This window comes from Budorcas taxicolor, chromosome 11 (genome assembly GCF_023091745.1).
Source record: "Budorcas taxicolor isolate Tak-1 chromosome 11, Takin1.1, whole genome shotgun sequence".
NCBI lineage: Eukaryota > Metazoa > Chordata > Mammalia > Artiodactyla > Bovidae > Budorcas > Budorcas taxicolor.
Window position 1 is genome coordinate 51,817,915 of NC_068920.1, and position 122,678 is coordinate 51,940,592.

The window sequence follows — 122,678 nt, forward strand, 5'->3', positions numbered from 1 at the left end:
AAACCATAGCTTTGACTAGACGGACCTTTGTGGGAAAAGTAATGTCTCTGCTTTTTAATATGCTGCCCAGGTTTGTCATAGCTTTTCTTCCAAGAAGCAGGTGTCTTTTACTTTCATGGCTGCAGTCACTAACCACAGTGATTTTGGAGCCCAAGAATATAAAATCCGTCACTGTTTCATTGTTTCCCCATCTATTTGCCATGAAATGCCAATAGTGCCACCTGGGAAGCCCTAAGAAGACTTGATCAGATCTTTAAATATATAAAAAAGTGGCCAATAAGCATAAAGACAGACGGATGCTGAACTCTTCAGCAATCAAGGAAATACAAAGTAAAATCATCAGATACAAAAGCACATCCATCACTTAGCAAAAACTAAAAAGCCTTATCGGAGAAGGCGATGGCACCCCACTCCAGTACTCTTGCCTGGAAAATCCCATGGACGGAGGAGTCTGGTAGGCTACAGTCCATGGGGTCACTAAGAGTCAGACACGACTGAGCGACTTCACTTTTTCTTTTCACCTTCATGCATTGGAGAAGGAAATGGTAACCCACTCCAGTGTTCTTGCCTGGAGAATCCCACGGACAGGGGAGCCTGGTGGGCTGTCGTCTATCAGGTCGCACAGAGTCGGACACGACTAAAGCGACTTAGCAGCAGCAGCAGCAAAAAGCCTTATAATACCTGTTGAATTAAAACTTTTATTATTGCATTTTTTTAAGAAGGTGTATAGCCTTGGAATATTTGAGAAGTATACATTTCATTGCCGACTGATACACCAATTGCAAAGTTTTTTCTAAGTGATGCTCCTTTGCTAGCTGGGGAGAGAGGAGAAAGTCCCACAGTCACTTTTAGGGACTTGTCTCCAAAAGTGGAGTGGACTTCTTCATAACGCAGGGTTTTGTTGGTATGATGCTGCATTCGGCATGGCCTCCAAGTGATGCCCCAGGATCCTGTGACCCTCTCAACTCATGGTACCAAATATGTGATCTGAAAATAAAAATGAGAATGGTTCCTGTTTTATATACAATTTAAGATGAAAACCCTTAAAATGGGACCAGTCCTTTTAAAAATCAAACTTTGCCCCTTAAATTTCTTAGATCATGGTTCTGTTCCTTACTTTATAAATGCTGACATATTTGATTTTTAAAATTTTTTTATTTTTTTACTTTACAATATTGTATTGGTTTTGCCATACATTGACATGAATCCGCCACGGGTGTACATGAGTTCCCAATCCTGAACCCCCGTCCCACCACCCTCCCCATATCATCTCTCTGGGTCATCCCAGTGCACCAGCCCCAAGCATCCTGTACCCTGTATCGAACCTTATGAAATATATTTGATTTATAATGTTGCATTAATTACTGCTGTATAGCAAAGTGATTCAGTTATATATACTTTCTTTTTTAAAAAACATTATTATTATTTTTTTAATGTTTATTTATTTGGGTGTGTTGGGTCTTCGTAGTGGCATGCAGAATCTTTTGTTACGGTATGTAGTATCCAGTTCCCTGACAAGGGATGGAACCCAGGCCTCTGCATTAGGAACATGAAGTCTTAGCCACAGGACTACCAAGGAAGTTCCTATACATTCTTTTTAAAAATATTCTTTTCCGTTATGGTTTATCATGTGTGTTAGTCACTCAGTCTTTGCCACCCCATGGCCTGTGGCCCACCAGGCTCTCCTGTCCATGGAACTCTCCAGGCAGGAGTGCTGTAGTGAGTAACCATTCCCTTCTCCAGGGGATCTTCCCAACCCAGGGACAGAACCCACCTCTCCGCATTGGCAGGCTGAGAAGCCCGTATCCACCACACCAGCTGCTTAAATATTTTGAGGGGTGGTATTAAAGACTGAGTTTTTTGAAAGCAGGGATCCATTCTTAGTCATCTTGTATCCTCAGCACTTCATGTGAAGTCCCTGATTGAATGAGGGGCTAAGTGAGCCAGGAGCTTTCACGTGGGCCATAAAGCACCAACTAAGTGCCTGCTCCTGGGAGGAGGTAGGCTTCGCAGTCAGACCTTCCTGCCCGGCCGGCTGGCCGGGAGACGGGTTACCGCTGGGCGCCCTCCAGCGCCCCCGGCCCCCTAACAGTGAGGGCGCTGCCTGAATTGAGCGGGTGCGATGGGCTGAGCGCACCTCAGCCCGCCACCCCGCAACCAGGAAGCTGGGATGCTGGCTGGGAGGAGGACAAAGAAGCACCTTGAACCCGAGGAGTTGGGAGAAAGTTTACAAGTGTATTAAAAGTGACCTTTTAATACAAGGATGGGAGGAAGGGTTTCCCTCAGAGGAAAAAGGAGAAAACCTAGGTTTGAAACAAAGCACTCATCATCACCCCTACCCACGCAACCAGAGAGGCCCCGGAAGGCTGATCTCCAACCGCAGACAGTGGGCCAGGGCGTGCCGGACCGCCCCTAAAGTGCAGGCGGCCCCAGCCTCGAGCCGCGGAAGAAGCAGGTTTACGAGCCTTGAAACCCTGTGAGATAAGATGATATCCATAAAATCCAGGATTGCTAGAAAGTCACAGTCTTTCTTCTCCAGACTGCCGAAAATAAAGTAGGAAGTGAAATTAACAGCGCTGGAAATGAGAAACGAACACGGCCAGGCGCGCTTGTCTTTAAAGCACCTTCTGCACACATTCCATTCCAGGTGCTGAACGAAGCAGTTTTCACTTCTTGTGTCACTTCATCCTCATAACAACCCAAGGAGATGGGTGCCCCAATCTTGTTTGATCGATGAGGAAATTCTGTTAGGTTGAGTAATTTGCCCAGAGTTGCCTGGCTGACTTAAGAGGACTGATTTAATCACTATGCCAGTAACTTTTAAACTTTTTGGGATGACCTTCAGTAAGAGATCTATTTTAGATCCAGAACACATATGTATAACTGAAAGGAAATTTTATGAAACATGTACCCCTGCTAGCTACAGTGCTCTCTGATTCTATCCTTTCCATGTTATGTAAAAGCAAACACTGGTCCCGACCTGCTTAATGAGTTTCATAATTCATTAAAGGCACAGGGACACCCCTCCTGCCCCCCCAACCCCTCCCAATGGAGAAACACTGTATTACTGCCTCCCAGGAGCAGAGAGGCTAGACTCTGAAGAGGGCTTCGCCAGGCTACCGATTGCTGATCTGAAGTGTAAATACCCTCCTCAGATAAACAGTGAAGACTGTAAGTCTTCTTGAATCTCCTGGCCCTGATGAATTACATCCCAGCAGAGTGAGAGAACTGCCTCAGAGATCTTGGAGGAATTGCCACCAACAAAACTGGCAGTGGATTATGAACAAACCATTAATAAGCACTTATAAAGGGGCACTGCATACATTCACAAGGAACAGGTCTCTGTCTTGGTGGAAATAACTTCTGCTGTTACTGTAGACACTTGAACTTCAGCAGAGCGTTGGACTAATATCCTAACAGCCCTCAGGAGAACATGAGAAATGTGGGATGGCTGGATTCCCCTGGAGGTCTAGTCACTAAGACTCTGTGCTCCTAACACAGGGGCCCCGGGTTTGACCCTGGGTTGGGAAACTAGATCCCCCATGCCGCAACTAAAAGATCCTGAATGCTGCAATGAAGACTTGGCGAAACCAAGTACATAAATATATTCTTAAAAAATAAAATCAGGCTTTTCTGGTGGCTCAGTGGTGGAGAATCCGCCTGCAGGGGACACAGGTTAGATCCCTGATTGAGGAAGATTTCACATGCCGCAGAACTAAGCCCGCGCACCACACCTACTGAGCCTGTGCTCTAGAGCCTGGGGGCCGCACCCACCGCAGCCTGCACGCCCCAGAGCCCGTGCTCCGCGACAAGAGAAGCCACGGCAGTGAGAGGCCCGGGCACCCCACTAGAGAGCAGCCCCCACCCACTGCAACCAGAGAAAGGCCTGTGCAGCAACGAAGACCCAGCACAGCCAGAAAGACATAAATAAAGTTAGATTTAAAAACAAAACATTAAAAAATAAAATCTTTTAATACACAAAGAAATGTATTCCCAGTTGGCTGCCTATCCCTAACAGGGCTCAAAAGAGATAGTCCTTGCAGGGAGTTCTACGTAAAACCAAAAGTACCAAACAAGTGTGTTCGAATTTATATTTTTCATTTTTAACAAAAGCTTTATTTATATATTTATTTCTGACTGTGCTGGGCCCTCATCATTACATGGGGTTTTCTCTAGTTGTGGCAAGTGGGGGGTTACTCTTTGTTGTGATGAGTGGGCTTCTCATTCCGGTGGCGTCTCTTGTTGAGGAGCACAGGTTCTAGGCACGCGGGCTTCAGTAATTGTGGGCCAGTAGTTGCGGCTCCCGGGCGCTAGAGGACAAGCTCAGTAGTTGTGGCCCATGGGCTTAGCTGTTCTGCAGCATGTGGGATCTTCCCAAACCAGGCATCGAACCCAAGTCTCCTGCATTGGCAGGTGGATTCTTTACCACTGAGCCACCAGGGATGCCCAGAATGTATACCATATTTAAATGCATCTGTCTCCTCCACTAGAATGTGAACCCTCTGAGAGTGGAGAACTTATTTCATTTGCCACCTTTGTATTCTCGGGGCTTAGCCCAGAGTCAGGTATTCGTTTATTCATTTATATTAATTTTTCAAATATAGTTGATTTACAATGTTGTGTTGGTTTCTGCTGGACAGCAAAGTGAGTTAGTTATACATATACATATAGCCATTCTTTTTTTAAAGAGCAGACTCAGGCATTGAGATGCTTCTCAGTCATTCTTGGTGGAATGTGACCATCAATTGATCAATAGCTGCCTGAAAGAGAACTCCAGGGACATGGTCTAGGGCTCTGGCCCGAATCCTCTCATGTTCTACATTCTCACCAGTTACTTGGACGTGGGAATGGATGACATATTTATCAAAGTTTCAGGTGGCACAAAACTGGGACAGCCAAAGCACCGGATGACAGAATCAGGGCCCAAAAATAACTCAGCAGCCTGGAATGGTGGGCTGAATCAGGATGAAAAATAATAGAGATCTGTATTTTGCTTGAAGGTCTAAAACTTAACTTCCTAAACCCAGGATCTGGTTTAGCAGCAACACATGTGAGGGACATGGGGGGTTTATGGGAAGCTAACAAATGAAGCAGCAACGCAGTGAGGTTGCTGACACTGCAGATTCAGCTTGGTCAACACTACAGGGAAGTCAGCGCCCTTCTACATGGTGCAGGTCAAAGGAGGCTGGAGGAACCGGCTTGGAACAGTCATGAAGGATGAGACAGACAAAACTCTAGAGGCGGACAGTACAGAAAATCTGCCCACATCAAAATCCAAGATTTTGTTTAGTGAAGGACACCATCAAGGTACTGACTAGATGGAGGGCAGATTAGAAAAACATATATTAAACAGAATGAATACCTAGTGTATTTAAGGAACACGCGCAAATCAACAAGAGGAAGGCAGGAGGCCAAGAGAAAAGAGGGCATTTCACAGAAGAGGAAACTTGAACTGCTACCAGCTTCAGAAGAGATGCTGGGATGCACCACTAATCAAAGAAATGCAAATTAGAGCAACAGGATTTCTCTTTCTGGTAATAGCAGGATAATGCTCTCCAGCCATCCTCCTGTTGAAAACAACTAAGTAAACGATTCATGGGGTCGCAAAGAGTCGGACAAGACTGAGCAACTGAAAAAAAAAAAAAAAGCTGGACAAGATGTTGAAAACATCTCCTGTAAAGAACTGACAAGGACAGCATCAATCTGTAGGTCACCAGTACCAAGGTAGGAGGAGCCCAGAGGCTGCTGTCCTGCTAAGGAAGGGCCTTTGTCCACTAAGGGAGGGCTGACCTTCCCTTCTGATGACATCTTGAGAAGAATGGGTCTCCATCACAGCCCAGGGCCTGCCCAGTGGGAAGTCAAACAGGAGACCCTTTCCCCCGAATAAGGCAGGATGAGGGTAAACTATTTAGAAGTGGACCAGCCTGCCAGAAAGACAGCCTGGTTCTGTTTACCTGGGTTACCCAGGATATCCCAAGCCTTGACTATATGTGGCTCAGTATTGACAAGGCACCCAGGCTCCTGGAAGAAGCAAAACAAATTCTCTATGGAAGAAATTACCTTCATCCTGGTGCTCAAATTATCCCTACAAACAATTTTTCCACTATAATGACTAGCATATAGTCAAAAATAACTTAGGGCACAAGGAAATCAGGCTCCAGCCTGTTGCCCTAGAAGCCCAAATTCTGCTGGACTCCAAACCAGACACCTCGGGCACAGGTGACACAGAGCGCTCGGCCATCAGCAAATGTGTCCAGAACCCAGGGACTGGTGAGGGGGTCACAGTGTGGGTGCATGTGTATGCCACAGAATGCAGGAAAGTTCCACCTGGAGGAGCTGGTCAGGTTTTCTGATAATCTTCTCATTTTCCCAAAAGTGTGCTTGAAGAAAAGTGAAAGTGTTAGTCACTCGGTCGTGTCCGACTCTTTGCAACCCCATGGACTCTAGCCTGCCAGGCTCCACTGTCCATGGAATTCTCCAGGCAAAAATACTGGAGTGGGTAGCCATTTCCTTCTTCAGGGGATCTTCCCAACCCAGGAATTGAGCCAGGGTCTCCTGAACTACAGGCAGATTCTTTACCATCTGAGCCATGAGGACCACATGCTTGAAGAAGGGCCACTTTTTCTCATTTGCTTAAAGGTATCCTGTGGCCTAGGGGCAGCCCCATGCAAAGACTTTAGACATTGAAAGTATCTTATACAGGCTGTAAAATAATGAAGTGTATGATCTTAAAGAAATAGGTTAAACACATCTACGAGAAATAGAAAACTAGAAAAAGAGATATGGCAGGTTTGAAAAAGAACCAAGCGGGACTTCTAGAAATGATAAATGCAGTAAATGAAATGAGAAATCATTCCAGTGAGATAACCACTATACCAATCAGAGAGACAAGTCAGATGGGAAGGAAATATTCAACACTGGCTAGGATTTGGGGAACTCAGATCCTTGGCCAGCGCTTGCAGATATGAATAGGAAACTACCTTCTGGAGAGGCACCTGGAATGCTTCGTGCAGTGGCACATATATGCCCTGTCACCTAACAGTACTAACCCTGGGGTCAGAGCTCAGAGAAACCCTTGCATAGGCCAGTGCGTAAATGACCTTGAGGGCCACCACCCCAGCCTCACACAGGCTGCAAGCAGCTGGGATGTGGCCCTCATGCGGCTGGCAGGGGCTGTATTAAGGTAGGTGTGGAAAGCAGGTTTTCATTTGGGATAAGTGATACTATAGCCTGTAGAAATTGAAAAAGGAAGAGGCTTATTTTTTTTTGCCATGCCACATGGCATGTGGGATCTTAGTTCACAGACCAGGGATCAAACCCACACCGCTTGCCTTAGAAATGCAGTCTTAAGCACTGGACCACCAGGCAAGTCCCAAGAAGGCTTATCTTTAAGGGATTCTGACTAAATAGGAAGCCAAGGTGATTTTTTAAATTGAGATGATAACAAAATTCAATTTTAAATATATTTTATTTGTATTGCTGTCATAGTATTAAAATCATCTGATTTGTTTTGTTAAAGTCAGTACACATTTGTTATAGAAAAAACAATCCAGATTATATGGCATGGCTGTTTTAGAAAAATAAAATGTCAGTACTTTTTTTTTTTTTGGAATAGTGGTTGATCTTCTCAGAGTCTGGCAAAAATAAACTCATAGCCAAAAAGGAAATCTGACCAATTAGTTCCAGAGAGTTAACCTCCCAGGACTCCACTTATTTGCATCATCTGTTTTTGCTAAATACATTAACAAAATCATCTTTCCATTCTTCTGTGTATACATTTGCAAAGTTAATGATTAACTTTAATTATTTAGTTAATTATTTAACAGCATTAAACATTTTAAAGTCCTTATAATAAAATGTAACCTACAGCCAAATCTGAGATGTGAAGATTACATATTAAATTTTTTTTAACTTTTTCTTGGTTGCACAGCATATTATATCTTAGGTCCTAAACCAGGGATTGAACCTGTGCCCCCTACAATGGAAGTGCAGAATCTTAACCACTGGACCACCACAGAAGTCCCTGAATCAAGTTTATATCAAATGACAAGTACCAACTGGTGACAAATAATCGGTCGGTGGATTGTTGATTAAATCCAGAGACCAAGACTAGTACCTTAAATAAACTCATACCATATATTTTAAATAGTGAATTGAGTCTACCTTATTAAAATCAAATCACCTAACTCCAAATGCTAGGTGCAATTAATGTTGACAATATTTAAAACAGTTGGTAATTCCTGAACATCCTGGCTCTTCCTTGGTAGATGATCCTGGAAGGAGCTTGACAGACAAGACGGGCAGATCCAGAACCTAACTTTCCTAGTAGGCACATCCCTACAGGGGATGGATAACATACACTGAAATATGTTGGCACCAATAGGCTTTAATGCTGCCTAGCTTCTTGATGTAAAATAATATATGTTGAGGCTATGTTGGAAATTCCTTATTCAGGAGTTAAATTCACACTTGTTTGCTTTGTTGGGTTTGGAATGCTCAGCTCAGATATCTTTTTATTAGATTCTCGGAGCTGTAGGTATTTCTCATTAAGTAAGCTTCTTGTTGATTGCCTTTTTTTGTACATAAATGAAATCCCAAATTGGAAAAATGAATACTAATTTTTTTCTACTTAAAATGTAATTCTTTTCTAGTTTTATGTATTCTTTTCCCCTTTTCATTAACTATTTAACACATTTAATGATCCATAGGGGTAACTGGCCTGAAGTGAAATTGGGAAAAAAAAATACATATGTAGTACAAATGATTATTTTTTTCTCTAAAAATCATTTTGAGAAATAATGGAGTGAATTTAAAAGAGCATGAACTTTACAATCATTGCGACCTGGGTCTTAACTGGGGTTCCCCAATCAGCTATAAATTAATGACCCTGTTGCCATTTCTGTTCCACAAAACAGAATATCACTGTCCTTATAGTTGTTATCAAGTGTAAAGCTAATGTGAGTAAAGCGCTTGGTGTCTGGGAGCGGGTTTTTGATATTATTCCCTTGTGTGATTCTTGCCAGGGTTTGATGGCTTAAGCATGTAACTCTAGCGGATTTTTTATTTTGTTTGTTTATTTTTACACAGCATGACCTGGTGGATCATTCTGGCCCTTTAATCTATTCTTTTCAACATGATTTCATTTTCACCTGTACTTGAGACATACCATCATGAGTTAATTTATCCAATCTTTACAATAGCCTATGAAGGTCTGTCTCAAGGCCATCAACATAGCTCACAATCCAAAATTAGAAAACCCACAAGGAAATAATCCACAGTGAGTAAGAGTTTGCCTACATAAGAAACAGCAGGGTTAGACTCTCAAAGCACAGACAGCAGAGTTACAAGATTCAAGCTATAAGTATGATAAAAACAATTAGTCATAAAACAGAAATCAAATGCATGAAATAAACAGATTATAAAAAGATTAACTAGGTATCAATGATTACAAATAACTAATAGAATTCAATATATAAATATATACTCAATGGATGGGTTAAACAGGTTAGAAGTAGCTGAGGTTAGAATTGGGCACTAGTAGATAAATCTGACCAAAGTGTCTAAAATGTAGACAAGAAAGATAAAGAGATGAAAAATGTGTAAAGGAGAGGAGGAGGCATGTGGATAGAATGAAATGTTCTAACAAATATCTGAAAAGAATTTGAGTAGGAGAGAATAGAGAGAATGAGGGGGAGTGGGGAACAATGCTCACTTATTTACAAATGCATTCAACCACTATTTATAAGCACCTAATACGTGCCAGCACTATTAACACGGCTCTTAAAACAGATAATGAGATGATGAGAGCAGATCATGATTGATCATCATCCAGACTGATTCTGCACAAGAATTCTCTCAGTCTCAGGAAATAAGTCTCAAGATATACTAAATCCTCACCCAGATACATCAGAAAGAAACTAAAGAACTCAAAGACAGGGGGATGGGGGGCTATTTTAAAAGAAACAGGAAAGAAAACATGTGTTCCACAAGCAATGAATCCAGGACAAATAGCAAATTTCTCAACAGCAACTATAGAAACAAGAAGACAGGGCACTACTGCCTTCCTAGGTCTCGGAGGAAATATCTGGCAACTTACACCATTACACCGAGGTAAACTACCATCTGAGAATACCGGTGACTTGAACAAACCCCCAGTATACAGTTGACTCCTGTTCAGGTTTACCCAAATCCTTACTGATCTTTTTAGACAGCTGGAGAAATATGAATATAGATTTAGTATTAGATGGTGTAAAAAAGTATTATTTTATTAGTGATAAGGAAGTTGTGGTTAAGTCGGAAATGTCAATTTTTATAAGATAAATACTCAAGAACTTAGAGGCAAAAATGTCATGATATGTGTAATAACTTAAAAAAAATCACAATGAGATCTTATTTTACATAATGATATTGGCAAAAGTAAAAAAAAAAAAAAAAAGAAAAATCTGCAAATACCAAGCACTGAGGAAAACAAATGTCTAGATGCTGGTGGTAGAGGAATAAATGGTCTAGTTGGAGAGTAACTTGGTATCAAGGTAATTTGATATAGCTGAAGATGCAATTTCCTCCTACCAAGTCAGATTTGCATCATAGAAAAATTCTCCCACCTCTGCAGAAGCCTATTCCAAGTGGTCCCAACGCATGCTAGTTAGAAGCTAAATGTATGTGCCCGCTACCTTTACTGTACATTTTTCCAGCCCTCTTCCCAGTCTCTTGTTTATTGTATCCTGACTGAAACCTATCACACAGATCTGTCTAGAAAAAGTCTAGAGCAAATTATTAACAAAGAACACAATCTTAGCATATAACTATGTACAGAAGAATAAGTAAGATATTATTGTCTTCTGATAGAATATTGCATCACCTGTAATGTGATCTAGTCAATTAAGTTTGATTTAAATCTAAACAAGCCTTTGGATCTAACTTGCAGTTTAAAGGAAATCTAGAGGAAAGAGAAACATGCTACACACCCCTTTATGGAGGCAATCAGACGCAGAAAGTGGGCTATTTCACAGGAAAGCCAGCCCTGTCAATTTAGTTAATCAGTGTCATGAGAAAAGGGACAGTTCAAAACTAAAAGGAGCTTAAGGGATACAATAAAGAAACTAATGCAGTATGTGGTTCTCGATTGGATCTGATTGGAAAACCAGATATTACTGAGATAATTGAGAAAATCAGAATATGGAGTGGATATTAGGTGACACTAAGAAATCACTGTTTACTTTGTTAGATATGTTAACATTAATTTGGCTATGTAAGCAAAAGTTGTTTTTAAAATGTAGATACAAACATTTAAGATTAGAATATCAAGACATCTAAATTATGGATTTTTAAAATATAAAGTAAGTTAATTTTTTATTGAAGTATAGTTGATTTACAATATTTCAGGTGAACAGCAAAGTGATTCAGTTATACATATATATTTTAAAATATTTTTCTCCATTATAGATTATTATAAGATTGAATATAGTTCCCTGTGCTATACAGTATGACCTTGCTGTTTATCTTATATATAATTGTGTGTATTGGTTAATCCCGAATTCCTCATTTATCCCTTCCCTTGCTTTTTGCTTTTGGTAACCTTAAGTTTGTTTTCTATATTGGTGATTCAGTTTTGTAAATAAGTTCATTTGTATCTTAGATTTCATGGTAAATTAATTTTTTAAGTGAGGGTGAAATAAAGTCACTATGAGAAAAACTCAATGTTTATCACTTACGCAGTCTCAGTGCAAGATTCCTAAGGGATATATTTCAGGATGAAGGAAACAGAACACTGAAATGCAAGAGAGAAGAGCTTACAAATAAGGACTTTACATTTAAACAGATACTGATTGCATAAAGCAATAATAACATCAATATGGAGGATCTAAAAATAAGCCATATCTGAATGCTGGACATATTAATGTACCATATGGAAGGGAGAGGGTCAGTGTAGTAGCAATCAGAGGCCCCTTTACTGTTATGGAAAAAGGTACATAAATAACCTCCTTTAGACTGTCAAGTATGCACATTAAAATAGAAAAGAGCTTACTAAAAGAATAGAAGAAATAGGAAGTATAACTTCCAAACCATTAGAGAAGTAATAAAGGAAAAAGAGAAAATACAATCATTTCAAATGCAAGCAGGAAAGCAGAAAGTAGCAATTTAGGAAAATCACAATATAAAATATTCATTATAAGATAGTAACAAATCCAGATATATAACTAATTGCAATAAATATAATTTTCCATTTTCCAAGGATTGTTGTATTTAATGACTTTTAAATATAGAGCTATATAGTAAAGATATCCTTTTCATCATAGGGGACTGGAATGCAAAAGTAGGAAGTCAAGAGATACCTGGAATAACAGGCAAGTTTGGCCTTGGAGTACAAAATGAAGCAAGACAAAGGCTAACAGAGTTTTGTTCTTTTAAAATTTATTTATCTGGCTGCACTAGATCTTAGTTGTTGTGTGGGATCTAGTTTCCTGACCAAGGATTAAACCCAGGCCCCCTGAATTCAGAACATGGAGTCTTAGCCGCTGGACCACCAGGGAAATCCCGCTAACAGGGTTTTGTCAAGAGAACACGCTAGTCATAGCAAATACCTTTCTACCCACCCAAGAGATGACTCTACACATGGACATCACCAGGTTAATACTGGAATCAGGTTGATCACGTTCTTTGCAGCCAAAGATGGAAAAGCTCTATACAGTCAGCAAAAACAAGACCGGGAGCTGACTGTGGCTCAGATCATGAGCTCCTTATTGCAAAATTCAGGCTTAAATTGAAGAAAGGAGGGAAAACCATTAGACCATTCAAATATGACCTCAAATACCTTATGATTATACAGTAGAGGTGACGAATAGATTCAAGAGATTAGATCTGGTAGACAGAGTGCCTGAAGAACTATGGAGAGAGGTTCATAACACTGTACAGGAGGCGGTGACCTAAACTGTCCCAAATAAAAAGAAATGTAAGAAGGCAAAGTGGTTGTCTGAGGAGGCTTTACAAATAGTTAAGAACGAAGAGAAACAAAAGGCAAAGGAGAAACGGAAAGACACACCCAATAGAAGGCAGAGTTCCAGAGAAAAGCAATGAGAGGTAAGAAGGCCCTCCTAAAGGAACGATGCAAAGAAACAGAGAAAAACAACAGAATGGGAAAGACTAGAGATCTCTTCAAGAAAATCAGAGATACAAAGGGTATAAGGATGGGCGTGATAAAAGGACAGAAATGGTAAGGACCTAAGAGAAACAGAAGAGATTAAGAAGAGGTAGCAAGAATACGCAGAAGGACTGTGCAAAAAAGGTCTTAATGGCTGGGATAAACATGATGGAGTGGTCACTCAACTACAGCTGGACATCCTAGAGTGTGAAGTCAAGTGGGCCTTAGGAAGCATGACTACTAACAAAGCTAGCAGAGGTGATGAAATTCCATCTGAGCTATTTAAAATCCTAATGTTGTTAAAGTGCTGCACTCAATATGTCAGCAAATTTGGAAAAGTCAGCAGTGGCCACAGGACTAGAAAACGTCAGTTTTCATTCCAATACCAAAGAAGGACAATGCCAAAGAATGTTCAGACTACTGTACATTTGCACTCATTTCACATGCCAGCAAGGTTATACTCAAAATCCTTCAAGCTAGGCTTCAGAAGTATATGAACTGAGAACTTCCAGGTGTGCAAACTGAGTTTCAAAGAGGTAGAGAAACCAGAGATCAAATTGCCTACATTCACTGGATCAAGGAAAAAGCAAGGGAGTTCCAGAAAAACATCTATTTCTGCTTTATTGACTATGCTAAAGCCTTTGACTACGTGGATCGCAACAAACTAGAAAACTTAAAGAGATGGGAATACCAAACCACCTTACCTGTCTTCTGAGAAACTTGTATGTGGGTCAAGAAGCCACAATTAGAACCAAACATGGAACATCTGACTGGTTCCAAATTGGGAAAGGAGTATGACAAGGCTGTATATTATCACCCTGCTTATTTAACTTATATGTAGAGTATATCACATGAAATGCCAGGCTGGACGAATCACAGCTGGAATCAAGATTGCAGAGAGAAGTATCAACAATCACAGATATGCAGATGATACCACTCTAGTGGCAGAAAGTGAAGAGGAACTAAAGAGCCTCTTGATGAGCGTGAAAGAGGAGAGTAAAAAAGGTGGCTTGAAACTCAACATTCAAAAAACTAAGATCATGGCATCTGGTCGGTATCATCATGTCATGGCAAATAGAAGGGGAAAAAGTGGAAGCAGTGACAGATTTTATTTTCTTGGGCTCTGAAATCACTGCAGACAGTGACTGCAGCCATGAAATTGAAAGACGCTTGCTCCTTCAAAGGAAAGTTATGACAAACCTCAGTTCAGTTCAGTTCAATTGCTCAGTCGTGTTTGACTCTTTGCAACCCCATGGACTGCAGCACGCCAGGCTTTCCTGTCCATCACCAATTCCTGGAGCTTGCTCAAACTCATGTCCATCAAGTCAGTGATGTCATCCAGCCATCTCATCTTCTGTCGTTCCCTTCTCCTCCTGCCTTCAATCTTTTCCAGTATCAGGGTCTTCTCCAAGGAGTCATTTCTTTGCATGAGGTGGCCAAAGTATTGAAGCTTAGCATCAGTCCTTCCAATGAATATTCAGGACTGATTTCCTTTAGGATTGACTAGTTTGATCTCCTTGCAGTCCAAGGGACTTTCAAGAATCTTCTCCAACACCACAGTTCAAAAGCATCAATTCTTCGGCACTCAGCTTTCTTTATGGTCCATTGGCTATATTCCTTGTGTTGTATAATATATCCTTTTAGCTTATTTATTTTAGATATAGTACTTTGTACCACTTAATCCCCTATCCCTATCTTGACCCTTCCCCCTTCCCCCTTGTCACTGGTAACTACTAGTTTGTCTTTGTGAGTCTGTGTCTTTACTAGAGTCATTAGTTTTATTTTTCAGATTCCACATTTAAGTGAGATCATATAGTATTTGTCTATACTGTTGTAAACAAAAGTGCTGTCACCCAGGCTTTGTTATTCCATTCATAGAGCATAGGTAGAAAAAATTTAGCACAATACTTAAGGGCCTTATGGTTTTTAGAAGGGCAAATGAGCACTGGCTTCAAATTAAAGTCACCAGTTGCACGAGCCCCTAACAAGAGTCACCCTGTTCTTTGAAGCCAGGCACTGACTTCTCCTCTCCAGCTATAAAAATCCTAGATGGATTTCTTCTCCCAGTGTAAGGGTATTCGTCTACACTGAAAAGGCTATTCATTTAGCACAGCCATTTCTATGAATTAGCTAGAGCTTGTGCAGATCTTCCTTCGGCTTCTACATCAGCACTTGCTGCTTCACCTGGCACTTTTATGTCATGCAGATGGCTTCTTTTCTGAAACCTCACGAACCAACCTCTGCTGGCTTCAAGCTTCAGCTTCCTCACCTCTCTCAGCTTTCACAGAACTGAAGAGAGTTAGGGCTTTGCTGAGGATTAGGCTTTGGTTTAAGGGAATGCTATAGCTGGTTTGATCTTCTGAGACCACTAAAGCTTTCTCCACATCAGCAATAACGTTTATCATGTCCAGAATTATTGGACTCCTAATTGTGCACCAATATGAGATACCCTTGAATCTGTATTTAGTTAATCTCTTCACTTCCTGTATACTTGTATCTTATGGCAGCGTCCAGGGTACTTCTTACTCCCTGGTGTAAGATGTTTTCAGTTTCGAGGATCAGTGTAATATTCTGGAGAATATCCAGATAATCAAGGCCATGTTAGCCTATACTGTGACAGAGAGAGCATGAGGGGGTGCAAGGGAGGAGCCCTGGGAAGGACCACGACTGGACACCGAAGTCTATTCTATGTGAATGTAAACTGTTTCTGATCTTCCTTGCTGATAGAGATAGGAAAAAATATAATTATGAGGTCAAAAGCCATATACTAGGGCTTCCCTGGTGGCTTAGTGGTGAAGAATCTGCCTGCCAGTGCAGGGGACACAGGTTCAATCCCTGATCTGGGAAGAACCCCACACGCCTCAAAGCAACTAAGCCTGTGCTCTAGCGTCCAGTAGCCACAACTGTTGAGCCCACGTGCTGCAACTACTGAAGCCCTTCCACCCTAGAGCCTGTGCTTTGCAACAAGAGAAATCACTGCACTCGAAAGCCCGTGCACCACAACTAGAGGGTAGCCCCTGCTCTCTGCAACTGGAGAAAAGCTCGCACAGCAACAGCACCGCCAGATCCAGCAGAGTCATAAATAAATAAAAATACTTAAAGATAAAGGCAATATACCAAGAGCCAGAGGCGATGTTGGATTATCAAATAGTCCATCACCATCCGCCATAATCAATCTGGTTTTTACAGGAGCCCTTAAAGTTACAATTCAGTTGCTCAGTCATGTCCAACTCTTTGTGACCCCACGGACTACAGCATGCCAGGCTTCCCTGTCCATCACCAACTCCCAGAGCTTGCTCAAACTCATGTCCATCAGTGATGCCATCCAACCATCTCACCCTGTTGTTCCCTTCTCCTCCTGCCTTCAGTCTTTCCCAGCATCAGGGTCTTTTCCATGAGTCATTTCTTTCATCAGGTGGCCAAAGTATTGGAATTTCGGCTTCAGCATCAGTCCTTCCAATGAATAGGAACCATAGAAGTGAAAAAAATAAAAGGAAATATAACCATATAACCACCACATTCTTTGAAGTTATTTGAGGACGATATTAATCTCTGCCACTCTGTGTAGGATGCAAAACTACTTCTAATTGATCTTGGCTTGTTGGGGGTAGACGATAGCTTTGGGAGCTTTTACTTGTCTTTTCCTACCATTATGGCTCTTACTCCACAGATCAGGGAACTCCTAGGAGGGTTCTACCAGAGTCTAAATAGGTCCTTTCTAACTATGCTTTTGGGAATTACTGATATCATCAGAGGGTTTTGCCATAGACCCATGAGACTTACTGTGAGAAATACTTAGGCCAGGACTCCATTTATTAATCAGCTTCCCTATACCACTTACTACGGATGCCATGATGTTGCTTTGGTATCCTAATACCACTGTTAGTTCAGATTCTAAAATCCACATCTCTTAAAAGATCCTGTTGTTCCTCCTTTTTCCTATGTACAGTTCCTTTAATAAATTACAATAGGTCCCATTAGGATTAGAGGAACTTCTAGTATGTTGTCCTAGAGTTTTTCCTCAAGATAATTCAGTCTTCTCTGGGTCTGAGAACTGGCTTTGATCTGTCAGTTGAGTGAGGGATCATGATTCTTCTCTTCAGTAGCAAACATCACCCTTTGGCTCATTCACTCTTGATCTTTTTGTTTTGGCTATGTAGGTTGCGTAATGTCCTACCTATCTACCTTGCAGCGGGAATACCCTGACCTATTAGCTGTTGACACAGACCTCTATCTGCCTCTTCCCTCTAGTTTCCATCATGCTTTGCTGCCTATCATGGTAATTACACCTGCCTTGCCCCTGACAATTAAGTCAGGGCCTCTCCTCTTTCAAAACTGTATCTCTCTATTGACACTAGGGACTCCAGTTCCACATCAGCCTCCTCTGGAATGAATCCTAGCTTTCAAAGAACAGTTACTACCGATAATCTCAACAATGTCAGTGCTCTTCTCTAGCAGACTTCTTATTGCTTTATTGAGGGGAGTGGCCTCTGGCCTCCAGGAAACACAGTCAACTGATGAGTTCTTGTTTTAAATTTCCATTTCTGATTGCTGATAAAGCAGCCCTTTTTTGTTTTAGTTATTTTTGACCATGCTCCATGGTATGCAGGATCAAAGTTCCCTGACCAGGGATCAAACCCTCCCCCTGCACTGGAAGCCCAAAATCTTAACACTGGACTGCCAGAGAAGTCCTACATGCTCTGACAGTAAAGCAAATTTATTCTAGCATGTCTACATTTTAACTTTTCCAAGGAAGTTCTAGCATCTCCTCCTCTCTCACTATGGGGTGTTGCCTTCCCGAGTCTTCAAGGAGCTTTCTCAGTGATGTACTAGGATCAGTTCCAGGTGTCTTTGCCAAGATATTAAATCCTAAGTCACAGGAGAGTGTTTTTTTTAGTTAACATATCCTTTATTATCCAGTCTTATATTCCAATCTTCTTGTTTCAGCACCCTTAAGATCCCCTTTCCTTGGTACATGCTCCCAATTCCTACTGGTACATATTAGCCAGGTTCTGCAACTCTTCTGGTGAAGAATTTCCTTTCTTCCAAAGTAGAGTCAGTGTTTCCCCAGCTGGGCCATAATAAAAGATCCACATTTTTAGCCTAGAAGTCATGTAGGAAATTGCAGGGAAATCTTGAAGAGGGCAGGTATCACTTACAAGGCGCCTGTCTCAGATGCTGAAAGTGAAGGCTGAGACAGAGTTGTAAATGGCCTGGTTAAACACTGAAGTTTTCTCAAGACACAGCCAACCTAAAAAGACCTAGAGAGTAATTTTCATTTTCTGGTTTATTTTTGTTGTTGTTGTTACCCATAATTACCAAGGTACCCAGTTTTCAGAACTTCCCTGGAAGTCGAGTGGTTAAGACTCTACACTTCCAAGGCGGAGGGCATGGATTTGATCCCCGGTTAGGGAACTAAGATCCCACCTGCCTGCATGCAGCATGGCTGTGTGTCTTTAACGTATTGTTTCACTGTTCTTACATTACTGTGCACATTTGTTACAGTTAAAAGGAAAACATGATTTGTACCCTAAAGGTTACTGCACAAAGTCATTAATGAGTTAATTCAGTGTTGAACAATTAGAGAGCTGGTGTATGTTTTAAAGGCTTTATCTTAAGCAGAAAACCTGCTTGATTGTTATATACATATATGTATTAGAGTGTTTCAAGTACTGAAAGAAATTGGTTGGGGCTTCTAGATGTGCTGGGAATATATATACATATATGTTTTTCTGTTTAGAACAATGATGTACAGACTCCCCCTGCCTAAAAATTCACTATCTAACATGTTTTTAGGAATGAATTAAATCCTCTGAGGGAGGCCTCAACTAGAATACGAGATACTAAGAAGAATAAAATCATATTGTTATTACATTGCTGTGAATATTGCAGTCCATTAGAGACGCATGCTCAGCCACTAGTGATACTAAGATTGATCATCTGATATACAATTAATGCTTTCCCTCTTGAGATTGGAAAGTTATCTCTGTGGTGGCTCTATATGAATGTTTACTACAATCAATCATCTGGTTTTAAAACCAGTTGATAAGCCTTGCCTGAATCAACAATTTCACTGGAGTTTGTTAAATTGTTTTTCTGATTGTTTCCTTCACACTGTTTACAAGAATTCTGTGAAGGTTTTCTTCATTAACTGGGACTATGTGGTTTTCTTAAAATAAACTTTTACTGGAAGGGCAAAATAATGCTTAATAGTTTCCCTTTGGACTTCCCACGTGTCTCAGAGGTAAAGAATCCACTTGTCAACCAAAAGATACAGGTTTGATCCTTGGGTTGGGAAGATCCGAAGAGAAGGAAATGGCAACCCACTCCGATATTCCTGCCTGGGAAATCCCATGGACAGAGAAGCCTGGTGGGCTACAGTCGATGGGGTTGCAAATAGTCAGACATGACTTAGCGACTAAACAATAACAATTTTCCCTTTAATTACCAATTTTCAAAGCAAAAGTTTTAAAAGTTACCCCAAATGGCAATGAGTGAAGAGTTCTTAATTTATTCTCATTTTGAGTATTATCATAAAATAATGAATTTCATTCAACCAATGTGTTCAATTTGATCATTATTCTTTTAGTTACTGAGATTGTGATAACTTTGTTCAGTGGGGACATGTTCATGTAGGCTCCTGGGTTCTTCTGACATGACAAACTTCTATCTTCTAAAGTTTTCTTGCTTCCTAACATAAAAAGGTGTCCCAGGTGCACTTTGAAAAATGCCTACTTCTAGATGTGGAAACAGCAATTTCTTCAACAAGCCATGCTTTATTTTAGTAGGCACTAGGGTTGCTCATTGTTTCTAGTCCATTTCAGTGGACAAGACCAGAAAAGATGTATTTGGAAACTCGTAATTTCCTCCTGATTTTTCATTTTAAACATTATTACATTTTCAGTGGGTTTCCTTGGTTATATAATTGTGTATCTTTTCTCTTATACTAAAAGCATTGATTCCTCAGGGGCTTCCCCAGTGGTCCAGTGATTAAGAATGCACCTGCCAATGCAGGGGACATGGGTTCGATCCCTGAAGGTTTCACATGCTGCAGGGCAACGAAGCCCAATTTCCACAACTACTGTGTGCCTACAGCCTGGGCTGTGCAACAAGAAGCTGCAGCAATTAAGAATCCTGCACATTGCAAGGAAGAACAGCCCCTGCTTGGAGCAACTAGAGAAAACCCTCACACAGCAATGAAGACCCATCATAGCCCAAAATAAACAAATAAAAACACTGATTGGTCCTACTTTTAATATAACCATGTCTTTTGACCGATTTATTGGAAAATACTTTATTCTTTAAATTCCTATATTGATAATACTTCAAACAACATAATTTCAGAGACAAGTTTAAAGCTTAAGAAAAATTCACATACAAGGGCTTAAAAGTTTAAAATTTTAGTTAGGGATTTTTTTGTCCTTAAGAGTACATCCCATTAAGAATGGAAAGTCTTCAGAACTAACTCTCTTTGTGATTATATTGCCAAGTTGAGATGGTTCAGTCCATTTGTTCTCAAATTGAAAGAATTAAAAAAATTTTTTTGATTAGGTAATTAAATTACATAATTCAAAAACACACAGGCACTTCCCTGGTGGTCCAGTGGTTAAGACTCTGGTCCAGTGGTTAAGACTCCATGTTCCCAAAGCAAGGGAGGGGCCCAGGTTCGATCCCTGGTCAGGGAACTAGATCCTGCATGCCAAAACTAAAAAAAACAAAAGAAAGATCCTGCATGCCAAAACTGAAAAAACAAAAGAAAGATCCTGAATGCCACAGCTAAAACCCCATAGAGCAAAACAAAAGCAAAAAACCCCAAAGTACACCTACAGGAGTCTTAAAGCACATATGGTCATTTCTGTCCTTACCTCAATTTCTTTTCCCATTTTTACTGTCTTCTTATCCTAGGAGTGCTTATTTTTGCAAATATAAGCAAATATTATACCTTTCTTATTTTTATTTCCTCTCATTTCAGTTCAGTTCAGTTCAGTTCAGTCTTTCAGTCGTGTCCGACTCTTTGCGACCCCATGAATCGCAGCATGCCAGGCCTCCCTGTCCATCACCAACTCCTGGAGTTCATTCAGACTCACGTCCATTGAGTCAGTGATGCCATCCAGCCATCTCATCCTTGGTCATCCCCTTCTCCTCCTGCCCACAATCCCTCCCAACATCAGTCTTTTCAAATGAGTCATCTCTTCACATGAGGTGGCCAAAGTACTGGAGTTTCAGCTTTAGCATCATTCCTTCCAATGTACACCCAGGGCTGATCTCCTTCAGAATGGACTGGTTGGATCTCCTTGCAGTCCAAGGGATTCTCAAGAGTCTTCTCCCATACCACAGTTCAAAAGCACCAATTCTTTGGTACTCAGCTTTCTTCACAGTCCAACTCTCACATCCATACATGACCACTGGAAAAACCATAGCCTTGACTAGACGGACATTTGTTGGCCAAGTAATGTCTCTGTTTACTGTCTCTCATACAAAACATAGCATGTTATGTATTAATATACTGCACTTTGCTTTTTACACTCGGCAATATATGCTGGAGATCACTCTAAATCAATAAAGAGAGCAATGAATTATTTTAAGGGTCAAGTAGAAAGTTTTATTAACTTTGACCAGAACACCAACCAGAATGTGCTTGTAAAACAAGATTCTTGACTCAGTTCAGTTCAGTCACTCAGTTGTGTCCAACTCTCTGCAACCCCATGGACTGCAGCATGCCAGGCTTTCCTGCCCATCACCAATTCCCAGAGCTTGTTCAAACTCATCATCAAGTTGGTGATTGATTAGATGCTCTTAATGTGCATTAACTATTTCCAAATTTATTTCTCAATCTTTAAAAAAAGTGACTATATATACAAAAATTATAATTAATACAATTCTCTAGAATGCATATGTATATTTGGCATTTTTATTCAGTCTACTTCTATGGATACATGCATTTTTCTGTAAATAACCAAGGAAAGGGCTCCCTCTTTTTTTAAACTCACAATACCATTATCACAACTAAATTTTTAACAATAATTTCTGATATCTTCAAACGTCAGTTGTCTCATAAAGGTGATATTTTTTTTAATCTTAAAAATAAAAAACCATGATCCAAACAAGGCCCACACATTACGATTACTTAGTCTTTTAAAATCTTTTAAACTGCAGGTTTCCTTCCATCCCTTTTTTCCCCTTGCAATTTTTAAAGAAAACTAGTTGTCTAATTCCCAGAGTCTCGTACAGTCTTAATTTTGCTGACTGCATCACTGTGGTATGGCTTAACATGTTTCCCTGCCTTCTGCATCATCTGTGAATTGGTAGTTGTATCTTGAGGTTTGATCATATTCAGGTTCCATACTTTCGGTTAGACTAATAGGTGGTGGTAGTGTTCTCCAAAAGCAACATATTATACATATATATGGAATTTAGAAAGATGGTAACAATAACCTTACAGGCAAGACAGCAGGAGAGACACAGATGTATAGAACAGTCTTTTGAAAGTGAAACAGGAGAGTGAAAAAGTTGGCTTAAAGCTCAATATTCAGAAAACTAAGATCATGGCATCTGGTCCCATCACTTCATGGGAAATAGATGCGGAAACAGTGTCAGACTTTATTTTGGGGGGCTTCAAAATCACTGCAGATGGTGATTGCAGCCAGGAAATTAAAAGAGGCTTATCTTTGGAAGGAAAGTTATGACCAACCTAGACAGCATATTCAAAAGCAGAGACATTACTTTGCCAACAAAAGTCCATCTAGTCAAGGCTATGGTTTTTCCAGTAGTCATGTACGGACGTGAGAGTTGGGCTGTGAAGAAAGCTGAGCACTGAAGAATTGATGCTTTTGAACTGTAGTGTTGGAGAAGACTTGAGAGTCCCATGGACTGCAAGGAGATCCAACCAGTCCATTCTAAAGGAGATCAGTCCTGGGGTTCTTTGGAAGGAATGATGCTAAAGCTGAAACTCCAGTACTTTGGCCACCTCATGCAAAAAGTTGACTCATTGGAAAAGACTCTGATGCTGGGAGGGATTGGGGGCAGGAGGAAAAGCAGACAACAGAGGATGAGATGGCTGGATGGCATCACTGACTCAATGGATGTGAGTTTGACTGAACTCCAGGAGTTGGTGATGGACAGGGAGGCCTGGCGTGCTGCAATTCATGGGGTTGCAAAGAGTCGGACACAACTGAGCGACTGAACTGAACTGAACTTGGACTCTGTGGGAGAGGGTGAGGGCGGGATGATATGAGAGAATAGCATTGAAACATGTATATTATCATATATGAAACAGTTCGCCAGTCCAGGTTTGATGCATGAGATAGGGTGCTCAGGGCTGGTGCACTGGAATGACCCACAGGGATGGGATGGGAGGGAGGCGGGAGGGGCGTTCAGGATGGGGAACACATGTACACCCATGGTGGATTCCCGTCAATGTATGGCAAAACCACTACAATATTGTAAAGTAATTAGCCTCCAACTAAAATAAATAATTTTTTTTAAAAAGCAACATATTTTTATTGTCTGGTTGTTTCTTTTTTACGGTATTAGCCACCACTGACGCTCAATGTCTAGATCCATTAGGTCACTAAGGGTTCATTTACTTTTTATTGTGGCTAATATACCTAACAAAATTTACAATTTAAGCCATTTTTAAGTGTACAGTGGCATTAAATAATTCACGTTGTTGTGAAACCATCACCACTATCAATCTGCAGAACATTTCTCATCTATCCAAACTGAAACTAGGTACCCATTTAACAATAATTCCCCTTTCCTGCTCTCCCCCGCCTCTAGCAACCACCGTTATACTTTCTGTCTCTATGAACTTGCCTGCTCTAAGTCCCTCATATAAGTGGAATCATAACAGTATTTTTTCTTTTGTTCCTGGCTTATTTCACTTAGCATAGTGTCTTCAACGTTCACCTATCTTGGAGCATGTGTTAGAATTTTCTTCCTTTTTTAAGGTCAAGTAACATTCCACTGTATATAAATACCTCTTTTTGTTCATCCACACATCAATCAGTGGACAGGCTGTAGACGTGGTACCATTTCTTAAAAGGCAAAAAGAGCTTATATGGAAACATATCAATAAACCTCAGCACAATCATTAAAGTTGTCTGAATTGCAGGTAGAGTTCAGAACAAGAAGCAAGATCTCCATCCTCACACAAATTTGCAACAGCTACATATTCTGAACTCAAACTACGGTTCCAGCAATATTTTTCAGACCTCAGTGCAAGTGCAAAGGAAATTCCTATATTTCATTTAACTGTACAGTTGGAGAGCCTCCACCTATCCTTCAATTGGATGTGCTTAATTGACAATGTGGAAAACAGTGAAAAATTCTTAAAGAGATGGGAATACCAGACCACCTTACCTGCCTCCTAAGAAATCTGTATGCAGGTCAGGAAGCAACAGTTAGAACTGGAATTGGAACAACAGACTGGTTCCGAATTGGGAAAGGAGTATGTCAAGGCTGTATATTGTAACCTTGCTTATTTAACTTACATGCAGAGTACATCATACAAAATGCCAGACTGGATGAAGTACAAGCTGGAATCAATACTGCTGGGAGAAATATCAATAACCTCAGATATGTAGATGACACCACCCATATGGCAGAAAGCAAAGAGGAACTAAAGAGCCTCTTGATGAAAGTGAAAGAGGAGAGTGAAAAAGCTGGCTTAAAACTCAACATTCAAAAAACTAAGATCATGGCATCCAGTTCCATCACTTAATGGCAAATATACGGGGAAACAATGGAAACAGTGACAGACTTTATTTTCTTGAGCTCCAAAATCACTCCAGATAGTGACTACAACCGTGAAATTAAAAGACGCTTGCTTCTTGGAAAAAAAGCTATGACAAACCTAGACAGCATATTAAAAAACAGACATTACTTTACCGACAAAGGTCCATATAGTCAAAGTGATGTTTTTTCCAGTAGTCATGTATAGATGTGAGAGTTGGGCCATAAAGAAGGCTGAGCGCTGAAGAATTGACGCTTTTGAACTGTGCTGTTGGAAAAGACTCCAGTCTCTTGGACCGCAAGAAGATCCAACCAGTCAATCCTAAAAGAAATCAGTCCTGAATATGCATTGGAAGGACTGATGCTGAAGCTGAAACTCCAATACTTTGGCCACCTGATGCAAAGAACTGACTTACTGGAAAAGACCTTGATGCTGGGAAAGATTGAAGGCAGGAGAAGAGACAACAGAGGAAGAGATGGTTGGATGGCATCACCAACTCGATGGACAGGAGTTTGAGCAAACTCCGGCAGTTAGTCACAGACTGGGAAGCCTGTCCTGCTGCAGTCCATGGGGCTGCAAACTGTCGGACACGACTTGAGCAACTAAACTGAACTGAATTGACAATGTAATGATATGATAAAAGGCAAGTATCTAGAGAATATACATGATAGAACTCTATAAATACCTTTCAAGTCATGAATATGCTCAATTAAAATCACATGCTCTTAGACTGATACCAGTTCTGGCAGTATTACCTGTGTGAAGACATTTTCAAAGATCAAATATAAAAAATCTCATTATAGATCAGCACTAACAGATGAACATTTGCAGTTGATTATAATGATAGGAAACACTGCTTCTAATTACCAGGGGTTGAATCCATGTCCTCTGCACTGGAAGCACAGTCTTAACCACCGGATCACCCCGGGGAAGTCCTAGGAAACAGTAATTTTGATCCCCAATTAAGCAGCTGACTTGTACAACAAAAATTTGTACTCAATTATTATTTTGAATGTTGTTAATAAATACAAAGAAATTGTGGAAATTTGTTTTCCTTAATTTACGTACCTGTATATCCTTGATTTTGCTTCTTGGTATGTAAAGCCTGCTATTTACTATGCGATCCCTTATAGAATAAGTTTGCCACCCCCTTGTCTAGAAGAACACTTGTCAATACATCCAGCTGCTTGTGATCACTCCCAAGTTCTATTCCTGTCTCCCACTCATTAAATGGCCTCTAACTCAAGCCAAAACTCTAGAAATCATCCTTGGTATTTTACTTTCCCACAATCTCTGTATTAAGCTGTTAAAATGCTGTGTGTCAGTCCTACCTCGAAAAATAGTAACTTTAATCCATCTCCTTCTCTCCATATCTGCTTTTACTCACTTCTTGTCTGCACTAATGAAATAGCCTAATCGGTCTCCCTGCTCCCGCTCTTGCCCTCTGTATAAAATTTATTTTTGGCTTCATTGAGTCTTCGTTGTTGCATTCTGGCTTTCTCTGAGGTGCACAGTCTTCTCATCGCCATGGCTTCTCTTGCTGCCGAGCGCAGGCTCAATAGCTGCGGCACACAGGCTTAGCAACACCGAGGCCTGTGGGATCTTCCTGGACCAGGGATGGAAGCCATGTCCACTGCATTGGCAGATGGATTCTTTACCACTGGACCACCAGGGAAGTCCAGTGAAAGTGTGAAGTCACTCACTCATGTCCAACTCTTTGCAATCCCATGGACTGAAGCCCACAAGGCTTCTCTGTCCATGGAATTCTCCAGGCAAGAATACTGGAGTGGGTACTCATTCCCTTCTCCAGGGATCTTCCTGACCCAGGGATTGAACCCGAGTCTCTTGCACTGCAGGCAGATTCTTTACCATCTGAGCCACCAGGGAAGCCCATCTCTTTAAAATGTGAAAAGATCATTATTTCCCTACTTTACATTCCTTATTGCCTTCTCAATGCATTTAGGATCAAATCCAAATTCCTTATCATAATCAAGGCTCCATATAGTCCAGTCCACCTCTTCAATCACATCTGCAATGAACTGAATGTTTATGCTCCCCAAAATTCATATTAAAATCCTATCCCCAAAGTGGTGTTATTACAAGGCTGGGCATTGGTGAGATTAGGTCATGAAGGTGAAGACCTCATGAATGGGATTAGTGCCCTTATAAAAAAAGAGACTTCAGAGAGCTCCCTTTCTCTTTCCACTGTGTGAAGATACAGCAAGATATATGAGTCAGGAAGCAGGTCCTCATGACACCAAATCTTCTGGCACTTGATCTTAAGACTCCAGCCTCCAGAAGTGTGAGAAATAATTCTTTTGTTTATAAGCCACCACATCTGTGGTACTGTTAGAGATGCCAGAATGGACTAAGACAACATTTCATTCCTCTCCAGGTCCCCACTCTCATCAAATACACCTCCTAGCTCCTCCTTGGCCTTTACATCTGCTGAACACTTAACTGGAACCACTCTCCTTGGCCTGTTTTGCATGTCTGGTGTAGTGGGAATTCCCAATAATGTACTTTCACAGCCTTGAGAAATTTCACAGAAATAGTACCTGGAAAAACAGCATGTATTAAGAAACTATATTGATGATTATTTTTCATGTCTTTCTTAGAATTACAGCCTTGTTACAAACCCCAGGGTCAGACCCAGAAGGGATTATGACTGGGATCGTGAAAGCATGGACCTTGGAACGCCTAGTCCGCATCAGGCATGAACGCTGCCCGTGCACTTGCTAATGGCTCCCGAGACCAGGAAGGGAATGGCCTGGGGTAAACACAAGGAGATCTGGACTGTGTTAGTGTAGTCCATGATGTTTAGGAGTATGTGACTGATACGGCACGTGTGTTGAGAAAGATAAGATCTGAGAAAGTCTTGTAGTCTGCAGTTACGAATAAAAGCTGGACTGAGAGTAGACTCTGCACTCAGTCCAGCAGAAGCCACAGGTCCCCTGACCCCTTGCACCAGATTTCATGTTCTCTCTTCATTCTTGTCACTCGCTCCTGGACCATTAGGGCAACAGTCTGGGTCTTTCTTTTGCTTTGCATACTAGGTAAATATGTACAGTATACCTTCCTTTCCTGTTGCTCTCCATCTTATTGCCTGTTGTATTTCATCCATGAAGTATGTACACAATGGTTTAAACGTCTGTCTCTTAAAGCGAAAACCCAGGCCCAAGTCCTTGTGATACTTTCTGCTTTCCTCATCAGTACCCAGTACACAGTAGATGCTTATTGTTGAAGGAATAAAGAGGGAAGAATCTAAGTGGTTTGGGGGTTAGGAAAACTGGATATATAAAACTAAGGGTCAGCAGTATTTAAATGCTTTAACTCAGCAAAGTGGATAAAAATCATCCAGGAGTGTATCAAGTTAGAAGACAGGGGAAGAGCCCTGAAAAACTAGCATTTATGAGAAAGGCAGTAATTAAAATGATAACATCTAATCCTTACTGAGTGCTGTATGCCTCATTTCCCTTTTAGTTGAAAACACTTTCCCTTTATGGATGTAAATGCTCCCTGAGAGAACTGATCCCTGAGTGTGGGGAACTGACGCTCTCAGTCTGTAATAACAGCTGACATTTATTGAGTTTACTAAGTACAAGGCACTGTTTTAAGCATTTTACATGTATTAATTCTCACAATCCCATGAACATATTAACTATTAATGAGAAACTAGAGACAGAAGAGTGAAGATATAGAATAGAGAGGATAATTAAAAGAGCAAAGGCTCTGGCAAGGGGCCTAGCCATGGACAGTAGAAGGGACATGTCCTCCACTATAAAAAGGATAAGACAGATGCAGAGAAGTGCACGTTTAAGTGAGTTTAAACCAAAACCTTTCATCACGGAACCCAATTTCTCTATAATTCTAATAACTTGATAAAAAAAATTCTAACATGGAGTTTTAATGGGCTTCATAGGAAGTAATAAAGAGCTGTGTGGAATAAGGAGCGGGAGGAGGCAATTCTATTGTATGTCTAGACATCTATCAAGTGCCAGGTATACCTGAAGCTTTACAGATCCCGAGATGGGCAACAAGTGGAGACTGTATGGGTGGACCTCTGTTCTTGGGTGGGCCCCCTTCCCCACTCTTCTGTCCCAGAACTTCAATTTACCCTTGAGGATTCCAGGACTTGTTGCCTCAGTGAAATGCATGGTCACGGTGCTCTGGCCGGAGGGTGGCCCTGAGGCAGAGTCCACTCCTGGAAATTTCATCTTAAGACAAGAGACACGAGACATAAGACTGATTGGGTCTTCCTAAAACATATGACCTGAAGAAACCCCCCGTTTCTGCTCCCTGAAGCCCCGGAGCTGACCCAGGTGTCATCCTTCCAAAGGCTGGTCTTTTAGCCCTTCCTTCTGTTCCAGGAGCCACTCTACATCCTTCAGACTCCTGTTTTGATAAGGCTAGTCAGAGCCAGCTTCCATTACTTGCAATCCAAGGATCCTGGCCAACAGATACACCCACTTACAGAATGTGCGCCAAAGAATGACAGGTGGGTGGCATGGCAGTAGATCCAAGGGTGGCAGCCTCCATCCCTGACCCTGTACCCAGTGTGGTCACAGTCCTAATAGTGGGGATGGCTCTTTAGAAAGACTGACAGATCCCAGCTAGAACTCACCTTCTCAGCCACAGTCATAGTTTTAGCCCCTTTAGGCTCCATACCTAATAACTTCCGAGGTACCTGCTTTGGCAAAGGCTGCCAGTCTTGCCTCTACAGTTCTCATGCTCACCATTTCCACATCAATTCGGCCACCTATCCCCACTGCCACACTCTGGCAACGGAGGTCTTTGTGAAACCTCTGGTGATCTATAATAGGTTCTTTACTCAGCTTCCTTTGTGCCACTACAGTAGCCTGTACTGTCCCCCATCATGGACTTACTATACCACACTGTCATTATGTCTAGCTTTGGTAGTAGCTGCAAACTCTTCAAGGTTAAGAGTGTAAGTCAGGGTTGAGTACAGCGCTTTGCAATAAATGTTGAACAAACCAAACAATACACATAATATATGAAGTCAGGAGGCAACATTATAAAATCATGTGAACAATCTCTAAAATAATAAACAAAAAAACAAAGAACCAGTTAGAAGGTACATAACACCCCACCCCTCAAAACAAAAAAGGCAGGTGAGGACTGAGAATCTGGTCCACCAATGTCCAGGATTGTGTTCTCTGCATCAGCATGAAAGAGATTATCTGATTCTTCCCCCACTGACATAACCCAGCTGCATAAGGAATACATCCAGGTCTTTGCAACTCTTTTCACACGTTCTCTCCCATATAAATGACTCAATTCAGTTCATAGTTAGCTTAGATTTCATGGCAAAGTTTATTTGAAGAAATAAGGAAAACTACGACAATCTCCCCATTCCAATATCTACCCTTCTATGTGTGGACCAAGGGGCTGTAACGTGGGTGAGGATGGACAGGGAGGAGGTATGGTCCCACTGTGCAGTTATTTCTCTAGTTTTCAGCATGTGCCATCTCAGCCCTGAGTCCCTCTAACCTCGGCCTCTTGTTCAGAGCAGTGGCACTACCCTGAGAGTATTTTATTTTTAGGTCAGTGGCCATCTCCTGAGTTCACTGATCACATTTCAGTCCCTGTGATCAATATGAGTGATAAGTGGTGGTCAAAGGTAGACAAGAGGCACAGACTGTGGAGGGAATACCTCTATTAAAGAGGGTTCTAAGTGACTCACGGAATTCTCAATTTGTTAAAGTGCTCAACTACAACATACAAAATAAAGGTGTTGAAAAAGTACCTACTGGTGAGAAAGTAATTTATAGACTGAAGGGTTTCCAGAAAATCATAACAAAAGAAAAGTATATAAGAAGACCTTTACTCATAAAATTTCAGCAATGATGAGGGAAAAGTAAAGCTTAGAGCTTAGTCTCTGGATTACTAGAATTCTGAATCAAACACATCTCTAGATGGAGACCAGCTCCCTTAACTTCTCATAGAGACTGAATTAAACATTTATCATAATTTTTCTTGCTCTAACTCCTCTCTCATCAAATAAAACTTCTAATCTGAAATTTAATCCAGTTTCCTGTATGAAAGGATCAATTACAGGCAACTGATCAGTATGTCTAGGGCCTGTAAACCAGTTTCCCGGAGGATAGTTAGCAAAAACCTGGAAATGAGAAATCAGGTTTTCAAATCTGTCAGGTTGAGGCCCACACCCAAGAAGAGATCCATAATATATCTATCCTTGTGGAATAATTAACAAGATACGACGTTGCTGCTAGTCCAGTGGTTAGGACTCTGCACTGTCTACTGCAGGGGTGCAGGTTCAATCCCTGGTAGCATGCTACGAGGTATGGCCAAGGAAAAACCACCAACACCAACATCAAGATACAGGATTAGGGTACTGTGGTAGTGAGGGGTAATAAGTATCCATCAGCAGTAGTGGCTCCCTTGTCCTGAAAGTTAGCAATATGGCCTTAGCAATCACTTGTAAGTCCAGTGAGCAGTGGCCCAGCCCTGACCCTTGCAGAGGTCCCTATGGCGAAGGAAACAGGCATGGACTCTGAACCGGCGACCACAGTGAGGACAGGCATGTAGGGCTCCAGCATGCGTCTTCATATGCTCTGTCAGATGGTGCTTCAGCTTGAAACGCTTGTTGCAGATGCCACAGCCAAAGGGTCGAAGGCTGAAGGTCAGCATGATGTGCCGGTCACGCTTTGGCTTCACTGCAAAGCGTTTCCCACACAAACAACCAAAGCGTTTTCCATCTGCAGGGGGTGCACCACCTAGCTTCACAGGCCCATGCACAGCCTGCCCTGCTCCCCCAGGTCCCCCACCCCCTGATAGGATTTCATTCCCATGAAGATCCACTGGTTTCCAGGATGGACCACCTCCTCCAGATGTTGTCCCTGCTCCTGCGGGAAGTAGGAACCCTAGTTCTCCATTCTCTTCAGTGTTCCCTGCTGGAAACACTTTGGTCTCCTCCTTTGCTCCTACAGACTGACTTCCACCTCCAGCTATCTCCTCCTTGGACTCAAAGGGTTCCTGCTTGATGTAGAAGATTTTGGGGGGCAATGCAGTATGAGGAGCAGGAGGCTCAGGTGGGGCACTCTCGCCCTCTGGAAGTCTGCAAGGAATAGTGGATGTGGGCAGGGGGTGGGATACAGGAGGGCGAGGAAAACTCCCTGATCCTCTCTGAGGCTGAGGAGTCTGACAGGGTGCTGCTGACCCTTGGTCCTCCTCATCTTCTTCCTCATCTTCCTCTTCAACCTGAAGCTGTAATATATCTCCCAGTTCACTCCCCTCCCCTCCAATCGAGCTCTGGTTAGAAGCAGAAGACTGTGCCGGGGTCTGGAAAGGAGAAGAGCGGATGCACCAGCCTCCTGTGGTGGAAAGAAGTGTGTGGAAAGGGGCTGCTCCTCGGGATGAAATCCCACCACCTGCGTTTTCCAGTTCTCTAAGGATCTCTGAGCACTGATCTACCACTTGCCACATCTGCAGGCCACTGGCCACAAGAAGGTGCGCAGGGAGAGCATCCAGGGGCAGACGGAGGTGCCCCGAATAAATGAGCTGGAGCAGCCCCTCGAAGGCATCGGCTTCGATAACGCTGGGTAGGGTGAGACGCGGTGCATCCCCCAGAAGTAGTTTGTCGTGGAAGTAGGGAGAAGCGGCGGCCAACACTGCTTTGTGGGCCCTCAGTTCGCGGCCCTGCACCAGGAGAGAGACGTCACAGAACTTTCCCTCCAGCCTGTGGCGGTTCAGGGCCTCCAGCAGCAAAGAGCTGTGCTGAGGGAACTCGATCTGGATCGTCCGTGGGGCTGGGTTGCAGGCTGGGGAGGGGGCTACAGGAGGCAAAGGCGTCGAGGTATCCATGGCCTCCTGGGGAAGAAAGAGACCCCAGAAGGTCGGGTACAGGAGGTGAGAGGGCGGGGGAGAACCCCTGCGCGACGAGGGCTGTGGAGGAAAGCAGGGGTCACAGAAGCTGTGGATAAAGACAATCGTATCTCCCCAAGCAACGTCCGCCTCCGCTGCACCCCAACGTGTGGAACTTTTCGGTAGCCGGTGGTGCGGGCAGAACAGTCCCACACACTCCCCCGCCAAGAAAACGAAAACAAACCACAACAAAACACCAACCGGGGATTGAACTTGAAGGGCCTGTGGCGAGGAGGAGGTCCTTCAGCCGCGAGCCGGATCCCGCCGGCCCGGTCGGCTTCTTCCCACCGTTCCGCTCCCCAACTCACGTGCCCGCAGAGTCCAACTCCCTGGCAGGCACCCAGGGACCGCGAGCGCCAGCCACTTGGCCCTTCCTGCCGCCACGCCCCCACGGGTACACACGCGGTCCTGCGTCCAGAGCGGCTCTGCAGCAACCGCGCCGCCTCGGCCGGAAGCCGCCTCCTCCCCGCCGGAAGCGGACCCCGGGGAGTTGGGCGGGGCCAGGGAGGCAGCCAATCGGAGGGCGCCGGCCTACAAGCCTCACGTCGATTGGTCACGCCGGCGAGAAGGCGGTCCTGGCGGGAGGCAGTACACCCGGCCGGGGCCGCAGAAGGGATGAGAATGCGCAGGCGATACCGAGGGCGCGACCAGTGAGCCGTGCCAGTGATTAAATGTAACGCCTGCCCCCGATAGGTGCTGAGATTAAGAGGGCACCTAGCGTATTAGGTATTGTTCGCATCACCTTCCATCCCACGCCCCCTCCCCCGACCCGCCACCAGCGAGGTAGTTCCCATCGTTTCCTCAGGGGAAGCCGAGACGGCAAGTGCTGGCTCAGGGGCCGACTCCACAAGGCTGAGGCACCAAGTTCTTTCCTCCGTTCCGTACGGGAGCACTTTAACCAACAATGAAATAATCTTCACTTCTAGGTAATTGTTTTTAAGGGACATGTAGATGTACACTTGTAATTTTTTTATCAGATATTGCTGTTCCTTAACCTCTTTTCTCTTGGGGTTAAGTGGCGCAGTGGTGAGACACATGGGGGAAATTTGGCCTGTGCAAAAACCCCTACTCAAAACAATCTTGCTAGTTGGGAGAGCGATATTCTAGGGCCAAGACTATGGCGTCACAAAAGGATACAGAATTTCTCCCAAGCTGTCAGCTTCCTCTCAAAAAGCAGTTCCTGTCACCATGCTGATCCTCCCGGAGGTCCGAGACTAGGAAAGTCAGCACCGCGATAAAAGAACAATCTCCGTTTATTAAACATGATTTTTCTGTTTCACCACACACTCCAGAAAAAAAGGAAATGGGGCTGGGAGTGGAAGAAAAGGGGCAGTGGTGGGGGAGAGAGTAGGCTGGGGGTGGGGTGGGGTGGGGAGGGAGAACGAGAAAACAAAATAAAACAGGTAGGAAGAACATCTCCCTACCCTTATTGGGGGAGAGGGAATCGTGGTGGGGAGGGGGCCAGGAAGCGCTGTACAGAGGGGTTGCCCCCAGCCCACACACACACACCCCGGATATGTACAGTACAAATCCCAGATAATTACAACAGCCAAAGGAGAGAGGAAAGGAGGTCCAGGGGTAGGGTCTGAGGTTGGGAAAGCAAGGAAGGGCACAGGGATAAAATTTCACATATTTACAACTTTTATATAAGTATAAATTTGGCCCCGGCTGGGTGTCTGTATGTAGGGGTATGGGGCTGAAGGGGAACTGTCCATACAAAAGAAAGAAGGGTGGAGTCCGAGAAGTCTCAATACCAAACGCAAGAAGGGATGAGGGGGCAAGGCTGGGTAGAGGACAGCAGTCAGGGAAGAGGGGGTGCCAAGGAGGACCTTCTCTCCTCCTATGACCGACCCACCCCAAACCCCATCCATCCTACCTCCCCTATCCCGCCAGAGAGCTATGTACAGAGAAACACCGAAAAATTGTGGAGCTGGCGCTGGCGGGAGGGAGAGACATGGAGGGAGATTGGGGGGGGGGGCAGGATGAGAGGGAAGCCCAGCCCTGTCCTACCTCCCCCAGGGGACAGAGTCATGGAAGGGGGCCCCCAACACCCCTCCTCCAACACAGGTCCCCCTGCCCTGGGGGAGAGAGACATGGCTTTTCCTAGAGTAAGTTCCCCCCTCCCCCTGGGAGTAGAGACCAAGAGGTGGGGGGCAAGGGGGCTGTGTGTGTCAGGGTAGGGCAGATCAGCTAGTCTGTCCTCCCCAATATACACCCCCCTCCTAAACCCTAACCCTCCCCTGAACCTCAGTTCCACCCCACCCAACACACTGGGGGAGGGGGGGGCCTGAGCCCCCTCACCCCGCTCTGGGACCAGCCAAGAGCAGATCAGGTATGGGAAGAAAGGGAGACAAGTCCCATTCCCCCTTTGCCGCCCCCTCCCTGCCCGGTGGCCCCTCCACCCCATCTGGGTTCTGGGTGGGGAGGGAGAGTATTTGAGAGTGGTAGGAGAAGGAGTTTGTGCGTGCTGAGCCCCCCCAGACGCTCCTGAGAAATCAAGGGGTAATAGGACCCCCTCACCTGGGGCCCCTCCCCATAACAAGGGGGACAGGGGAGGCCAAAATGGGGCGGTGGAGGGGAGTTAGATTGTCAGCTCTGGTTACTGCTAAAAAATCACCCTGAAGTTGAAAGTTTGGAGGTGCCACACCCCCAGGGTGGGGGTGAGGGTCTGTCCCCCAGTGCTCAGGGGAACGATGAGGCAGAGGATGGGGATAGCACCCCGGAGTGAAGGGGTCTGTGTCCTGGGGCAAGGGTCCTGGGGGTCACAGGGGACAGCACCCCAGCAGGAAGGAAAAGGGGGCAGCTGAGGGTCCCCGCTCTCCCTCCCAGAAATGGTGCAGTGCGGGTGGGGGACTGGTGCCCCACAAGGAGGCGTTCAGGGAGGCGATCCCGCTGTCCCTCGGCGACGTCCAGTCCTGGTGGTCGGTGCCGTTCCAGGGTGGGGTGCACAGGGAGGGAGGAGGAAGTCTGAGATGCTGGGTGGGCTAGTGGTCTGCGGTGTTTCGGAACTCGCCGTTCTCAGTGATCTGCAGCCGGGGTGGGGGAGGTGGGGCTGGGGGGGCCAGGCCGTTCCAAGGTGGGGCCAGCGTCACACGCGGGTTTGTTGGACCCAAGGGGGGAAGCTGCCTCTCCTGCAAGATACCAAAGAGGAGAGCGCGGACTTATTGAGACGCTTCGCGGGGGCCTGGCTGCCAGCCCCCAAGCAGTGGCCTCCCCCAGAGCTGGCCCACTCCACCAACTGTCCCACCCGCTTCCCCCAGGAGACCCCTCCCACCCACATCCTCCTCCTTTGTTCTCACCTGCAGGAGAAGGTACATCTTCTGGAATCAGGGAGAAGAGACTCTCACCCCGACTCCTAACTGGGGCCTTCAACCCCAGGAGTCACACCAGGAGCCCATTTCAAAAGAGGTCAGTTTCCTATCTCACCCCCAAGCTAACCCTGGCACGTTCCGCTGCCAGGGCCCCCTCCCAGGCCACCGCCAACCTGAGGTGGAAACTTAGTGCAGAGGGAACAAGGAAAGGCAGTACAGCAAAACCTCATTAATCCAAACCCCCATGGACTGGAATTTTTTCATAATTTGAACAAAAACCGGGCTTGAGTTTTCCTTTATCTGTGAAGAAAGAATGTGCTAAGCAAATTAATAGTAGAAACATGTCTGTGGGAGGGAATATTTAATCTATACCAGAAAACAGGCTTTTCAATCCTATCCACTCATTAACACATGCTCCCTGAGGGCCTGGAGTGGAAAAGCCTCGTCCATGGAGTTCTACTTACTGTATATATTCTGAAGACATGCATTTCATTAAACAGATACTGTCATTCAGTTTTGTCACTTATTCAGAGTGGCCATCTCCTCAAATACAACATTCTAAATTAGAGAGGTTTAACTGTACTGGGGTGAAGGAACGGGATTCAGGGAAGTCATGTGGGAAGGGAAAAATACTGTGGGAGGGCTGCCTCTCTCTCACGCTGATATCAGAAAGGAAGGACCAGGAGCTCCTGCAGAGACGCAGCGTGCCCCAAGCTCTGCGTCCCCAGGAAGCAGAAGGACTTCGCTCCTCTCCACCCCCACGCTCCTTTCGTTCCCTCACCCTGGGCTCCCAGTTAGAGGGTGAGGGGGACTCCCACCCCTGGTCCTATTCTACCCCTTCCTACCCTTCCTGGACCAACTCCTGTCTCCGCCCCTCAGCTCTGGCTTCTCTTCCTCTGCTGGGAGCGGAGAAGAACACCATGTATTCTATGCTTCAGGTCGCTCATTTGGCTTTTAAAAATACAGACATAAAATTAATTTTTATGTTAATGGTTGAGTTGCAGAGGGACCAATACCTGAAGGGGGTTCAGAAAAAGTGTCCAGATTATTTCCTGGGATATAGGGCATTGAAGCCTAGCAACCAAGCTGTGTCTGACCAAATTGCTAAAAACGTTAACAACATTCCAGGCAGAGGCTCCTGGATTAGTTTTCCTCACCTCTCAAAGGTCACCCAAACCCAAGATTTAAGCAAAGCTGCCCTCTTAGCTACTGAGTATCTCCCACACTTTTCCAGGAGTCAGTGAGAGAGGAAGTCACGTGCAGTAGGGCATCCTGAGTGTGGCGGGAGAGCAGGGGAAGGAAACCTCAGACTCCCTTCCCTCTGCTTGTCTGCATGCCCCCTACACCCCCAGGGATGCAAATTTAGAAAGGAGATAAATTAGGGTGCCATTATTCATTTTACAAAAGAATTCACCACAGGAGTCCTTTAAATGGTGAGGTCCCCTGGTGCCTGGCAGCATCTGTTTTCAGCTCACTAACTAATTTGACAGAGAGGCTGGGCAGGCAGAGAGTTAAAATTACAGTGTGAGGAGCCACTGCCCACTGCAGATCCATCCTGCAGAAAATAAAGCCTCTCAGCAGTGATGTCACTGGTTGACAGGTTCCCATTTACTGGCTTTTCAGGTAGGATTCTTTGTCCGGGTAGCAGGAGAAAGGGAGTGAATGGCATTAGCAGCCCCCAACCTAGCATCTCTGCCTGAAAGCAACATGGCTACCAGCCCATGATCTTATCTAAGAAGACATGTCCTGCCACTGCCAACTCCCACACCATGTGGGCCCGTCCACGTCCTAACATCCATCAGGGTCTCCTTTCTCGATCCTTCTCCTTGCTTCACTCACCCTTACTGTCTTGACATCTGAATGGCACCCTTTCCAAGCCCCCCAAAGTCTCCCTGCATTAACTACACACTTAACTCCCACCCAGCAGGGCTGAATAGGAGCCCCAGATGCTGTCTGTCTCACAGATGTAGGGAAGGAGGAAGATCAACAGGTGAGGGGTGGAAGGAAGGAGGGCTCTCCACAGAACCAGAGGGAGGGAGAAGGAAGAGGAAACCCCAGCCTACCTGCTGCAGCCATCACACCCCCTTTAGCCAGCGCCCCCCTAACCCAGCGTCACCACCCCTCCTTAACAAACCCTACCCCCAACATCCCAACCCCCAAGGACGCTTTGGTGAAATGGGGGGTGACAGACATACACTGGAGAGGTTAGAGGAGGAGGCAGGGTCAGGGGGAGGTGCGGGGAGATTGTGTGGGGAGGCGCTGTGATCTAGGGATGTGCAGGCGTCTAGGGTAAAGCGCTTGGTAGCGGGCAGGGGGTCCCTGAACGGTTCTGGGAGGTGGCAGGGAAGTGCTCTGGGGCAGTGCCTGGGAAGATGGGTCTGTGCAGGTGTCCGGAGGGTCACATCTGGGGAGGTCCTCAGGTGTGGGGGGCAGCCGTGAACCGGGGAGGGGCTCTGGAGAGTCAGAGGGAGTGGGCTTCACGACCAACCTGCAGTGGTCCGGAGTCACCTCCCCCTGTGTCCTCCGCCCGTGGTCAAAGCGGAACCAGGAGAATTACCTGATGAGGAGCTGCAGGGGGAGAGAGTGGGGTCAAGGGGTCAGGAGCCTTGGTGGTTCTGGGGGGGAGCCTGGAGGTCAGAGCAGAGGAGAGAGAAGCATGGGTGGGCAAGTGAGCCGAACTGGGGGGGGAGGGAAACAAGGGGTTAGAGGGCGGGAGGGAAGTCCTAAAAGCTGGCTGGGGTGAGAGAGGGCGGATGGCGGGAGCTGGGGTGGTCGGGCAGGTGTGAGGACCAGAGGGGGAGCAGGGCCAAAGAAGGCAGCCTGGGCTTTAAACAGAGGCAGGAGGGGAGGGCTCAGAGTGTGGGACCGGGAGGTGGGCTTCAAGATCCCAGGAGCTGGGAAGAGGCCTAGCGAGCTGTCCAAGACAAGGAGAAATGAGGGGCCCAGGAAGCAGTGGTGACGAGCACCCCCAGGGCACCCGCTGGAGCCCAGGACACAAGCACCCCTAGCGCCTGGGGCTCTGCGCTGGTGAAGCACTGCCTCCGGCTCCCTGGCCTGAGAGGCGCTTGGGGAGACCTTGCTCTCTGACTTACACGGGGGCCAGCCCGGAAGGGGCCAGGGCCAGGACTCGGGCCTGGGGGCAGAGAGGCTGAGGTTCTGGCTGGAGGTCCTGAAATGCGGCCGAGCAGGGGAGGCAGGGTGGGGAGGCACGGGGGGGGGTGGGGGCTGACGCTGCTAGGAGTGACGAAGGCACAGACGACGGGATGAAGATGGGGTCACGGGGACAGCCGGGAACGGCCGCCGGACGAAGGACGACGGGAGAGACGGAGGCGATGGGGCCGGGGTGGCTGGCGCAGTGACCTCACGAAGGACAGTGGGATGGATGGGGATGGGACACGGAGAAGATAAATGACATTGTAATTTCCACCTGAGCGTCGAGCAGCCTCTTCTTGGGTTCGGGTAGCGGCTCAGCCATGGTGGGGTGGTCCCGGCGCAGCTCCTCCTCCACCAGCATCAGCCTGAAGGGACGGGCTTCAGTGGGGTTAGTGGCGGGCACAGGCGGGGAGACTGCCCAGGGAGATCCCAACCCTGGGAACCCTGCTACTCTCTCGAGAAGCTTTGGCACTTTTCTCCCCTGCACTCAGAATCCCTCCATTCCTTCGATCCCCAGAGACTGCCCATCATTCACCCGGTTTCAGGAATGCTTGCATCTCCCTGCTAAGGATGGGCCTCTGTGCCCCGGGGACCCCACCCACCAGGCACACAGCACTCAGCACTCTATCCATGAGCAGGCCCTTCCACAGACACTGCAGCTGAAGATCTGGCTTCATTCCCTATGCCACCTCACGGAACTGAGACTGCCTCCAGGGCAGCCCCTGGACACCCCTGGCCCAAGAGGGGTCTCTACAATCATAATTCCCAGCTTCTCTCTCCCTTCAAAGAAGGTTCTCAAGGTGATTTCTCATAAAGGATATCACAGCAGTGGTTTTCAAAAAAGTTTCAAGTCAAGCTTTTCTAATTAACATTCCTGAAAAATACACTGAGAATGGATGGCAGTGGAACTGGCCTTGGTTGGAGTGGGGTGTGGGGTCCTACCCAGCTCTCAAGCTAACGGACCCCCTTGTTGAGACACTTCCTTTGGAGCTCAGGGCTTGGCAGAGCGCAAGGGAGAGTGAGCATCGTTCACTCCAGGATGGAACACCTCTCCAGGATGGGAAGGTCAGGTGCCACTGTGGCTAAGGGACCTCTGCTTAGATTTGGGGTGAGCATCATAGGCTGGCTTGAGAATAACCAGTGGGGAGTCCCAGCCTAGGCCAGTCCAGACACACAGAGATGGTTGGACAGTAAGAAGTACATTTCTAAGGGCTTCAGACATTACTCTACTAGGAGAGAGAGCAAAGTTTAGTAAAGGGACATTTAATGCACTAAGCATGAGATTTCTCTCCATCTGGTAAATGGTGGAGGAGGTGGCATCCCTAGGAGGGGGGTGGGCTTTCTTCCAGGTGTCCTGAGCTGGGGGAGTGGGTGGGACTGGAGGCAGGGTTCGCTGACCCTCTTCAGCCTCAGGCTTTTCCTCACAGCCCTCCCCGGGCCGCTCCTCACCTGCCGATGATGCTCTTGATCTGGGAGTCCTTTTCCACCTGCTGCTGCCGTAGCCTCTTCTCGCTCTGCTCCAGCCGGGCCTGATACTGCATCAGGATTTTGCTGGTCTGCTCTTCCTGGGACAGCAATCTCCGCTCATATTCCTCCAGCTTCCGGTTGGACATGTGCAGCCGCTCCTTCAGCGAGTGGATCTCCTCCTCATACTCCTTCACCTGCCCGCCGGGCACAGGACCCCGCACTGTGAGGGGGGCTGGGCCTGACCGTGTACCCAGCCTCTACCCTGCCTGCTAAGCACAGCACCGTGTGGTGAGGGATCCTCACCAGTCTCCTCCAGCCCTTCCCTGGCCTCTTGATCTCCCTCTCTCTCTCACACACACACAAACTTTTAAGAAAGTCATCCCATGGGGCTGAGGCTCTGTCAAGATGTAACAAGACCGTGGACTCCCCCATCCTAGCGGTATACATGTGCCCTCACGTTGGCACCTGGACTCAGGAAAACCCACACAGGAGCCTAGCCAGACTTATGGACACAGGTGGAAGGCATTTTGTCCTTGGTTTGTCAAATGGTGCTGGAAATAATTTATAATAAGGCCTAAAGACATTCTCTTAGCTCAAGTCTATCTACATCAATCCCAACATTTATCTTTGCTCAGAGACTACTTCTCCCCAAAAACCTCTCTGCTCCTCCAATTGGAATCATGTGTCCTATATGTATAATTTAACCCTCCAGTCACCCTCTTCTTCAGGGTCCTTGTAGCAATGGGTCCCAAACAGCTTCCTGCTAAGTGAGTAAAGACCAGAGCTTCGGCTGACTTTTGCTTGGGGCCACCGGCAGCTGAGAATCTGGACAGTCTTCCCTACGTGCGCCACTTCCCTGCACTAGACCTCTGATGGCTACCCCTCTGTCACCAGTGCCTGTGGGACAATGACTGGGGAAGCCGCGCATGGCTCATGGTATAACTGCCCTGCCTTTGCCCAATGGATCAGCTCCCACTGCTGCTGCAGTAACTTCCCTCCTGAGAAGTCACAGGACCCAGGGCTTACGCTCTCCCTGGGGAGGAACATGGATGCAGTCTAATACAGAGCATGCCTCCCCCGACAATCTACCATGTGTGGAACCCACAAAACAGAGCTGAAAAGGGCTTTTCAATGGACTGATTGTATCTTGGATCCCCTGAGAGACTGAGGGCTTCTCGAAGGGATCAGGTCTTTGTCCTTTCTTCTCATAACTACTTGGCCCCAGGTGTTGCCCTTGGAAGGGACTAGAAGCCTGCCCTGTGAGTAATGACAGGGCTCGGGGCAGGGAGGGCCCCCGTACCCTGTCCAGTCGGCTCTCATCCATAGACTTGGAGTACTCCTTGAGTTTGTACTCTTCCCGCTCGATGTGGGCGCTCTCGATGTCAGCCGACAGGTGAGGCATGTTGGAGACCCAGGCCACCGTTCGCTCGGAGGCTGGCATCGTGGGGTTCAGCGTGGACGGCGTCTGGGAATGCTGGGGCAGGAGGGGAGAGGGAAGGCGGAAGGAGGCGGGCGCTTTCAGAGGCAGGGAACACGGCCCAAGGAGACTGGAGTCCCCCCACCGATCCCCTCGTGAATGCTGTTCTCATCACCTCTCTCCTGGGAGCCCCAAGAGGGCAGGGAGGCCTGTCTGTTAACTGACAAGCACACAGTGCCCAGAATAGCACGAGGAGCAAAGCAGGCCCCGTATGCACTTTGTTTAATGAACGAAAGGTGAGAAAACTGTGACTTCAGACCACAGACTGTCGTGCTCCCCTGGAGCCGTCTCCTCCTCCCCTCCCGCTCGCCACCCCACCGGCCCTCCCACCTGTCCTACCTGCTTAGTGATGGAGGGCTTGAGTCCCCCGCCGCCGCTGCCGCCGCCGCCGCCGCTGCCCCCGCCACCCCCGATGCTGCCCTCCTTGCTGAGGCTCTGCTGCCGTGGGCGGGCAGGGCCATAACTCGGCTCTGGCGACTGCAGCAGGTTCCCACTGGATGGCCGAGGTTTTTGGGCAGCACTGACTGTCAACTGCTGAGACTTGCCCCTCTGCAAAGGGGGTGGCTGGCCCCCACCACCCCCGCCACTGCCCCCCCCACCGCTCCCGCCTGCAGGCCCTGAGGGGACAGGCCTCTGGGGACCAATGGTGATCTGGGGAGGGGACAGCATGTGCTGCAGGTTGTCCTGGAGTGAGAGCTGCCGACGGGTGAAGTCAGTGCCAGAGGGTCCAAACTCATCACTGTAGCTGTGGCTGTGAAGGATGGAAGCGGCAGGGGGCTTAGGGACCCCTGAGGAGAGGTCCTCGCTCTTGCTGTAGCCATGGAATGGGGCAAAGGTGTCCCCTGGGGGCTCTCCGCCTCGGTGGTGGTGGTGATGGTGGTGGTGGTGGTGGGAAGAGGGTGGGCCATGGCCGCCGCCCCCTGCGTGGCCCCCTGGGGGGCCTGGCCCATCAGCGGCCATGTGGAAGAGAGGATTCTGGAAGGAGAGGGGGATGCGCAGTTGCTGGGCAGGGACACCGTCTGTGGTGACGCCCATCTGGCTGAGGCGCATGCCAGCCGCCGTGATGGACGAGCCGCTCCCCTGGGAGAGGCGGCCAGCAGGCGCAGGCCGCAGACCCAAAGCCGCGGTCAGGGAGGCCTGGCTCGAGTGCAGCAGGTCCCCAACAGCTGCCAGGTTGGACACGCTGCTGCTGTTGAGGCGGCCGCCGGGCCCATCGCCCTGCAGGTCCAACATGGAGACGCTCTTGTTGACACTCAGCATCTTCTGCTCCGGCTCCGTGATGTCTGAGCTGCTCGTGCAGTAGGCGGGGGAGGACCGGGCCAGGGGTGGGCGGCTGACATAGAACAGGTCTTTCCCCCCACCAGGCGGTGGTGGCGGGGGCTTCTCCTTGGTTGGGGAGGGGAGGCGAGCCATGTCCATAGAGCTGCGGGAAGGGAAGGGAGCACACGAGTGGGAGGTCGGAGTGGGCCACCGGCAGGTGAGCCTCTGTGGTCAGCAAAGGCCTGGGGTGAAGAGGGGGCCACAGGGAGAGAGGGCGGCAGGCGGGATGGCAGAGGTGCGAGAGAAACAGGGTGGGACGGGCCTCCAGCAGCGGGCGCAGATGGGGCAACAGGAGGAGGGATCAGGTCAGGTCTGGGCAGACGTGGGGGAGATGAGGGTGCATGGAGAAGGCTGGGAGTGGGCGGCAGACGGCAGAGAGAAGAGGGCGGGGGAGCGCAGAGCCCCTCACCTGTTGAGGCCTCGAGCCATGAAGGACTGAAGGTCGATGGAGCTGGAGAAAGATGCAAGAGGGGCGAGCACAGGCAGAGAAGGAGAGAGGGGGCAGAGGTCGGACGCGTGGAGGTGGGCGGGGTGGCGGATGGGAATGGTGTCATGGAGAGGAGGGGCAGGGCGGGCAGTGCCCGGCGGCGGAGGGGAGGCCCTGCGAGGGGGGGCCGGAGCAGGCAGGATCTGCGGGGTTCTGGCGGGGACTAGGACAGAGCCATCTGAACGTCCTGACACCAGGTGGCTGGTCCCAGTGTCCTGGCTGAGCCCCAGCCTGGGGCAGGCCTGGGCAGGCCGAGGGGCCCCAGGCTGACAGCGCGTGGAGCTGAAGGGATGCTTTTGGCAGGGGGTGCTCTGCGCTGCTGGCTTCCTCTGACTTGAACAGGCTCTAGCCTAACCACTGACTGGACCTGTCTCCTTACAGTTTTCTCTAAGAAATCGCTTCTCTTTCCTTTCTTTCAAGTCCTCGAGAGAGGCACACGGACCCAGGAGTGTATCTGGGACAGACGTGTGGACTCTTAGGGCACAGCCAGGGACTCCCGGGGCTCACCTGTTGAGGTCCCGCATCATGTAGCCCTGCATCTCGGCCGAAGGGCCCCGCAGCACCACGGGCTGAGGCCGGGGCCGCTCACTCTGCCGGCTCGGCTGCCTCTGGATGTTGGGGTTCCTCAGTGCCGTGCTGATGTCATTGAGGAGCCGGGGCAGCGGGCCCAGCTTCAGGAGGGCTTCCTAGAAGGGGGAGGCTGTTACCCGGGGGCCTCAGAGTTCAGAAGGGGGAAGGTGTCTGAGCCCGGGAAGTGGCCGTGACGTGTCCAGGATTAGAAGGGCGGCAGAATCTGCTCAGGGGATGGTCTCTGGGCCACAGGAGCCTCTGGAGACTTAAGGACCTGCCAAGGGGCCCGTGCTGACCTTGCTGAGCTGGGGCAGCACCTCCCACAGCAGGGCATGCAGCGTGGAGAGCTCTCGGCCCAGGTCGATGTAACCCTCAAAGCTACTGCTGTTAGTCAGCGTGTCCAGGTTGGAGATCTCGTACAGGAACTGCTGCATGGAACCCCACTCCAGCTCCAGAAACTCGTTCATGAAGCCCAGAAAGTCCTCCTTTGAGGTAAACCTGGCCAAAGCATCCAGAAAGTACAGGTCACACCCAGAAGGCCCCAACCCACGCCTGACTCTAGGGACTCAGGAGACCCTTCCTGCCAGCCCCACCCGACCCCCAGCCTGAGGCTTCCCTCACTTGGAAAAGTTGGCCAGGTTCTGGATGACCTTGGCGATGAGCGTGAGGGTTCTCGAGGTTTGCTCATCTGGGTACTCCTGCATGAGCCCGAAGAGGCTGGGTGACATGATGGCCGGGCAGAGGAAGCGCAGGAAGAGCGAGGCGCTTATCAGCCGGTCCGCAATGTCCTCTCGGCCCCTCTCTGCACAGCGCAGTCGCCAGGACGCAAACACCTCCTTCAACTCCCTCGGGAACACGCTGGCAGGGAAGGGCGGGGAGACAGAGAGAGAGAGAGAGAGAGAGAGAGACCGGGACTGAGCCCCAGAGACCCTCAGCTTCCAGGGAACATGCTGAGGGAGGTGGTAGGAGGTGAGGGTGCAGAGACAGAGGTGAGAGTGACAGGGCGTGAGGGAGGGCGCGCAGGAGGAGGGCAGGGGGCTGAGGAGGAAGAGGGCTGCGGCAGGGGATGGACGGCGGAGAGAGGACTGGAGGGAGAGGAGGTGGGGGACAGGAACACACGGGAGAGAGACAGCGCATGTGCCAGAGAGACGAGGAGAGCAGGAGAAGAGAAGACGACACCGGGAGAGACAGAGATGGGAGAGAGATGGAGGGTCACTAGAGGTACAGGGAGCTCGGACCCCCCAACTCTTCTGGATTCCAGGGAAATGGGGATGGAGGCACCCCAGGCATGGCCCCAGTCCCTGGAACAGCTCAGCGTTCACGCCCCCCACCTCCCAGGCCCTCCTCTGCAGTGTCCCATTGACACCTTAAACTTCGAACCATGGAAAGTAGAGCTGAGCGTTGCTCCCACACCTCCAACCTCTGCTGAGTTCCCCCTCTTGACTCCCTGGTTCTGTCAGTGAGGCCACTGGTCACCCAGCCACCAGCCTCACGGCCTCAGGACCCCCACAGACACAGCCCTTCCTCTCCAATTAGCTGAGGACACCCACTGATCCTCTCCGCAGAGGGTCCTTACAGCGGCCCCTTTCTACTTTTCCTGCCAGATCCTGACTCAGGATCTGATTTCCATGCCTGACACAGTAACAACAGCCCCCAACTAGCCTGGACTTCATCTCCCTATCCAGCTGCCTCTGCACCCACCTCTACCGAAGGCCTAACCTTCACGGTCACGATACTGCACACCATCATAGGTGTCCCCTGACCTACTGAGAACTCAGGCTCCCTTACCGGGCAGCGAGACCTTCACACGCTAACTCTCCTCACCCCTTCCGACTACGTGGCTCTCTGTTCCCCACTGAAGTGAGCCACACGCTCCACTAAACCACTTCTGCCTGCTGCCCCAGGACCTCTCGCCCTCACGCATGGGTCTCCTCCACAGCCTTCTCCCGAGGCAGCTTTTCAACCCACCATGTTCTATAGGTCAGAACCTGGCCCAATCTTCTAAGCCCAGCCCAGGAACACCTCTCCCATGAAGCTGCCTCTGCTCATCTCCAAGCTCTGCCGTCTCTGACCTTATGTGTGGAGGCAGGATGGAGGGTCCCTTCCTTGGAACTTAACATATACTACACTGCCCCTTGGCTTTCTGCATCTCTGATATCCCGCCCCCTCTGGTGCAGGGCCTCTGAGGGCAGAGGCCAAGCCTCGCAGCTCTCTGTCTGCTCTATAGCACTGAGCACAGCACTCTGCCTACAACTGGTTCTCGGGTCTCTTTGAAGATGGACAGATGGATGAACAGATGAACACACGACTCCCCCAACCCCGGCCCCCCAACCCAGCGTTCCCAGTCTCACCAATGGGAGTTGACCACCTTGCACAGGGCCAACTCACAGCACATCCGCAGGTTGGCCTGGTGCTCAGCCAAACTGGACGCCGTGCACTTGATGGGGTCCACCTCACAGTTCTCCTCCGATTCATACAGAGCACGGATGAATTCCCCTGCAGGGTTAGAGGCACAGTGGGGGTCAGTCACACTTTCAAAGGGCAGAGACAACTGGGGTTTGGGAAATCTCAGAATCAGGCTAGAGGCTGGGGACTCTGGGTCTGGGAGCATCAAGCTGAGGCAATGTCGACTTAGGGTCTGGAGGAGCTGTGTTTAGGGTTGGGCCGGGTGTCTGTAAGTGTGGGGAGAAGGCCTGCAGGGGGGCTGTACCGATGGCATCCTTGAGGTATTTCTGACCAATCAGTCTCATGTACTCTTCTATGGCTTTAGTGGCGAGCGTGTTCTCGCGGAATATGAGGTGTTCTCGTTCCATGAACCGGTCCACCTCGGACATGGCCATGTCTGAAAGGAAGTCCTGGAGTCCAGGAAGAGCCAGGGGTCAGCCTCTGTTCAACCCAAGCTCATGAAGACACACATGCCCTTCCCTTACTGTCCCCACAAGCGAGTGCCCATGCCCAGGTCGCCTTGTCCTGAGGGCCCAGCACTCACCTTGGCCTTGCCTGTACTCTGCAGGATGTGAACCAGAGCACTGGCGACCTCCTCCTTGCCCTTGACATTCAGGGCAGGCTCCAACACCGCACAAAGCATCCGATAATGGTTGGTGACGTACTCGGCGAACTCCTTATACAGCTCCATGGGCAGGATGCTCATCGTCTGGTAACGCGCCTTCAGCCGCACCGCTGGGCAACCTCCTTTGCCCTTGCCCCCTGAGCCACCCCCAGAGCCCCCTCCCCCACCCGATCCCCCCATACCCCCAGAGCCCCCGCTGCCCGTCGGCAGGGTCACAGGGTACCACTGCTCTGTGAAGTGGCGCCCGGCCAGGGTGGCCACAGGCACAGTCACCAGGCCGACATAGCCTGCCTTGTCCTTCTTGCGCTTTTTGTCTGAGTCACGGTATAGGTGCAGCCGCAGGGCCCGGACGGCCGGCAGGTTGTTGAACTCGAAGTGCTCACCCCAGAAAACGGTGTCCCCCGAGGCCGAGCGGGGCTTAGAGGTGGTGCGTGCATACAGCATGTCATCCAGGCAGAGCTCACAGTAGTACCGCTTCTTGGGGGGCAGCTCCCGAGCCTCTATGATCCACAGCTTCAATACATTGTCCACCCGGCGGCTGTTGTCCTGGCAGGGTAGGGTGGGTGAAGGGGAAGGGCCAGAGAGCCAGAGACACCAGAAGAGGAGAGACAGTCAAAAACCCAGTCTCTGAGACCAGCAATCACAGGGTTGAGAATGTGTGTGTGGAGCTGAACCTTGTCTCCCTCAAATTCGGTCTACTCAGAACCTGGGAATGTGACCTGTTTTGGAAATACGGTCCTTGCAGATAAAATCACATTGACATGTGGTCAATACTGGATTAGGGTGGACCCTAAATCCCATGACTGGGGTCTATGTGGAGAGGGAAATTTTGAGACCAGATATACACGGAAAGGAGATGAAGATGGAAGTAAAAATTTTGCAGATGGAGCTATACGTTAAGGGATGCTGGAGACTTCTGGCAACCCCCAGACGGTATAAAGGGGAAGGGGAGGATTCTTCCTAGAGCTTCCAGAGGAGCAAGGCCCTGCCAACACCTTGATTTTTGACTTCTGGTCTCCTGACTACCAGAGAATAAATTTCTGTTATTTTAAGTAGCCTAGTTAGTGGTAGTTTGTTACAGCAGCCAGAGGAAATTGATATAGACTGAGCTCATATATCAGTTGATAGAATTTGTATTGGGAAAAGATTTCTAAAGTTATAATAGTAAACCGATAATATTAAGGTGGGATTTGAACAGGAGAACTGAGGAGTCTTTCAAAAACAATCAGAAGTTAACTGAAAAAAAAAAAGGCATAAATGCAAAAGGTGAGAATCTACAGTTAATGCAAAAAGGGCCTGGAAGCTGACGACGACCAGTGAGGTTTCAGTGTGAAGAGCCTGGTATCTGGGCTCTGCAGGGGGAAGATTGCAGCATCTTGGGTCTAGCTTTTAAGGAGGACATTGACAAACAAGGGTCTCCACAGAGGAGCTCACTGGAAGCTGGGACACAGAGAACAGCAGATGGGACTGGGAGCATTTCTCCTGGGAAGAACACAGACTCACAGAATTTTTGAGCCAGAGGGACCTTAGAGATATTCTACTTCAACTCCATTCCTACCAGTTGTACAGAAAAGAAACCATGGTCTCGAGATTCAGCTATGTGACCAATCTATGTGTCCTACAGAAACACTGCAAGCGGGGGCTGGGTGCCCACCTGTCAGGGTATTAGGGGGACATCCCTGCTTGCAGGGAAGATGCACTGGAGGACATTCCAGAGCCCTGTCAGCTCTCAATCTATGATTTCTATGGAAAGGAAACATCATAAGGCAGAAGAAAACAAAAAGAGACAGGGGGACTCCTCCTACTCCTCCACCTGCCCCCCACCCCTCTTACCCAGGCCCCCGGCCCCCTGGACGTCACCCCGCCCCGTCTGGAGCCCCAGACATGCAGTACCTTGTTGGGCTTCACTGCCCGCTGCAGGTTCTCGATCCATTTGTCCCTTTCAGCGGCAGAACGACAGGCAAAGCATTTTGTTCCTGATGACGTTGTTACCTGAAGAGGGGTGTGGGGTCAGAGGGGCTCTAGAAGGGAGAGGACTCCCAAGGCTGGGATCACCCCCCCATCTCTTCCTCCCGGCCATTCTTCCTTCCTCCCAGCCCCAGAGGCTTCTGTTTGCCTGACATCCCACCTCTGCCACCTTCTCCAGGCCTCTCTGCCTCCCTCTCCTGGACCCTGACCCTTGGGCCCACCCTAGCCCCACACACCCAGTACCTCAAAACAGAACTCCTGGCCCAGAATGGAGCTGTGCACTGGCTTGATAATGGAGTCTTCATCCAAGTTGAGCTCCAAGGCTTCGGCCGCACTACTAGGACTCAGCAGGGACTCGTGAGAGTGCGACTCCTTAAAGCTCTGCATCAGCCGGGCCCTGGCAGGGTGGGGGTCCAGGAGCGGGGATCAGGGCCCAGCCTGCTTACAAACCCAGAGGGCTTCATTGCCAAGTGGGCTCTAGGATGGACAGAGACCTGGGGAAAGCGCTCCTACACCCACTTCCCACAGACACAGAAACCCAGCCTGTACAGGGAAGGACACAAGAGGTGTGAGACAAAGCCCCTCCCCTCAGTCCACCACCTAAGGAGTTTTGAATACTGGGGACACCTAGAAATATCTCAAGCCAGAAATGACCCATGGCAGGGAAAAAAGGAAACAGGTGGGCTTTGGACAGTTCTAGATGGGACTTCTAGGTGATCACCCCTCTGAAAGACCCCACAGCTGTGGGAGTCTTGATTCCTGGGAGTCAAGAATTAGAAGTACGAAGATGTTGTTTTGGGCCTGCCACACAGGTACTACCTAAAAAGCACTTAATAAATCCAAGAATGAACGAGGTAACAGAACACATTTTAGCAAAATTGAGGGAACGAGTGAGGGAAAATAGTAAGAAATACGAGAAGGCTGTGGGCAGAAAACAGAACAGGAGCACAGGTCTGGGAATGAGAACTAGGGAGGGAGAGATGGGGAAAGAAGAAGACGAGGAGGGAAAGGGAAGAGCAGAGAGACTGGGCGGCAGGAGGCGAGCAGGGGCCCCCAGAACGCGGGCTGAGGGCACAGGGCGCAAGCAGGGGGGAACTTGGGAGCACCCCTCAGGGGAGCAGAGGCCCACGCGCTGAGGCTGAGGGGAGTGGAGGCCGGAGCCACAGGACGCAAGCTCCGGGAGCCAGTGAGGGGCTGAGGAGTAGAGAGCAGTGGGGAAGGGAGGGGGAGCTCGGGTGTGGGAGCCTCCGTGGAGCTATTTATAGCAGCCCCGTCATCTTGGGCTCCATTGCCGTCAGCGCGACGCTCCCCCGGCCCCCCCGCCCCCGCGGCCAGGAATACCAGGCCCTCACCCCCTGCCGGCCCCAAATCCAGCTCCAGGGACACGGAGGGGGAGGGGAAGGTGTGACTCACCTAGCCCAACTCCCTACCTGCCCTGCCTCGGGGGCGGCCAGACGGGGGTAAGGAAGGACAAGTTTCTCCCCTGGGAGGAACCGGGTGAGGGGGGAACCCAAAGAGGGACCCCAAGAAGCAGACCCCAGGGGCAAACGAGGTTTCCTTCCAGCCCAGCCCTGGCGACGGTGCCCTCTGGCCTGTCTGCGGCCTTCCTCCTCAGGCTCAGTCGGTGATGAACCCTCCAGCCACCCCCGCCCCCCCGCCCCGCCCCAGGCTGTGGACCTGCACACCTGTGCTGCCTGCCCTCCTCCACACGCGCCACATGCACCTGCCGCCCCGCCCCGCCCCGCCCCCCTTCCCTGGGACCCTCCACCCAGGATCCTCAGGTCCCTCCCAGCCCACCGCCCCTTCCCCATCCTCTCCCGGGCTGTCACTCCATCTCTGTCCTTCTGTGCAGCTCCGTCCACCCCAGCCTGGAGCCCATCCTTCCCCGGCCAGGAGAGCCCCTCCTTGGCTTCACCTTCATCCCCTTTCCAGCCCACTCTCCGTCCTCCCCCCAACTCCCCACCTCCTGCTGCTCCTCCATTCTGGCCCCTGCCCCATAACACCTCTCAGTCAATCTGAGGCCATCAAGCTCTACACTCTGACAGCCCCCACAGAATGGGCAGTGGGTACTCCAGAGCCCCCTACTCTGCATCCAAATCATCCCACCCTGGTCCAGCCCACTTCAGACCTCTTACCGGTCATGGTCAGCACTTCGGAAGCGAGGCAGGATCTGGCGGAAGCTGCTGGTCCGGTCAAGTTTGGGTTGTGACTTCGTGCGTTTGATGGAGCTTTTTAGCCTCCGGCTCAGGAAGCCTTGCTGGGTTGGGGGAAATGGGGACAGGGGTGGGTTGGGGTAGGGTCAGTTCCACCTGCTCACTGCTCAGCTGGTAAAGAGCCCCTGGATGAAAGTGGGATGGGGGGAAAGGGAAGTCTCCAGGGTGAGAAAAAGGGGACAGGAGCCCTGCTACCAGTTTGTCTTCCTTTGCTCCCACGGGTGCGAGTGCACACACAAACACACACACACCAGCCTAGAGAAGGTGGGAGGGCTGGTCTGAGAAGCAGGGGGGGCAGAGCCAGGAAGGGGGAAACCAAAGAGGTGGGGGGACACGCACGCACAGACTCTTCCTCTCCTGTCCCCTTTCTCATAGTACAGGGGCTCCAGCTGGGACTGGCGGGGAGGGGACCAGCTGAGCCACATCTGGCAGGGCCTTCACTCACCGAGGGCCGGAAGGGTGCGGCGGGGGCGGCCTCCATGCTGTACTGCTTCCCCCCTGGGACACTCTTCCTCCTCGAGCGACCCAAGTGGTATTCTGGAGGGGAGGAGAGGGCCGGCAGGGATGTGGGAGGGGGTCACTGCAGCCCCGGGTCCATCCTGGCCCCAGCACATCTGCCCCCTCCCTCTGCCCCTCAGCTCCAGCCTCACCTACCCCCCGGGAAGCAGCAGGAAGAGCAGCGGCGGCTGAGAGGCTGGCGGCGGGAAGGAGGGGGCAAGGAACCTGAGCCGGAGCCCCCAGAGGGGGACGGGGTGGGGGGCCTCAGGCCCATGACTGGGGTTGGGGATGGCAGTCAGCAAAGGGGCATGGCTGAGAGCATCAGTAAAACTCCAGGAATAAAGGACACCGAAGAGCCACGGAACCTAGGTTCTTGGTGCCCACAACCCCAGGAAGGGGTCAGCTGAGGGGGAAGTCGGGTTAAAGGTCATGGGCCAGAGGCAGGCTTTCCTCCTCTTTCAGCTGGGCACATCTTCCCCCCGACCCCACTCCTGGAAGCCCTGTCTGTCTGGAGGGCCAGGACTGCCTCCCATGACCCCCTCCCTGGCCTGGAGGGGGAGGTCCTGGAAGGGACCTGTGCGGAGTGGAAGCGGAAGCAGCCTGGGGACAGCAAAGGGCAGGGGGGAGGGGAGAAGGGGCTGGCTCCACGTGCACTGCAGAGGCAAGGAGTCAGAAGGGAAGGGGGAAGGGGAAGGGGAAAAACGCAGGGGAGCGGGGAGAATGGGCAGTGGGCACTCGGGAGACTCCCAAGTGAGGGCAGGGCGAGGAGGAGGAGGGAAGGTGAACGCGGAGGAAGCTCGGATGGCTCTGAGTCTGGAGGGGTGGCAGCTCGGAGGAGGGAAGCTGAGGCTCTGCTGCCAGGGAATTGAGAGGGGCTGAGGAGCTAGAGGAGAATGAAAGTGGGGGGATGCCAAGCTCGGGCTCCAGCTCCAGAATGGCTGCCCAGGCCTGGGCTCCCCCCTCAGCCCCACAGTCACCACTGCAGCCAATGGGGGGGCAGGTGCTGCATCAGGGGCGGGGCTACCATCTCCACAGCAACAAGAAGCTACAGGCTGGTGGGGGGGACCGGAAGAGCCGCCTGTTAACCCTCTAGTGTCCAAAACAAGGGAGGGCCACAGCCACAGCTTCACTGTCAGCTTCCTGAACTGCAAATCGCCTGCTAACTGCCCGGCTTCCCTGTGCCTCTAAAACCCAGGTGTTAGGAAATCTACACACAAAAATGTGGATCCCATGACATGGAAACCCTTTTCAGTCCCTCAGCAACACATGTGTGGAGCACAGAAACATACACTGAGCTGTGTGGGGAGGGGGACACATATACATGATAACCACAATACGAAAAATAAAGAGGAATCTAGGTGCTTATGAGACATGCAGAGAATGGTGAGTTGGCGGTGCCACAGGTCTGCATCCTAAGGCCCTGGGGCCCACATACCCCACAGGACACATGCTTAGACATATGTGAGCACTGCAGCAGGGGAGTGCATACTTGACCCTGACACCCATGAGAGCTGCTGGTGTGGACCTGGGGCAGTCATGTAGGCAGCACATTACAGAAAAGGACATTTAACCCAGAGACCCACACAGGGCCCCCACACAGGGGAGGCCACTTTAACCTCTAAGACACATGCTTTTGTAAACCATGATTCTGACTGCATCAAGGTACCCCCATACCCCCAAAGCACAAGCATCCTTCATTCACAGGAAAAGTACAACCACACCACTCTATTTCAGGACAACCCCTTCTTCCCCAGCCCTTTCCTGACTCCAACACAGGAGTCCCTGGTTGCTACCAGAATAAAGAAAAATCAAGGAACTAATGCATTAACTACCCTTCTGTTACATACTCAGCAGTGCATCTAAGGGTTCAGGGTATTTCCTTCCTAAGTCTTTGCTTTTCTCAGGTCTGCTTGCCTCATTCTATGCCAAATAATGCAGTTCAACCATTATGTTCATATAAAAGATCTTGTAATAAAGGCTGAAAGTCTAACTTCAAATCCACTAAAATTCTGCTTTAGAACTAAAGAATTAACAGAAGGAGAATGGATTTGCTAATTGGTTTGCTTGATTCTTGGAAGTAATGTAATCTTACACATATAACCAAGTACTAAGAGGCACAAACTCATATTTAAGTCAGAGGTACACAGAGACCACATACGCATATGCTTACAAAGACCCTCACTGCCACAATGAAAAAACAAACACACACAGGATATCCTGTTCTTCCTGCTGCATGCAGTGACATGTTCAGAACACATGCCACAGGCCCATGTCCACGCAGAGAGCAAACCTGAAAAGCACACATTGAGATCCTGGGCCTCCATGTCCCATCCCTGCATGATGTATACACGCATGCACACGCATAACAGCCACCTACACAGACCCGTAACACAGGCATTGTGCACACACCCACACATGTACACACCCTGTATACACACACAATTGCACTCACTCACACACACAGCAAGGGCTTGCAACCTCTCTAATCTTGTCATCACTCACAGAATCTCCCCCAACCCTCCAATCCCCCAAACCGTTAACCTTCCCTTTGGCCTTTCTCCCCTGTCACACCACACTGGCAGCTCTCAAGGGGAGCCCCGGAGGAAGGCTGCCAAAGCAGGTGGAGGAACAGAGCTGGAGAGGAACGGGCACCTCTACCAGCAGGTCCTGCTGCGCCAGGCCTCCCTGGGAGCCGGCCTCTAGGATGGCCTCTCCTGAGCCAGCCAAGCCCCATCCTACAGGCCCACACAAGCCCCAGGCCCGGCCGCCACTCTCCTCTCAGCAACCACTTCACCGAAGGCCTGACTCTCTTGCCCCTGCGCTGCACCCCCACTCCCAGGCCCCCTCTCCACCAGCTCCAGCCACTTCCCCACCTCCTCTCTCCTCTCTTCTCAACCTGCCGCCACCAAGTCCCACCTGCCCAACCCCTCTTCAGCCACCAAGTCCCACCTGCCCAACCCCTCTTCAGCCATTCCCTCTCCTTGCCAAGCCTCTCTCAGTCCTCCTCTCCCCCAACTCCCCGCTTTTCCTTTTTACCCCACTCTTTCCCTTTTCAGCTAGCTTTCCTGTCTCCACTCCTTAAGGGAGCAGGGGCTCACACCTGCTAGCCCAAAGGTGTTTCGTACATGGTAGGATTCCAAAGAACACACTCACACACATTTACTCTCTCCCCCCACTTGCATACCACCCACATCCAGACACGCCCTGGACACCCATGCTGGGACTGACACAGATACCCAGGCCAGTGATGGAACACACATGCAAAGACACACACCTGCCACCAGGGACACAGAAATCCTCCTCATACAGCCACACATCCCCACACACAGGAGACTGACAGAAGGCGAGCCCCAGCCGGGGACATGCGTTCTCAGGGTCAGAGGTGACAGGGACCAGTACGGCCAAGGGCTGCCCCCCAAGCCGCGGGCAGCCCAGCAGAGCCCTAGGTAGGAAGCAAGCCGAGGGCAAGACAGGCTGCAAAAGGCTGGCTGCACATGTGCACGCGAGGAACGGGCCTCCGTGTGCACATGGCACTAACCCACAGGAGACACAAGCCTGGACACCGACACACACGCGGACACTGGGCCTGCCGCCTCCACCGAGGGGCTCCAAGACCACCCTACACCGGCCGCCCCCGCACGCTCCGGAGACCGGCCCCACGAGGCCAGTTTCCGAACCCCCCCTCCGCTGCCCCCCGCCAGTTACCATAACTCCCCCCACTCGGCAGATGCAGCGAGAACATGCGGAGGGAGCAGCCGCCGCCGCCGCCGCCGCCGCCGCCGCGGCCTCCCCACCCCCGCCCCGCGCCCACGCACACACGCGCCCCCACGCACACACGCGCCCCCACGAGCGCGGCGCACCCCCCACGAGCGCGGCGCACCCCCCACGCGCTCCTCGTCCGCCCGGCCCCGCCCTTACCTCGCACCGCCCCCCGGGGGGGTCGGGGGGGGGGTCCCCGGCGCGGGAGGGGCGCGTGCGGCAGGAGAGGGGGCGGCGCGGCCCGGCTCGTGCCGCCCGGCGCGGTGGGGGCGGCGGCGGGGCCCGGGACGGCCGGGACGGCCGCGCGGTGACGGCCGCGGGAACGGCTCCCTCCGCCGCCGCTCCCGCCGCTGCCGCCGTTGCCCGGGCCCCGCCGCCGTTGCTAGGCGACCGCTGCTGCCGTGGCCGCCTCTGTCACGAGCCCCGTCGCCCGGAGACAGCGCGAGAGAGACGCGGGAGGGGGGCGAAGGGACCCCCAAAACCAACCGGGCCTCCCACCATCCCTTCCTGAGCTGGACCCCCCATCCAAACCACGGAGCAATGAGGGGCGGCGGCTCCACCCAGGAGAGGAGGAGCCCTGAATGCCGATGCCCCTTGAAGGTCCGGCGACCTCTCCTGGGCTCAAGAGTCCACAGCCTCTACACAGACCTTCTCGGACCCAGGCCCCGAGGGTCCCAAAACTTCTAGGTTCCTTGCATATTCTCCACTCCCTTTACACATTCCACGTCCCCTTGAGAACCCCAAACGTTCACCAGCCATCAACTCTTTCACTAAACACTCCCCCCAACTATATATACCCCTGGACCCCATCCCAGCCCCTACTGAACTTCCAACACAAACACCTCCACACACCATCCCCAATTCCAAACATACAGGAGTGCCCTCCTCCCTAACACACAAGAGACCCACACGAGACACCCCAGACCCTGAGGAGTGACAGTAAGAAGATAGAAGGGGAATATATGGGCAAAGACGCCCACCAGCAGATATCTAATCAACATGCCCCATGAGCAGGGGACCATTCTGGCCTGGACACACAGCTATGCACACATGGACAGAAGCCTCTCCCAGGCATGGACACGACTGACTCTCTCTCTCTCTCTCACACACACACACACACACAGATGTGACAGACATCACACACATTCTCTATACACATTCCACCACCACCAGCAGCACCACCTGGCTTTGCCTCACAGAAATGTGCTACCCACACGCCCCCATGGTCAGAAGTTTCCATGACAATGACACACAGCCCTGGCCAGCGATCCACTCAGGGTCCCAGAATTGGCCCCCAAGAGCAGTAAGGCCTGAGCCTATCAGAGAGAGCTGAGGGGAGCCAAGGGATAGAGACAGGCCACTGGCTCTAAGGAAGAGAAACTGGAAGCCTGGATCCCTGAGGGGAGGGGGCAGTTGGTAGAATAAAGGGGTCACCAGGGGTTGAGGGGATGAAGGACCTGGACCCTTGGTCCTGGAAGGGGGACAGAGTGGTAGGGGGCAGTGACAAGGGGGCTTTCTGGGGGCTGAGGGCGTCTCTCTGCACCTTGGCTGCAGATCTCTGTTCTCTGCCTTCATCTCCCCTCACTGTTCCCATGGAAACCTTTTAAGCGAACTTCTCAGGAAGACAAAAATCTTTTTTTAAATGACTAAAGAGGGGGGTGGAGGGGGGGCAGAAAGAGGGAGGGAGGGGAAGAGACAGATGGAGAGAGGGAGAGTTGGAGAGACAGACTGAGCACACAGCTCCACAGACAGACAGAAAGGAGATGAGATGGGGGTCTGACGGAGTTCCACCGAGAATACAGGGCAGAGGCAGACGACCCAAGAGCGACAGAGAAAATAAGAGAAATCAGGGAGGAAAGCGCAAGAGGGTGACAGAATTGCAGAAAAATAAAAACAGCTGATGAGAAAAAGAAAAGGGGGCAAGAGGGAGGGTCCACAGGCCAGAAGGTCTGGGAGAAGAATCAGGAGCGTGGGGGTGGGGCAGAGGTCTGGGGGCAGGGCGGGAACTAGGTCATTCTCTCCAAGATCCCAGACCCAGGCCGGGGATGGGCAGGGGCAGCCACACTCGGACAGGAAGCGAAAGATCTAAGCAGACTATTTTTACAAGCACCGGGGAAACAGTCAAACTTCGCTGCTGGAGAAGAAAAAGAGAGCGAAACAGCGAGGACCGCTGAGGCCTCTCACCCACAGCCTGCGTCCCGCTCAGACCCTACACGAGGGCGCCGGCTCCGCCCCGGCTCCCACTCGGTGCGAGACTTCGTCTCCGCCTCCTCCCGGCCCCGGACGCCCCCTCCCCTGCACCCAGGCCCCCGCAGCCCCCTCCCCGCGCCTGTCCGGGGCACGAGAGCCTGCTCGGCCACCGTACCATGCTCGCCGTGGGGCCGCCCCTCCACCGGCACGGAGACCGTGCGTCTCAGCAGTTTGTTGCGACTGGACTCGCTCCTCCGGTCCCGGATCAGAAGGGGGTGTATCTAGGGGATGCGGTGGAGGGGGGGCGTCAGACCTCGCGGGCCCAGGCCGTCCCTCTTCTTTCTCTTCCCCACCAGAGTAGGACAAGCCTCCCTTCCCACCAGTCTGACCACCTGCCCCCGCCCCACCGTACTCTTTCTAAGTGTCTCGGGGTGAGCGGATTTCTCATTGCCTTCTCTCCCCAAGTCTGCTCCCTCATCCCCTCCTGTCCCACCCTCCTCGTTTCTTCCACCGTGTCTTTTGAAACACCCTCCAGGGAATCCCCGCAACCACACTGGTCTTTGCTGTTCCCCAAATCCACTTTCCCCTTGACCTTCAGTTCCTCTATTCTCCCTGTTTTCCTTCCAACCTCCCACCGCCCTCACCCCCTTCCCTCCCTCCGTGGCTGTCACGGGGGTAGCAGAAGCTGCATTTATAATCAGGATCCACAGCTTGTCTCCCTCCCACGGCCAGGCTTGCGGCCAGAATGGGACCCAATCTCCCCACCCCCTAGAGGGCCTGGTCACCTCCCCCCAACCTTTCATCGCCTTCCATGGCCACCCCTTCAGCCTAGCTCACCTCCCTTTAGCCATTACCTCTCCCTAAGCCTCATCCCCAATTCTCCCTGGCCACCTCCTTCCTAACCTTCCCCTCTCCACCCCGCCAGTCTCCAACCCTTCAAGAACCACCCACCCCACTAGTCCCAGCCTGGGCTCCACAACCCAGCCAATTCCAGTTCCCTGTGGCCCTGCACACTGCCATTCCAGGACCCCCTCCACACCCTTCCTACCTCAGTTTCTAGCCACCAGTCCTCTGGACCTGTCTGTCCCCATCTGTTTCATTCCTTCATTCTCCCACCCACTGTCCAACCTCTTCATTCTCACACAGTCTCCAGTTTCCCCCATTCATCCTACAGACCCCAAACGCTTGGCCACGACTAGTGACCATTCAAATCGGCCCCCAGTACCTAACACTTGGACTCCCTAAAGCACCTTTCCCTTGAGTCACCATGTCCTCCCTGGACGAAGCTTCAACTTGACTCTGTGCCTGGGAAGCTCTCTACCCAGGCCTCTCTCCACACTCACTTGCCCCCCAGATTCCTCGAAACTCTGGTTAACCTCAACTCCAGTTCTAACCCTGCCTCACTACACCCTTCCCGACAGCTTTCGGGACATATCTCTCACCACCTCTCTGGTCTTGCAGGTCATCCTATCAGTCTCTAAAGCTTACCTAAGTCACCCCCACCGCCTGAATCACACCTCTGGGGATCTACTCTTCATAGTCACATCTTCTGTTTCCTCCGATGGATGCTCTACTGCTGACCTGACTCCAAAATCAGAACCCACACTCCCCTGGGCCTCCAATCACACTGCATGGCTGCCACCTCCCACAAGGATGCTCTTCATTTCACATCTTCCACTTTGGCTGGTCCTTGCCTCTATCCCACTCTGACTCCTTTAGACAACTTCCCATATTCCCAGTTCCCCTCACTCCCCAGGCGTCTCTTCCCTCATATTCCTTCCCTGTGTCCCTGGCAAAAGCCCTCTCAGCATCTCTCTAAACCCTGATCTCAGGCTTCCCTGTCTTCACCACCATCCAGGCCCAGACCTACTGCTATCATCTCTCCTCATACCCTGCAGCCCCTTCCCAGTTCCCTCAGAGACCCCACTCTGAGTCCATGCACTCTGCCCCATGCCCAGGAAGGGACGGGGAGTGGTCAGTGATTAGGCTTGCTCAGTATGGAGAGAGGAGAGGGAGCTGTTCCCTCCAAAGTGATCCCCGTGTCTTTACCCTCCTCCAAGCCCTTTTGTTTCCCTTTCCTAGCCTAACCTATCCCTCAGTAGGAGCAGGGTGAAAACAGAAGGCACCCCCAAATCTTCAGAACCACAGCTCCTCCCCATCACTGCACAGGGCCCTCAAAGACCCCCTAGCCAAGGGGAAAGAACCCCTGCCCCTTCTGACATCTCAACCCAAGTTTCAAGGCCACCCTCCTCCCACCACTTGCCAGTATCTTCCCCTTTGCCATCTCTGTGTCTCATGTCCCTTTGCAAATGAAGATTCTCCCATCCTTCTCTCACAGTTTCCCATGCTACCCAGAGGTCTCTTCCCAGCCTTCCCAGCCTGCTCACCTCGTCCTCATCCAGCATGAGAAGCTGGTTCCCCGAGATGATGCAGAACCGAGGGTTCCAACCAGGACGATCATACGGGGAGTGAACGTATTGGGTTCGGTGCATAGGGGGTCCCCGTACATCTAGGGGACAGAGATACACAGAAACCGTAAGGGAAGCTCTATGCATTCAGGGGACAGAAGAGTCCATAAAGGGGAACAAGGGGCCCCCCACCTTGAGGAGATCGTAGAAGGGGGTGAGGCCCCTGGAAACTATAGAGGAACAGAAGATAAGCTTCTCTGGCTGGGGCGGTGGGAACTGAGAGGCTCAGTAGACTTGGCAGAAGAAATACAGAGGAGTGGTTCAGAGGGGAATGATATCCTGACAGAGAGAGTATGAGTTTGGAGGCAGAGAAAGGGGAAGGAGCTCTCCATCCACCTCTGAAAAATCAAAAGGCTGAGGGTCCAGCAAAATTGGCAGAAGAAAAATACAGGGAGGTTGGTGGCAAGTGTCTCTGGGAAGAGGGAGAGCAACCAGATAGCTGCAGAAGACAAGGATTTGGAAGGTGGCCCCACCCATCTGCGAAAGAGTAAGGAAGCCTACAGAGCTGTGGGAAGAAGGATGAGGATGTAGGAACATTTGGGTCATGAGACTAAAAGCTAAATGTCTAGAAAAGATAGGGAGTGAGGAGCTGACTTGTTTCCAGGGTCAGAAACCTGAGAGGGCCTCCTCTCCCGCCTCTCTGCTTTCCTTCACTCCCTCCTCCCCAGCCCAGCCCTGCTTATCCTTCAGGGAAAGAGCTGCTTCTGCTGGTGGGAGAGGAAGGATGGGTCTTGTTGGTATCTGGCTGTGGAGGGGTTGGGGACTGAGGAGGCAGGAAATATGCTTGTTTGCATGTATATTGAGTTGATCTCTTCTCCTACTCCATGCCCAGAGGTCAAAGATTCAATACTGCCCCCCTATCCCACCTCCCCAGTCTCCATGGACAGGATGGAAGCCAACTCCTCAAGTAGGAACCTCCCTAAGGCACCGTGAGAAGCCTGAGGAAGGAAGAGGGGAGGGCAGAATGAAAGATCCAGGCCTGGGACATCGAGGCTGGGGGCGGGGAAAAAACTTCCAAAAGTAGTAGGCTAAGGATCTACTACAGTAGACGAAGGGTCGCCCCTCCCGATTCTGCTGTCCTTCCACACCCCTGTGCATGCAAAGTGCCCCTCCTTTAAACCCCAGTGCTGCACACCATCACGGGGACATGTGGGCAGGCCCTATAGAAGTCAGAGAGAAATCAAATTGATGACATCAGCGTGATAGAAAATAAGCTTAAGGAATGAGGGTGACAGAGAGTTTAGAGGAAAAAAGATCAAATCCCCTTACCTTTCCAGGATAATTAATCATGGGAATATTGCAGGAAAAGAACTGGCCAGTGAACTTCATTCCAACTAAAAGCTATGAGTAGCAGAGTGTTAAAAAATCTAGCCCCTTTCTGTCTATAAACCTGGTTCAAATTTACCCAATCTGCAGGTCAGAGACAAGAGGTGAACTCCCTGAACACAGGTATGCAAAAGCCCCAATACTCTTCAAACTCTGCGTCAGTGCCACCTCAGAGACATACCTTTTAGATAAAGAGATCACCAAAACCTAGGCTCTGAGACTGCAGATACTGCAGGAAACATGCCCACTGCAGTCAGACCCTGAGGACTCCCAGAGGGGACATCTGTTGATTCACATCATCCTTATAGGAGGGACTGGGTCAGACAACAGCCACAGGGAAGACAGTTAGACTTCAGGGGACACCCTCCTAGGAGGGGGGAAGGACACGGGGAACTTCACTTAGGAGCAACTCTGGAAATGCACACATAGACAAACATTGGCTGGACGTAGGATGATTCTGGGAGGCAGATGCAAGAGACAAACAGGCACAGTTAAGAAAGAGGAAAGATTTACTAGGATGAACAATTCCATGGGGCTCAGATGGGGATCTCTTGTAGGTCCTGTTCCAACTGTCAAAACTGGTGTCTTTGCTCCCCAAATCTCCAACAGCCCATGAAGGAGAGGAGACAAGAAGAATGGGTGATAAGAGATGGGGTCTTAGGGGAAAGTAAGTAGGCACAGACTTGTGGTGATAAGATAGGGAATGAGGTGGGGAAGAAGGGATGGGGTGGAGAAGAAATAACAGGAATGGATCTAAGAGAGGAAGAGTCAGAGATGATGGTAAATCTTTAGGGACAAGGGAACACACCAGAAGGGCCCAAAGGAAGTGAGGGGGACATAACAGGGAGACTAAGACGAGGCGGCCAAGGAGGAGAGGGTGAAGAGGTGGTAGAGATATAAAGGACTACCAGGTGGAAGAGAGGGAGAGAGAGAAGGGACACCAGAGCAGGCACTGATACAGGGGAAGGACACAAGGGGGACTCATATAAGGAACGGACACCGTATGTGGGGAAAGATATAGGTGGTGGACACCAGAGGGAGGGGGAATGGAAATAAAGACTGGAGGTGGGGGAGGGGTGAAAGTGGTGAAGTGAAGGAAGTGGATAAACCCCCAGGGATTAGGTTTCAATGCTCAAGGGCCTTAATGAAGGCCTGAGTCTGGGGCAGGGTCTTAATCTGCCCCCTACTCCCAGCACTCAGTTTTACTTGTATTGCCCCCCCTCCCCCTCAATAAACACATACTTAATTTGGCCCTCCCCCTGCCCTGGTCTCTCCTCCCCCAAACCCATTCCCCATTCTCTCTCCTCTCTTCCCTCCATTCCCCGCACCCCTCCCCCCCCACTGCCTCCCTCTCTCTCCATCTGGCCCCCTCTCCTCTCCCTCCATCTCCTGTCTTTTTTTACCCCCTACCATACTCTGAGACCCCACCAAATCCTACCCCTCATCTTCTTGGCTGCTTTTTTCACCCCTATGTTTTAATTTTCTTCATTTTCCCCTCCTAGCCCCTCTCCTAAGACTCTGTCCTTCTGTTTCCTTGATATTTTCCTCATCTCTCAGTTCCCACCTCCAAATTATTTCTGCAGCTCGTCCCCCAACCCTACCCTTTTATCTTCCCACCTTCTCTGGCGATCTCTTTTCCCTTCATCGTTTCCCCCTCAGCCCCCTTCAAGGCCTGTTTCTTGGCCCCTCCGGTCCCTATTTACCCCTATCCTCCAATCCCTCCTTCTCCATTGCTCCCATCCCTGCCTTCCGAGTCCTCCTCTCTCTTTCCATTTCAGCTGCTCCCCTCCCTGGCCCCAGCTCTGCCCAGCCCCCCCTCCCCTCCCCCCTTCTCTCCCCCAACTGGTCCTCCCCCTCCCCTCACCACCGTACCTCTGAAGGGGGCATAGGACATCGCGGGGATGCTCCCCCGATGGATGGAGGCGCGAGACCTGCTCATCAGGCCTGGGGGGGAGGGGGCGGGGGGGCCGGGGGAGAAAGAGAAGAGAGAAAGAGGGGGAGAGAGAGGGGGAGAAGGAGGAGGAGGTGGAGGAGGAGGAGGAGAGAGGAGGAGAGAGGAGCAGAGAGAGGCAGAGAGGAGGAGAGAGAGGAGGAGGAGGAGAAGAGGAGCCAACGGCAGCAGCGGCAGCCTGGAGAGGGAGAGAGAGAGAGAGAGAGAGAGGGGGGCGGGGGAGCGAGCGAGAGGAGAGCAGGAGGAGGAGGAGAGAGAGTCCCTGCAGCCCCCACCCCTACTCAGTGAGAGCCAGGGAGGCAGAGACCCCGACTCAAAAACTCTCCCTACAGAAAAAGAGCGGTTCTAAGGATGCAGACCCCAGACCCTGATATGGGGAGGCTCCAGACACATAAAGATACCTTGCCACCTGGGGTTGGGGGGGTGGTACAGGGGATAATTTGAGGCACAAACCCTAAGTCTAGAGGAAAAGAGGCCCCAGTCTCAGAAAACAGATCCCAGACCACCCCCACCCCAAGATGGGTCAAAGGTCAAAATCTGAGCATTCAGTCTCAAAAAGGTTCTTCATAGCTACAGAAATCTTAAAGACACCAGACTTAAACAGTGATTTCAGGGACTGAGATCTAAGACCTAGACTCAAAGGAAAAGATGAGACCAGATTCAGAAAGAATCCAGACATGAAATTAGGTCTTTGAGAACTCAGACCCACTGAGAGATATCAGAGACCCCAGACTTAGATCTCAGAGAAAAGAAACTGCAGACTCAGAGGCTGATAACTCAGACACAGAAACTCCAGACCTTGGTTGGGGGGTGGGGGGGTGGGCAAAAGAGACACTCTACTGGCCCAGAGATGAACTCAGAGACCCCAAACACATAAAAAAGAATTTTTAATACCTCAGAGAGAGGGTGATTGCAGACCCAGAAACCTCCCCCTGCAAACAAAAAACAAGGACACTCAGTCCTAAAAAAGATACATATACCAAAAGACCCCATAGAGATCCCTCAGAGACAAACTCCAGAGACAGAGATCTCAGGGAGACTTCCAACCCCAGAGTGGTAAGTATGAGAGACCTCAGCCTGGGAAATGCCCAGTTATACCCACCCAGCAGACCAGAGACCCCAGACCCAGGAAGGAGGGGGAATACTAGGTAGGGAAAGTGGCAAAGCCTTTTTCTCCCTGCCTCCTCCCACCTATTTCTCCTCTCATTGGCCCCTCCATTTTTGGGTCACAGGATGTGCTTGGGCCCCAGGGAGGTTATGTAGGGCAGGTCCTGGCTCCTAGGGGGATGGGTTAAGGGAAGGAGACCCAAGGCTGAGATGTAGACCAGACCCAGAGAGTGAAATAGGAAGGGGGTAAGGGATAAAAGGACCATCACTACTTCCTGGTGTCTTCTTCATACCCCCAACCTGCAGCCCTCCTCTCCCCCACCTTCTCTATCGATTCACAAGTCTGTCTGCAGTTTTGGGGCTTCAGTTAAGGCTGAGGCGCTCCATTTTAATCACTGTCTATCCCACTTACAGGGTCTTAATCCGTTCTTTTAAAAAATGCATCTTTCCACGTAGCCGTGGTCTTGCCATGCCCTGCCTGCCTAATCACTTCCCCCTATAACCAGAGACAGTTGGTTTCTCAGATTATACTTGTGCATTCCCCAACTCAAGAATCTGTCCGTCCTAACCAAAATGGCAGGGGGCGCTCTCTTCACCTCCGGCCCTGAGGTTCAATCTCCTAAGACCCTGTCATTTCTTAAGGCCTCAGGAACAGGGCTGTTACTAGGCACATTCCGGGGTTTAAGGATGAGCCCCCACTCCACAACCTGACGCATCGACTCTGCGGGGTCTCTAGCCCCCCTTTCCCAGCGCCAGGGCTCTCATCATGTGGCCTGCGGGGCGGCCCCGCGATTGGTCTCTTCGCGTAGTTCATTGAGGTACCGCTGCCTGAGGGACCCGCCCCCTCACGTGACAGTGGAACGCCGCTGCGGCTCTCCTCAGCCTGCAATTGGCCGTTTCCGGTTTACACGGAAACGGGCGCTCCATTTCCGTGCACGTCTGCAGATCCGGGTGTTGATTGGTTGGATCCTTCTTCGCCCCTCCCGCCCCCCGGAGGCGGGACAAACCGGGCCACGTGGGAGCGAGGATTGGCTGGCTTTGGAGGTTAGGGTAGTCCGGCTTCTACTGTCACGTGGTCTGCGCTGTTTTCTTATCACGTGGTTGCTGCCCAGGTAAGAAGAGGCTGCTCTTCTTGGCTTTGGGGTTCTTTCTCCGCGTAACGTGTGGTCTCTGATATTCAACCCTCCTCTGCCAGCATAGGCTGCATGAGGCGGGGGCGGGCTCCCGCATTCCTGCTCGGCGGAGGGGTGAGTGATCGGCCCCGCCCCTTCCGGTCCTCGAAGCTTCGCCCATGACCCGTACCCCGAAACCCAGAGGTTGGCCTCCGAGGAGCGAGTGAAAACCGAGTCTTTGCCTTAAATTTTCCAAGCTTCTCTTGGTTTCAGTAATGTTTTTCTTCGGGATGCAGAAGAGGGCGGTCCTGAGTGTTTATGCAAGCGAAGTGTTCCCGGGGTGCAGTTTGCTGGGGTGTTTATGAGACGCCGAATCCACCCCCTGCTCTTAGGCCGCTCTGCTCCTGTCGCTGTTTTGGATGCCGACACTGCTGCCTGCAGCCTCTCGCCTTCTGTTGCTACCCCGAGCCCTGCTGTCCATGGCTTCAGGAAGTCCCCCGGCCCAGCCCTCGTCGGCCTCGGGCTCCGCCTATGTCCCCGGCTCGGTCTCTGCGGCCTTTGTCACCTGCCCCAACGAGAAGGTCGCCAAGGAGATCGCCAGGTGGGGACTTAAGTGTGAAGCGAGGAAAGGTGCTTATGAAGGGAGAGATGGGGGAGCGCCTCCCGGTGCTTTCTGCCTGTCTCTGGGCTGCCAGTGCAAAAATCCGGGTGATGGGGCCTTTAAAACGTGCTCTCTCTTCACCTTCAGGGCTATGGTGGAGAAGCGCCTCGCAGCCTGCGTCAACCTTGTCCCTCAGATTACATCCATGTGAGTCAATTAGGGGTTGGAGAGTTAACCTAACTCAAAGAACTGACTGGCAGTCTTACCTTGAGGGAAATCTTTGCCCTCGCAACACTCTCTTCCTTACCTTTTCAGCTATGAGTGGAAAGGAGAAATTGAAGAGGACAGTGAAGTGCTGATGGTGAGAAATGTTTCTTACCCGACAAAAACTTAATTCCCTGACTATTTACTTTGATCCCTATCCCTCATCCCAGATCCTGGAATCAAGTTCACCCCGATTCAACCATGTTTGTCTTCATCCCTCAGATGATCAAAACCCAAAGTTCCTTGGTTCCAGCTCTGACGGATTTTGTTCGGTGAGAACTTTGATGTGGGTAGAGGTGAGGGTGTAAACTGTGGGGGTGAGCCTTCCTGGGCAGTCTGAGGGGACGGACTCCTTTGGGTAAGTCTTTGCTCCCCTATCGTTTCCACAGGTCTGTGCACCCTTATGAAGTGGCCGAGGTGATTGCATTGCCTGTGGAGCAGGGGAACCCCCCGTACCTACAGTGGGTGCGCCAGGTGACAGAGTCGGCTCCTGACTCCAGCACAGCCCCGCTGTGATGAACCTTTGTTCTTGCCATGGTTTTCCTCATAAATTTCAACACTCCTACCTTGTGATGACTGGACTCTTAATAAATTCCATTTTTAGCTCTCTCTTCCATTTTACTTTTTCCTTGTCAAAAAGTGAATTTGGTTGGGAAGATGAGAAGTGCTTCTAGTCCCTTTTCTTCTCGTTTTTTGGAATGATTCAGGGCTGCTAAGTTTGTTTATTTATCTTTATTTCAATGATACAGAACCCAGGATCTGTTCTCCTCCCCTCCTCAGTCTCCGTCCCCAGGGGTTAAATAATTTTTAAAAATATTTAAAAAGCTGTAACAAAATAACATCAAAGGAAATGAGGGAATGGTTGGGGGGAAGGGTCAGGAACCGTGAAGGGAGTAGAGGAGAGCGAGCCTCTTCCCCAACCCCCAACCTGGATTCCAGCCTGGACAGTAGGGGGACATACCCCCCTAGTGCCCCAGGTACATCCCAGCTGTAGGTGAGGTCAGAGGTCAGGGTATGAAAGTGCCGGTGTGTGTCAATGGGCAGTTGGGCAGAGGCAGGCTGTTCAGAAGATCCCCCCACCTCCCCACTCAACCAGGTACTGCACAGAGCCATCAGGCCGCACTCTCCGAGCAAGGACCCGGACGGGATCCCCACGGGACAGGTAGCCGACCCCACCTCGGACTCCACCCCCAGCCCCAGGAGACAAACTACGGCACAGGGGAGAAGGGGGTGCTGAGCGTCTGGGAACACCTGGGGAGGGGGCTGCGACTGAGGAAGATGAGGCAGTCATCGAGTGGGGGGCACTTTTAGGGAGGTCTGTGGGGAAACCAATGTGAAGTTCCAGGGGTGACCTAGGTAGAGAAAGCAACTGTCAGTCCAGATGGAGATAAAGACTGACCAGAAATGGAGGCCGTGTGGGTCAGAGGAACAACAACAACGTTTAAGGGACCACGAAGTGAAGAGGCCAGAGGCATCACAGGCAAAGGAGTAGAATCTCACCTGTCTGGGGGCTCACCATCCCCAGAGGCCCCTGCGGTGCTGGCAGAGGGGTGGAAGGAAGCGAACATCCGGATGGGACTGCTGGGGTTGGGAAGGAAGAAAGTCAGGACCCAAAGCAGGGGAATAGGACCCTCTCCCCCTGGGAAGGGCAGAGCGCAAACACTATCCTCAAGGAACCTGTCCCTAGAATACTGGGGAGCAGACCCTGGTTCTCAAAGTCTCTAGGTAAAGAAGTGGGCAGCCAAAGGGGAGAGGGAAAAGAAGTTTGGGTGAGGAAATCCAGAAGATTGTAGGCAACTGGAAGAGAGGTTCCAAGGGAGTGTGTCTGGTTGGAGGGAGGAGATGCACTGACCTGGGCAGGCAGCGGGCATCTGTGGGCCTGAAGTTGTAGCCGCTGCTGCCCTGGTAACTCTGGTTAGGGCTGGAGGGTGGTGGAGACACTGAGGCCTAGAAGGAGCAAAGGACTGAGAGATCATCCTTGATTCCTTCCCACACCACCATTTGCCCATGGGTGCCCCTGCCCCTGTACCTGCAGTGCCCTTTGCAGACGAGCCCGCTCCCTCTGCTCCTGGGGCTCGGGCTGGTTGCGCACTGCTGAGGGTGGCCCCAGCTCCTCCATTTTCCCCTTCTGCCTCCTCCTCAGGGGCTCTGGCTCCGGCCTCCGGCGCTTCCCCAGGGGACGTGAGACCCCTCCCCCAGGGCCCTGCCCTGAAGGGAAGCTGTAAGAGGCCTCCTTATCCCCCCAGCCCCCTCCCGGACACCCCAAAGACCTCCCTGTTTCCATACATACACCCTGAGAACTTCCCCATCCCCCCTGGACCAGTGACCTGGTGGGGGCTCCGTCTCCAGGAGGGGGCTCCACAGGGGGAGGGATCCGAGCATGGAGACCAAACAAGCATTTCCTCTTCTTAATCTCCCTCCCTGAAATGAAACTGGGATGAGGAGAGAAATGATACAGGGTCAGTGCTGGAGAAAAGGGACCCTCCTATGCTGTCAGTCCTTCTCAGAGGGCATCTTCCAGGTGAGCTGCAGCCCCTCCCTCTCAGGCTGCGTCTCCACGTCTCCATCTCCTCCTGAGCCTCCCTCCAACTCACCGGTCCTTGTGGCTGTTGAGAGCAGAGAGGAGCTTTGAAGACCGTTCTCCCTTGGGGGTTTCTGAGAGCTGGGGGAGAGGATAAGAAACGGGGTCAGGAGAGCAGTGATTCCCTCGCCCATTTTTCCACATCTCCCTGGCCACCCTGACCCCGAGAGGTTCACCACCCCTTACCTCTCCAAGGAGCAAACTGTCCCAATTCTCAGAGGTGAAGGGGAGGATCTCACGGTCAAAATCAAAGTACTTTTTCTTACAGCAAACACTGAGGTGGTAGAGGACAAGATGCGCCACATCGACCCTGGAGAAACACTGGCTTGTCAAGGTGGTGAAGCACTGCAAAAGCGGGGGGCAGGCAGGGGTGTCCCCCAAGTAGGGGGCTGGGGCCTGTAAAGTGAGAAACTGAGGGTGCCGAGAGAGGAGTGATGCTGAGATCGTGCCCCATATCCAGCTCACCAGCGAAGCTGTAGCCTCCGGACCTTCTCCGGGCCCCCCCGACACACACAGCACTCAAACTCATAGAACCTGGACGTAGGCAAGAGGGAGAGAATACACCTTTTACAGGAAACTACACCTGCCCACGGGGGTGGGGTGGGGGGGGTGTTCCGAGCAAGGATGGGGCTAACCGGTAGGCAAGGCTTCAGAGCTCAGGAAGACACCTGGTCTGGGATGGGGGGCAGAGCTCCTGGAGGGTCTGCCCAGGCTCACCTGTCCCCGTAAAGGAGGGGCTTGCTCAGACACTGGGTGCAGGCCTCGTGGAACCACTGCAGGCAGCTCCGGCACTGCAGCATCTTCAGGTTCCACCTGAAGTGAAACGGGACCAGTGACCCCCCCCAGACACACCCTCCTTAACCGCTCCAAACCCTGCTCACTGCTCTCCCCCGCCTTCAGCACTCCCGCCACCCTGCCATTCTCCTTTGTTCCCACCCCCATCACTTGTTCCCTAGCCCCCCGCCCCTCACTACTCACTCCCCAGGGCCACCACAGTAACAGTAGCTCTGCTGGCGGTTGCTCAGATGCCCAGCGTCCCAGTCCAACCCCTTCAGTCCATACGGCAGGGAGAGCTTCATGCCCAGCATGGCCCGGGCGTAGGGGCCCTTCTTCAGCGCACCCCCCCTCTGCAGGTGGAACAGACAGGTGGCCTCAGGGGTGGAGGAAGGAAGGGTTCAGGAGAGGCTGAGGGTTGGAGGTCCCACAGGGAGGGGCCCTTACCTTGGTGGCGATGGCAAAGACGCACTGGCGGCAGACCCAGGATGCGCCCTCTCCCTCTCCAGGGGCTGGGGCCCTTGGAACGTGGCAGTCCTGGTGATAAGCTGAATAATGAGAATATTGACAGTAGACCACTTATTGCATTGCGTACCTGTGTGCACTAGATATTGGGACAAGAGTCTTAACCCCATCTCATTTTGTTCTAGACCATGGTCCTGCTAAGGTGGGTGTATTATCTTTATTTTAAAAGCAGGTGAGGCAGCTGTGATTCTTAGAAGTTTAGGGACTTGCCCAAGGTCAAATGGTGAGAAAAAGCCGTACTGGAACTACCCTCTGCCCGCATTTGGGGCTTCCTTGATAGCTCAGTTGGTAAAGAACACCTGCAATGCAGGAGACCCTGGTTCGATTCCTGGGTCAGGAAGATCCCCTGGAGAAGGGATAGGCTACACACTCCAGTATTCTTGGGCTTCCCTTGTGGCTCAGCTAGTAAAAATTCCGCCTGCAATGTGGGGAACCTGGGTTTGATCCCTGGGTGGGGAAGATTCCCTCGAAAAGGGAAAGACTACCCACTCTAGTATCCTGGCCTGGAGAATTCCATGGACTGTACTTTTCATGGGGTAGCAAAGAGTCAGACACAACTGAGAGACTTTTGCTCACTCACACCCTCTGCCCGCAGAGCTCATACATCCCATCCCAAGGCCGCCCCTCCCTGTGCTGGCAGGGAGTGAGGTTACAGGCTTGTGGAGACTGCCCAGAGCAGTGGCTTGGGGACTCAGACCAGGACAGACAGTATAAGGACCAGTGCTGGAGAGAAGGATCAGAAGCACCCTGGCAGACCTAGGGCAAGCTAGACCATTCAGGTGTCCTGCCCTCTCACCCACCATGGCGACACTTCTCACAGCTGACCAGCCGGTTCCCAGGGACCACAGTCTCAGAGCGACATACACAGCAGAGGAGTTCCTCCCCAGGGAGGGCCGCTGTGAGAGAACAGAGTGTCAGAGGGCCTGTCCTCCAGTCCCTTTCTGTCCCCCATGCCAGGCTTGTTTTCCACTGGATCCATTCTCAGGCTTCTCACCAGGGCTAATGTCTTTCCATAGAACCAGAAACTGGGAATCATCCTCAAACTGAACCAAACACACCTCCCGAGCACTGTCCACCTGGAATGGGTGAGCACAGAAGATGGAACAGGAATCAGACTAAATAAGGGGAATGAGAAAAGGTGACAGGTCAGAGATCATACCTTTTTGATGGTCCCCAAGTATAGCAGCCCATCTGTCCATCTGGCCAGCACATCTTGACCCTCCCAAAGTCGAGGCCGGGGGCCTGAGGTGGGAGCAGGAGAAGCTGGGTCCCAAAGTGGGGGGGCACCAGAGCGGCTCAGCCGGGGGGGCTGTGCCATTGCATCCTGGGGGGGCCTAGTCACAAGTGAGACGGTAGGAGAAAGTTACCAATATTGAGGAACTAGCCCCCATTTTCTTTGCCTGTTTTTCTGTCAAAGACTTGAGCAGGTGTGCCCAGCCTCCATTTCCCTGAGACACCTGGGTAGGAAACCCCTGGGCACCCCTTGGGCCTTCCTGACTCCAGCTCTCCCAACAGTCACCACTGGTTCTCTTCTCCCCACCGTCCCCCCACCCCACCAACCTAGTTCTCTAGTTTCCCAGCTGCCAGAGCTCCCCTGGGACGTTGTATCCCGGCCTTGAGATTTTAGCAGAAAGGATGGTTGCAGAGGCAAAGGTTGCCACTCAGTTTCTACTGTCACCTTCTACCGCTGTTTATAGAGGTATTACAATTGGGGTGCTGTTTCCCAGAGACGTGTTTTGGGAGCTTTTTCTGGAGATGTTTTCGAGTGGAAAAGGTTGCCTCCGGGGCCCCCGTGTCTCATTCAGAACAATCATCTTGGTGCTAGGTTATGTCAGGTCACCCTCAAATTCGGGGCTCCCTGCCCCCGGGTTAGAGAACTTCCCTGAGTGCCCCGGGAGGGGGGCGTGTCCCAGTCCGGGTCTCTTCTCCCCAGGACGGCGAGTCGGAGAGGGGACTTGAGTCGGCCCAGCCCGACCCGCCGCCCGGGCCGCGCGGCTCTCCCGCCCGCGCCCTGCGCGCCGACCCCCGGCTCCCTGCCCCCCCACGGGCGCCTCCCGCCGCCTCCTTACCAGTGACAGCTGGGGCCGCCGGGAGCCGGGCAGAGGCAGACGTGGGAGACTGAGGTGAAACCCCCGCGCGGGGAGGGCACGGCTGGGCGTCGGGGGGGCGTGCAGGCAGAGACCGGGGGGTCCCCAGGCCCAGCCCCTCCGTCCCGGCGGCTCTGGGGCGTATGACGCAGCAGCCAAAGCAGCGGCAGCGGCAGGAGGAGGCGGCGGGGGGAAGGAGGGGAGGGGAGGGGAGGGACAAACCGGCTCGGGGGGAGGGTGGAGGGAGGGGAGGGCGGGGGGAAGGAGGAGCCGGGGGGGCGGGCACCTCCTCACCCCACCTCCCTCACCGCCAGCGGGCCTGGAGGGCGCGGAGCGAGTGGGAGCGTCTCCGTGGATGGGGCGGGCGGGCTCGCGGACCCGGCGGGAGAGGGAATCCCCGCAGCCCCTTCCTCCGGAGAGAGGCCTGCCCTCGGGGAAGGAGGGAATCCCCCGCTAGGCCGCCGGCCGGGCCGCCGCCCCGCGCCACATCCGTTAACTGCCCCCGGCCCCGCAGGGTCACTCCGGGCCCCGCCCCGCGCTCTAGTTCACGACCCCGCCCTCCATTCACCCGTCCCATGGCCCCCGCCCCGCCCCCGCCCCGCGGGCTCCGCCTCCTCCCGCCTTTGCCCCGGCCCCGCCCCCCCGGAGTTAGATGCCCCCACCCCACCCACTGTCGCCGCGCCTCTGCGCACGCGCGACCCCTCCCGCGCGCGCGGCACCTGGGAAGACCCAGCCCTCTGACGGGGCGGCGGCCCTCGGCGCTTGGCGCGAGGGAGTTAGCCCATGCGCCCCGCCCCGCGCGGCCGAGGCGGGTGCACCGACTAGGAGAGCTCGGACCGAGGCGGTGACGCCGCCGAGAGCCAGCCAATGGCGGCGGGCGGAGCTAGCCCCGGCGGTTCGAAAGGGAAGGAAAAGAGCGGGAGGAGAGAGCCCGCAGCTTGTGGGCGGACGCGCCGGCCCCGCCCCGGACTCCCACCTTTCCGCACTCAAGAGTTCCTGCCCCGGGCGAGGGTGGCCTGTGCCGGAGGAAGCGGAACTAGTGACTGGACACCTGGTGCGCACAACCCCCCGGACGTGGATAGGGACGAGAGCAGGGCGGGGGCCACCCTGACTCTGGAGTGACCCGGTAGAAAAGCCGAAGCCCTGTCCCCGTGAGACACAGACGTTTGGCAGAATGGAAGAGCCACAGCTCCCCCCTTATTGGACAACCGCTAATAAAACCTTTATTTAAAAACAACAACAAATTCTCTTCTTTATTTGATAGGCCCAGGTATCAGCGCCCACTACCCCCCACCCCCCCCGTGTGTCTCACACATACACACACACAATCTAGATCCATCTTCATTTCTTGTTGGCCTGGGCTGTGCCAATAACACACTGGTTCACCTGCAGGCAGGGGATTTAGACAAAACAGGATAAAAAAATTTTCAGAGCAACCAAAAGTTTTCCCCAAATCACCTCTGAACCCTCAGTGTTAGGGCTGCCCTCAGAGTCCTGAAATAAGGGCTCTGAAAGCAGGTTCAGGCTGGTCTCAGTTCTCCCGCGCCCACTGTCCACACTAGATCTGGAAGAGGAGGAAAGGCCAGAGAAGGGACAGAAGCCCCTCACAGGAGCAGAGAAAGGCACTTCTAGACACCCCCAAAGCCCTCCCACCACTAGTGCTCAATAAGCTAGATAACACGTCATCATAAACTAGGAACCAAAGCTCCTTAGAAAATTAATGATCTTCAGTCTAGGGCAGGAAATGTACAAGATGAATCTGGAGAAAGGACTACTGGGAACTTGTCTAAAGGGCACAGGAGCCAAGTTGGAGCTTCCACTGACCAAAGGCGGGCAATTTGAGCATCAGAAAGAATGACAACTTCAAACGACATATACCAAAAGTACAAGATGTTACCTCCTGGATAAAAACTCACTGGTCACCTTTGGAAGTTGCCAGGATACCAACTTATAGTGAAAATTGATGAAGAATATAGCATTTATCCCATCTTACCTATATGGACTGAATTTCAGAATAACCAAATAGATGACAAGGGACAGTTCTCAAGAATTGTGATTAATAAATGTAGAACAGCTGAGAAAATTAGAAAATCACGGAGGCCTGACATGCTGCAATTCATGGGGTCGCAAAGAGTCGGACACGACTGAGCGACTGAACTGAACTGAATAACAGATCTGGGGCTCCCACAGTGGCTCAGTGGCGAAGAACTGCCTGCCAATGCAGGACAGGTGGGGTCGATCACTGAATTGGGAAGATCCCCTGGAGAAGGACATGGCAACCCACTTCAATATTCTTGTCCGGAAAATCCCATGGACAGAGGAGCCGGGTGGACTACAGAGTTGGACGTGACTTAGTGACTAAACAACAACAAGCAACAGACCTAGATAGCGTCGCTGATAAAATCATTAGGGGAGAAAGTTGAAGGGAGCTTTTAAATGGACAGATTGGGCTGACAATACCCAAATGCAATGATCAATTGTTGTATCATGAAAGGTGAAACAACTACGGGGAGGGGGAAAAAATGGAACAACTCAATACTAGGTGCCTCCTGATATGATGCAATAAAATGTATCATACCATTTACTTGCCAAGAAATTAGATTCTGATTCAAATCAAGCCTCCAAACCTAATTACAAGAAAACAAAAATTGTGGAGGAAAGAGGAAACAGCCAAAATCTAAAATATGATATGTTCTATAGGACAAACCACCCCACTTCAACAAAAAATGTGGGGGTGAGATTATTACAGATTAAAAGAAACTCAAAAGACCATGTCAATGAAATTAAAAGGGTGGTCCTTGCTTTGATCCCAAATGGAACACATCCTAATGTATAAAAGGCATTTGAGACAGTCAGGGGAAATTTAACATAAACTGGGTATTAGAGGATCAAAGAGTTCATGTTTTGGGGTATTAATGATGTTGGTAGAACTTTAATTGAACTTGTAAGGTAGCAAGGGAAATCCTGATTAAAGTAGAAGACCACGGCAGGGCACTAAGGTGGCTGATTACTTCCATAGCAGCAAGAGTGCACAAGAACACCTGCAATCCGAGGCCCTGAGCAAAGCCAGAAAGCATCTCAAGGCTGTATCCTCAGGAAAATGAGTTATCAGAGGAATATATTACTCTCCAAGGCAGTCTGTAAAGAAACTTCCTGACTTAACTCTTGTAGAGGGAGCTTAGTTTCTTAGAGAATTCATAGCCTGAACACAGCTGACCCTTGTGGGGACCGGAGCCTGAATTCACGCTGTGTATTTGGAATAGCCTGAAAAACCTGTATGTCTTTGATCCAGGAATTCCATTTCAAAGAATCTCTCTCTGGATAGTTAGATGTAACCAAGCAAATATAGAATGATATGTACAAGGTTAGTCAACATAGCCTTGTGTGTAATAGTAAAAGGGTGGAAAGAATCCAAGTGTCCAGTAGAGGGAACTGGTGGATAAACTTTGGTGCATCCACACAGTGGAGTCCTAGGCAAATGTAAAAATAATGGGATGATCTCTGTGCTGGTGGGGAATCATACTAGGGCTGTCTGATTTTTTTCTTTTCCCCCTACTCTCCCTGGCCACCACCCCATCCTTAGGACTGTCTTGTCAATCAAAAAAAAAAAAGGCAGGACAACATGTAATACATGAAAGAGAGGGGAAGAGATGTCTTCTGTAAGAAAGAGGGAAATTCCATGCATATTGCTTGTATTTGCAAACGAAACACCGAGAGGAGAAGTAAAAGGATAAAACATGAGAACTACTACTAGGACGGGGCAGGGGGAGGATGTGGTGGGCGGGGTGGAGGCTAAATCTCACTTGTATACAGCTTTCTACATAGTTCTGACCTTTCAACCACCTAGTTTTAAAAACTTAATTCAATCCCCCCAGAAGTCAATAGTTAAATGCCTGGCAAATATACATCCTTTCAGGATGCACGTGCCGCTGGCCCCAAGGACCAGGGTGCAGATGCCTACAGTCAGCAGGAAGCCTGACGGGGACCGGGCTGCTAGTGACCGCACCTTGGAGGCGAAGCGTAGGGAGTTGAGGGACTCGGAGACGTTCTCTTCTAGGGGAGAAATGTTCACAAACATGAGCCTGTGGACAGAGGAGAGCGGGGCAAACCCCAGAATCAGTGTCCAGGTCTCCACTACGTCGCTGCCCCTACCCTGACCCTGACATGGTGGCTCCCAGCCCTCCCCTTCTGCTCACATCTTGGCACTGCCACCCAGAGAGTTCTGCAGCAGGTAGGTGAGCTTACTGTTCCGGTAAGGCACGTGGGACTCCTACAGGGTGGAGAGGGACAGGCGGTTAGGACAGGGCTGGGGACAGCCAGCACCAGCTGCTTCCCAGGGCCCACCTGCCCCCACCCCCATTCCTACCTTGTTGCTCAAGGCCATGATGACCAGCCCCAGCGTGGACAGGCTGCTGTTAATGGCCTGCGTTTCCCGAAGGCGTTCCCGCTCCCCAGGGCCGAGTGCTAAGCCAGGGTCTAGCCGCTCACTCCCAGCCAAGTCCACCAGGCTGAGGGGGGCCGCACACTGCAGGCCTCGGCCAGCATGCTCCCCAGAGATCTGCAGCTGGAACACGCTGTGACTACGCGACGAGCGCTCATTCTGGGCTGTGCGGGCCACAGCCCGGTTCTGGCGGGCTAGATGGAGCAGGGCCTCCACCTGGAGATGGGGCGCAGCAAGAGGTGCAGTCAGGCAGTGGTGAGCACGTAGCCAGGTCAGGCATGCATGCATGCCTGCATGCTCAGTCGCTTCAGTCAAGTCCGACCCTTTGCAACCTGTGGACTGTAGCCCGCCAGGCTCCTCTGTCCATGGGATTCTCCAGGCAAGAACACTGGAGTGGGTTGCCGTGCCCTCCTCCAGGGGATCTTCCCAACCCAAGGGCAAACCCCTGTCTCCTATGTCTTCTGCACTGCAGGCAGATTCTTTACCCACCGAACCACTTGGGAACCAACAGGTCAGATATGGCATAAGCAAGACCCAGCACCTGCCTTCTTGGTGCTTTTTTCTAGTCAGCAAAAGACTAAATAATTAAAATACACAGTGTATCTGAGAGTATCAAGGAATTAAAAATAGAAAAGCAGTGTGTGATGGTGAGGGTTGCAATTTTAGAAAGGATAACCAGCAGTAATTTCCTGACTGTCGAGTGGTTAGGACTTGGCACTTTCACTGCCAGGGCACAGGTTCAATCCCTGGTTGGGGAACTGAGATCCCATAAGTCATGCAGTGCAGCCAAAAGTTTAAAAAAAAAACAAAGATTGTCAGGGATGGCCTCAACACCTTAAAATCTTTAAGGTGGTGAGGGAGCAATCCAGCCCTGCTGGGAAAGGAAGGTAAGACCATGTCAGGCAATGGAGAGAGGAGGTACAAAGCCCCGATCCAAGGGTGTGACGAGCAGGCCGAGGAAAAGCCCGGAGGCCGGCAGGGATGTCATGAACCAAACAAGCAGCGTGGGTAGAGGTGAGCCTGAGGTCGCTGTGTGGGGCCCAGGGTCGCCTGCCTCAGGAGGCACGCCACTGCTCTCCATGCCTTGGTTCCGTGAAGGTGGACACACCTCACAGCCCGCCAGCCAAAGCCGAACGTCTGATCTACCGTCGCCACTCGCCCTTCCTCATCCTGGCCCGCTTCCCCAACCTCCGTCCTGCGTCACTCTGCCTGCGCCCCAGCCCTCCGACCCCATGGCCAGGCCTAGTGGCCCTCAGCGCTTACCTCCCTCTCACAGGAGACCGGAACGTAGCGCGCGTTGGTGACAGTGAGCTCCTCGCTGCCTGGCCCTGCCCGGCGAATCTCACACTCACCCCCCTGGCCCTTCCGGGTCCCAGCAGCCAGCAGGTCTCGGACAGTCTCATTGTAGATCTCTACGTAACTTGCCACAAAGCTGTAGGTCCAGCCCTGGCCACTTAGCTCCTGGGCCACAGCAAAGAGGTGTCGCAGGGCCCGAGGGATCAGCCCCTCCATCTGGGGGTCTCCCCCAGGCCCACCCTCCATGGTGAAGGTCTTGCCACTGCCTGTCTGGCCATAAGCAAAGATGCACACTGGATAGCCATCCAGGGCTGACTGGACAAGCATGGAAATCTCCTCAAACACTTCATCCTGTCCACTCCCTGGTGGGAACACTCGGTCAAAGGAGAAGTCATGGCGGGTAGGGCCAGCTGGCGCCCCACTCAGGGTCCCACGCCGCTCATCAGGCCGGGAGAGGCTGAGGCGGGTTGGAGGGTCAGAGGGTCCACAGGGGCCAGAGGGAAACTGGAGGAAGCCAGGGGATGGGGTGGGCTCCCCTGGAAGGACGGGGCGGACCCGGCAGAACACACGGATGTTGCCTTTGAGTTCCTGCAGTTGGTTGTGTAACCTCCGGCGCTCCATCTCGAGCCCGTGGAGACGGTCTTCCCGCTCAGCCAGTACGGCCTCCCGGGCTGCAGCCTCCTGGCGCAGAGACGCCACCTCTTCCTGGCTGTCCGACAGAGAAGCTTCTGAGGTCTGCAGCCTCCTCTGTCCAGAACAGAACAGACATGGATGGTGAGACCCAGCAACCAAGAGTAAGAAGTTTCATGATGGGCCTGGGGGTGGGAGGTGGGCTGGCCCCTGACCCCAAGGACTTCAGAGTCTGGTAAAGAAGAGATAAGTGAATGTTAATCGTAGTATTAGAATAAGGAGTACACGGAGCACCAGAAAGGGCACAAGGAAGAGGATATCTAGGCTGACACCCCAAAGCGTGGGAGTAAACCAAGAAAGGATGGGGTGCAGATGGAATATTCCACAAAGAGGGATGTGCACATGCCAAACGCCCTGAATTGAGAATCGAGTCATTTGAGAGACTGCAAGTAACTCATTCTAGTTGGTGCTCACCAAGGAGCCAAATGGATGACAAGCAGGAGAGAGAATGCATGGGGACCTTTATCAGTGAAGATGGACAGAAACAAGAGGTGGAGACGCAGAAGAGACGCAGATGGGAGAAGGGAGGGTTATAGAAACAGAATGGGGTGAAGTGGGGCAGGAAGCAAGACAGTCAGAAGTGCGCAGAGCGGGGATGAGCAGGGAGCAGGGTGGGGGACGGTGCTGCTGGACAGAGGCACTTAGGACTTCAAAGCCCCAGGCGACTTCTGGGCTACGTAGAGAGAAGGGTGGCGTTAGAGGAGAAGCCAGCCCTCACCTCCTGCTCTCCCAGCCGGGCAGCCAGTCCCGTGCGCTCCTCCTGCAATCTCAGCTGTTCCTTCTGGAGCTCTTGCACTAAGCCCTCCTGCGTGCCCAGCCGCTCTTCCAGCTCCAGGACGCGGGCACTCAGGTTCCCCAGCTCCCGCTGGCCCTGCTCAGCCTGGGCCCGCACCCTGGTCAGCTCCTCTTCCAGGGACCTGCGCTCTGCCCCCAGGGCCAAGGCCTGTTGCTGGGCCTCCTGGAGCTGGTCCCGCAGCTGCTGGTTCTCCTGGTCCAGCACCTGCTTCCTCTCACGGCAGCATTTCAGCTCTGCGTTGAGGTCACATAACTGCCCCTTTAAGTCCCAGGCCGGACGTTTGGGTTTCTTCCCTCCCACCATGGGAGGTGCGGCAGTCGCTAAGATGGACACAGAGAAGACAAAGGTCAGGGCAGCCCTAGCTCTGTCTCCCTTCTCCCTCCTCACCTTAGGGCCCCCACACCTGAGGCTCCGTCTCCTCCTTCAGGCAGGGAAAGGACCAAAAGGACTTCTGTGGCACTCACCACCTCCTCTCCCCAGCCCAGCCTCTCACCCAAGATCTTATTTGTCACCTACTTCCAGGCTTCTGGGCAGGAACAACAGGACCTGGCTTCTGAGTCTTTAGCACTAGAGAACCAGGAAGGTGGCATCAGGGGCGATAACACCAGGGTCCCTCCACCTCTACCCGCCTCCCTTCACCCCAACCCCTTCTCAGCCCTGGCTCTCAGACACTATTATTACCTGGGGCAACAGCCGTGGAACATCGGGGTGCTGGCTTCCTGGGAGCTTTGGGCACTGTTGGGAGACAGGGGAGAGGAAAAGCAGTCATGACTCGCAGGCCTGGGAGTGTGTCCAGAGACAGAGGAGCTGCTTTTTCAGAAGATTAGAAATAAGATAACCTTCCTCTTCCTCTAAATCTGACCAACTCCTAAAGATATTCTTCCTAGGACCAACATGCCAAGAAACAAGTTGGACCAAGACAAGGGAAAAGAGCAGGGCGGGGGGTGGCGAACGATGTGTGAAGTATGCAAGTATGTGTGTAAAACACACTGGGGAGCACGCCCATATCTGCTTGCAGACCCACAGAACACCCCTGGAAGGACTCGCAGCTGCCCCCAGGGAGGGGGCTGGGTGGCTGGGGAACAGAGGCAGGAGGGAGGCTTCTCACTGCATAAGAACTCCTGTGCCTTTGGGACTTTGAAACCAGTGGAGCGTGTTACCTATTCAAAATCAGCTAGGATCGAAAGAAAAGACAAAGACAGACGTGAGCTGAAGAGAGCTGTGGGCCGGCTCTCTCTCCAGCCCTGGAGCCCACCTGCGGTCTGGCCTTGCGTCTGTGGCGCAGAGCTGAGGGCTGCTGCTCTGGGGTGGGTCGTGCTCACTCTGGTGCCCAGGCCTCGTGTTCTTTTCTGGGGAAAGACAAGGGTCGGGTGGGGTCCACAGCTCCGTCCGTGATGGTTTCAAACACACGTCCATGGATCTCCAAACCCAGCTCACCTTTTCCGGCTCCAAGGCTTCCTCCATCTGGTTGGGCCCCCTCTTCAGCCTGCGTCCCGAGAGAGGCAGCCGGGAAGCAGCCTTGGCTAGGGGTCTCTTCAGCTCTATGTTCCCCTTCACTTCCAACAACGGGGACCTCTGCTGGGAAGAGAGAGGCCCTTCAGACCACACCCTGAGGCCCAATGTCCCAGAAGTTCCCCTTTATGGCCCCCAAGCCTGACTGTCAACATCATTTCCAACAAGCATTAACTCACTACCCCTGGGGCCACACGCTGGGGCTCTCAGACGAGGTGCCAGCCAGAAACCATGGAGGGAGGTGGGATATGACACAGTCCCTAAGGGACAGGACGGACAGACACACGCTGGACTTCAGCTAACTTTAAGGGGAGGACCTAAACAAGCGGCAAAGAAACCCTCCTTTGGGAAGGCAAAAACTCGGCCTGCACATGGCATGGCTGAGAAACCGATAAAGTCTTTTAGTGAGAGCTGACAATCATAAACAAGGGAGTGACTTAGAAAAGAGACCAGGCTGAAGGCTGGGTGGGAGGAGTAGGTAACATTTATTAGGAACACTTTCAAACGTTTTATCTGTATCAACTGACTTAAACCTCACAGCAGCCCACCCAGGAGGTGCTATTATTAGCCCCATCTTGGAGATGAGGGAAGGAAGGCTCTGGGAAGTACAAGAGCTGCTCTAAGGTCATTGATGAATAAAAAGCAGAGCTGGGGTTAGAAGCTAGACAGTCTGGTTCTGGAGGCTGTGTTTTTAACCACTGGACACCACAGTCTTGTAGGGCACTGATGCCACGCCATGGAGTTTAGGTTTGGGCCCTGCATGCATGGAGAGTCAGATACAATTTCTGATCAGGCATGTAAAAAAATATACGAAAGACATTATTATAAATAATAATAATGAGGTGGAAGTAGGCTGACTGGCAAGGGGAAGATAAGAAAGCAGCAGCATGACCAGTTTGGAGAGCACCAAGGACAGGGATGCAGTGGGGGTAAGGGAAAGGAAGAGCCTCTCCTCTGAGCAGCCCAGCTCAGGGTCTGGATCGCGTCCAACCTCTGCTTACTCCTGCCTTGGGAGACCAACCATCCTGGTTTGCCAACGACTGGGGTGTTTCTTGGGACACAGGACTCTCAATGCTAAAACCAGGTCACTCCCATGCAAACTGGGACACATGGTCACCCTCTTCTTATCCCCCCTCAGGAAAGCACCACGGATAGATCAATTTCTGATTTTCACTATGGATAACTATTAATTCCAAGGCCAGTTTCTCTCTGCCCTTCAGTTTACTTCATTCATTCAATATTTACAAAATGCCTATTTAGTTCAGTTCAGTAGCTCAGTCATGTCCGACTCTTTGTGACCCCATGAATCGCAGCGCGCCAGGCCTCCCTGTCCATCACCAACTCCCAGAGTTCACTCAAACTCACGTCCATCGGGTCGGTGATGCCATCCAGCCATCTCATCCTCTGTCATCCCCTTCTCCTCCTGCCCCCAATCCCTCCCAGCATCAGAGTCTTTTCCAATGAGTCAACTCTTCTCATGAGATGGCCAAAGTACTGGAGTTTCAGCTTTAGCATCATTCTTTCCAAAGAACACCCAGGACTGATCTCCTTCAGAATGGACTGGTTGGATCTCCTTGCAGTCCAAGGGACTCTCAGGAGTCTTCCCCAACACCAGAATTCAAAAGCATCAATTCTTTGGCGCTCAGCTTTCTTCACAGTCCAACTCTCGCATCCATACATGACCACTAGAAAAACCATAGCCTTGACTAGGCGGACCTTTGTTGGCAATGTCTCTGCTTTTGAATATGCTGTCTAGGTTGGTCATAACTTTTCTTCCAAGGAGTAAGCGTCTTTTAATTTCCTGGCTGCAGTCACTATCTGCAGTGATTTTGGAGCCCCCCCCAAAATAAAGTCTGACACTGTTTCCCCATCTATTTCCCATGAAGTGATGGGAGTGGATGCCATGATCTTCGTTTTCTGAATATTGAGCTTTAAGCCAACTTTTTCACTCTCCTCTTTCACGTTCATCAAGAGGCTTTGGAGTTCCTCTTCACTTTCTGCCATAAGGATGGTGTCATCTGCCTATCTGAGGTTATTGATATTAAAATGCCTATTACATGCCAGGAAATGATCTGGATTCTGGAGTAACAGGCGTGGTCCCTGTCCTCAGGATGGCCACAGGACGGTAGGCAAGTAAAACATAAAGAGATGATTAAATCTTACTGAGTGCTATCAGAAAAGGATCCCGAAGGAGGGAGTCGGCATCCAGTTTAGATGGGGAGAGCGTTAGACACAATCCTACGAAGTATTTTTAGGCTGAGCCTTGAGGATGAGAAAGAGTTGGCTTGATGGGCTTGGGCCAAGGAGGAGCATTCCAGGCAGAAAGGAGAGGGATGTGCAAAGAACGACGGATTATTCTTTTCAGCTGAACACAGGGATGTGCAGAGAAAGTGGGCAGAGGAGGGCAGAGGCAGGAGGGAAAGGCTGCAGCAGCATGGAGTCTGGGGTCTACTGAAAGCAAGAGGACTCTGACATTTTCAGTCAGAACAGTATGACTCAATTTGTACTGAGAAAGTGAACTGTGGATCTCCCTGGTGGTCCAGTGCTTAAGACTCTGCTTCCACTGCAGGGGGCTCAGGTTCGATCCCTGGTCAGGGAACTACGATGCTGCACACTGCACAGTGCAGCCAAAGAATAAAGAAATTAAAAAGGTTTAGGGGCTTCCCTGGTGGCTCAGTGCTGAAGAGCCCACCTGCCAGTGTGGGGGACACAGGTTCCATCCCTGGTCTGGCAGGCTCTCACAAGCTGCGGAGCAACTGAGCCCATGAGCCGCAGCTATTGAGCCTGCGCTCTAGAGCCCGAGCTCCACAAGAGAAGCCACGACAATAAGAGCCCCCACACACCACTAGAAAACAACCCGAGCAGCAACAAAGACCCAGCACGGCCAAAAATAAACAAATAAATACAATTATGCAAAAAAAGATAAACTAAGGCATATTTTTAAAGTTTTTTTTTTTAAGCGAACCGTGTCCAGTGCAAAGAATGAATGGAAATAGAAGATGAGGGTTATCACAGCAGAGGGATGGCATCATTCCCTCATCCACCCATTCATCATGGGTCTGTCCCACTAGGTTTGTTGAATGATGCTCTGGACCAGATGCTGTTCTAGGCCCTGGGGCAAGAGTAACAATGTAAAGTCCCTGCCTGCCCATAGCTTACTTTCTAGGGCAGCCTTTCCAAACTGGGGTACAAGAGAAAGCTCTACAGAAAATGAACAGTCTTCTCAATTTTCCCAAGAATGTAAACAGCTCTCACCATTCTAACAGCTAAACAGAGAAGTTAATTCATTAGATACAAAGATGCCTTAGGGCATTAGAGCTTAATTCCGGAGGAACTCAGTTGAGAGGGGATATTCTAAGAGTCTGAGGGCTAAGCAGAGGTAGCATGGGGCTGGGGAGCAGAGCAGGCAATGAAGGAGACCGAGTCTGGCCGACTCCAAGAAGCCTGCCCTGCTTCCCAAGATCACAGGAGGAAAAGCTGTGCTTGTTTTTCAGTAAAACTTCTCATTTTTAAATATTGTTGATTCACATGCAGTTGTGAGAAGTAACACGAAGAGATCTAAGAGTACGTGAAGGCTAATTTTTAAGAGATGCTAAGTTTAACTTCAGGAGTGTGAGGCTGAACTACTTGTGATACAAAGAGGTTCAAGGATGCTCAGGGAAAACTCTGAAACAATCTGATATCCTGGTTTTTTTTTAATTTTAAGTTTATTGGTTTATTATCTTTCTTTACATTAGACTGTGAGCATCACAAGAATATGTCTGTTTACAGCTACAGAACCAGATGTCTAGCACAATGTCTGCTATATGGTAGGACTCAATACAGTTTTAAAGGAATGAAATTAGATGGCCACTAGCAGTGAGAGCGAAAGTGGCTCAGTCGTGTCTGATTCTTTGAGACCCCATGGACTATACAGTCCATGGAATTCTCCAGGCCAGAATACTAGAGTGGGTAGCCTTTCCCTTCTCCAGGGCATCTGCCCAACCCAGGGATCTAACCCAGGTCTCTCGCATTGCAGGCGGATTCTTTGCCAGCTGAGCCACAACAGAAGCCCAAGAATACTGGAGTGGGTAGCCTATCCCTTCTCCAGCGGATCTTCCTGACCAGGAATCGAATCCGGGTCTCCTGCAATGCAGGTGGATTCTTACCAACTGAGCTATGAGGGAAGCCCGTCCACCAGCAGGGATTCAAACTACTGGCTCATATACAAATAAAAACGAAAAAAAAGAGGTTGCATTCTCTTTTTCCTGCCACTTGCAGAATTCTGCACAAAGAATACTGATTTTAATTGTTTAATTAAATGTAGTATGAAAATTAAAATTTTCTTTTCAGTATTTCAAGGTCAAACTTTCAATTTCTTAATCAGCCATGCCCATTGTTCTCCCTACACTAATATAGTGGATCACAGAAAGACCTACCTCCTTGGAATTTGTGTGGGTTCAGAAAATGTGTTCAAAGGTTTGTTTACTCAGGACAACTCCAAAGAGCACAGTATTTAATTTTCTCCCAACTTTACACAATAAGCTCCTTCCATAGTATCACCTTCCATAACATAAAAACAGATTTTCATTGACCCCTCCTATACCACTTCCCAGTTTGGAGGTGGGCACCCTACTGCTAACTTATCCATGTGCACGTCTGCTCCCACCCCTCACCCACTCAAGAGCACCCAGGCAATCCTTCCTTCTCCACACCATCACTTCCCCTTTCTCCTGGATCCTTTCAGTCAGTATACAACACACGCCGTTACTGCTTCCAACCAAAGAGTTTTTCTCTCCTAAACCCAATCAGGATTTCAGTCCCACCATTCCACCAAGACTGCTCTCAAGGCGACAAGTCACCCTGTGTTGATCACTCCCTCTTACTAAGTTCACTTAGCTCCCGGGAGACCATCCTCTGCTGGTTTTCCTACCTTTCTGGTAGATCTTCATCTCCCCAAATTTTATCAGTGGTCTTTCTAATCTCTACGTTCTAGGCCACTCCTACGGCTTTGCACACCACTCATGTGCTGCCAACTCCCAAGCTTACATCTCCAGCCCAGACTTTGACTCTGAAGTCATACTGCCTTCTCAATGTCACCACTTGGAATCCTAGTAAACATGCCAAACTCTGACCGCCTGACATCTAATCCTTTCAACCTTACAGCTTCCTACATCTCAACTGATATAACTCCCTTTCAGCTGCTCAAGCAAATACATCTAAAGCCCTCTCATTCTCTTATATACCACAAAGTCTAATGTCAGCAAACGTGGCCAACTCTATCTTCCAAATAGATCCAGAATCGGACCACTTGTTACCACTTTCCCTGCCGCTCCCATGACTCAAATCGCCATCATCTCTCACCTGGATTATCACATTCCACTGGTTCTCAGCTAGGGATGACTTTATCCCCAGATGTGTAACCATGTCTGGAGACACTTTGACTGGCATGATTAGGTGGGGTTTGCAACTGTCACCTAATGGGTAGAAGCCAGGAATGCTGCTGAACATCAGCCAATGTATAGGACAGCCCTCCACCCCCAATAAAATGTCAATAATGTTGAAATCTGAGAAAACTTGCCCCATTCCTAACAGCTCTCCTTGTTTCTTTCTTGCTCCTTTACAGGCTAATCTCAATGCAGCTGCTAGAATGGTCCTCTTAAAATGTAAGACAGATCTTGTCTCTCTTTGCTTAAAACCATCCAGTGATTCCCCACCTCACTCAGAGAAAAAAACCACAGTCTTCACAGTTGCCTGTGCAAGACGTCTGTTATCCAGCTTCCCTTACCACAACACTCCCTCTTGCTCATTTCAATGCGGCTTTGCTCTACAACTCTAGGGGATTCCCTCTGCCTGGAATGATCTTAATAACCCCTTGCCTGTTTCCCTTACTTCCTCCAAGTCTTCATTCACCTCTCATCTTCTGCATTGGGAGCTTACTAAGACCACCCAATTTAATTGTCTATCTTGCCAGCTGGCCTCCTCTCTTCCCCTCTTAATCTGCTCAAACTTTTCCTTTTCTCGGTAGCCCTTAAAACCTTCACAGCATTAGACGATTTACTTATCACATATTGTCTGTCTCCCCAAAGAATGGCAGCTCCATGACGACAGGGATCTCTGCTGCATTCCAAGCACATCGTTAGGTGAGATGTAAATATGTGATGCATAAATATGAGAAGGCTTCTATTCTTTCTCACTGTCACAACACACTACTCCACTCTCTGGCTGGCAGGATACAAAAACTATCTCTTTGTAGCAACTTGACTTTGGGTAAATCTGAATGCCAGACACTAGTAAACAGAGGATTCTGGCAGAAGCCCTTTTCTGGCACCACAAGTCAACCCACTCTCTCTGTCACAAACACACTTCTCTCCGCAGGAGGGGAGAGGCTGCAGGAGGTCGCGGGGTGCCGCAGGGCACTGATGAGAGAAGACTAAGTTAACCGGTCCCACTGAGCAGAGATCTCTGCAAAACCTGGGGAAGGAGAGAGAATGCAAAGTCCTTCGGTTCAGAGTAGTACTCCACCCCTCTTCCCTTCCGATGCCCACAAGCGGCTGCAAAGAGAGAGGGGACACGGAAAGGCATAAGCAGGGATTCGGCTTCAGTCACCGTTTCCCCAGGGCTAGAGGCCATCTCGGAACTCACACTGAATGAACGGGAGGGAACGTGTTCAGACAAGCCTGAAGATTCGAAACGGGAAATCCTGGATACATGAAAGTGAGGAAGGGTGCTGGGGCTCCCTGAAGCTGCAAGAAGGCAGGCCAACGTGCCCCCGCCCTCCGGGGCCGCTGCCTGCCTTCTCCGCTCTCCACTCCGCATCACTCCCACGGAGCGGGCCACGCGGATCTGGGCCCCGCCGGCCGGACCGAGGCCTCCGGCCGGTCAGCGCGGAGGGGTGCGGCAGGCGGCTGTCGTCCCCGCGCCGCCCGCCACTCACCTGCGGCTCCATGTCCGGCTCGGGGCCACTCACGCCGGGCAAGCGCGGTGAAGAGGACTCCGAGCTGGGGCTCTGGGCACCCGCGTTCTCTCGCGCGCTCGCGACACGGAGTACGCGCGCTCCGGAGCCCTGCGCTGCCGGCCCCTGCGCTGCCACACCCGCCACTTTTGAATTTCAACGGCCGCCACCCGGGCTCACCTCGCTCGGCCCGCAGGGGCCAATCGTCGCCGTCGCCACAACCCAGAGCCAATCGCAGCGCCCGCCGCCTCCCGAGGCCACACCCCGCCTTGCCGCCACCGCCTCCTTCCTGCTCCCCCCGCCCGCCGCGGCAGGCGACTAAGCCCCACTTCCGGCACCACTTCTTCTTTCCTCACCCCACCCCTCCTTCAGCGGGAGGCGCGCGGCGCTTCCGCTCGGCTCCCGGCCGCCGCTCGCAGCGTCAGGATTGACCAGGAACGCGCCGCCCGAGCGTAACTCGGGTGGGGGCGGGGACGCCGGCTCAGGGAGGCGCGCCTGCGCAGAAGTACCTGTGCGGGCCGCGGGGCCGGACCAGCGCCTCCTAGCGGCGGCGGCAGTAGGCAACGGATGCGCGAGCCAAAAACTGGACCGGTGGCGTTGCGGCTGGTGCGCGACGTCTCCAAGCCGCTGAGAACTGATCCCCGAAGCCGATCCCGCTTGCTGTTGTCAGAGTGAATGATTCTGCTCATTTCCCCGGTCTCTTTGGCGTTTCTCACCATATTTAAGGACCTTGAGTACTGCTGGCCGCTGCATGGAAGCCCGACGGTGGGAATTCGAGGTACAGAGGAGGAGGATTTTTCTCTGCGGTCACCCTTTTCGCCTTACCTCCTCTGTGTACCTGGGCGCTGTTACTGGTGCTGGAGAACTGACTTGAGTGTTTCCGAGGCTAGAACCCACGGAGGATTTACTGCTTCCGTTTATGGAATACTTTAATGCTTTTCCGATAAATCGCTCCATTTACTGGGCTCTTAATGTGTGTCAAGTGCTTTCCATTTCTTATCCGCAAACCAGAAAAAGGAGACAGGTTCAGAAAGGTTAAGTTGACAAGTGCACAAGTAACGAATCACACTGCTGATCGGAAGTGTGATTGAATCTAGATTCCACTAGCTTCAAAATGCAAGGTATATCGCTTATCTCAAAATACTTCTAATATTCTTAGTAACAGCAACAACCCCTGACCTGTGAATAATTTGCAGAGTGTTTCTACCACCCCCTACATCCTGGGGGTAGGCTGGACAGGGATTTTATTTATGAGACTGAAAGCGGATTCCTAAGGGATTTGTCTTATGCATAATTGGAGACACAGTTCAGTTCAGTCCCCCGGTTGTGTCTGACTCTTTGCGACCCCATGGACTGCAGCAGCCAGGCTTCCCTGTCCATCACCAACTCCCAGCGCTTACTCCAATTCATGTCCATCGAGTGGGTGATGCTATCCAACCGTCTTATCCTCTGTCGTCCCCTTCTCCTCCCACCTTCAGTCTTTCCCAGCATCAGAGTCTTTTCCAATGAGTCAGTTCTTCGCATCAGGTGACCCAAGTACTGGAGTTTCCTCTTCAGCATCACTCCTCCCTGAATGAATATTCAGGACTGATTTCCTTTAGGATTGACTGGTTGGATCTCCTTGCAGTCCAAGGGACTCTCAAGAGTCTTCAACACCACAGTTCAAAAGCAGCAATTCTTCAGCACTCAGCTTTCTTTAGAGTCCAACTCTTATATCCACACATGACTACTGGAAAAATCATAGCTTTGACTAGATGGACTTTTGTTGGCAAAGTAATGCTTCTGCTTACTAATATGCTGTCTAGTTTGGTCATAGCTTTTCTTCCAAGGAGCAAGTGTCTTTTAATTTCATGGATGCAGTCACCATCTGCAGTGATTTTGGAGCCCCCCAAAATAAAGTCTCTCACTGTTTCCATTGTTTCCCCGTCTGTTTACCATGAAGTAATGGGACCAGATGCCATGATCTTAGTTTTCCAAATGTTGAGTTTTAAGCCAGCTTTTTCACTCTCCTCTTTCACTTTCATCAAGAGGCTCTTTAGTTCTTCACTTTCTGTCATAAGGGTGGTGTCCTCTGCATATCTGAGGTTATTGATATTTCTCCTGGCAATCTTGATTCCAGCTTGTGCTTCATCCAGCCCAGTGTTTCGCTTGATGTACTCTGCATATGGGTTAAATAAACAGGGCAACAATATACAGCCTTGACTTACTCCTTTCTCAATTTGGAACCAGTCTGTTGTTCCACGTCCAGTTCTAATTGTTCTTGCCTTGAGAATCCCGTGAACAGTATGAAAAGGCAATTGGAGATACCAAACTGGAATTCAAGCCACCTATCTTATAATTCAGTGCTTTGACTTGAATTCAAACTTGTGCTTGTGGAGGGGAGCAGACTGTGTGGAAACACAGTGTCTCAAAACCCTGTCATCATCCCCCAACCTTTGAAATCCTAGGAAACCTACAAGGAGAAGGAGCCTGAAGAGTGAGCAGTGATGAAGGAAACCAGAGAAAACCAACACTGGATGGGTAAAGAGGATAGGATGCCTGATGAACTATGGACGGAAGTTCGTGACATTGTAGAGGAGACAGGGATCAAGACCATCCCCAAGAAAAACAAATGCAAAAGAGTAAAATGGCTGTCTGGGGAGGCCTTACAAATAGCTGTGAAAAGAAGAGAAGCGAAAAGCAAAGGAGAAAAGGAAAGATATACCTATTTGAATGCAGAGTTCCAAAGAATGGAAAGGAGAGATAAGAAAGCCTTCCTCAGTGATCAGTGCAAAGAAATAGAGGAAAAGAACAGAATGGGAAAGACTAGAGATCTCTTCAAGAAAATTAGAGAGACCAAGGGAACATTTCATGCAAAGATGGGCTCGATAAAGGACAGAAATGGTAGGGACCTAACAGAAGCAGAAAATATTAAGAAGAGGTGGCAAGAATACACAGAAGAATTGTACAGAAAAGATCTTCATGACCCAGGTAATCATCATGGTGTGATCACTCACCTAGAGCCAGACATCCTGGAATGTGAAGTCAGGTGGGCCTTAGGAAGCATCACTACAAACAAAGCTAGTGGAGGTGATGGAATTTCAGCTGAGCTATTTCAAATCCTAAAAGATGCTGCTGTGAAAGTGCTGCACTCAATATGCCAGCAAATTTGGAAAACTCAGCAGTGGCCACAGGACTGGAAAAGGTCAGTTTTCATTCCAATCCCAAAGAAATGCAATGCCAAAGAATGCTCAAACTACCGCACAATTGCACTCATCTCACATGCTAGGAAAGAAATGCTCAAAATTCTCCAAGCCAGGCTTCAGCAATACATGAACCGTGAACTTCTAGGTGTTCAAGCTGGTTTTAGAAAAGACAGAGGAATCAGAGATCAAATTGCCAACATCTGCTGGATCATTGAAAAAGCAAGAGAGTTCCAGAAACAACATCTGTTTCTGCTTTGTTGACTATGACAAAGCCTTTGACTGTGTGGATCACAACAAACTGGAAAATTCTGAAAGAGATGGGAATACCAGACCACCTGACCTGCCTCTTGAGAAATCTGTATGCAGGTCAGGGAGCAACAGTTAGAACTGGACATGGAACAACAGACTGGTTCCAAATAGGAAAAGGAGTACATCAAGGCTGTATATTGTCACCCTACTTATTTAACTTATATGCAGAGTACATCGTGCAAAATGATGGCCTGGATGAGGCATAAGTTGAAATCAAGATTGCCAGGAGGAATATCAATAACCTCAGATATGCAGATGACACTGCCCTTACGGCAGAAAGTGAAGAAGAACTAAAGAGCCTCTTGATGAAAGTGAAAGAGGAGAGTGAAAAGTTGGCTTAAAGCTCAACATTCAGAAAACTAAGATCGTGGCATCTGGTCCCATCACTTCATAGCAAGTAGATGGGAGAACAGTGGAAACAGTGAGAGACTTTATTTTTTGGGGGGTCTCCAAAATCACTGTAGATGGTGACTGCAGCCATGAAATTAAAAAAAGGCACTTGTTCCTTGGAAGAAAATCTAAGACGAACCTAGACAGCATATTAAAAAGCCGAGACATTACTTTGCCATCAAAGGTCCATCTAGTCAAAAGTATGGTTTTTCCAGTAGTCATGTATGAGTGTAAGAGCTGAAGTCTAAAGAAAGCTGAGTGCCGAAGAACTGATGCTTTTGAACTGTGGTGTTGGAGAAGACTCTTGAGAGTCCCTTGGACTGCAAGGAGATCCAACCAGTCAGTCCTAAAGCAGATCAATCCTCAGTTCATTGGAAGGACTGATTTTGAAGCTGAAACTTCAATACTTTGGCCACCTGATGCAAAGAGCTGACTCATTTGGAAAGACCCTCATGCTGGGAAAGATTGAAGGTGGGAGGAGAAGGGGACGGCAGAGGATGAGATGGCTGGATGGCATCACCGACTCGATGGACGTGAGTTTGGGTGGACTCCGGGAGTTGGTGATGGACAGGGAGGCCTGTTGTGCTGCAGTCCGTGGGGTCGCAAAGAGTCGGACACAACTGAGCGACTGAACTGAACTGAAAGAGGACTGAGAAGGGAAAGCTGAGAAGATATTTGCATCAAAAGACATTTATCAAAGTTTAAAAACAAAATGTTAGAGTAGGAGAGATATGGACATTAAAGAGGAAAGAGTTTACTTAATTGATAAGTTTACTTATATCTTAATCAAAATATTCAACATCCATTGATATTGAAGAAAAAACCATAACGATAAAAAATCTTCAAAAATCCAACAGCACACATCACGATAATAATAAAATATTGAAAGCCTTCCTTTTAAGATGAGAAAAAAGGCAAAGAAACCTGTTCTCAATAATCCTAGTCAATACGATAATGAAAGTTTTAGCTAGTCCAATAAACAGTGACAGCGAATATATAGGGATTGGAAAGAAACAAGAATATCAGTATTTACAGATGAAATTTTTTGTGTGTAACAACCCCAAAAGAAAATTCATGTAGAATTGGCAATTGAGTTTAGTAAGATTTCTAGTTCAAAAAAAAATACAGAAAAAATATATACATAAAATTTTTGCATTTCTCATCAGCAACCATCAGTTAGAAAGTGTAACTTTTAAAATATACTGTTTGGTTACATGACTATATACATATATAAGAGTCAAGCTCTGCACCTGACTTTGTACTCTATGTTATACTGCAATAAAAATTTTAATTAAAAATATACCATTTGCAATAGGAACAAAAATACAATGAACTTAGGAATAAATTTAACAATAGGAATGCAAACCCTTTGTGGAGAAAATGATAAAACCTATTGGAAGATGTTCTAAATTAATGAAAAGATACATGATGTATTTACAGAGAAAGACTTGATATTATAAAGATGTCAGTTCTCTCCAAGGCCTTGGTGTTGGGCCAAGGGGGATGATAAAGCCTGTGATACCTGGTCCTGCTAGAGTCTGTCCCATCTGAGTACCGCAGGAGGAGGCTGAGTGGGACAGCCCTTGGCAGTCCTTTCCCCCTCCTCAGAGATCCTTCCTGGAAGCTGAGGAGGATTTCTTGCTTTGGAAATCACGTTCCTGAACTCCACATCCCCTCCTCCCTCTGCTTCTTTTCCTTGCTTCTCCGACGGATTTCTTTCCACCTGCCAACCCTTTGCAGACCTCTTCGTAGGTGGCAAAGTGTGCAGTGAAGTTACCTTATGGTTACCAAAGGCGAAAGCTGGGGAGAATAAGTTAGGAATTTGGGAGGAACATATCCACTCTACTATATCTAAAGTAGATAAACAACATCCACTGTCAGTTCAGTCGCTCAGTCATGTCCGACTCTTTGCAATCCCATGAATTCCAGCACGCCAGGCCTCCCTGTCCATCACCATCTCCCGGAGCTCACTCAGATTCATGTCCATCGAGTCAGTGATGCCATCCAGCCGTCTCATCCTCTGTCATCCCCTTCTCCTCCTGCCTCCAGTCCCTCCCAGCATCAGGGTCTTTTCCAATGAGTCAACTCTTTGCATGAAGTGGCCAAAGTACTGGAGTTTCAGCTTTAGCATCATTCTTTCCAAAGAACACCCAGGACTGATCTCCTTCAGAATGGACTGGTTGGATCTCCTTGCAGTCCAAGGGACTCTCAAGAGTCTTCTCCAACACCACACTTCAAAAGCATCAATTCTTTGGCACTCAGCTTTCTTCACAGTCCAACTCTCACATCCATACATGACCACTGGAAAAACCATAGCCTTGACTAGACGGACCTTTGTTGGCAAAGTAATGTCTCTGCTTTTGAATATGCTGTCTAGGTTGGTCATAGCTTTCCTTCCAAGGAGTAAGGGTCTTTTAATTTCATGGCTGCAGTCACCATCTGCAATGATTTTGGAGCCCCCCAAAATAAAATCTGACACTGTTTCCACTGTTTGCCCATCTATTTCCCATGAAGTGATGGGACCAGATGCCATGATCTTAGTTTTCTGAATGTTGAGCTACTATATATAAAGTAGATAAGCAACAAGGTCCTACTGTATAGGGAACCATATTCAAAAGCCTATGATAAACCATAATGGAAAATAATATACAAAAAAACAATATATATGTAATAACTGAATCACTTTGCTCAACAACAGTAACTGACAAAACATTTTAAATCAACTATATTTAAAAAAAGAAAGAAAAGAAATTTTAGAGGAAAAGAAATCATTCTTCTAGCCATGGAAGCCACTGGGTATGGCCTTGTAGCCTTTTTTCTGTATGTGTTGTTGCCTAGTTGAAATCCCAAAGATAAGAACAAAACAGAGAAGCACGCAAATGAAAAAATGCTTAAGACTCTTCAGATAAAATGTAGTATATCTATAAAATGGACTGTTCTTCAGCCATAGAAATAAAGTACTCATACATGCTGCAACATGGATGAACCGTGAAAACACGCTGAATGAAAGGAGCAGACACAAAAGGCCGCATATTGAATGATTCCATTTATATGAAATGTCCAGAAGAGGAAAATCCATAGAGACAGAAAGTAGATTACTGGTTCCAGGGACCAAGGGAGGGAGGAATGGTGATTGGCTAATGGGTTTCTTTTTGTGATGATGAAAATTGTTCCAAAATTATATAATGGTGATGGTTGACCAGCTCTGTGAATATATTAATACTAAAAACCAATGAATTATACATTTTAAAAGGATGAATTTTATTTCTCAAAGTTGTTATAAGAGGGTCACTCAGTTTTCAAGTACAGTTCATCATTTCTTTTTTTAAATATTTATTTCTATGCTTGTTTGGCTGCACTAGATCTTCACTGCAACACTTGAGATCTTCAGTCTTTGCTGCGACACGCAGCTTCCCTTGTGGCTCAGCTGGTTAAGAATCCGCCTGCAATTATTTCCCAGGAGACTTGGGTTCGATCCCTGGGTTGGGAAGATTCCCTGGAGAAGGGAATGGCTACCCACTCCACTATTCTGGTTTGCAGAATTCCACGGATTGTATAGCCCATGGGGTCACAAAGAGTCGGACACAACTGAGTGACTTTCACTGGTCGCTGGTGGGATCTTTAGTTGCAGCATGTGGTATCTAGTTTCCTGATCAGGGATTAAACCCTGGTCCCCTGCATGGGGAGCATGGAATCTTAGGCACTGGACCGCCGCCAGTAAGTCCCCAGTTCATCATTTCTTAAGTGCCCACTCTGTCATGCCTTGTGCTAGGCTCTTGGGCAACACCGATGAAGGGAATAAACGTCATTTCTTTCCTCCCAGAGCTTCCAGTTTGGGAGTGAAGGAGACACAGACAATAAAATGTTACCTACCATGTGGTAGAAGAGAGACAGGCGCTGGAATCAGATCACCTTGCTCAGAAGTAAGGAGGTAAAGAGAGATCTCCAGGGGAAGTCCTCATCTCAGGCGGGGCAGCAAGACAAGTAAGAGTAAAGGGAAAAGGCAGCTTCCATTCTGCAGGAGAGGAGGTGTGGGTACAGATCAGGGGCTGAGGTCCTCAAGACGGGTCTAGCTGTATGAGCCCAGGAGGAGGTTCTTTGAGTCTGAAAGGACTCAGCCAGAGGTGGTTGATCCCACTTCCCCCCGCCCCCAGATTTTTCTCTATCCCAGATAACCAAGGCATAGGTAGATACTAGTCCTATGACGGGGAAGCCGTCTCCCCCCATAGATAGTTATAGAGAGCAGTGGGCCTTGTGATATATGCTGGAGAGGAAGACCACCGCCTCGGGTCTGCAGACCCAGTTGTCAAGGAGGCTTCATTCACCACCACCACACCCTCCACCTGTGTGGACCGGCCTCCCAGGACCTTCCCAAAAGTTGAAAGTCTAGGGAAGACATCCCCTTTAAAGTATGTGTAGGGAGAAGGCAATGGCAACCCACTCCAGTACCCTCACCTGGAAAATCCCATGGACGGAGGAGCCTGGTAAGCTGCAGTCCATGGGGTCGCTAAGAGTCGGACACGACTGAACGAGTTCACTTTTCACTTTCATGCATTGGAAAAGGAAATGGCAACCCACTCCAGTATTCTTGCCTGGAGAATCCCAGGGACAGAGGAGCCTAGTGGGCTGCCGTCTATGGGGTCGCACAGAGTCAGACACGACTGAGGTGACTTAGCAGCTTAGCTGCAGGGAGCCATCTTCCTTTGTTGGGTCTAATGCTCCTAGAAAAACTGAGTAATAATACAAAAGAAAAATCAGTTCATTGCTTCATTTTTTTTTTTTTTGCAAGATGCAGATTCAGTGTAAAAAAAGCTTATCATGACCGGTTGTAGCTTGGAGCCCGGGGCTCCTCCAGCATGCCACACTGTGCTGGGTGCTGAGAATACAGCGGTGGATAGGACAGACAAGGTCCCTGCCTTTTCTGAAGATCTTCCCCAGTGAGGAACACAGTAAGTCCCCTACATACAAACGAGCTCTGTTCCAAGGGCACGTTGATAAGTCCAATTTGTTTGTTAAGTCCAACAAAGTTAGCCTAGGTACCCAACTAAAGACAGTCAGCTATGTAGCACTCTGCTGTAATAGGTTTATGATACTTTTCACACAAGTAATACATAAAAACAAATATGCACAAAGAATAAAACATTTTTAATCTTACAGTACAGTACCTTGAAAGGCATGGGTAGTACAGTACAACAGCTGGCATACAGGGACACATTGGTGTCTTTGAAAGTTCACAACTTGAAGGTTTGGGGAGATGGGGCTGGAAAGGGTAGCAGGTGGCCTTCACCCTGCCTATCCCTGGCTGCTGGCATTGCTCCACGGGCCCTACTGGCACTGAGGAAAGTCACCTGCCCTACAGTCTGCACTTCATGCCAGGTTGTCCCCTGGGGGTGGCTCTGTGCCGGGAGCCAGCATGGGAGAGCCCACCCATGACAAGGTCATGCAGGACTCGAGGGACTCCCTGGGCCATCCGACCCATGACAAGGTCATGCGGAAGAGTCCTGATAAGCAAGGCCTCAGGACTCGACGGACCCCCTGGATCTGCTCGAGCATCTACCCCCAAACCAGAATCTGTCTGTCTTATTATTTTATGTCTTTCACCAGCTCTTCTGACATTAGCAGGGGGCTGTCCCTGACCAAAAGAGTTAACTTAGGGCTCTAGTTGATATATCTCCTGGGCATGAAAGGAGTGTTTCAAACCCTCTGTTAGCATTCTAGCTTACTTGACAGGTTTATCCAGACTCTTGCAACATTGTTGAGCCTATGCTTGCTGCCAAGTTCTCACATCCCTTATCCATTGTGTTCCTGGGAGTGCATATAGTTAAGATATAGAAATAATAAGCCGCAGCTTTTACATTAGCAACATTAGACTTTGAGTTAATAAGTTCTTTCTTTGCTGTAACCTGCTGAATCTTTGCTCCATAAAAATGTAACTCTGTACTTTAAGGGTGACGCAGGCTAAGAATTTAAGAAGAAACACTTTAAAGGAAGATTATTGTTCTGGCTGACCAACATTTATCAAAAAGAGGTCGTGGAATATCAACAGGCCTCCGGAACAGAAGATGATGTACAGAGAATGAGACTCTTACAAGAAGGAACCTGATATCGATAAAAGTTATTACTGATGGAATGTTGAGTTGACTCTGCATTTTTCACCTTGCTGTATGTATAACTCAGGGTATAAAAGCCCCGAGGAGAATAGAGTAAAGGGGCCTCACTCACTAAAGCTTGGTCACCCCGTGTCGTTCTTTATCTCTATATCTTTCTTCATTCGCCAACGTCGTCCATCCTGAGGATATCCCTGGACTCTGCTGAGGCTGGACCTCGGCAGCTCTGCCTGCCTCCTCCTCAGACTTTGAAGACCTCAGCTCTGCAAGCCAGCCGGCCCTTCTCTTCAGCTGATGTGGCCGCCTCCCAGGTTAGCCTCTAGTCACACAAGCAGCTCAAAGGATGGACTTGTGCCTAGTTGCTCAGTCGCGTCTGACCGAGAGCACACGGGCTGTAGCCCACCAGGCTCCTCTGTTCATGGGATTCCCCAGGCAAGAATATTGTGGTGGGTTGCCATTCCCTTCTCCAGAGGATCTTCCCAACCAAAGGATCTAACCCAGGTATTGTGCAATGCAAGCAGATTCTTTAGCGTATAAGCTACAGGGAAGTTACTCAAAGGATGGACAGACCTCGTATTCTCGCTGCTTCCTGCTGGTGACTGTGTGTAAAAGGCAGGGGTGCCATATCCTTGGGAAAAAAAAACAAACAGATCACATTCCAAGGCAGTGATTCATGTCCTAGACAGCTCAAGAGAATATATGGCTGAAACATGGGTTGATGTATGTGCACATTATCAAATTTCAAGTGATCAACGTAACATGGCCAGAAAACAACCGGCCTTTACTTTTCCTGTGTATTCTGAGTGAGGCTGTGAAGCTCTGTAGTCACTCTCCAGAGAGTCACCAGAAGCCAGGAGTCAAACATGATGCACCTTGGGTAACGGTGCACCAGCACTAAGTATGGGGGATCTGAAAGAAAAGAGATCTATACTGTTCTGAATCAAACACATCCCAAAGAGCCAAGACAGTGTGTTTCCTTGCAGTGGTGGGAAGTATAAAATTATCCAGGAGCCTGGGTTTCCCTGGCGATCCAGTGGTTAAGACTCAGTGCTTCCAAGGCAGGGAAGAAGGGAGTTTTGATCCTTGGTCCGGGAACTAAGATCCCACATGCTGTGTAGGGTGGGCAAAAAACTTATCTAGGAATAGCACATTGGACAATGCAAACCAAGAAACAATGATTCCTGGACGGAATGGGAAGAGATGATGTCTGGAAACCACAAAAGAAATCTTCACATGTACAGGTTGGACAGTTTTAAAAAGATACATAAGTACATTTTTTTTACCCATTAATATAAATTTTCATCAGTATGTCACTACGCTTCACTTGGGCTTAGGTCTTTTGTGGGTGTATGCTCAGTCTCTCAGTCATGTTGACTCTTTGTGACCCCATGGACTGTAGCCCACCAGGCTCCTCTGTGCATGCGATTTTCCAGGCAAGAATACTGGAGTGGGTTGCCATTTCCTCCTCCAGGGGATTTTCCCCACCCAGGGATGGAACCTGAGTCTCTTGCATCTCCTGCATTTGCTGGGCGGGGAGATTCTTTACCACTGAGCCACCTGGGAAGCCATGTATTTTGTAGCAATTTTAGAAGTCAATTTTGCCGCACACTTTAGGCATGACCCTGTCTTGACATGTCCAACTGCAGCTTAACCTTCTCCCCACCACCTGCTACTCATTTTGCCCCTGTCTCCCGCTTCCATCAGCCTTGCCAGAAACCTAACACTCTCCCTCCAACCACCCTCTCCCCACCACCACTGCCTGCCTCCCGTCTCTTCCATCTCCCTCTCCTGCAGATTCCACCTGCTGCTCATCCTTCCTCACCTTCGACCTCTCACCTGCACCACCACAACTGCATCCAGCTGCCTCTCCCATCCTCTCCTATTTCCTGCTGACTCTCCATTTGGCAGCCAGTGTGATCTTTCAAAAGTGCAAATACTGGGACTTCCCTGGTGGCCCAGTAGTTAAGACTCCACACTCCCAAAGCAGGGGGCAAGTGTTCCATCCCTGATCAGGAAACTAAGATCCCATACGCTGCACAGTATGGCAGAACAAAACCAAAACAACAATAAAAATTAATTTAAAAATAAAATGAAGTGCAAACTCCTCAATAATGACATGAAAAAGTCAGGATTTCTCTGGCGGTCCAGTGGTTAAGAATCTGCCTGCCAGTGCAGGGGACATGGGTTCTATTCCTGGTTAGGGAAGATTCCACATGCTGGGAGGCAACCAAGTCCATGCTCTCCAGCAAGAGAAGCCACCCAATGAGAAGCCTGCATGTCACAACTAGAGAAAGCCCACACGCAGCAACAAACACTCAGCACAGCCAAAAATAAATAAATACAAATTTTTGAAAAAGAAAGTCAAAGCAACAGCATTGTTCTGTGTTTGAGTATGGGGAGGGAACTTTAAGAATCCACTTGATTTAACATGTTATGGGGTAAATTGTTTAAGACCATAATCACAAATTGGTATTTTTATTGTTGAATAAACTGCCCCTTTGGGAAAAGTTTTGTAAGCTCACAGTTGCCCTATTTATCTCAACTGATACAAATTTTGAACCATCGTTAAATTTCACAGTGAAAACTGTAATTTATCTAAACAATGTGTTGTAAGAATTTGGAACAATTAATCACATAATAAAAGGTCTTCACAAACTTACTGGCCCTAAGGGAATTCCTATTTTCTTCCCTTTGGATGCCAGAATCTTGAGAGCAGTTTATGTGCAAAGTCAAGACGCATTCACTTTGAGACCTGTACTTAGCTTTCCAAAGGTTTCCAAATCTAGTTAGTGAATCCCTTACTGGTTAAAAACGACTTCCATTCTTCAAAGAAAACTTCACATATCTGATCTTACATTTTCTTTAAAAAGACCCTGCATATTTTTTGCTTTCAACATGGCATAACCGGTCCAGTGTACCAGCTCATCACGCCCACCTGGGCAGATTTCTCGGGGGCAAATCCATCCTCACTGTAAAATCCCACTAAGTAGTTTTTTTGGCCACTCCAGCCATGTGGGATCTTAGTTCCCCCAAGCCATGGATTGAACCTGGGCCCTTTGCAATGGAAGCACTGAGTCCTACCCACTGGACCACTGGGAACTCCCAGAAGCTTTTTTTAATGCCTCACTTAAATGTCACATTCTCTCTCACATCTCGGTCTTCATATTTAAGGCTTCCAACGGTGTTCTCCCTTCTCTTTCCTTCTTTTTCAAAGTGATGAATTAAGTACAGAACTGCAGAGCATAGCCATAATGAACCTCACAGAATTACCACCACCTTCTTCAACACTATTAATCTGCTCTATTTTTTAATGAGTAAAACATGAAAGACTCAGTGGAGCACCTGCATATGCCTTCCCGATCCCCTTCCTCCTCCCGCAGAGGGAACCTCTAGCTTGAATGCAATGATTATCACGCCCATGAATGTTTTCGTACTGTTTCTACATATCTGTGAAAACATTGGCAACTTTAATCGGGTCAAACTGAACTTAATAGACAATGAATTGCAGTTTAGTTTCAAGTTCACACTGTGTTTGTCTGTTGCCCTTTTCCTTTATAAGTTATCTCAGAACTTTTTGCTCACACTTAAAGGCCTTCTCTTTTTCTGCCATGCTACACAGCTTACAGGAGCTCAGTTCCCTCAAAAGACTTTCATTCCCACATGAAACAAATCGGAGAAGTGAGCGAGATCTTGCTGTAGAAGTTTCAGGACAAACAGTCAAATTTTGCATTCTGTGGAAACTAAAATACCACAGAGAGGAAACACAAGGTTGCTTTTTTAAAAAGATAATCTGGTAGATAGGTTTCAGTAAATAACCAAGAAGTATGATTTTGCAAAGCCCAAACAAACTTCACTTGCATTGGGCCTTTTACTTGAATTGATTGAGGCCAGGAGAATGAACTTTATGGTATTTGAACTGATGACACAATAGCCTGTTTCAAAACTGAAAAGATGCAAAAGAGCATCTGTGAAGTCTTCCAGCCACTTCATCCCTCACCACACACTTTCTGTCTCAATAGGCAGTGCAATCAATTTCTTCCAAACTATTTAAATGGGACGATACTCTAGGTGTTCTTCGGCAACTTGCTTGGTTTCTCCAATCAAACTTATATTTTTGAGACTTCTATATTTTGAAACACTTTGAAAATGAGATAGTTCCTTTTATCTGCTCTATAGCAGTGACGTCCAATGGAACTTTCTGAATTTTGGAATGTTCTCTATCTGCACTGTCCAATGCTATAGTACCCAACAGCCACATGTGGCTACTGAACATTTGAAGTGTGGCTAAATTTGATAGAAGAACTTAATTTAAAATTTTAAATTTAAAACATAGAATTAATTAATTTTGGGGGGTGAGGGGCAATGCCTTGCAGCGTGTGGGGTCTTAGTTCCCTGACCAGGAACTAACCTATGTCCTCTGAAAGCATGGAGTTCTAACTACTGGATGGCTAGGGAAGTCCCCTAAAATCAATTTTATTTTAAAATTTTTCCTCTAGAATTAATTTTTCCCCTAGAATTAATTTTAACAAATTTAAATTTAAATAGGCACATTTGGGGCTTTCCTGGTGGTCCAGTGGTTGAACCCCCCCTGCAGTGTGGGGCTCATGGGTCTGATCCCTGCTCTGGGAAGCTCTCACATGCTATGGAGCAACTAAAGCCCTCACCACAGCTACTGAGCCCACGCTCTCAGCCTGAGAGCTGGAACTCCTAAGCCCATGCACCGCAACCACTGAAGCACAAGCACCCTAGAGCCTGTGCTCCGCAACAAGAAAATTCACTGAAATGAGAAATCGACACACCGAAACAAAGAGTAGCCCCTGCTTGCGGCAACTAGAGACAGCTCCCACACAGCAGCGAAGACCCAGCACAGCCGAAAGGACTGAATAAATAAAAATGATATTAAAAGAGACACATGTGGCTAGTGGTCACCATATTGGACAGCACAGCTCTGTAACCTGCAATTACATAAATAGGCCATGAATCATTTTTCCCTTCTTTCATTTATGGATGCTATTTCCAACTTCTTTCTTTTTTTATATATGTTTACACTGAGATACCTGACCAGTTATTTTGGGACAATTATGTCATAGTCTGTGTTCGGGTTGGAAAGAATTTCCAGACATGAGACAGAATGAGAGGGAAATAAAGTTTATTAGAGTTGAGAGACACTGTTAGAAGAGCAGGCTGGTTCGAGGGAGAGCTGATCCCAACTTATTTCTATGTAAGAAAATGCTGCAATGAGCATACTTTCCTATGCCTTCTTATGCAAATATGGGAGAATTTGGATATAAGTTTATGAGTGGAATTATACTGTCAACTCTACTAGATATTGCCAAATGATCTCCACAGTGGTTTTTCCAGGTTATACTCTCATACAATGTAAGAGGGTCCCTATTGCCCCATAACCTCAGAAAGGCTTGATATTACCAGGCTTATCTTTGCCAATATGATGGATGGGAAATGTACCTCACTGTCGTTGTTTTTGCGGGCAGTGGGTGGGAGTATATTTTGGCTGTGCTATGTCACTTATGGGATCTTATTTCCCAGACCAGGGATCGAACCCACACTCCCTGCAGTGAGGATGCGGAGTCTAATCACTAGACTGCCAGGGAATTCTTTCCTGTTATTTTATTTTTCAATAGTTTATTCATTATATTTCTAGGTTAGACATATAACACAAACAAAATGTTAAAATTGTATTTCTTTAAAGCGCAGTGGGGGGGAAAGGTAGTAGGGAGATGAACACGGTCTCTGGATATTAAATCTTTGCTTTGGTGGAGAAAGCAGCTGCTCTAGAGGCAATGAAGTTGGTTCGTCTTAAAGTCCAAGGTTTTGCTCGTGAAGGGCTTTTTCTCGCTGAAGTTATCATTGACTTTTTTCACAGGGGGACACCGCTGTGGTTCAAATGAATCTTTCAGTTACACTTGATAGCTGAATTATTAATATCCCTCTGGAAGGCAGTAACGCAGCTTCCATTTTATTTTGCATTTTCACGGAACCTACCTTTAGTCACCTCAGCTCCCCCGTAGAGAAGCCAGCCCAGACCTTTGCCAAGGGCCTCGGCTTGCCAGCACAGCTAGAACATCCAAAGCTCAGAGCCCCAGCTGCCAAGAGGACCACCAATGTACACTGGGGTTTTCCCCCTCACTGTTACTTTAAATTCCATTTTCTCTTTCTTCTTTGAAAAATTGTCTTTCATCCTGTCTTCATTTTTCTCTTTGGTTGATTGTCTTTTTCATACTGGTTTGTTGAAGTTCTTCATTCTAGATTGTAATTCTTTCTTGGTTATATGCCTATATATGGTGTCTATTATAATATGCTTTTGATTATTCATTTAATTTTTGGAATAGTAATATATTCACAAGAATTCCAAAAGGTACACAAAGATAAGCCGGCAGACTACCATGAGGGTGTGGTCACTCACCTAAGCCAGACATCCTGGAGTGTGAAGTCAAGTGGGCCTTAGGAAGCATCACAATGAACAAAGCTAGTGGAGGTGATGGAATGCCAGTTGAGCTATTTCAAATCCTAAAAGATAATGCCGCTAAAGTGCTGCACTCAATATGCCAGCAAATTTGGAAAACTCAGCAGTGGCCACGGGACTGGAAAAGGTCAGTTTTCATCCCAATCTCCAAGAAGGGCAATGTCAAAGAATGCTCAAACTACCACACAATAGCACTCATTTCACTTGCTATCAAGGTAATGCTCAAAATCCTTCAAGCTAGACTTCAACAACACGTGAACTGAGAACTTCCACATGTTCAAGCTGGATTTAGAAAAGGCAGAGGAACCAGAGATCAAATTGCCAACATCCGTTGGATCGTAGAAAAAGCAAGAGAGTTCCAGAAAAACATCTACTTCTGCTTTACTGACTATGCCAACACCTTTGACTGTGTGGAACACAACAAACTGTGAAACGTTCTTCAAGAGATGGAAACACCAGACCACCTCATCTACCTCCTGAGAAACCTGTATGCAGGTCAAAAAGCAACAGTTAGAACCAGACATGAAACAATGGACTTGTTCAAAATTGGGAAAGGAGTAAGACAAGGCTGTATATTGTCACCCTGCTTATTTAACTTTTGTGCAGAGTACATCATGAGAAATGCTGGGCTGGATGAAGCACAAGTTGGAATCAAGATTGCTGGGAGAAACATCAATAACCTCAGATATGCAGATGACACCACCCTAATGGCAGAAATCGAAGAGGAACTAAAGAGCCTCTTGATGAAGGTGAAAGAGGAGAGTGAAAAATCTGGCTTAATACTCAACACTCAAAAAACTAAGTTCATCACATCCAGTCCCATCACTTCATGGCAAATAGATGGAAAAAATGGAAACAGTGACAGACTTTATTTTCTTGGGCTCCAAAATCACTGTGGACAGTGACTGCAGCCTTGAAATTAAAAGACGCTTGCTCCTTGGAAGGAAAGCCATGACAAATCTGGACAGCATATTAAAAAGTAGAGAGATCATTTTATCAACAAAGATCAAAGTTATGCTTTTTCCAATAGTAATGTACAGATGTGAGAGTTGGACCATGAAGGCTGAGCGCAAAGAATTGATGCTTTTGAACTGTGGTGTTGGAGAAGACTCTTGAGAGTCCCTTGGACTGCAAGGAGATCAAATCAGTCAATCCTAAAATCAACCCTGGAAGGACGGATGCTAAAACTGAAGCTCCAATATTTTGGCCACCTGATGTGAAGAACCGACTCATTAGAAAAGACCCTGATGCTGGGAAAGATTGAGGGCAAGAGGAGAAGAGCAGCAGAGGATGAGAGGGTTGGATGGCATCACCAGCTCAATGGACATGAGTCTGAGCAAGCTCCGGGAGATAGTGAAGGACGGGGAAGCCTGGCATGCTGCAGTCCATTTGATGACATAGAGTCCGATACAACTTAGCAACTGAACAACAACTCTTATGGCTGGATCTGATCTCACTCATACTCCCTGGCTATTCCAACCTCTCGGTGGCTCTGGAGAACCCAGTGGACTCCCTGAATGTCTCCTATATCCCCCACCTAGCCCCCAACCCAAGCTGTCTGAACGTTACACCTCTGTCACTCATTCACCATCTTGCTTGCACACCACGCCCATGGCAGGCCCACGGCTCTCAACTCAATACCATCAAGGAAAGAACTAAAAGTGCAAACTACTCTCTGTCTCCCTACCGGTTCACCTTGATTTGCCCATGTATCTACACTGGACAGCAGTTTGTACCAACTTCAATGAGTTCTTCTATTTTCTGGCAGTTTTGAAGCCATTTCCCCACTCCCAAGGGAAGCCTCTTTGATGTCTATCTCACTGTCACCTCCTGGCTTTCTTCTTGAACCCCCAAGACTAGAAGGGGTGGCTTCTCTTGCGTTCCTTTCATATCATACCCTTGATTTCTGGCTCTGGTTGCCACTTCAGAAGACAGGAGCCCCTTTTGGAAGCCATCTTTTGAGGTAGGTGCTATGATTGCCATCAGGAACAGGTGACGAAATCGGAAATCAGAGATTAAATTACCTCTCCGTTTTGTAGAAACTTGGACATATAGCTCGATCTTGATTATGTTAAATAGGAGCTAAATGAATACAGAAAATGATTTCTCTGTGAGTGCAATTTCAAGTCTATTGTCTTGCTGAAAAATCCTATTTTGAATTTCAACACATTAGCTCTTTTCTCCTCTTTCTGTTCTTTCTGAAACAATCTTAATCTTCTCACAAGCAGGATAATGCCACAACCAAAGAAGGAGGAGGCCCACTTCGTTGCTGAGGGCAAAGAGAAGAGCACATGAATAGTTTCTTCACACAGTCCGCATCCCAGCTCCCCGGTTCCATCTGACTTCCCATCTGCAGAGTCTAGTGAATTTTTACATAATCCTTTGATTTTCTGCACGTACACGTGTGTCAATATGTGTGTATGTATGTGAGTGTGTATCGTATGTGGGACAGCACTGAAAAAAATGAACTCTCTAATTATTTTCCTAAAACTTTTTTTTTTTTTGAGACTTTGGCTTTTAAACCCCAAAGTCAAAAACTGAATAAATGATCATCTGCATTCTACTCTATTTCCTTTCCTGAGATACTAAAGCCAGGACCTTTGTTTTTGCGATGGGAGTAGGGGCACACATAACAGAAAATATGACAATAGACTCATGTATTTAAAACCTTCCACCTCCGAGATTTAAGTCAATGGCAAGAAGCTTGGAAAAGAGAACAGTGGTGGTGACCCAACCCAGCTCCCATGAGCTGTCCAGCCTGCTGTTTTCTCCTTCAGCTTCTTTGAGCCATCACCTGGGCTTCAATGACCTCTGAATGCAGCAAAATGCAGCCAAGATATTTCTGAGTCTCAGCCATATGCCTGGCAGTGTTTTATGCACTTTCATATGCCTTACCTCATTTTTTCCTCGAATCAATCCTTCAAGGTACAGTTACCAAACCAAACTTAGGTCCATTTGCCCAAAGCACAGCAAAGTCAATCTACCAACTTGGGGTTGTGATAAAGGAAAGGACAGCATTTGTTGCAAGACTCCAAGCAAGGAGTACGGACAGCTCATGCTCAAAAAACCAGCCTCCCCCGTGGCTTTCAAGGAAGGGTTTTTTAAGGCAAGGGGAGGAAGAGGGCTGTGGGTGCATGACCAGCTTGTGTACATTCCTCTGATTGGTCAGTGGTAAGGTAACAGGGTGAGCTTTCAAGAATCTCAAACATCAACCTTCTGGTTCCAACTGTTCTGGGATCTATGCTCTGGTGGTCAGTGAACAGTTAACTTCTGCCTGGTGGGGCTTTAGTATCTGCCAAACAACTCAAGAGTATGGCTCAGGATAGGATGTATAGCCCCTGAAGAGGAAATAAATGTCCTTGCTTTTGTATTACGGATAGAGTTTTTATTACCTTGTCTTGCTCTACTGCTTTCCTCTGTTTCTGCTTTTTTTTTAAAAAATTTCTCTGATGAAATCTGCTGTCTGAGATTTGGGGAAGGTCTAGGATGGACAGGGAGGCCTGGCGTGCTGTGCCAGGGGTCGCAAAGAGTCAGACATGACTGAGCAACTGAACGACTGAACTGAACTGAACTAGGAAGTTAAGCCTTTTTTTTTTTTTTTTTTCTTTTTTTTAAACAAATAAGAGGCAAGGGACACAGCAAGAGGTAGGGGGTGGTATATCCCCAGGAAGGCCCTCCAGGGTCCTGCTTAGTTTCAGTAGATATTACTAGTCTTAGTTTTTAATGATGAGGGAGCCTGTGTTCAGCCTGAAAGATGTCAAATAACTTCTCCAGAGCACCACAGCTTTGAGGTGGGGAAGGAGGTGGGATTCAGACCCCATCCTCTGTGATGACAGACCTCACCATTCCTTCCCTACATTAAGGTGCCTCTTCAGAGAATGCGCTGACACCACATGGGAAGAACTCCATAGAGATGAGTAATTTCTTCCTTGCAGAACTTCTTTTACATTTTACTTTTATGTATTTGGAAGAAACACAAGATGGAATCAACATTGCCAGGAGAAATATCAATAACCTCAGATATGCAGATGACACCACCCTTATGGCAGAAAGTGAAGAGGAACTAAAAAGCCTCTTGATGAAAGTGAAAGAGGAGAGCAAAAAAGTTGGCTTAAAGCTCAACATTCAGAAAACGAAGATCATGGCATCCGGTCTCATCACTTCATGGGAAATAGATGGGGAAACAGTGGAAACAGTGTCAGGATTTACTTTTTGGGGCTCCAAAATCACTGCAGATGGTGACTGCAGCCATGAAATTAAAAGACGCTTACTCCTTGGAAGAAAAGTTATGACCAACCTAGGTAGTATATTCAAAAGCAGAGACATCACTTTGCCGACTAAGGTCTGTCTAGTCAAGGCTATGGTTTTTCCTGTGGTCATGTATGGATGTGAGAGTTGGACTGTGAAGAAGGCTGAGTGCCAAAGAATCGATGCTTTTGAACTGTGGTGTTGGAGAAGACTCTTGAGAGTCGCTTGGACTGCAAGGAGATCCAACCAGTCCATTCTGAAGGAGATCAACCCTGGGATATCTTTGGAAGGAATGATGCTAAAGCTGAAGCTCCAGTACTTTGGCCACCTCATGCAAAGAGTTGACTCATTGGAAAAGACTCTGATGCTGGGAGGGATTGGGGGCAGGAGGAAAAGCGGACGACCGAGGATGAGACGGCTGGATGGCATCACGGACTCGATGGACGTGAGTCTGAGTGAACTCCGGGAGTTGGTGATGGACAGGGAGGCCTGGCGTGCTGCGATTCATGGGGTCGCAAAGAGTTGGACACGACTGAGCGACTGAACTGAACTGTGCTGGGTCCCCGTTGCCGCGTGTGGGCTACTCTCTTGTTATGGGGCTCAGCCTTCTCGTTGCAGAGCATGAGCTCCAGGGCCCCCGGGCTTCAGCAGCTGAGGCATGTGGGTTCTAGAGCTCAGGCTCAGTAGTTTGACCCACGGGTTTAGTTGCCTTGTGGCATGTGGAATCCTCCTGGACCAGGGATGGAACCTGTGTCCCCTGCATTGGCAGGCACATTCTCAACCACTGGACCACCAGAGAAGTCCAAAACTTATTTTTTCAAACAAGCATAAAAGTGAATTCATTTAATATGGTTGTAAACTAAAGGGATCAGATTTCAGCCACCGGAAAAAAACATTGAGGCCCCAGCTCCCTTGCCGTTTGTTAGAAGGAGCTCATACTAGGATGGGTCTAAAAGTCACCCAGCCTGGAGGTACTTTGGGGAGCATTTCCTATTCTTCTTTTCAAACTTAGGTTTTCGAAGCATATGAGTAAAGAAAACAATCCTTATTACAGATTTAAAAAATTCTAATATGTGTGTTTCCTCCAGACCAGTGCATGATTTTAACTGCCTTACAGGTTTCGCTCTTTTCAAGTGCAGTTTCAATGCTGTCATACCTTATTGGTCTGGAGAGGAGGTCTCTCAAACATCAAGAACTCAAAGTTCCTCTTTTGGTTCAGTTTTGGTTTTCTGTTGATATATAACAAACTGTCCCATAACATGATGTCTTACAACGGTGACCATTTGATTGCTTCTCACAATTCAGTGAGTCAGTTCTGGTGAGTCGCAGGTCCCCTGCCATCCCTGTGGTGTTTCACGGGGCTGGAAGGTCCATCAGGGCATCTTCCTCCTGTGTTCAGAGTCTCAGCTCAAGGGCTTCAGTGGCCGGGGATGACTGGAACTGCCCACCTGTGGTCACACCTCTGAGGCCTCGGTTCTCAGTGCTTTGCTGTGACCTCTTCGTGCAGTCCCTCCAAAAGGGTAGACAGGCTTTTTACCTGGAGACCCAAGGCTCCCAGAACAGGGACTTGCCTGATGCTTCAGTGGCTAAGACTCCGTGCTCCCCATGCAGGGGGCCCAGGTTTGAACCTTGCTCAGGAAACTAGATCCCATGTGCTGCAACTGACACCTGACACAGCCAAATAAATAAATACCAACATTCCCAGAAGAGGAAAAATAGAAACTGCTGAGTTTCTTAAGGCTTAGGCTCAGAACTGGCACGCAGTCAAGTCCACTCTATGAAATCAGGTGACAGGGCCAGCACAGGCCAGCACTGTGCTCTATGAAACCAAGGAGAGGGGCCTACATGAGGTCATGAATACTGGGAGGCATCCACTGGGAGTCACTGATGTCGCAGGCCTCCACCCACATCAGCCAGTCCTGCAGACCTGTCTTCCCCTGATATCTCTGGATGAGCCCACAAGAGACCTCATCAGTTCAGTTCAGTTCAGTCGCTCAGTTGTGTCCGACTCTTTGCGACCCCATGAATCACAGCACGCCAGGCCTCCCTGTCCATCACCAACTCCCGGAGTTCACTCAGACTCATGTCCTTCGAGTCCATGATGCCATCCAGCCATCTCACCCTTGGTCGACCCCTTCTCCTCCTGCCCCCAATCCCTCCCAGCATCAGAGTCTTTTCCAATGAGTCAACTCTTCGCATGAGGTGGCCAAAGTACTGGAGCTTCAGCTTTAGCATCATTCCTTCCAAAGAAATCCCAGGGTTGATCTCCTTCAGAATGGACTGATTGGATCTCCTTGCAGTCCAAGGGACTGTCAATAGTCTTCTCCAACTCCACAGTTCAAAAGCATCGATTCTTTGGCACTCAGCCTTCTTCACAGTCCAACTCTCACATCCATACATGACTACTGGAAAAACCATAGCCTTGACTAGACGGACCTTAGTCGGCAATGTCTTTGCTTTTGAATATACTGTCTAGGTTGGTCATAACTTTTCTTCCAAGGAGTAAGCGCCTTTTAATTTCATGGCTGCAGTCACCATATGCAGTGATTTTGGAGCCCAGAAAAATAAATTCTGACACTGTTTCCACTGTTTCCCCATCTATTTCCCATGAAGTGATGAGACTGGATGCCATGATCTTCATTTTCTGAATGTTGAGCTTTAAGCCAACTTTTTCACTCTCCACTTTCACTTTCATCAAGAGGCTTTTTAGTTCCTCTTCACTTTCTGCCATAAGGGTGGTGTCATCTGCATATCTGAAGTTATTGATATTTCTCCCAGCAATCTTGATTCCAGCTTATGCTTCTTCCAGTCCAGCGTTTCTCATGATGTACTCTGCATAGAAGTTAAATAAGCAGGGTGACAATATACAGCCTTGACGTACTCCTTTTCCTATTTGGAACCAGTCTGTTGTTCCATGTCCAGTTCTAACTGTTGCTTCCTGACCTGCATACAGATTTCTCAAGAGGCAGGTCAGGTGGTCTGGTATTCCCATCTCTTTCAGAATTTTCCACAGCTTATTGTGATCCACACAGTCAAAGGCTTTGGCATAGTCAATAAAGCAGAAATAGATGTTTTTCTGGAACTCTCTTGCTTTTTCCATGATCCAGCGGCTGTTGGCAATTTGATCTCTGGTTCCTCTGCCTTTTCTAAAACAAGCTTGAACATCAGGGAGTTCACGGTTCATGTATTGCTGAAGCCTGGCTTGGAGAATTTGGAGCATTACTTTACTAGCATGTGAGATGAGCGCAATTGTGCGGTAGTTTGAGGATTCTTTTGCATTGCCTTTCTTTGGAATTGGAATGAAAGCTGACCGTTTCCAGTCCTGTGGCCACTGCTGAGTTTTCCAAATTTGCTGGCATATTGAGTGCTACGTGTCCATAAACATCAGCTGTGGCCACCATGAAGTACCTACTGTGTTCTTCCTCTTCCATTCTGCATCTCTGCCCACAGTTCTCAAAGCCACTCAAGGAAGTTTTGCTTTCTGATCCTCATATCACACTAACATCCATTACCACTGGAAGTAAATTCTCTACTATAATTGATTTATGCAATGCATTCTTTAGAATTCTGGTTGATGAACTAGCCAATGCCTTTCTGCCTTCACTTGGGAAGAAAAATAATTCACTTGAACAGTAGTGCCTCGGGGTTTTATTGAGAGTCCTTCTGTTTATCATAAATCTTGAAGGCTGATCTGGGTGACATAAAGTTCCCTAAAGGTTCTAATTTGTTGCATACATGGATGATTTGTTTCTTTGCGCTCTTTCTCAAGGCTCCTCACAGTAAGACAGCATCCAGTTTGCTAAAGCACTCAGCCCTGAAAGAATAAAGTTACCAAAGAAAAAGTGCAGTTTACCCAAATCTGGATTCAATATCTGGGCATCTGTTTTTAGAACCAGGACTACACCTAGATCCAAATAGACTTCATGATCTCCTAAGTTTCCCCAAACCCAAAACTAAGTGCCTACTGTTTTTCTCTGGATAGCTGGTTATTGTCAAAATTGAATTTCAATTTCTCTTATGGCCAAACCTCTGTATGTTTTACTCAACAATAATGACCTCAACACAATTTTATGGAAACAACTGGAGGACATAGATTTAAGACTTTAAAAGAGAGTCTGATGAACCCACAGGCCATTGCTGCTGCTGCAGCTAAGTTGCTTCAGTCATGTCCAAATCTGTGTCACCCAATAGACGGCAGCCCACCAGGCTCCCTTGTCCCTGGGATTCTCCAGGCAAGAACACTGGAGTGAGTTGCCATTTCCTTCTCCAATGCATGAAAGTGAAAAGTGAAAGTGAAGTCACTCGGCCGTGTCCGACTCTTCATGACCCCATGGACTGCAGCCCCCCAGGCTCCTCCATCCATGGGATTTTCCAGGCAAGAGTACTGGAGTGGGTGCCATCACCTTCACACAGGCGATTAGGCATCCCAATTATTGGATTCCCTTTCTCCTTTTTGTATATGAAAACTAAGGAATGCCCTTGGAGTATTCACCCCAAAACAGGGGGACCACTGTTGACCCATAGAGTATTACAGCCAGCAATGGGCCACCTTGCCCTAGAGCCATTATGGTCAATGCCTTTTTGGTCAAAGCCACTGAGAAAATGACTATGAATCTCCTTTAACCATTTGTACCTCATGCAGTAGAAACCCTCCTGAATTCTCACCACACCGAACATTTCTGGGCCAGAAAGCTCACCTCCTGTGAAGTCCTTCTGCCACCTGACCTCATGTAACCTGTTTATGTTGTAGTCATCTTAACCCTGTCACTGACAGAATCCCTCGTGACTGATGGGTCACCTCCTTATTCCTCTTGGTGATCTTGAAATTCCTCTAGGTAACGCTGATTTCTTATGGTTTACTGATGGTTTCCGTTCAAAGGTGACAACCATAAATATTATGCTGGGCTGCTATTACAATTCCTTTCGCGTAAGGCCGGACCCGGGGCCATGATGGGCCGCCCTTGCTCGCTCCCGCAGACGGGGGAAGTCCCTAATGGAAGGAGCCGCCCAGATCCCGGGGACCAATGACAGCACACGTCGCCAGCTAAAGCCGCCCCATCCCAGCCACGTAGAAGGACCTATCAGCCCGCAACGCCTAGGCCTGGCGACCTATCCGATCCCCCGTCCATTAACCTGACCATCCCTCGCAATGAACGTATATAAACCGCTTCTAAGACGGTCCGGTGCGGACTTCCTCAACCTGCCTCCTTCGGGTCCAGGAACCCCACCCGGTAGCGCTTCACCATTAAAAAGCCTGTTGGACACTTTTTTGGTGTCCTGGTCGTCTTTTTACCTAACATTTTGATGTTGAGGCAGCATGTTTACCTATGGCCAACAGGCTGAATTATATAGTTTTACATGGGCTTGTTCTTCAGACAAGGACAAAATTTATATGGGTGGTAGATATGTTTTCAGAGTAGTTCATGATTTTAGAATGCTGTGGTAGCAATGTGGCTTCCCTACTTCAGAGGAAATAAATTTTTAAACGGCTTTATGTTCAGAAATTATTAGGTGCAGTACTTTTACCTGCTGCTTTAGCTTTTGGTAAGAGTCTAGGGTATTCTGAACTTGACCCTTTGGAAGTTAAGCAAAATCACCTTGCTGATATTTCCACAAGAAATACTGCCCTTAAAGTGACTACCGGCTACTAAACTTCTGTCATGATCCAAAGGAATATTTCTCCCAAATGATAACTTAGAAACACTGGCTAGACAAGTCCAACCAACTGGCCTCAGATAAGGAAAAGCAAGATTTGGAATTCAAGAATTGTTGATTTGATTCTGAAAGTCCCACTCCTCACTACTATACGTGGATTAACCCATTGATTTACTGACAAAATGATAGCATTCATGACTCAATATTGGTGATGAAGCGTTAACACCACCACAAAAAGTGCCCACCTCACTTACCCCATTTGTCAGAAGTATAACCCAGAGAAGTCTTTTCAACTGTTCTACATTTGAACTGCCTAATGGACCATTCAAGTTTCCATTGTATGGCAAATGGATTTCATACAACTTCCTCCATCTTATGGATATATGTTTCAGTCATGGCCTGTACGTTTTCATGCTGGACCAAAGCCTTCCCTTGCAGATGGGCTACTGCCTTTTTTGTGGCTGAAGTCTTTTTGGAAAAGATTATCCTTGCTTAGGGCCTCCTCTCAAACCTCATTAGTGATCAAGGAACCCACTTTATTGGCCAGATACTTCAACAACTCGCCTGCACTTTGGCCAGTTTTACAACAATTTCACTGTGGTTACCACCCTCAATTCTCTGGTTTAGTCAGATGCACTACTGGCATCATTAAGACTCAACTGGCAAAATTTGTAGAGTCCCTGCAAATACCTTGGAAGGACCCTCCAAAGCATCGTCATTGGTCCTTCCAAGCCTCAGATCCACCACTTCTGGAACTCATAAGTGCTCACCCTTTGAGACACTTTCAGGATGCCCAATGCACTTGGCTTCTGCTTCTTTTGACCCACAACTGATAAAAGGAGAGGCTTTCCAATATTGCAAAGGCCTAACTGCTTCTATCAAAAATAACTGTGCTTCGGTAGAGCAATCTTTCCACAGTTTGTTTTCAGAAGAGGACGACATTATGCATCACACCTTGCCATCTGGAGATTTTATCTCTTGAAAAAGACAGCCTTCAGAGGAAGGCTCTTCAACATTGCTGGAAAGGCTTTTATCAGGTTTTTCTAACCAACCTTTGTCCTGCAAAACTCTGAGGAACAGACCTTTGGATTTACCTGACATACCTATAGAAAGTACTGAACCCTGACCGGACCTGTACATCACTTGGCGACCTGAAAGTAAAGACTCCCAGAACTGATGCAGGTGAGATCCAACGAAAGTTTTCCCAAAATATCTGGACGAAGCCTGTTGAAAACTTTTCACCAAACATTTTTGATGACATAGAAGATCTCCAGTGTCTACGATCTTGGTAACATATGGACTTTTGATAAAAGGGACATGAGAGTTCTCTCTCTTGACCCTCCTTATTGCTTGAATGTGACCTTGATAGGTTTTCAATCTGTGCATTTTCCCTCTCATATAAGACACTACACCCAGGAAAGGTCCTTTCTGATATTGAGGGACAAAAAGCTGTTGAAGTTAGAAAATCTGTTCCTTGATCAGCAGTGCTTTCAGACAATGACCTTGATCAAAAGGGAGAAATGGTTAAAAAAATTAATAAATAGAAAGTGAAAGTGAAGTCACTCAGTCCTGTCCGAATCTTTGTGACCCCATGGACTGTAGCCTACCAGGCTCCCCCATCCATGGGATTTTCCAGGCAAGAATACTGGAGTGGAAACCTCAATTAAATAGTCAGGAGACCAGCAGGGGGAGCTCTCACATGCTGCAACAATGCTGCTGCTGCTAAGTCGCTGTAGTCATGTCCGACTCTGTGCGACCCCATAGACGGCAGCCCACCAGGCTCCCCCGTCCCTGGGATTCTCCAGGCAAGAACACTGGAGTGGGTTGCCATTTCCTTCTCCAATGCATGAAAGTGAAAAGTGAAAGTGAAGTTTGCTCAGTCGTGTCCAACTCCTAGAGATCCCATGGACTGCAGCCTACCAGGCTCCTCTGTCCATGGGATTTTCCAGGCAAGAGTACTGGAGTGGGGTGCCATCGCCTTCTCCGACAATAGCAGAGTCTAACAGGAAGAAGAAAGACTCCTCTTCCTTCCTGGCAAGGCCTCGGTCAATGAAAAGTCATAGATTCTCTGTTTTTTATAGCTGTCCCAACTTCCTTTTCTGCTCTACAGGAGAGTTCTGAGATGTGTGTTTTACCTCATTTTCCCAAAGGTTTTCCATAGCATTAAGCCTCAGTTACAGTTAGCTTTACAGCTGTTTTCTCTTCCCTGTCTCACTTTTCTACTCCTCTGTGCTTCCAGTGAGTACTTCCACTTGAATACTTGGTTTTAGGGTCTCTTTTGGGAGAACTGAAATCAAGACATTCATGTTAAATTCGAAACGCCCCACGCAAAGAGAAGAAATCGCCTAATCAGCTTTTTAGTGCCCCATTCTTAAATATAGGCAGATAGCCAAGGATCATCAGAAGTTTTAAGAAAAATCTCTTACTTGAAATACAGAGATTAGTCAAAACAAGAATAAGAGACTACCTCAGAGGCGTGCGTTCATGCTCACTTGCTCTGGCATGTCCAACTCTTTGTGGTCCTATGGACTGTAGAGTGTCAGGTTCCTCTGTCCGTGGGATTTTCCAGGCAAGAATTCTGGAATGTGTTGCCATTTCCTCCTCCAGGGCATCTTCCTGACCCAGGGGTGGAACCGTGTCTCCTGTGTCTCCTGCACTGGCGGGCAGATTCTTTACCACTGAGCCACCTGGGAAGCCCCCACCTCAGAGGAAACAGAGAGTGAAGTAGGGGAAGAAAACTTGCCAGAGTATCTATTATGGATATCTTCAAGAGAGTTAAGAAACTATAAATTTATGAAACAATCACAGAATACTATAAAAAATAATATTCAAAGAACACAGCAGAGCTCTTGAAAATAAAATATATGATAGTAGAAATGAAAAACATAGAGACTTGGAAAGATAAAGTTGGTGAAGTCTCTCAGAAAGTAGAGAAAAGAAAAACAATATGAAAAATGGGGAGTGAGAGAAAGGATTTAAAATATTTAGGAAATCAGTCCAAGAAGTCCAGTATCTGATTCTGGGAGTTATATAAACAGAAAATAAAGAAAACAGTTGTGGCTTTCCAGGTGATCCAGTAGTTGAGAATCTGCCTGCCAGTGGAGGGGACGTAGATTTGGTCCCTGGTCCAGGAAGATCTCACATGTCACCAGGCAACAAGGCCCGTGTGCCCCCAGCTACTGAAACCCGCACGCTCTAGAGCCCATGCTCCTCAAGAGACGTCACCACAATGAGAAGCCTGCACATCTTGACTAGAGAGCAGCTCTCACTCACCGCAACTAAAGAAAGCTCTCGTGCAGCAGTGAAGACCTTCAGTTCAGTCCAGTCGTTTCCAGCTCTTTGTGACCCCATGGACTGCAGCACGCCAGGCTTCCCTGTCCATCACCAACTCCTGGAGCCTGCTCAAACTCATGTCCATCAAGTTGGTGATGCCATCCAACCATCTCACCCTCTGTCATCCCCTTCTCCTCCTGCCTTCAATCTTTCCCAGCATCAGGGTCTTTTCCAGTGAGTCAGTTCTAGAGCTGATAAAAATAAATAATTTTTTTAAAAGAAAAGAAAACAGTTGGAAGGATATGACCAAAGACACAATTTAAGAGATTTTCCAGAACTGGTGGATGAGTTTCTAGAAAGACAAGGCCCAGTACATTAAACAAAATTGGTTCTAGAGTTATACTGGGCTTCCCAGGTGGTGCTAGTGGTGAAGTACCTGTTGCCAACGCAGAAGACATAAGCAACGTGGGTTCGATCCCTGGGTCGGGAAGATCCCTTGAAGGAGGGGATAGCAACCCACTCCAGTATTCTTGCCTGGAGAATCTCAGGGACAGGAGAGCCCTGGCAGGCTACCGTCCATGAGGTTGCAAAGAGCTGGAAATGACTGAGGCTACTTAGCATGCATGCAGAGCTATATCATTTTGAATTCACCACTGTGAAAAAAGAGATCTTAACAACTTCCGGAGAGGCTAAATCAGGTTTTTTTTTTTTGGCTGCACCACTCAGCACGCGGGATTCTAGTTTCCCTGCTGCTAAGTCGCTTCCGTCGTGTCCGACTCTGTGCGACCCCATAGACGGCAGCCCATCAGGCTCCCCCGTCCCTGGGATTCTCCAGGCAAGAACATGGGAGTGGGTTGCCATTTCCTTCTCCAATGCATGAAAGTGAAAAGTGAAAGTGAAGTCGCTCAGTTGTATCCGACTCCTAGAGACCCCATGGACTGCAGCTTACCAGGCTCCTCCATCCATGGGATTTTCCAGGCAAGAGTACTGGAGTGGGGTGCCATCGCCTTCTCTAGTTTCCCTACCAGGGATCAAAACTGCATCTACAGTGGGAACACAAAGTCTCAACCTGTTATAGGGAACAGGTTTTACACGAAGTATCAAGAGCAAGAATGCCATCCAATGAAATCAAAAACACAGCGGAACAATGTCTCCAAATTTCTTAGGAAATTGTTTTCCAATCTAAGATTCAATACCAAACCGAACTATTAATTAGTTCATGAGGAGGATAAGTACACTTCCAGATGTACAAAGTCTCAAAGCATTTGCTTCTCGTGTATCTTTGCTCTGGAAACTTACAGGACGTGCTCCACCACAACTAGGAGATAAACAAAAAATAATTCTTGATATGCGTGAAACAGGAGATCGAACACAAGACAAGAGGAAGAGAATGCCCAGAAAGACAGTGAAAGGAGACTCCAAAGACCACAGCTGTTGAGCAGGCCAGCTGGCAGCCAGCTCCCATAGCAGCTGGCCAGAGGCTTCAAGAGGAAATTTCATTCAGAACATGTGATAGATGACTTGATGTGTTTGAACAAATCGAAGAGAAATACATACTAGGAGATATTTGGAGGTTGAATTAATGGTAAGAATATAGAAACAATACACACAAAGGCAGCTCTTAGGTCGAGGGGAAGGAGAGTTTATTTAGTGAGTAATGCTTGTGCACTCGTAATATGTTAATGATGAATATCCATTTAAGCAAAATGAACTATAGAGTACTAACTCTGTGTGATGACAGATGGTAACTAGACTTACCATGGTAATCACTTTGTAATGTATAAAACTATCAAATCACTCTGTTCTATGCCTGAAACCAATATAATATATTGTATGTCAATTATAATTCAATAAATAGTTTTTTAAAATGAGCTATGTTGCATTGGAGAAGCGGATAGATGGGTGGGAGGAGGGATGTTTCCTAACCATTTGAATCTTTAGACTAAGTACATGAATAATTGATTAAAAATGACAATGTTGATTAAAAATATAAAAGTATGAAATTAATACCAAAATTAACAGCTAAGTGAAATAAGATTGGGACTTCTAAACTGAAAATGAGGTACCAGTAGGGATCAGCAGTCTACTGATTTTTTTTTAAAGTCTCATAAAATTATTTGACTTTGTTTTTCAGTTTCTTCACTGAAATTTTTTAAAAATTATTTATTTTCGGCTGTGCCACCCAGCACGTGGGATTCTGGTTCCCTGACCAGGGACTGAACCTGTACCCTTTACAGTGGAAGGGTGGAGTCTTAACCACTGGACCGCCAGGGAAGTCCCTGAAATTTTTTACTGAAGTATAACATGCTTTCCCAAAGTGTACATGTCATAAATATACAACTTGATTTTGATTTTGACACCTATTTTTATACTGGTCTATTGTTGTCAAGATGTATTGTGACTATTTTCTGTTACTTTATGAGTTATCTAATTTACTTTCAACTATGTTACACAAATAAAAACAAGACCAAAATTATATGTTTTGTACAAGAAACACATCAAATACAAAGCTATATTTAGGTTAAGGATGCAAAAAGATATACTATGAAACTCTAATCAAAAGAAAGCAGAAGGGCTATATTAATATGTGACAAATAGACTTCACAGTAAGGAATGTTACCTGGGATAAAGAGGAATCAACTCATGAAGAACATAACAGTCCTAAATATTCACGCATTGAACACAGTTCCAAAATATTAATAGCAAAACTTACAGAAATGAAAATCAAAATAGACAAACCCACAGTTATAGCTGGAGGTTTCAACACTCCTGTCTCAGTAATCAATGAAACAGGTAGACCAAAAATCAGCAAAGATAAAAAGACCTGAACATGCTCAACAAACTTGACCTAATTGACATTTATAGAACATTCCACCAAACAGAAAAACAACATTCTTTCCAAGAGCACACGATGGGTTCAGCAAGATCAATCATAGTCTGGGCCATAAAACAGCCTCAGCAATTTTTAAATAACTGAAATCATAAAAATTATGTTCTCTGACCACAACTGAATTAAATTAGAACAGTGTCTGGAAAATCTTTCAAATATTTGCAAGTTAAACAACACACTTCTAAATATTAACCCATGTATCAAAGAGGAAGTCACAAGGGAAAGTAGAAAATATTTTGAATTGAATAAAAATAGAAACACAATATATCAAAATGTGTGGGATATAGCCAAAGTGGTGCCTAAGTGGAAATTTAAGTATTAAGCTAGAAAATAAGAAAAGCTTCAAATTATTAATCTATGTCCCTTAAGAGACCAAAAAAAAAAAGAGAGAGAGAGAGTAAATTAAATTCAAAGTAAACTGAACAAGTAGGAAATAAGGAACATTAGAGAGGAAATCAACAAAATTGAGAACAGAAACACAAATGAGAAAAATCAGTGATACCAAAAGCAATTTATTTGAAAAAACCATTAAAATCATATAAACCTATAAATAGACACATCAAGAAAAACTATGTTTAAAAATCTGTAGGAGCAGAAATCAAATCAGTGCTGGCCCCTGGCTTCATGTTAGGGGAGGGGACTGACTGCAAAGGAGCGGGAGGAAATTCTGAGGGGTCTGGAAATGTTCTATATGTTGATTGTGGTAGTGTCTGTGATTGTACGCATTTATCAAAATACATGGAACTCTACACATAACAAGAGTGATTTTACTGTCTGTAAATTATATCTTAATGAACCTGAAGTAAAAGAAAATATAACTGCATTTTAGTATTTTATGTAGAAGGAGAATTTCATGAAATTTTTGTTTTGGATGCATGCGTATTCTGGATTGCAGTAAGAAAATGCTTTTTATCCCATCAGTTGGAGTTAAAGAAGAAAAAGCAAGTCATTGTCTGAGAACGGGCCAAGGTCCTCCCTGTCTTGGGACTTGACACGAGTCGGTCCCTCTGCCTGATCACTGAGATGGTTCGTTCTCCAACTTCAAGTCACCTCAGGGAGCATTTTCCAGGCCACTCTGTCACGAAACCCAATGCCTCTCTGCTCTCTGAAGCAATAATTCTCTCGTGCTGTTTATTTCTTTTATATCATTTACTACAATCTATGCTTATTATTTCTATAGCAGTACACTGAGTCTGTGGGCTTAGAGGTTGTAATCAGATAATAGCTTTATCCTTTGCCACCACTGTTCCTGAGAACCTGCCCTGTGGAGCTACTTCTTTTTCTGCCTCTGAACAACTCAGGAAGGCCACAGAACATATCTACTCACTATCTCTATAAAAAGCCCTTCACACTTCATTTTAAATTACATCTCACCTCTAGGCCAGCTATCACTGGCTTTGAGATAGGCG

The 122,678-nt window shown here is 48.8% G+C and overlaps 5 protein-coding genes across 10 annotated transcripts; 1 reads left to right on the forward strand and 4 right to left on the reverse strand.

Annotated features, from left to right (window-relative positions):
- Positions 1 to 30,848: 30,848 nt before the first annotated feature.
- On the reverse strand, positions 30,849 to 33,119 carry ZBTB9 (zinc finger and BTB domain containing 9). The gene has a single exon (XM_052648142.1). The coding sequence runs from the start codon at positions 32,718 to 32,720 to the stop codon at positions 31,332 to 31,334; it is 1,389 nt and encodes a 462-aa protein (XP_052504102.1). The 5' UTR covers positions 32,721 to 33,119; the 3' UTR covers positions 30,849 to 31,331.
- A 2,645-nt stretch (positions 33,120 to 35,764) lies between these two features.
- SYNGAP1 (synaptic Ras GTPase activating protein 1) lies at positions 35,765 to 63,996 on the reverse strand. The gene is made up of 19 exons (XM_052648116.1): positions 63,930 to 63,996; positions 60,651 to 60,772; positions 58,439 to 58,544; positions 52,262 to 52,353; positions 51,739 to 51,860; positions 49,847 to 50,000; positions 49,529 to 49,627; positions 47,555 to 48,181; positions 47,276 to 47,420; positions 46,917 to 47,061; positions 45,187 to 45,423; positions 44,862 to 45,063; positions 44,503 to 44,681; positions 43,918 to 43,959; positions 42,528 to 43,611; positions 42,012 to 42,185; positions 40,694 to 40,905; positions 39,519 to 39,609; positions 35,765 to 35,911 (listed from the first exon to the last, which is right to left on the reverse strand). The coding sequence occupies exons 1-19, from the start codon at positions 63,994 to 63,996 to the stop codon at positions 35,765 to 35,767; spliced, it is 4,047 nt and encodes a 1,348-aa protein (XP_052504076.1).
- Positions 63,997 to 66,130: 2,134 nt separating this feature from the next.
- Positions 66,131 to 67,708, forward strand: CUTA (cutA divalent cation tolerance homolog). Of its 3 annotated transcripts, none has more exons than XM_052648152.1 (6): positions 66,131 to 66,227; positions 66,620 to 66,828; positions 66,976 to 67,035; positions 67,144 to 67,189; positions 67,315 to 67,364; positions 67,482 to 67,708. In XM_052648152.1, the coding sequence occupies exons 2-6, from the start codon at positions 66,647 to 66,649 to the stop codon at positions 67,606 to 67,608; spliced, it is 465 nt and encodes a 154-aa protein (XP_052504112.1). In that variant the 5' UTR covers positions 66,131 to 66,227; positions 66,620 to 66,646; the 3' UTR covers positions 67,609 to 67,708. The 3 variants fall into 3 exon arrangements, with proteins under 3 accessions (XP_052504112.1, XP_052504111.1, XP_052504113.1); XM_052648151.1 differs by having other exon boundaries at positions 66,223 to 66,362; XM_052648153.1 differs by lacking the exon at positions 66,131 to 66,227 and adding an exon at positions 66,307 to 66,431.
- A 128-nt stretch (positions 67,709 to 67,836) lies between these two features.
- On the reverse strand, positions 67,837 to 73,536 carry PHF1 (PHD finger protein 1). Of its 4 annotated transcripts, none has more exons than XM_052648136.1 (15): positions 73,042 to 73,535; positions 72,132 to 72,306; positions 71,967 to 72,048; positions 71,773 to 71,868; positions 70,895 to 70,995; positions 70,652 to 70,800; positions 70,391 to 70,486; positions 70,139 to 70,207; positions 69,860 to 69,983; positions 69,687 to 69,754; positions 69,420 to 69,524; positions 69,122 to 69,311; positions 68,945 to 69,039; positions 68,593 to 68,670; positions 67,837 to 68,444 (listed from the first exon to the last, which is right to left on the reverse strand). In XM_052648136.1, exons 2-15 carry the CDS (start codon positions 72,288 to 72,290, stop codon positions 68,156 to 68,158), a joined length of 1,701 nt encoding a protein of 566 aa, XP_052504096.1. In that variant the 5' UTR covers positions 72,291 to 72,306; positions 73,042 to 73,535; the 3' UTR covers positions 67,837 to 68,155. The 4 variants fall into 4 exon arrangements, with proteins under 4 accessions (XP_052504096.1, XP_052504095.1, XP_052504094.1 ...); XM_052648135.1 differs by having other exon boundaries at positions 68,593 to 68,673; positions 73,042 to 73,533; XM_052648134.1 differs by having other exon boundaries at positions 68,593 to 68,673; positions 69,122 to 69,524; positions 73,042 to 73,536.
- Positions 73,537 to 74,364: 828 nt separating this feature from the next.
- Positions 74,365 to 87,359, reverse strand: KIFC1 (kinesin family member C1). Its single transcript, XM_052648130.1, has 11 exons — positions 87,138 to 87,359; positions 81,720 to 81,860; positions 81,538 to 81,631; positions 80,964 to 81,017; positions 80,799 to 80,849; positions 80,205 to 80,602; positions 78,764 to 79,543; positions 77,426 to 77,716; positions 77,256 to 77,329; positions 77,066 to 77,141; positions 74,365 to 74,445 (listed from the first exon to the last, which is right to left on the reverse strand). Exons 1-11 carry the CDS (start codon positions 87,357 to 87,359, stop codon positions 74,401 to 74,403), a joined length of 2,226 nt encoding a protein of 741 aa, XP_052504090.1. The 3' UTR covers positions 74,365 to 74,400.
- Between the last annotated feature and the right edge of the window lie 35,319 nt (positions 87,360 to 122,678).

Bases quoted from the DNA above. Each gene is read 5' to 3' on its own strand.
- ZBTB9 (XM_052648142.1), bottom strand. From the start codon at position 32,720: ATGGATACCTCGACGCCTTTGCCTCCTGTAGCCCCCTCCCCAGCCTGC.
- SYNGAP1 (XM_052648116.1), bottom strand. From the start codon at position 63,996: ATGAGCAGGTCTCGCGCCTCCATCCATCGGGGGAGCATCCCCGCGATG. The intron at 50,001-51,738 runs GTAAGAGGTCTG...CCACCCTGCCAG, and splicing joins CGAAGTGCTGACCATGACCG to GGCCCGGCTGATGCAGAGCT. The intron at 35,912-39,518 runs GTGGAAATTACA...GGTATCTTGCAG, and splicing joins AGAGGCTGCTCGACGCTCAG to GAGAGGCAGCTTCCCCCCTT.
- CUTA (XM_052648151.1), top strand. From the start codon at position 66,321: ATGAGGCGGGGGCGGGCTCCCGCATTCCTGCTCGGCGGAGGG. The intron at 67,190-67,314 runs GTGAGAAATGTT...TTCATCCCTCAG, and splicing joins AGGACAGTGAAGTGCTGATG to ATGATCAAAACCCAAAGTTC. The intron at 67,365-67,481 runs GTGAGAACTTTG...TCGTTTCCACAG, and splicing joins GCTCTGACGGATTTTGTTCG to GTCTGTGCACCCTTATGAAG.
- PHF1 (XM_052648134.1), bottom strand. From the start codon at position 72,290: ATGGCACAGCCCCCCCGGCTGAGCCGCTCTGGTGCCCCCCCACTTTGG. The intron at 70,208-70,390 runs GTGAGCCTGGGC...GCCTACGTCCAG, and splicing joins CCCCTCCTTTACGGGGACAG to GTTCTATGAGTTTGAGTGCT. The intron at 69,984-70,138 runs GTGAGCTGGATA...GTGTTTCTCCAG, and splicing joins CGGAGGCTACAGCTTCGCTG to GGTCGATGTGGCGCATCTTG.
- KIFC1 (XM_052648130.1), bottom strand. From the start codon at position 87,359: ATGGGGCAAGTTTTCTCAGATTTCAACATTATTGACATTTTATTGGGG. The intron at 77,717-78,763 runs GTAAGCGCTGAG...CCCCATCTCCAG, and splicing joins CGGTCTCCTGTGAGAGGGAG to GTGGAGGCCCTGCTCCATCT. The intron at 74,446-77,065 runs GTGCGGTCACTA...CCCTGCCTGCAG, and splicing joins CCCTACGCTTCGCCTCCAAG to GTGAACCAGTGTGTTATTGG.